The 144179-nt window shown below is 40.2% G+C and overlaps 6 protein-coding genes and 1 long non-coding RNA gene across 8 annotated transcripts in view; 3 read left to right on the top strand and 4 right to left on the bottom strand.

Annotated features, from left to right (window-relative positions):
- Nucleotides 1–13965, bottom strand: part of LOC116716736 (endothelial PAS domain-containing protein 1-like) — a 47833-nt gene extending 33868 nt beyond the window's left edge. Inside the window, exons 1-3 of one of the 2 annotated variants that reach the window (XM_032557558.1) lie at nt 13754–13965; nt 8633–8778; nt 6372–6459 (exon numbers count right to left, since the gene is read on the bottom strand). In XM_032557558.1, coding sequence (XP_032413449.1) covers nt 6372–6459; nt 8633–8778; nt 13754–13802 — 283 coding nt within the window. In that variant the 5' untranslated portion in view covers nt 13803–13965. Of the gene's footprint in view, nt 1–6371; nt 6460–8632; nt 8779–8924; nt 9339–13753 lie in introns of those variants that run through there. The other variant, XM_032557557.1, reaches the window with a different exon arrangement.
- Nucleotides 9151–12767, top strand: LOC116716737 (uncharacterized). Its single transcript, XR_004338611.1, has 2 exons — nt 9151–9302; nt 10630–12767. It is a non-coding gene; the product is annotated as an uncharacterized LOC116716737 (long non-coding RNA).
- A 17195-nt stretch (nt 13966–31160) lies between the features above and the next one.
- LOC116716743 (CST complex subunit CTC1-like) lies at nt 31161–49674 on the top strand. Its single transcript, XM_032557565.1, has 12 exons — nt 31161–31385; nt 32927–33056; nt 33489–33827; nt 34915–35037; nt 35125–35354; nt 37110–37272; nt 47339–47520; nt 47619–47788; nt 48336–48450; nt 48591–49032; nt 49123–49212; nt 49355–49674. The coding sequence occupies exons 1-12, from the start codon at nt 31162–31164 to the stop codon at nt 49583–49585; spliced, it is 2439 nt and encodes an 812-aa protein (XP_032413456.1). The 5' UTR covers nt 31161; the 3' UTR covers nt 49586–49674.
- Nucleotides 49675–54912: 5238 nt separating this feature from the next.
- LOC116716734 (interphotoreceptor matrix proteoglycan 1-like) lies at nt 54913–74735 on the bottom strand. Its single transcript, XM_032557556.1, has 10 exons — nt 74555–74735; nt 67804–68019; nt 66172–66338; nt 66032–66057; nt 65184–65218; nt 65053–65099; nt 64839–64979; nt 63709–63767; nt 62573–62775; nt 54913–55064 (listed from the first exon to the last, which is right to left on the bottom strand). Exons 1-10 carry the CDS (start codon nt 74619–74621, stop codon nt 54913–54915), a joined length of 1113 nt encoding a protein of 370 aa, XP_032413447.1. The 5' UTR covers nt 74622–74735.
- A 15097-nt stretch (nt 74736–89832) lies between these two features.
- Nucleotides 89833–91430, bottom strand: LOC116716732 (5-hydroxytryptamine receptor 1B-like). Its single transcript, XM_032557554.1, has one exon. The coding sequence runs from the start codon at nt 91081–91083 to the stop codon at nt 89929–89931; it is 1155 nt and encodes a 384-aa protein (XP_032413445.1). The 5' UTR covers nt 91084–91430; the 3' UTR covers nt 89833–89928.
- Nucleotides 91431–123326: 31896 nt separating this feature from the next.
- Nucleotides 123327–134279, bottom strand: LOC116716733 (sorting nexin-14-like). The gene is made up of 13 exons (XM_032557555.1): nt 134199–134279; nt 133040–133226; nt 131851–131934; nt 131547–131647; nt 129200–129311; nt 129082–129122; nt 128270–128389; nt 127306–127429; nt 126303–126467; nt 125527–125622; nt 125341–125432; nt 125133–125189; nt 123327–123686 (listed from the first exon to the last, which is right to left on the bottom strand). Exons 1-13 carry the CDS (start codon nt 134277–134279, stop codon nt 123648–123650), a joined length of 1299 nt encoding a protein of 432 aa, XP_032413446.1. The 3' UTR covers nt 123327–123647.
- Nucleotides 134280–139719: 5440 nt separating this feature from the next.
- LOC116716740 (tubulin polymerization-promoting protein family member 3-like) lies at nt 139720–144049 on the top strand. The gene is made up of 4 exons (XM_032557564.1): nt 139720–140808; nt 141960–142160; nt 142331–142484; nt 143669–144049. Exons 2-4 carry the CDS (start codon nt 141973–141975, stop codon nt 143864–143866), a joined length of 540 nt encoding a protein of 179 aa, XP_032413455.1. The 5' UTR covers nt 139720–140808; nt 141960–141972; the 3' UTR covers nt 143867–144049.
- The last annotated feature ends 130 nt before the right edge of the window (nt 144050–144179 follow it).

The following is a 144179-nucleotide window of genomic DNA, read 5'->3' as shown; positions in this document are numbered from 1 at the left end:
AGTACATGAAAATGGTAGTGCAGCTCAAAATCAATTTTAAATGAGATTTGATGAAATTGTAAAAAGCTAAAAGCATTGCTCCTGCTGTTCAAAAGGCACTGAAAATCTCCCAAGATACACAACCAGTCCAAATTCTTTGACATTTACTGTACATCAACAGAGACAACGCCAAAAACAAAAAATCTCCAGGGACTGCAATATATTTTACCAAAACTATTCAAATGTGTCACTGTGTTTAGTACACAGTGAAATATGACACGTCCAAGTCAAGCTTTAATTCCTGAGAACAAGTCTGAGTCCGTTTTTCACTAACAGAGGAAATCGCTTCAACTTTGTAAATAAATACTTTCATCCATGTCTTACTAAAAACCTTTACATTGTGGTACCAGTCCTGACATTTCTGAGAAAAACCCACGCCTGCTTGTTGTGCCTTGAATAGAAACCAAGAGATGCCTCCTTCATTGAAACAAATGGTTTTCTTTCCCCACACTAAAAACTGCCCAAAATTCAAAAACACTTTATTGATCCCAAAGAAAAATTAAATATTATTGTGTCTTTGAGCTGCTTCTGCATACTTCTCAATAACTCCCTATGTGCCTTCCTGACTTATTAGGGAAGCATCTCACAGTTCTGGTGGGGATGCTGCTGTTCACATTGTTTGTATAGTCAGTCACACACTCAGTCATGACATGAATGATCTCTCCATGTGGCTGGCAAAGAGCAATCCAATCTGTAACCTCAAAACAACCCTGTAGGGTTTCTTCAACTTGCTGTGACCATTTTCTCAAAGCTCTTTTCTTTGTAGGCTGTCACTGAAAAAAGAGGTTTATATAATGATCAGAGAAAAACTAGGTGGTGGTCTCCTTTTTCCAGAGGAGGTCTGGCTTTGGAAATATATTAATCCTTTAGGTCTGTGTAAAACAAATCCAATGAGTTGTTTTCTCTGGTAGAGCAGTTGGCAAACTGTTGAAACATTGGTGTAAAGAGTTAACACTTCCTGTCGAGGACATTTAAAGGGCAATAATATACACCATACTGCTATAATGAATGGACTCTGTGCAATTTGTCTCTTTGTCGACTTTTTCATTTTAAACTCCTACACGTATCAAATTATATTCTTATGCTTTCAAAATATATTACAGTCATACTAAAAACCTAAAAATAATTATCTTTAAGCCTAGATATTTGTTTTAAATGACAGAAGTTTCTATTCTTGAAATATTTTTCTAACCCTCACTGGCGTATCTTGTAAATGCAGCATGCATCCTGCTACTCGGTAGCAGACTGTTTAAAAAAAGTTCAAGTCAACACTCCAGATATCTGCCTCCCCATGTGTGAACTGGAAAACAGCCCAACAGGACGTGGAATTAGGTTGAGCTTGAGGTCAGGGTTCAGCTGTTGAGTTGCAGCCACAGAGCCAAGCGTTGTGTGGTGTCTTTCACCAACGCGCCAGTCCCCGAGTGCGTTTTTATCTTTACACCAAACAAAGAGGGAAAAATGCCTTTCTGAGTGAAGGCAAAACACAAATGTAAAAATGAGGAGTAAACTAGTAGTGGAAGAGGACTATAAACCCAACGGAATTGATCTGCTTCAGTGCTGATAAGTTATCTCCAACAAACTGGTGAATGTGATTGTCTGAAGGGCAGAAATGACATTCTAGTATCAGCTTGTTTCATTAGATTATTCCTTATTTCAGGAAAGTAACACAGTTTTCTGTTTGGAGACTAAGCAGAAAACCTTCAGTATGAGTCAGATCTCTGGTGCAGACATATTGGAATCTTTCCCCACCAAAACACTACCACTTCTTATCCTTTTTCATTTGGTTCAGTCCAAGTAAAGCACAAAGAGTGCACAAACCCTTCTGTTGTATCTGTCTTTAAGTTACACTCTGCAGTATGTAACCTCCGACCTTCTGTCATCCTTTTTCTGGATGCTTGCCCATTAAATATACAGGATTATGCAATGTCCTGTACTACTGTGAGTGTTCTTTATTTTAATCCAGAGCTCAGAACAACAGGTCTAGAAGCTGCAAATTAAGTTAAGACTTCTGAGAGTTACAAACTTTATGCCCATCATTAAATACCTCACAAAGAAAAGGAAACAGTGTGGCACAACAGCAAACCTTGTTTGTTGTTCACTCACACTGCAAAGATCCTTAGCTCAGGTGGAAGAAGCTGTTTGTCAAACATTTCACTAATTTATTTTTTATGTAATATTGACAAGAAGAAGAACATTGTTGAGAGAAAGTGATGAAAAGTCCAGTTTGCAGTTTGCTACATGCCATATAGGGGACAAATCAAACATGTGGAGGAGCCTGCTCTGCTCACATGAGACCAAAATTTATCTTTCTAGTCAACATCCAAAATGTTATATGTGGTGTAAGACTGAACATCCCTTCTCCAGGGTGAAACATGGTGGGGGCAGCATCATGCTGTAGCAAGGCTGTGCTTGAATATTAGCAGGTCAGAGTTTATTGTTAGATGAATGAAGCTAAAGACAGGGCAGAGCTGGGAGAAAATCTGTTTTACGCTCCAAGTGACTCAAGCCATGGAAGTAAGTTCACAGGTCATGAAATTGCACAAATTGAAATTACAAAAATAAATTTGCTGAATGGAACACGTTTTTTGATCAAATATTTTTACGTTAGGGTGAGGTGGTTTTTCAGCCATGTCTAAATTTTTGCTTTACTAAACTGCAATGGAAACACTGTTTTGCATCACATGAGTCACCAGTTTGATTAGAATAGAATAGAATAGAATAGAATAGAATATAAGTACTTTATTCATCCCAGCAGGGAAATTACTTCGCAGTTACAGCATAGAGACAAGACACAATAACAACTACCACTGAGTAGTAGTTGTAGATAAAATAAAAATAAAAAAATAAAATGCTATAAATTGTAAAAATAAAATGCTGTTAATATAAAAAGCAACTTAAGAGCAGTCCTGCAGTCCTTACAGCTGCAATGAGTTTATTTGTAAGCACAAACCTCCTTGGACAATATAGCTGTGGATTGTCCAAGGAGTTGTCCAACTCAACTTTTGATTGACATCAAAAGTTGAGTTTGCCATTCCAAAGAGTTGAATCCATCGCTTCTGTAAAACCCCCGATTACAAAGTCCAAAAAACACATTTGTATATAAGTTATGGAGCAGTTCCTATGTGTAAGGGACTCGTCGCTCCAATGTTTCCTCTGATGGCTGCTGATGAGCTCTAGGGCTGTGGTTGAAATATGTATGTCATATAGGTGTTTACATCTGTCGCCACCATGATTTTTAATGACATAGTCACATGTGAAAGTTTTGTTTTCACACATTTTCACATAAACAATTAGCAGAACAAAATTGTATTTTGCACCCAAAACATTTGTTTTGAGCACATTTTTATGGAAATGCATATAGTCATAAACATACAGAAAAAATGGGCAACACTTTATTTGACTGGGTGTGCATAAGACTGACATGACATTGTCATAAACATGACATAACATCTGTCGTGAACATGAAGAAGTCTTTATGAATATCTATGACTGTTGTCATAAAGTGTCACTCAGAAAATTAAGACACTTTTAATGCAAAGCTGCATTAAAAGTCCATTAAAAATTCCAACTTTGCGGGGTGTGCCGTGGTGGCATAGGGGTTAGCGCCACCCATGTTTGGGGCCTTTAGTCCTCGACGCGGCCGTCGCGGGTTCGACTCCTGGACCCGACGATATTTGCCGCATGTCTTCCCCCCTCTCCTTCCCCCTTTCCTGTCATCCTACTTTCATGTAAGGGACACTGGAGCCCACAAAAGACCCTCTGGAGGGGTAAAAAAAAATAAAAAATTTAAACTTTGCATTAAAAGTGTCATTATTTACCAAATAATTCAAAGTTTGCACTTTTAATTGACTTTTAATGCAATTTTTAAAGCAACTTTGCATTAAAAGTTATTTACAGAATGAGACTTTATGATAACAGTCATAAACATTCATAAAGACTCATTCATGTTCATGACAAATTTATGTCATGTTATGACAATGTCATGTCAGTCTTATGCACACCCAGTCAAATAAAGTGTTACCAAAAAGGTAATTGAATGTTTACAACATTCAATTACCTTGAATCCAGGACTATTCTAAGTCCTGGATTTGGACTTAGAATAGTCCAAATCCAGTTCAATCCAACTGAGAATCAAAGCATGGATGCTAATGCATGCTCTCCAACCAATCTAAAGGAGCTTAAGCTGTTTTGTGAATAAGAATGTTTCCAGATGTTAAGAGTTAGCAAAGACACACCCTATGGTATTACATGACATTACATGATATTCTCATTAAAATGTGTAGCTATAATGTAACTTTATCTGAAAAATCTCAATGGATGTAAATATTTTTCAATTGCACAATATGTATATTGAAGGTTATGGAACATTGTTTTTATATCAGCTTACCAAAACGCAGCCAGAGTTGTTGAAATCCTTCTAAGCCTGACTTGACATTGTCCACCTTTTAACTATTTACAAGTTTATTCTTTTATGTATTATTTGCTTACAACCTTCTATAAAACTCTGGGTTTGTCTATTTAATATATTATGAGTCTTTTGAGCCATATATTTTTGGCAGGTCGATAACATTTATATTTATTGAGGCTCCTTTTTGAGTCAACAGTGATGGGAAAGTTTTAGAAATTTGCAGCTCACTCTCAGTTCGTTATGTGAATTTGTGTCTTCTTGTGGAATAGAAATGAAAGCGTTAAGGGCCTTTGAGAGAAGATTAAAAGGCTGAAAGGCTGAACACATGGGTTTTATTTACTGCTTAGGAAGGCAAGATTTGCAATCAGTTCCCCTTAGAGGGCTCAAAGGATAAGGATGACTGTGGCTCCATTATTGCTCAAGACTACTGTGAAGTTTAGGATCATACCTCACTCTGGACTTTCCTGCTGGCTCCTTCAACCAGCCAGCATTGATCAGAAATGCAGCATCCACCGCTAAATACGGTGGATGTTTTATCATTTTGTTTTAAAGGCATAAAAAACTCGTTCTTCAAGATATTGATTTAAAGGTCCACCAGTTCTTCATACTAACACATCTTGTGACAACTAACATTATTTATGCTTTTGTATGGCTTAGTAGATCTGCTACAAAGCAGGAGAACTAACCAATCATAACTACAGAATAAGAAAGAAAATTTGTTTCCCCTTAAAATCTGTTTTTAAAGCTTCCACATGTTAGGAAAGCCCCACAAAAAGGGATGTACAGCTATTGAGATGTAACAGTGATCCTTGCAGTTAGCAAAGGCTCATTTGTTCCAATTCAGCAGCGCAGCATAACTAAATCTGGTGATTTTCTGCTCAATCATTAACCCTGCTGTGTGCTCATACTGTCCTAGTTTCCAGCTAATAGAGCAGACTTCTGCATTCATTCAGTCATTCACAGGTTTCCCAATCTATAGAAATGTGTATTTCCATTCCCAACAGATATACACAACTTTTCAGTTGTGTTGAGGTTGTACAGATTTCCACCATCAAAATGGTTCATTCAAATAACACGGCTGCTGTGACACTCTTCCAACTTGCTGTATATGCTGGTGTGTTGAAAAATGTGTTAAGTGGATCTAAAGCTGAGTGAAACAAGGGAACTTTGAGAAACTTTGAGTCCTGCCTTGTTTTGGAAGTATGGGTGTCACTTTATGTGTTCCCGTTGGGAATAGTGCATGTGTACTGGGACCTGCGGAGTAGAATTCACAATCTACAAACACTTCACTACCAAGTCTTTATACTGACTTTAGAATTAAAAAAGAAGCTTCATTTTCTGGAAAATGGCTGTCTCAGAATGAAACTTCAATGCTCTATCAGTGTCCCAAAGTGGAAGAATAATTTAAACGTTAACCAGAAAGTAGGGCATGCAGTCGCCTTCATTTTCAGTTTCAAGCATCCAGCATGCTGATGTGAGTGACGCATGTGTGGTTTTGAGTGTTAAAGTTAGAGTGTTAGATGTGTAATATGTAATGGGTAAGCATATCTTTCCATGGAATCGTGTTTTTTATGCCTTTAAAACAAAATGATAAAAAGTAATGTTAAGACACAGGTATAATAGAAAAGAACAGAAGACGTTTACTGAAAATTAGATGTTTAATCTTGCCTCCAAGATATCTCCATTAGTTTCAAACTACAAATCAAAAATATATCTTCATGTAGTTTGCCTTGCAAATAACCAAATACAAATCTGCTTCTGTGGAATAACTTATGCTCGGATGGTGAGCTCACACAAAGCTTTAATAATTGTATTAAAAATATGATGTTTTTGTTAGATTAAAATCAAGCAGAATGAGCGTGAGATTTGTTTATGTAAAAATATCTTGCAGTTGTAATGTGGGTTAGTAAGATTGAATGCTCACCTGCTGACTTCAGGCTAAGGTTTTCTCTGATCTCCTCGTGGTCACATGGGTGGGTAAAGTCAAAGATGCTGTGACCTGTGAGCTCCACCTGACACAAAACAGAATGAAGATTCTTCAGAATCAGAAGCCAACAATCTAACATTACTTCCTATCCACAATAAATGTCCACAAACAGTTTTGAACAAAATACTTGGTGCTTAAATGTAGCGGCGTCTTTTTCCTGATTATAGGATTTTTAAAGGATTTGTAATTCATGTTATATAGACATAAATATATGGAAACGCCTTCAGTATAAGGACCGTGAAAATGGTTTACAAGTGAGACGTGAAGTTGTCTAATAAAGAAGTCTGTTGATTTCTAAATGGGATATACAAATCATTATTTAGGCTAATTAATGCTATAGGTGAAAAAGCAAGGGAACAGCATCCTGTAACTTTTGTCCACAATCAATTTAATGTAACCCCATTTTGATTTGCTATCAATTTGTTATCAAAATTCAGATCAAAACATAAAGGAAACATGCTAGCATTAGCATAGCAATTCATCTAATCTGCTCACACAAAAACATCAGCTAGAGTAAGACATGAATATATTGAAGACTGTTAAAATATAATGTCTTCAACTCATGTTTTATGAGGCAAACAGTTAAACTATTTAATACTCCAATATATTCATTTTTCTAGAATATAAGACTTTGTTTATTAGAATACACTTTTAGCAATTTTTTAAAATAAGTTTTTGACTATCGTTATTTTAATGAAAGTGAAATATTTCTACAGGTTGGCTAACTTTGAAGGGTGCTAATTAGCATAAAACATGAATATTATTTAATTAGCTAACTGAAACATCCCATTGAACAGAAACAAAAAACTCTATTAAAGCTTCTTGGTAAAATACTTACTTTATGTCAGGATAAGACTCTAAGAACCTATGAGTATGAACATGCCTACACTTTCACAATACTATTTACTTAGTGCTGTTTTATTAGCAACTCACACTAATTAAACAGCAGTCATGCAAGAAAGAATGGAGGCATTGCACTAATTTACAAATTTGGATGTGGTCCGCAGATATTCATTATTATAAGCCATCTTGTCACTGGGCTAACAAGCACTCTAGGTCAACATAAATAATGTCACCAGCTGTTCTCATTAGCTACCAGTAGTGATTTATTTTGTAATAAACACACTGGAAGAACTGGGTGATGATTAGAGTGAGGAGCAAAAAAAAAAAAAAAGTCACCTCCAGATACCTGGCTTGTTTGCACCAAAACAGTCACACAATGAACTTCCTTTCTTGGATGACTCAGTTTTAAAGTGTTTGCCAAAAAAAGAAGAGAAATGTTTAGAGCTGAAACTGTCCTGTGTATAGCACACACAGAGCCGACCTCACAAGTACTTCACACAAACGGAGTGGGCTTATGCGACACCTTGCGTGAAAGTCTTCTGTTTGCCTGAGTTAATATTCTCTATTAAAATAATAGTAATACATAACCGCAAAAAAACATATATACAGTCATTGGAGAAATTTTAAGCAAAAATATAATAAAGGTTTTTCTGCTTTTTAGTTTTGTCTTAATTATTCATATTGATACACTTTCTGACTGTTATTCTTAATGCATTTTAAATAATTAGTCAGACTAAACAAACTAATCCCCGATGTAGTTGTACAGACTGATTTTATGCCAGTTGCAGCTACAACGCTAGCTAGTAATCTGTGCAGCTGCATTTTGCAAGTTCAATAATAACAATAAATACTTTTCTACACATTTTTGCTGCATGTTATTACCTTAAACCACAGTGAAATGAAGTGAAGAATGATCAAGTCAAATCAAAACCAAGAGCAAATATGCTAATGTTAGCATAACCATTTAAGCTAACTGCCTCATATTGAAATGTGGTCAGCAGGATTTCGAAGGGAGTTAATTAGAGACTGTAGATGTATCTGCTCAATCAGACATGGCTTTAGAAGCAAGTGATAAAGCTTAATAGCAGCTTTCTTAATTAAAATAAAGAAAAAATAAAAATAACCTTTTATGAAAGCAACAAAGCAGGACTGTTCCACAGAAACTTAACTTTAGTGTTTATAGAATGGAACGCTTGTTTTTGCAAATGCTTAACCCTAATTTAGTCAAATTGGAAACAAAAATAAATAAATTGTGAGTGGGACATTAGTATTTGTATCTCTTTCTTCTAATAATGCTTCATTTTCTGTTTCAGTCTGATTCAGCAAAATGCCGTTCTCTCACAGAACTTGTGTACCTGCGTGAGGCCCATGAATTTGTTGATGTTCTCGGACAGGAAGATCATGTCGCCATCTGACGTTACCACTGTGACGAAGCCCTCCAGAGACTTCAGGTACAGATTGTCCATGAGCCTGTCCTCCTCGGCGTCACAGCGGCTGTGGCCTGGGAGCGGAGAAGAGATTGTTTCTGTCACTGGTTGCTGATGTTAGAACTGGCATCAGCGTAAATCTCAGCAATAGGCTTGTTTCCCCTTTTGCAACCAAATAGAGATCGTCCAGACTTGAAAAGATAACATATTAAGCAATTACTTTCAAATACACAGCGCAGCACAGTGTCCAAACATTTACACAGAGAGACTCCGGTCTGTCCTTGAGGTCTCCGTCCAAAGATAATTAATATAAAAAAAAGCACTTCTAGCACAGCTGTGCATGTGTGTGTGCGTGCTTGGACAGCAGCTTCAAGCTGAACAAAGCCCAGTAGTTGGTGGGGTGGAGGGTGGGAAGCTCGCAGTTCCTCCTCTGTGCTTCCCTGAGATAAGAGGGGAGCCGTTCCCAAGGCTCCCGGTGAGGCCTGGGGATTGAGTTTGGATCCAGGCCCGGTTCGTGCAGAACTCCCACAGGAGCCTGGAGCTTTTCCCATGGGCCCCCAAAATTGCAGCAGAGTTCTTTGGGATCCTGGTCCAAAAAGTAAGTGCCACCTTTGGCCTACATACTGTACTTAGCCGTGATCACCAGTCATTTGGACCGAGCTGCACTTTTTTCTCTGCTCTGTTTTTCGGTTGCGTAACTGACCTCGTTTGAAAATAATGGGCTGCAGAGCAGAGTCTGACACGCAGCTGCAGAACGGATAATTCCTCCTTCTTTCATGACGTTTGTGCTGCTGCCGTGTGCAGAGTACGTTGATAGGAAGGAGATTGTGTTTAGATTGTGTAACACGAAGCAGAATATGACAGAAAATATGAAAGGACCAAGTTGAGGGTGTGTAGCTAACTCCCGTCAAAATCATCATGGTAACATCATCTGCTCTCTGGTATGGGCTGAGGGGACTCAGGCTCATATTTCTGGATTTCACACCAAAGACAGAAAGACATACTAAAAATCCTTAAAAAGATGGGAAGTGCAATAAATTACAGAAAATTGATAAAAGTATATTTTTGTATATCTTTATCTGGTTTAAAAATGAAGCAATGATAAATCATTTCAAAATGCTTGCGCACATAATGTGATGTATATCCTGTCCAATTAAATTAAGAAAAAAGCAAATCTGTTAAGTAGAAAAAAAACACAGCATGGCCGGTTTGCTCGCTTCTGAAAAGAGGCAATAAGTTTGACCACTAGCTGTGTTTACATTACAAATGTGTGCAAAACTTTGTCAACATTCCACAAATATAAAAAAAAGCACAATTTCACAATTTTGGTGTTTCCATTAAATAAGAAACGCAATAAAAAGCTCCCATGACTACATTTGATTATGCAATAAGTCATTATAAAACAAGCCGCTGTCATCCTCCAACTACGGTACTTCCTGTCATCTTCTTCGTGGTTTGCACCGTGGCAACCTCTGGTGCTGTTCATGTGACCCGTGTGAACACCTCATCCTAGCGCCAAAACATTTTCTAGACAAGTTTTTTCAAAAGTACCGTGTTTCCATAAGGCAAATTTATTTGTGAAATGTTGTGCAGTTGTATGGTCAATGGAAACACAGCTACTGATAGTGTTGATTTGTTGAAACAGATTCCGATTTATTTTTTATATACCGGTAAATAGAAGTGGTTAAATTTACTTTAGAAACATATTATTTTATGCAATTATTATTATTATTATTATTATTATTATTATTATTATTATTATTATTCATTTGGATAAAACTTTCAACTAAAACGTAAAAAATGTTAAAGACTTTATTTCAAACAGGTTCCCTGTGTAAGCCCGGTCAGCCAAAAAGCTCCTCCTCATCAAAGTGCTTCATCTCGCATTCATGTTATGTAACCAGGTGTTTTCTCTGCACACGCAGCACAGACAGCCGCGGATGTAGCAGCGCGCGCGGCTCGTTTGGCGCCACGGCGGTCTGCTGTTATGGCTAGCGGGGATACCGCCAGCAGCAGCCGAACGATGGGCAGAGCTCTGCTTCCACTCCGGTATCTGCCCTCATCAGCAGCAATCAGAGCGGCCCGATAGCGCTATCAGCAGCTGCATCGGATGGATCTCCCTGCTCTGTCCTGCCTTCTCACACTTCTTCCTACCCTCATCGCCTTCGCTCCTCCTCTTTCTCGTCTTTCCTCCTTCTCACCTCTCTCTCCGCACCTCCTCCTTCTCCTCCTTTACAAAAATTCCTGCAATCAATGTAGTGATTTAACTTGAATTTCAGGAAATTCAAATTAAGATGCTTAGATTGCGTTGTAATTTAAACTTCAAGTTTTGCGTGGCGCCCTGATGTTTGGTTGCCAGCAGAGGGTTCAAAAGCAGGTACGAGATCTCTTTATTAATTTATTTTTATTTGTGTCCTGTCGGCAGTGTAGCACTCAGAATTACTGTCAGAGTACCAAGCTGAACCCAACAGATTTGCTTTCACAAGTGGAGGGTTACAGCTGTGATGCTTTGCATCTGGAAAGTATTCACAGCACTTCATTTTTACAAAGTTTTTGCTATAATCTTATTCCAAATTGTACTGAATTAAAAAATTTTATCAGAATTCTAGACACAAATCCTAATCTTGACAACTTGGACAAACATTTATGTCACATTTGTGTCATTGTGCCAGCTCTTTAGAAAGGCCCTTTAAGAATCTACAACGTCAATTAGCTAAAGCATAACCTAAGAAAAATTTTAGAAAAGTTGCTATACATGAGGTGGCTGTGGCTGTTTCTTTATGTTATTTCTGGATTCTATTATTTTTTGAGTGTTAATACAAATTGTATGAAAATGAACACTTTCCTCAAAGTTTTACATGCAAATATCCCGTTACGTTAATGTGGAAGGTTTTTTTAGTGTTTTAAAATTGTATTAAAAATAGCAAACCAAGAAATGAAATTTGTGTAATTATTCAGAGCCTCCATGAAGCTCAGGTCAGGGGTTGAGGAGTAAAATAAAATTGAGCTACAATAACACAAAAAAGTTACCATATATTCTGTCTGCTATTTATAATGGTGTTAAAATATTTTAACATTTCTTTCCATTAAATGTAATTTCTCTAATTTCTCCATTACTTCTATGTCAAAGTGCTTTACTCCTTCTGGATGTCATGTAATTCCGTTTTAGCAGATCTACGACTACAGAACTGTAAATGATTTCCTTGATTGATGAAGGTGTACAAATCAAATTATGGGAAGCAGCGATGGCTGTTTGTTAATGAAGCATTGCCTCTATCCTCTGCACACAATGCAAAGCAGTTCATTACACAAACAGAACATGGACAGGCACATAGGAGCAGAATGATGGCACATTAAACATGGCGGTAAAGATTCATAGATAACATTAAGCTTTTGTGTAAATCAAAACAATTTCCTGTTTTGCTGACATGTTGTTATAAGAGTGAATTGTTGAGCTGCTGGTTATTGTTTAGAGCTGCACAAAATCGGCATCATTAAGTGCAGGAAACCACTTCTCTATAAAAAGGCATCTGAATTATGTAAAAAAAAAAAACATTTATCACTCTAAATATAACTGTCTATGGAGTATTTAGGTTGTATTATTGGTGGAAATTGTTCAACAGTGAGACATGATTTCAAGAGTTTTAATTAATTTTACTTGGAAGTATATATCCAATATATATCCAGTATATATCAAATATTAAAAAACACCTAATCAATAAATCAAAAAGTTGAACTGGGATATTGCAGTGTAAACGTATTCATAATGTGTGAACTATTTTTCATGTTGTGTCACAATACAATAGCAGATCTAAGTGCATTTTATTGAGCTTCATTGTGAAACAGAGCATAATTAAAAAGTGGAGATAAAAAAATCTAAAAAATGTGTATCCTGCTCTCTGAGTTAATACTTTATAAGCACCCCTCACTAAAGGATGACCCTGAACATAACATCGTCCTCATGTTTTAATTGTTTGCTTGTTTGTTTTTAGGTTTGCTAATGTTCTGTTAAATTGTAACTAGAATACTTTAAAACATAATAAAGACAAAGAGAAAAAAAACATTCAAGAAGCATGATTATTTTTTGAAGAAGCAGTAAAAACTGATGTTAAAGTGTTTTCATTTCTGAATCTACATGACTGAATTTGTTCTGTATTTATTTAGTTCTTCGAATATAATTTTATTTTATTCAAACAAAATGGCTAACTTCTCCATTGTTGCCTTTACAGAACTCAAATATGAAAGAGTCCATAGGATGCAATATTTAGATTTTAAATCATGTTTCTGTTTTCATGTTCACTCTATAAGAAGATATTTGTAAGTTTTTAATCATATACTAAATTGGGGAAAATCCCTTCACATATAGGTAACTGAATTTAGAGAAAAGTTTAATAAATTCAGAGAAGAAACATGTAAATTTGCTCACTTATGATGACATTCGTTTTTTTCATAGAGTGATTAATTCTAAAGACTTTTAATTTTTATTATGGTACCAAACTCAGTTTTCAATTGTTCTTTTCTCTTTCTTGTACCCAAACGAAGGAATAACAATTATCCCAATCTGTTCAAACCTTTCCAACTAAAGTCCTTAAGAAACCAACAGCAGATTTAACTTTAAATAAACAATTGAACTTTTCATTTCCTTTGAGCGTCGCAGACTGAAGCCTAGCTTCCCACTGTTGAGCTGAGCTCACAAAGGCTTTTGTAACAGTTAGAGAAAAACAAACCTTAAAAAAACAAAAAAAAAAACCCAATGACATCGACCAATGACGTTGCAAGTTGTTTAATTTGTTTTCCCTAAGATCTTGTTCTGAGACACCAAAAGCAGAAGAACAATAAGTCTGCTGCTTTTGTTGAATTTCCTTAGGTTCTAATCTTACAAAGACAAATAGAGGAGGATCAGGAGGAGCCTTCCAACGAGGGTTGACAATAAGTTGCATACAATAAGCCTGTAGCCAGGGCGTGCTCGCCATTTGCATTTTTCCCTTTCTGCAACTTCCACCTGTTTGCATATATAAATGCATGTAGCAGTAGTTTGTGTGAATGTACTTGTGGTGAGCAGCTTGCGTGTGCGCAGGAAGCTTATGGCCAGCCTCATGATGGAGGCCTTGTCCAGGTGGGAGCTGACGCTGTGAGGCAGTGGCAGCTGGTGGGCCAGCTCGTAGAACACCTCTGTCTCTTTGCTGCGCCTGCAGCGTGCCGCATCACGTGACTTCTCCTTACGCCGCTCTGAGCTGCTCCTGTGCCACAAACACACACACAGGAAGAAGGCAGGTTAAAATAAACTATTAGTCTGTGACAGTCCACTTCAAAGTTTTAATGTCTGCCTGCATCATTCATAAAGTTGCTTTCTGTTGATGGTTACAGACTTCTGACTCGTTAGCACCATTTAGCAAAAATCGAGCCTAAATAAACTCACTGTTTGGAGGATTTCCAGTTTGAACACTGCTGCAGGCTAGATTCAGTGTAAAGAAGGCCATGTAATTCAACAGGCATCAACACAAAATGTCGCCTTCAGAGTGTTCACTGCAGCATCAGTCATACGGACTCTCATGGTTTCCATAGAACCATGCCAATCCACCAGGTTACCTTACAGGTGATAACATGAAAATCATTTCTGGTTGTCAGTATGCTTTTACTGCTGGAGTTAGTCCATTTTGACATATACCTATTCAGTCTAGAGACAGGCCAAATGACCTGAAGGATTTTATCTAGCAGGTGCTTTTGTTCTGTAAATAAGGCCATTATCTTATAAGTACCCTGGTAATGGCCTCAACGCATCTCACAGTTGCACAATTGTTCCTTAGACTTCGACTTCGATTTAGACTGACTTTGTTGTCATTTTCAATGCACAGGGTGTATACAGAACGAAATTTCGTTGCATACGGCTCAGGACAATGTTTGAGGTTCCAATGTTGTGAGTAAAATAAAATACAGTATAAAATATGAATATAAATCTAAATATAAAATATAAAGTGCAGGACTGACAGTAAAATAGAAGTTATTTAGCTCTGTACATGTGCAAGGTATAAAGTGGAGACCAGTTTTTGAGTGCAGTCCAGTTAAGAGTTCAGCAGTCTGATGGCAAGTGGGAAAAAGCTGTTTCGGAACCAGGTGGACCTGCACCGGATGCTGCGGAACCTCTTTCCAGAGGGCAGCAGGGAGAACAGTCCATGGTGGGGGTGTGAGGGGTCACTGATGATGTTTCGGCCTCAGGACACGCATCCTGCATCGATGGTTGACCTGACACTTCGCCCTTTTGCCTGAGCTGGGTGTGGAAGGTTGTTGCCGAAGCAGTTTCTCCTTGTGTGCCTTCTTCTCACTCACATGAGAGTTACCGAACTCTTTTGCAAGCTCAACCAGGAAGTCCACCTGTCTCTCCTGCACCCCAATGCATGCCTGATAAATGTTTCCATGTTTGCCAGGTTTGCTGACCAGCTGTCACATAGTGATGGAACCTTGGTCACCCCCCGCAAGATTATGACTGAAATAAATGCCATTAGTTCTTGTGAACTAAATAGGTGAAGCAGTCACCTATTTATCCTCCACAGCACAAAAGGCTGCATGCAAATTTGCATGTGCAAAGTCTCCCAGATTTCTTTTGCTTACACTTTTTGCATGATTTTTTTGAGGTGGATCAACACAATTAATTTGGTTAGTTTATTTCTAAACTGTCATTTTATACCCTCTTAGCTTTATTTCAAAGAGAAACATTACTAATTTCTTTTAGAAAAACCTTTGCATATTTTTTGAAACAGATTGTATGTTTTGCAAACTCTATGTACATTTGGCAAAATGACCTGGATAATGCAGCACAACATCATGGATCAGCTGCAAAAGGTCACATCTCTCCAAAAACACTTCATGTATGCTTCAAAACTAAACTGACTAGTTGTAGGTATCATAGATACCCACCCCCAACATGGATTATTCACATTCCTACCTTCTGGCCTGACGGTCAACGGCCACATTTACAATTGAAGAAGAATGCTAATTTGAGCCATCAGAGTCGTCAGTTTGGACTCAGGGTCTTTTGGCCCTGTTTCAGTAAGTCTGGGGAGAAATCAAAAACCTAGTACTCCTAGTGTCAAGCAACTTTTTTGTTTTTGAGGTTGAGTCATTTAGGAACTACTTCAGTTGGATCCAGCCTGACACTTCACAGGTCAACATTTTGCAGGGAAACACTCCACCTAGTGACGTGCCTCAGAAGATAATAGGATAATAGGATAGATCTTCACATGACTGATCCATGAATTTGTTTTCAGCACCCTTATAGTCCATACATACATAGTCTTGTACATCTGTAAATAAATATTTATATCTTGTAGAGCACTTCTGGATAGATGCAAACTACATCTCGTTGCTTGTACTTGTGACAGTGCAATGACAATAAAGTTGAATTCTATTCTATTCTATAATTTCAAAATTTTTAAGGGTCAACATTACAGAACTTACAAATTGGCTGTTTCAATTAAGAATGCACAGCTATGAACATTTGGGTCGATATCCGATACAATTTTTATCTTTTCAACACAGTGACAAAAAGTCGACCATACAAACTGACACTGTTTCTCTTCTTCAGCTAAATAACCCAGAGGCCTGTCACAATAACTAATTTTGATAGACAATAAATTATTTATTGTGATAAATGATAATAGTTTTATATTGAGACCATTTTCAAGTAATAAACTGATAACGTCATAAGGTCACCCTCTCAAGACCAATAGACATTAATTTAGTAATGAACACTTCACACTGGAAATGGAAGATGTTTTTAAATATTCAAAATAAAACCCAAGAAAAAACAATAAATAAATAGGAAATTTAAAGCACTTACTTTGGCACAATGAAGCAGACTTTTAAAAATTACGAAACAGAAATGGAGATATTCATGGAGACGGATAGAACCATAGACTCCATATACAAATAAAGCAAAGATCATACACAACTTTCATTTTTAATTTGTTAAAATGAGATCAGTCCAGAAAAACACGAAAAATAATAATAATAAAAAAACTTTTGACATTATTTTAAAAATCCTTTGTTTTTCTTGCCATCATATTCTTGAACAGTATGGAATTTATGAAACCATAACTAAAAGTTTTTAAAACAAATAAATATTTCAATTAAGGCTAAAAGTGTAAAAAAAAAGCTTCTGTGTTGGGTTTATGTATTTGTACATCTCGCTCCAAACTCACTACGCGTCACTCGGCATGAGAAAGAAGTCCTTCAGTGTCGGCGGCGGTTTGCCAGGTTCCCAGGGGGATCAAAGTTTCACAAACCGAGGAAAAAGACAGAATTCGAGTGCTGAAAATAGACTGTAAGTATTTTATCGTATGACATGTCATTTTCCTCATCACGTTAAAGGAATTTGTTGACTAATGAATGTCATCTATAACGCTTGAAGTCTTTATTATTATACAGACACAAACAGGAAGTAGACGTCTCCGTTGTGGATCCTGTGTTTGTTTTTAGTCACCGTTTGATTCTGACTGAGAAACACATATTGAAGCAAAAGTTGAACTTTGGAAACATACATGAATAAACGTGTTTGGAGTCCAGCAACAAGGACGCCGAGCAGATGTTCCACTGAGAGGAAACTAGTATGAAGAGAAGACGATTTGAATTTAAAAAAAGATTACTTTGAGAATGAAAAGCCACTTGAAGATGAACATTAGAGTGATTATTATCATTTCCTCTGCTTAATTCAGTGTTGCTCTAAGGCCTCATTCAGCCTTGGATCATACACAAGGCTTGCAGTCACATATTTTTATGTTAATGCATAAAAATATGCATTCACGCTCTGTTTTCACCCAAGCAAACATGCCAGTAAATAGATCTCTGTGAATTTTTAAAAATGCAGATCCATTTTTCTCTCTGTTTTTGTCTCTGTTATGAAAACCGTTCCCAGTCTGAGGTGAAAACTCAGACAGACAAACAATCCAGATGCTACCGCATCCCAACTTCGACATATTAGGAGATTACACAAACATTTCTGGCCTCCCTCAAGTGTTCACCTTCATGAGTGATGAGTATGGTTTTATGAGCCTGTAGCGCATGCATCTGGTAAGATGGAGTGCGACAGCAGTCAGAAAAAGGCCAAGCAGCAGAGCGAGCGGTGGGGAGTGATGGCAAACATGACTTCACCCTGCTCGGTTTACCCCACTTCATCTTTTCCAGACAAGCAGCAATCTGCGTGGGAGCTCCAGCACATTTACGTAACAACAGCAGTTACCAATGGGACACGTAGAATGCTCCATGGAATTTAGCCCAGGATTCCCCCCAGTTCCCCCCATAAGCCTAGCGGCCAGCCATGCTTTACTAGCCCCCTGCCAGGCCAAACGATATTTACTTTTGTTTTTAGAAAATTAATAATAATAAAAATACAAAAAATTATTTTATTTTATTTCATATTTTATTCGGATTGCAAGTGTCTCTGTTGCTCTGAGTGTTTCACTGGCAGAGCAAATTTATTTATAAAATTCATAACTTATGCATTTAAAGCCGGGAGAGCGGACCAATCAAAACTGCTTGATATCAGCGCGGATCGCGCAGACTGGACACAGGATGACCTGTATGGATATTTACATCAACCACATGTGTGGAATTGTTGTTCTTTGGCGAACTCCAAATTAATGTAAGAATTTAAACCCCACCGTGTTAGCTCTGATTGCAGCTCAATGTGGGCCGCAGGAATAACTTGTAGTGGCGCTTTCAGACGTGCGCGCTGAGGATGAGAATGATTTATCTTTGTGAACAAATAATTGAGGTGTTTACATCTCAGCACGCTCCCCAGCTTGTTGAGATGATTATAAGCAATTTATGTATGTGTTCACTGTTGGCGAACACGTACATAAACAAACCTGAAAGGGGGCCGGTTACCAGCGCTAACCTCATCAGGCAGGTTCAGCCAGGTGAGGAGCTTTTACGTTGTCCTCGTAGTCACCCATCAATCTGGTTTTATATAATTATATTATTCTTTTTAGTATCATTTTTTAGGCTACATGATGCACCAAATCATATTAAATGCTTTATCCACTAAGTCAGCCAGAGTTGATGCGCACGGCCGCGCGGAGATCAGAAAAACTCGTCCCATAAACTCGAGCAAACAAACAGTTTACTGTGAGCTTATTAAAAATTCAACAAACAGTAAATGGAAGAGCTACTAAAGCCACATTAGAAGCAATAATTAATTCTCCGTTTCTTGCACATCTCAGATTTAACTCTCATGCAGGGCCGGTCCAAGGCTGTATGAGGTCTGGAGCAGATTTTGACTTAGGAGCTTTTGTGTTAAGTAAGTTTACTAATTTACATTTGTGAACAAACAGAGCTCAAACCCAAAGATAAACTCACAGCATCAGATTGTAGATATGGTAACAAAACATTCTATGAATATTGTTCTTTGAACGTTTACAAAGTAAACTTACCAGCTCCTTAAAATCTAACATTTAAATGTTAAGCAATTTACAATCTTTTAATCTATGTATGCTGAAACTATTAAATCAAATTTAGCAGCTTTTATAATCTCAATAAACGAATGTTACATTTATGTAGCTTTGGTCTGTGTTAAAATATTATCATTTATGGGCTCCTGAAGCCCTGAGGGGCCTTATGAAGCCGCTGACGTAATTTGGATTAAACAGAAGGGCAAATAATTGATATTCATTTTAATTGTATTTTTTGATTTGTTGTTTTTGAGACTAGTTGTGGATTTAAATACTGTTTCACTGGTAATGTTTTCCTGTATAAAATGTCAAGTTGAGAATTAACATATAATTACACAGTAATATTAGATTTCCTGTCTACTTAACATCTTTTACTACAAAAACACGGTGAACCACCTCGGCGTCTCGACCACCAGGCTTAGCAAGTTTTCTGGGGGAAACCCTGTAGCCTGATTACTTAAAAATGAAGCTGGAGAAGTTGTCAAGAGCCGCTTCTTCTTTCAGTTAATCAGGAGCCTGAAGATATAACAAACTGGTTCAGCAGTGTGCATTAAGTGGTAGGCAATATTGAGGCCAACCAACAACGACAATTTTAAACTGCTCAAATTTTCCATCATACCATTCCAAGGGTTTGAAGTCCCCATAATGATAGGAAAGTACTGATAAATTGGCCCGATCTGCTTAGTTTTGGGAGGTCAACGGTTGGCTGATACGTTCTTTATGTCCCATTTCACTCTGCAGTGAGAGAGCACTGACTGACACTTCTCCTACAATACTCACTCCAACGTTGACAACTTGGCAACTTTGTTTCTATATTTATCAACTTTTCAGACAAAACAAAAAAATCAACATCAGCCAAAAACAGAGTCAGGCTTTTTAAAGATCTGTGGCTGGCCAAAAGACTCCAATTGGTGCACCTCCAATAATTACTGCACACTGCCGGTCAGCTGAATGATATCTTACAAAAGGTATGAGATTACTAGTCAAACAAACTTTTATGTTTCATTATTCTTATGAAATATATATTTTGCTTTCTTACTAATTTCTTAATTTTTTCTCTGACATTTGACTTATTTGAAATGACTAAAGATTTTACTTGAGAAGTACTCCTGAAATTATCCAGGGTAAAGTATTTATCATTTACAGTAGTAGTCATATCGTCTTATGTTGTCGAGAACTGAATATTGAGGTAGAAGACTAACGGCTAGCCAACTGTTCTTTGTGATTAAAAACCAAATCTGACTCTGTTCATATCCGTGGTGTAATTAGCGGATATTAAACATCTACTCGTTTGCCATTGCTACGTTTTTTTTTGTTTTTTTTGCCGAACAGGATTTATGTCACTCTGTTAAGGTACGTTAGCAGAGGCTGCTACCTGCATAAATCCATGTGGTTAGATCACGAAGTACACTTTACCATCATTTGCTGAGGCTCTAAAGCTCATACAGTCCTTTACTTCTTCAGATCTCATTATGACTTAATCCCCAAGAATTCTGCTTCATGTTTAAACTTAAAACAGCTTAAATATTCTAAATAGAGGCCTCAACTAATTAGCTGTTAGTTTGTTTCTTACAAACTCATGGTGATATGACATTGGCCTGCCAAGTTAGGAAAATATTACTTAGAAATATTTTTACTAAACATTCTTTCAAAAAGTCGCAAGATTCAACAAATATGCTGTACTCCTCCACCGAGGAAGATGTTACCAGTTTACATACCACATTTAAGAGACAAATATGTTGTGTTTAAACAAACCAAAAAAACAGCTCCGGGTGGAAAACATGTCCCTGAACAAAGAGCTTTTTTACTTCTGATCTGCAGACTCTCTGCTGAAGATAACTTGAACAAACCACAACAAAAGAGCTGCAGTCCTGCTGAACTCTACACACCTGAAACAGCTCATTTTATCCAACCTGATCACATGCAGGGGAACAAAAAAGGGCGAAGGAAAAGTTAATATTATAGCAGTAAAACCTGAACAACGATGTTCAAACAATTAAGTAGAAGCACAGAGTGAAAAACACACTCTGGGGTAAAATAAGGAGGTTTTCCTCAATAGGCTGAAAGATAATGAAAAATAAAGCTTTAACTGAAAAACAACAACAAATGATGAACTTTTGAACCCCTTATCTTTTGATTCTCCTACTACAAGCACGTTTAATTCATAAACCCGTGAACACACTGGTATATGAGAGGAAGATGTCAAACCAAACACTGGGACCAGTCCTCCCAGCTGGAAGTTCCTTTAACACAGGAAATAAATGTTTTCATTCTGGCCAAATATCACTTCAATTATTCTTAACTTTTTCCAGCTTCATTAAAACACTTTCATGGGGCCAAAACAAACATTTGGAAAATCATTAAAAAAATTTCCTTTAATGACTCTCATCAGTTTCATTCCTCATTTCTGTCACTCAGACAGAAAAAAAGTTCAAACAACCAAGACATTAATACTCTTTTCTCATGGTATCTATTTCAAACAGACAAAAAGTAAAAATAGGAAAAGAAATAAAACTAATAATCATGCCCACTGACATGAAACTTTACATGGCTTATTTGAAAAGGAGCAGATAGAAGATCCCCTGATTTCCTGCCTCTCTCATACTCATAACCTACAAACATTTAAATTTCCAAACACCAGATAAACTCTTAAATTATTCTAACATTGAATGACACTTAAACTTCACAATCTCATCCATAAATGTACAATTATTTATATTTTTAATATCATCAGTAGCATTTTGATTTTTGAAACACCCCTCCTAAACATATTTCAAAATAAACTCCTTTTTAAGCTGTTTTTAAACTGGTTTATATTTGTACTTTTTTTTAACTCATCATTTAATCCACTCCATAAATCTACTCCACACACTGACAAACAAAACTCTGTTTGGTTGTTCTAATACATTGTTGTTTTAAATTTCCTTCTCCTCTTAAATTATAAGCCCCCTCTCTGTCACAAAACATTTTTTTGAATATTGTTTGAAAGCAGATGGTTTATTACTTTAAACATACTTTGCGCAGTTTTGAATTTTACTAGGTCCCAAAATTTGATTTAGAAAATAACAAGTTTGTATGTTCCCAATATCCCACTTTATATAATATTCAAATGGATTTATTAATTTATTTATTTTTGTATTTTGTACAGCGGCTGTAAATTAGTTTTGTATGTATTGCGCCAAATATCCACACAATATGCTAGATGTGGAATTAGAGTATTATGCAATATAAAATAAAGAGAGATTTGTAGTCCAGAATATCTTATTCCCTTCAAAACAGCAACACTGTAGGCTTGTTTTGATTTTATTAGGTCTGGTCTAGTTAAATTTATGATTCAATATGGCAACCAGAAATCTGATCTCATTCACTCATTCTAAATCAACTCTGTCAATAGTTATTTTGATTGCATTATTTTCTTGTTTGTTGCAAATATCATGAATTTAGTTTCATTTAAATGTAATATAATTTATTGTTTTTGAATCAATGTTTTGTTTTTTTCATTTCTGTAGTAACCACCTCTGACAGTTAACGGATATTTTCTCCTTTACAGAAGATACTAGTTTCATCTGCTAAAATAATGTATTTTATTATGATGTTGTTTATTATTATAATCCTTTTATAATGTCATTCATCCAAATTAAATAATTAGGGTCCCAACACTGATCCCTGTAGTAGACCATAATTATGTTTGATAAATCTGATTTGAATCTGATCTGTTTTCTCTGAAGCCATACTCAGTCTGTCAGAATGTTATAATTTTTAATAAAGTTATTTATCATTTTACTAAACACTTTTTCTAGTATCTTAGAAAACAGAGAAAGACAGCTAGCCTGACAGCGTCCAACAAAGGAAGCCTTCAGCACTTCCAGGTTCCGTTCCAGCATTTTGTGTTTTTATTTTTCATAGAGACAAGATGAGAACGATTTGTAAGCTGGGGAATTGCTAGCTGCTAATGATGCGTTAGTAGCTATTTCCTAGCTTCCTATCCCTGCTAAGCTAAAGTGATATTTCACATTAAGGAGTCATGAAAACATGGATAACCGGTGTGATGCTGTTTCTAAAAAAAAACATACATTAAACAACACATAAACATTAAAGTTTGAACAATATAAAATCCCATGTTCAAGGGAATTTACAGAAATGTTTGTTTTAAACATTTTAAAACATCTGAAGTTTTTAAGTTTAAAACTGTGCTTATATTTATTTATTTTTTCACTTCAATCCCTTGTCTTTCTTTTCTTGTTTATAAAGAGATCAGAACTTGTGGCAGGTATTTTGTAAAGTCTTTTCCAGCTGTTTTGATTTGTCCTCCATTCCACGTTATGAGATGTGACAGCAAAATGTATTTTCTTCTGTGAACAGTCATTAATTTTTTTTATATAAGACACAACAAACTATTTCCTTAATTAGCTTCTTCCATCTTTGTTGTTCTTCTGACTTTATTTTTAAAACACATCATTAACACATAAAAAAAATTGCCTTCTTCATTTAGTAACAACTTCTACACCGAAGAGTGTTGTTCTCATGACCCTGAGAGAAGCAATTAGTATGCCGGATTTACTGATCAGGAAAATATCTGATTTGTTGCTTACTGACTTATCAGTCGGGGCCAATCAAGCAAAAGAATATCAACCAAATTAATAAATAATCAATAATTTTGATACTGACTCAGAAGAAATCTGAAATTTAATATCAGCCAACACCGATCCGATACAGAAAAACAGTCCTGAACTGACTGAAACAGAGTTAAAGGTTTGTTTTTTTAAATACAGACAAATCTACTGAATTGGACATTTATTTTATAACTCTGCACCAGCACAGCACACTCGCGAGAACAACCCTGCTCTCGCCCGGTTAGTGTCGAAAAAGTAAAACAAAGGAGGATTTTTAAATTAGATCTTTAAATAAAACAAAATAAAATTAGATTTAACAAAATAGAAAATAAAATAACTAAACTACATCTAATATAGAAAAATTATCCTGGTTACAACAGGTCATCCATGTACAAGTTAAACAAGGCAGGTGAAAGAAGCCCACCCTGACGCTCACCATTACTCACACCAAAGGAAGCAGAGATGTTATTGGCCCATTTTACATGCATTTTCTGGTTAGAATACCAGTAAACCAAAATTCGTATAATAATGTCCGGAACACCTCATTGTTTTAATTTGCCAAATAACTTGCAGTGATTGACACGATCAAAGGCCTTAGAGGCATCAATAAACCCAATTAACACAGATGAATTTTTTCTTAGATATACTCTTGCTGCCTCTTTCAGGCCATAAATACAGAGATCAGTTCCCAACTTGGCTTTGAAACCAAATTGATTATCTGTTGTACTAATAAATTGATTGAGCCGACCAAGCAAGATTTTTTCTAATACTTTAGATATCACATTAGCTAAAGCTATTGGTCTGTAGTTATTAAGGCTACCCACCTTACTAGTTTTGTCCTTAATTACTGGCACAAGGGTAACAGATAATAAGGAATCAGGCAACTGCCCATGGGTCATAAACCCAGAGAAACGCATTGCAAGCAGCATAGCCACTTTTTGGCTAGCATATTTCAGATGTTCTGCTGTAATGCTATCAGAACCTGTTGCCTTATTCTCACACAAGTACGCTATAGCCTGTTGGACTTCACTAGGGGTTATTATAACCGCATCACTCTTAGCAATATTTCCCACTCGATAGGGTTCACTTTTTACACAGTTAAATAAGGCAGAATAGTGCTGTCTCCATAGATCTGCTATATTATGAGTCCCAGATATGCCCTCTATGGTACTGGGGAGTAATACAGCAGACCTGTTTAAGGCTCTGACATCATTCCAAAAGCCAGTGGCATTATTACAAAGCAATTTTTCAGCCATGGAGTCTGCTCTCATGTTCTGCTCACATTTGGAAATATATTGAATGGTATATTTAAACTTTGCCCTAGTGAATTTTTTATAATCTAGGAGAGTCCCATCTCTTGGTCTACCTGCTTGTACCCACATCTTATATGCCTGTTTAGCTTCTGCATGGTATCCTGACACATGTTTATTCCAACCTGGCCTGATGTTATTAGCCTTTCTGCATGTAAGGTATGGTCTTGTACTCTCATACAAAGTATCCACAATGCTATCATACATAGTATGAAGATCTATACAGTGAGAAATATCATTGCAGTTAACATCTGAGCACATAATAGATTGAAGAGGAAGACTTATTTTACTCAAAAGAAGATCCGTTTTCATATTATATGATAATAAGTCATCTTTAGAGAGTCTGGACCATTTAACTTTAGCTGTGGGGGCACTATTTGCCCCCCATATAAACGCTGGAAGACTTTTAATATCCAGCATCATTAAAAATGGAACATGATCAGACATAGAATATTCATATAAGATTTCTATTGATTTTACAACAGCATGGGCATCAGCAGAGCTAATGCAGTGGTCAAGCCAGGACGTTGTATGCCAAGCTTCACTTATATAGGTATAAAGCTGTCTGCAGGTAGCAGGAGCTGACTGGACAATATAAAACTGTTACCAACACAAAACTGCTGCATATGTTTGGCAAATGAAGACTTTTCATCAGATATATCTGCATTCATATCACCTACTACATACACAGAAGTAAAATAATGGTCATCAATAAAAGAGTTCAAGAAAGCAAGTCTATTCAAATAAATATCTTCATTCTGAGGACACTCATATGGTGTGTAGACATTAATAATGACAAATTCTTTGTTTCCAACTTTTAAATGCACAGCAATACACCAGTCAACACCAGTTCTGATGACATTTAAAACTGGATCCAGCTTTTTGTGCCATAAAATAGCCACTCCTCCTGCGATTCGACCTCTCACTATATCCATAGAAAGATCCACAGTGGATTCACCAGCTCCGCAGAAGCAGTCATTAATACAGTTCAAACCTCCCATATCTTGTTTCAATAAAAACGTTTCCTGTAAACAAAGAATATCACATTTTTGCAACAGTCTATTCACATCCAGACGTCGTGCTTTATCTCCAGCTGTTTTACCGACACGCAGTCTCCGGCAATTGTAAGAAATAACACGCATTAAATGGTCTATGAGGAATTCACTGCAGCCGTTCTATCGAACCCTCTGGAATCACTGGAAGTGGTCACCCCAGTCCATTTAGACGTTGTAGGTTTATTCTGTGGCTCATAGTAACGGCGCACCACTGAACCCTCTGGCCACAGCTCTGGGTTATACACTTCTGCAACGTTCTCACACTCCACACAGACTTTAAAAGAACTGTATCTGGTGTTCCCAGTTACAATACGCCGGCACTCAACATCACGTTCAAGTTTTCCTTTAAGATAGTTTGCTAGTGTATCATCATCAAGATCTGGAAGAAATCTCATTGCAAAGACAGTTACAAGCTTCGTTCTTACCACTTTTATGGTGCTTTGAGCACCAGTACCAATGATAGGTGCTGGTCTTTTACGCTCAGATTTGACTTGGCGTTTTAACGGAGCTGGATGGCTCTTGGTTCTCATACGCCGCCCTTGTTTCACCACCAAGTTCCATGTGGGTGAACTCGTGGACGCATCTACAGTACAGTATCGGTTATCACTCCCCTTGACAGACTCAGCAATATTCCTGGAATAGTCGGTGTAGTTCCCATTCCCGGGCAGAGCTGCATTATCAGCGGTAACACAGTTTGTTGGAACAGAATCCATGCATGCCGCCACCTCCTCAGAGACGTTCACATCCATTGTCATGTCACTGGCGTTGGGTATTCCTGGAGCAGGTGTATCCATACTGCTGGATCCTCCACCGCCGGGCACCAAATGTCGTTCCATTGCCACAACTCTGCGGTCAATGGTAGTGGTAACCTCACGCCACTCCTCCTCAACGTCCACTTGGTGTGACACTGTATGCTTTAGGGCACAGACCTCGCTCTGTAAATGCTCCATCTTGCTAAGTAGGTTGGATACATCCAGGCTGTTGAACGTCACAGGCGGCAGCTCATCCAGGAAGTGGGAGACAAAGTGTGGTATAGCTTCCCCGCACTCATTCAAAACTTTTAAACAGCTTTTAATGGCATTTGCAGCTTTCTGATTCCCTTTGAAGGCCACGTACCGCTGCTTAGAATTGGAACACAGTTCAAACAGGACTATTCTAGAGGACTCGATCCACTCAAAGTCAAATGTGTTTGATGCAAGCAGGACCAGCTCTTCCTGACACATAGTCTTGATTTTGACCACAAGAAAGTTTAAAAATTCATCCTCTACTATAAGCTTTCCATCAGTAGTCTTGTAGATCTGCGGTTTAGTTCAGGGGCGACTGGAGAAGGGAACTCCCGTTCCGGACTCCACACCATTCGCCATGCTCAGAGATTCACACCCCACTTATGTTTTTATTATTATTATTATTATTTTTTATATATAACTTTATTTTTATTGAAAATTTTTAGAATACTTTCAAAAAGAAAAATCAAACAATACAAAAAATACAGAACAAACAAAACAAATATAAGCCAGTGGGGGGAGACTCCTATTCCAGAATTTACCGTTCATATCCAAAATTACTCCTGTAGCGTTGATGTGATGTTTCTCCATTTTCCCATTTGTCCTCACGTTGCTCTTCTTGTGTCCTCAGTGTTAGAATCTCCTTCTCATATAATGAGTTCACAGTCTGAATCCTTCCTTTGTGGTGGGAGGGTCAGACTGGCACCACTTCCTAGTTATTACCTTTTTGGCAGAATTTTAAACAAATAACAGTCATTATTAAGAACAACATTCTCCAAAAGGCCAAGATATAAAACCAGACCGGTCTTAGGTATTATGTAACCTAATATTATTACAATCTTTTTGTGTATTTCCTTCCAGAACTGTGTAATTCTAGGACAAAGCCAGAAAATATGGGCATGATTAACATTAAATGCTCCACAATTTCTCCAACACGGTTGAACAGTAGATTTGAATTTACTGGTAGTTTTGGGTGTTATAAAAAATCTGATTATATTTTTCCAACAATGTTCTCTCCAAACTCTGGAAGAGGATGTCGTAGTTTGGGTCTTCCAGATATTCAACCAGTCGTCTTCCGTTAGCAGAATTTCCGATTCCCATTTTGTTTTAATATCCAAAGTATTAGTGCCTCTATTTTCCAATAGATGTTTATACAGTAAGGACACTGTTCTGTGTTTTTTACCCTTATAGGTCTCGATCAGCATTTTGACAATCCCATTTTCATTTTGACCTACTCTGTGTTTTATCTCTTTGTTATAAAAATCCCTTCATTGTAAATATCTAAAATGGTTTTGAGTTCTTAGAGCAAATTCTTGCTGTAGTTCCTGGAAACCTTTGAAGTGCCCATCTTTAAGGACTTCGCATAACGCTGTTAAACCTCTTTCTAGCCACTCTTTAAATCTTAGGTCTTGAGTAAAATATTTGTTATAGGCTGGCCACTGGATCAAACATAATTGTTCCTCTAGTTTGCATTTCCGGATTTATGTTTTTATTATTTTTGTTTATTTTTATATATTTTTTTATTTTATTTATTTTTATTATTATTTTCCCCGTGGGATTTTAGCCCAACGTTTCCTCTTAACACCTTCAATCTCTATTCCCCAGGGTGAAAGGTTTATCGGATCCTTTACTATTTTAGATTTAATAATTTAGAATTTGTAAAATTAATTTATTAGCCTGAGTGAGTTTCCCACCTGATAACTGGTTTTGAGTTCATTGATCCCAGCGCTGGAGCCGTGGAGCCAACCAACAGACCTTTTCTCTTAAATCGAGCTTTGAGGCTGGAGTTTAGTCCAGGTTGGTACCAAACGCTGTTCGTCGACGTCCTCAGATGTCCAGTCGAAGGATCCGGGTCACGGCACCAAACTGTCGTGGAAAAAAAACTATTTCCAATCACTGTTCAGGTAAAATCACTCAGTCAGGTTTATTCATATATTGATCAGAATACAGAGACAATCAGTAATGAAGCAGGTCTGGATGAAAAGCTGCCAGGCAGAGAAACACATGAGTTTTATACCAAAGATAAAGAATTAAAACAAAGGAGAGACAGTCTGGTTCTGATGCAGCTGCAGAAAACAACTTCCAACCTTCTACATGGAACCAAATGGTTCTTTTGGTGAGAGTTCACAATCATTCATATAACATGACTAGCAGATGTTAACTTGTAGTCATTTTTCCATCACAGTACGAAAATAAATTGTAGGTGAGGCTTATAGTAAGGTGCGCTCTATAGTCCAGAAAGTACGGTACTCTTTTTGCTCTTTTTGTTATTTGACAACTTCTCGCTGCAGAGCAACATTCAGGTAAACCTTCTGCTTTGGCAATGAATGCAAATGATTCGGTCCAAGAATTGTAGAATTTCTCCTCGGCTATTTTTCCCCTTTGTTCTCCATGACCCAACCACACTCCTGTCAGTTTGTTTACCACCTGCCTCGCTCCGCCCAGCTGAAAGAAACGTGTCACAAGCTATGACACAAATCTTTGTTGACAGAAATGTTGAAATGTAATATTTATTCTACACATTTAATAGCATTTTAAAACGTTAAGAATGATTGTGTCATGTTTGTCCTCCTACAGAAACCATATTAAAACAAAAATATATATTTCCCACCCCCATCTTTTTCCATGTTCAAACATTTTTGAAAAAGCTCCAGGGAGCCACTAGGGCGGCGCTAAAGAGCCGCGGGTTGCCGACCCCTGATGTGGGATATTTTAATACGAGGCTTTAGTGAATCTAAATGTAGCAGCTTTACACATTAAAACATTTATGTTATTTTCATGAAGGATTTTAGTTCATTTATTCAAGCTGGTATTGTAAACTGGGATTCTGGTGGTTTTTAGAAAGTTTTCCTTGTTCACATATTGTTTCAAATGCTACACATCACTACCAGGCACCACCTAAAGAATGATTTCTGATTATTATATTTCTGAATATATCATATAATAGTTTGTATTTATTGAGTTTTTAATAAGCGCCACAGAAACTGTTTTGGTTGCCTGAGGTTTATGGGACGAGTTTTCCTGATATCCAAACATCAACTCTGCCTCAGTAAGAAGAGAAATGATTTGATATGGTGCAAAAATAGAATAGAAATAAAAAACTTAAACCAGCCTCCTGCTCGACTACGAGGTGAAGTAAACTTCAGAGATGAAGCCGAGGCGCCAGCAGACTGATTGGTGGCGCTCTCTGTTCAATGCATCGACTATAAAAACTATAAACTGAACTTTCTCTCTCAGTTCAGCCAGTAAGATGCTCAGCGCAGTGAAAACATCTGCAGTCTGGATTATTTAAAAACGGGATTTAATTTCTAAATAAAAACAAGCAGCTCTTATCCTGGGAGAGATAAATGGGATTATTTTTATCCTTACTTTCCAAATCCAATAATCAGTGAAGTAACTAAGTTACTTTTTCAAAGTTACTTTGTCATTACTGTTTGTTGAAGCCTGAACCCTTTGCTAGCATGCTAACATGCTAACACCAGCTGTACTGGAGCTGCTGCCTCACTGGGAGCAGCTACTGGTTCTGACCTCTCACCAGCAGCTACTGGTTCTGACCTCTCACCAGTAGCTGCTGGTTCCTCCCAGTCAGACCAGTAGCTGCTCTCCAGGCTGATACTGGGGTAAACTCTGTAACAGACGGTTTTAATGTTATAAAACTTTATTAATAACTTTAATCTTAATCCTGTAGCAGAGGCTCCAGCTGCTTTAACAAAATGTGATTTTACTTTATTTTAATTTTCTCTGACAGAAAAAATAAACCTGAACTAAAACAGATTAAATCAGATTATTTTATATGGTGGCGTTCTATCATCTGGTTCTGGTTAATCTCTGAATAATCTCATGTTCTGGTCCAGAACCTCTTCATCAGAACCACCAGAACCTTCAGCTTGATGGGTTGATGGTCAGAGGTTCTGGTTCCTTCAGCTGACCTCTGACCCTGATGGACTCCGCTCTGCCTCACCTGACTGACCTCTAAATGACCTCTCTCTGACCTCTGTATCTCCAGCTGACCTCTCCGTCCCCCCGGTGGATGAACCGTCACTCCTTCCTGCCTCACTGGAACTACATCCCCCATGATGCCTCAGGGCGGGACCAGGAGAGAGGACACCTGGAGCTGATTGGCTCTCCTGACCTGCTGGGACCCAAAGCTGAGCTGGGATTGGCTGCTGGACTGAGAGGGGCGGGGCCTGATGGCGGGGCGGGGCCTGATGGAGCGCTGAGCGTCAGAGAAGCTGCAGGTGTTCTGAGGAACAGGTGGGTCACCTGACCTCTGACTGGACCAGAACCAGTTAGAACCAGAACCAGTTAAATATGAATTAATTAATTTTCTGTTTAATGTTTTTTCTGATCCAGTCGGTGATCAGAATAAAAATAGAAATTGCAGCAGAGGAATAAAAACAAAGATTTGATGATTAAAGTTCATATCATTAATTAATTAATCAATAAATTAGATTGATTAATTATTGATTATCTAGTTTAGATAAAATGATCATTTTTACTGTTTACCATATTTATACTGTGGATATTTTATAATGTATTGATCATTTGGAAATAGACGAGTTACAGTTTATCTAGGATTCATCCATCATCCATTTTCTAACATCTTGTACCTGGTGGGTCAGGAGGTTCTGGTTCCTCTCCAGCGAGACGTTTCAGGCGAGGGGCGGGGTCACCTTGAGGTGGGGTCACCTGGGGGCGGGGTCACCTGGAGGCGGGGTCACCTCTACAGGTCATCAGTCTGTCGCAAGAGTTAAAAATAACAAAATGTAAAAGAAAAATAAATCAACTAATGAGATTCATAAATAATAATAATCTTTGATTAATGAAATTTATTTTAGGCTTCAGATGGTTGTTAGAAAACATAAATAATAGAAACTATTTTATTAAATCAAGTTTAATTCTCGTTAAACATGATTTAATTCAGAATTAATGATTTATTAATAACATCAGCTGGTTCAAAATCCAGAGAAAACTGATCAGATTCCCTTAATAAAATATCAGATCAATTATTATTGGATCGTTTAAAATTTGTAACAACTGCAGCAGCAAATATCTGGATATTGATCATTGATCAGTTCAGCTTGTTTGTTTCTGAACAAACTGATTCTTTGTTAATAATATTGATTATTTCTGTCAGAATTATAGATAAAATAATAACTGATAATTTCTTAGATCTTTGATTTAAATGAAAGTTAAATTTATCTAATTCCACAAGATCAAAGAGAAAATAATAATAATTTAAAGCAACATCTATTGATCTATTGATTGATGACTGAAACTCACCAAAGTAACCATAAATATTTAAATTGTAATTAATTATCATAATTAACTTCAATAATTTCTCACTGTTAAAGAAAAAACTAAACAGTTTAGAAGAATTAATTATTTATGCATCATGACTCTGATGACCCATTTATCCACAGGTCGCCACCTGCTGGGGGTTTCATATATTACACCTGATAAAACTGATAATCTGATCTGATCAGATTTAAATAATGATTTGATCATTAATGTCTGATTCACATTGATGATGATGATGATGGCAGTTTTATCCCTTCATCCTCTGATTATTGAGTGAAATATCAGGTTATTGGTTATCAGTGATCACATTGATCAATCAGGTTCTTATAGATCAATAACTGATCAGAACCCTGAATAATTTCCTCTCCTGGTTCAGCAGCATCAGGTGTTTTTAGTCTCCTCTTCATCATCAGCTTCATCAGCTGATGGAGGTTCTGCTGGTTCTGGTTCTGGTTCTAACCAGCCTCTCTGCCTCTGTCCTCTCTCTGTCTCAGGGTCAGAGGTCAGCGGGTGTCAGTGTGGGGTCAGGTGGGCTCGGTGCACCCCCTGCTGGAGGTTTCAGGAAGCTGCTTCTTCTTCTTCTGTCTGGACGACCAACAGCAGACGGTTCCGGTTCTGGTGAAGGTAGGCAACCCGACCTGGTGGGCCGGTACTGGGAGAGGGTTCTGGTGGAGATCAGAACCAGTAGAACCATCAGAACCATCGGTACCAGTCAGAACCATCAGAACCAGTAGCTCTACTGATGATGATGATGATGATGCCTGGCTCCTTCCTCCTCTGAGCCGCCGTCATTCTGTGACCTTTAACCTCTCAGGTGTCTCTGTGTCCACCTGGCTGGTTGATGACATCATCAGGACAGGTGATGGCATCCTGATGATGTCAGACCACCTGGTGTTGCCATGGCGACAGGCAAACTTGGCCACAGTTTGATCAGCAACAGTCTGCTGACCTTTGAACTTATGATGGTGATTCATGGTTCTGATTGGCTGGATGATGTCACAAATATTCAGTTGCTCAGAGAACCAATCATGGAATAGTGTGTGTGTGTGTGTGCAGGGCAGCAGGCTGTGGTGGGCCCAGTGTGTGTGTGTTGGTGTCACAGTGTGTGTTACGGCTCTCAGAGTGTGTGTCCTCAGAGGATGGAGAGGAAACAGCGTGCTGTGTGTGACCGACCGTTCAGAGATACACACTGGATACACACCAGGACACACACACTCTGAGGCTACACACACACAGGAACACACACACCCAGAGGACCCGCAGCCCCTCCCCCTCTCTGTTACTGGCCCCGCCCACTCTGACCAGCTGCAGAAGGACCAGGAGGAGGCGGAGCCTGAGGAGCTTCCTGTCCAATCAGGAGGGAGAATCAAACGCTCCAGAGTCATCAGCTACCAGGTAGGAGGCTTCTGATTGGCTGTTTTTATCTAGGAGGCTTTTGATTGGCTGTTACTACAGTATTAAAGATAATTTTCATATTTATTTCCATCTGCTAACTCCAGTTTGAACTTGTTCATCTTAGAGCAGCAGATGCTAAATGTAGCGCTGATTTCAGATTCCGACTTCCTGTGTTGACGCGAGGAGCGGCCATATTGAACTGTTAACAGGAGGAGCGGCCATATTGAACTGTTTACAGGAGGAGCGGCCATATTGAACTGTTTACAGGAGGAGCGGCCATATTGAACTGTTTACAGGAGGAGCGGCCATATTGAACTGTTAACAGGAGGAGCGGCCATATTGAACTGTTAACAGGAGGAGCGGCCATATTGAACTGTTAACAGGAGGAGCGGCCATATTGAACCGTTAACAGGAAGAGCGGCCATATTGAACCGTTAACAGGAAGAGCGGCCATATTGAACTGTTTACAGGAAGAGCGGCCATATTGAAGCATGAAGTCGGCCTTGTAAATGGTAACTGGGTCAATTGGAGCTTCTCCCAGTTTCCCACTGGGAAATCAGACTTGTGTTGCTGATGATTTTAAAACTGGGAAGTCAGAATTTCCCAGTTGCAACTATAACTGGGATGCAGCATCATGTCTGTCTGCATCAGTTGTTTCCACTGTGGAACCCCAGAGGTCAGGGGTCATGAACCCTGACCTCCAGAGACACCAATGGCCCCACTGGGTTTAATATTTAGATATAATAAATATTTTCTCTGGCAGCTTTAAAGTTAGGAAATTATTTTTCTGCCTTTAGTTTTCAAACTATGGTTTTCATTTAATGCTAAATGTTCAGATCTTTATGTAGTTCAGGTCCAATCAGAACCAGTCATGATCATTATCTAGCAGGCTTCTCATTGGCCGTCACTATGTAGCAGGCCTCTGATTGGCTGTCCCATAAACCCTGGTAACAACCCTTTGCTCCAGTCCCGGTTCTGGACCTGCCGGTCCGGTTCTGGTCCAGATGTTCTCCAGTGAATCTGGTCCTGCAGTGAAACACCTGCAATGTTTACCTGAGAGCTAAACTCCGCCCCTCTCCTCTGATAGGGCACAGTGACGGAGGTGGTGAGTGAGGGGGCGGGGCTTTACCTGCTGGACAGGAAGGTGGGGCTTTGCCTGGCCTATCAGCCGCCAGCCAGGAGGAAACTGAGACCCGGAGACCAGGTGGAGGTGAGCGCTGCTGCTGAACTCTGATTGGTCCCTGATTGGTCCCTGACCTCCGATCTGACCCCTGACCTTCTGTTCTCCGTCCTCCAGCTGCATCAGGTCCACTTCCTGTTCCGGCCGAGCCCTGACTTCCCTCCCAGCATGCTTTGCTGCTGCCTTGGCTCCTCCCTCAGGGTGTCGGCCTTCAGCCGGGTGGGGGGAGCCTCCAGAGAGCCCGGTTGCCCTGGAGATGGAGTATTGCCACGGTTACTGCTGCAGAGCAACAGAGGAGTGGACCAGTACCTTTGGACCTACAGCCTGGCCTCCCAGCTGGTCCACAGGTGATGGTTCTGGTCCGGACCGGTCCGACCAGCTTTCAGCCTGTATACAGGGTTCTGCAGGGTTCTACCAGGTTCTGAAGGTTCCTCTGCCTTAAATAATTAGATTTTCATAACTGATTGTGTTAAAATTAGTTTATTGTTTATGAAATATTTCATCCTATTAATGATAAAAATCATTAATAAAATGTCCTACAAACAAACGAGGAAATTAGTTTCTGTTTATTGGATAATTTATTTATAAATTACAGCGGCTACAAATCGCCATGGCAACGGGGAAATAAACTGATAAACAGGTGAACTTTAACCACTTAGATTCTGATTTTTCTCCAGTTTTCCTTTAGTTTGTTCATCTTCTCCTCTTGAGAAACGATGGATGGATCTATGTAGATTTTATCAACTAGATTTCACTCGGAGGACCAAACAGTTTCCTTCATTTATCCTCCATTTATTTATCAGTGTGTCAGGATATTGTTTTACAGTTGGTAAAGAAGAAGAAAAACCTTTAAACAAACCCAAAAGAGAAAAATAAGTATTAATAATCTGTACTTAAGTTACTATAAATTAATTTCACTCAAACTACAAAGAAAATGTTAACAAACTATATAAATGATCATAAACAAACCACAAAGTAATTAAAGTTAATTCTTTAACTTTAATGTGCAACATTTCAAATTAATATTTATATTTATTTAAATATAAACATGTTACTTTTCAATATTAATCATGAATATTTATTTTATAAATATATAAATATCTTCAAGTTATTATTTTTATTAATCTAATCCTCAATAAATTAATAGTTGAACTTCTATCAACACCAAGTTCACCATCAGTCATAAAAATCACCAATCAATCAATCAATCAATCAATCAATCAATCAATCAATCAATCAATCAATATAATCCAACTCTTCAGTCCAGTCATGCCAGCAGGTGTTAATGGTTCAGCTGGAGGTCCGGTTTGGTCCAGATCAGTCCGACTCATAACTCAGTTTCTGCCTGACCGTCTGCAGATCCACCAAGATCTGATCAGTCGCCAAACTTCTTCTTCTCTGTTTTTATTTTCTGCTTTTTTCCTTATTGTCTGTGTGAAACACAGTGAGCTCAGGTCTTTTCTTTTTCTGGTCATTTTCTCCTTTTGACTTTATTTCTTTTCTTTTTTTCTAATTTTACTTCACAATTAGGAATCAACACCAAAACCATAAAAACGTTTCCCACACAGGAAGAGCGTAAAAAACCCAAACAGAAGATTTTTATCATCATTTATAGAAGTGATGGTCAGAACATTTAAACATCTGCTGAGGATCAGTCAGTGTGTGTGTGTGTGTGTGTGTGTGTGTGTGTGCCTTTTTCTGTGTACAATATGTTTTTTGCTCCTTGTGGGAACATTTTCTTGGGCCCCATAAGGGGAAACTTTCTGGGTTCAGAGTTAAGATGTGAACTGAGTTTTGGTTTGACTGTAGAAATGAGTGGAAATCAGTGGAAAGTCCCCACAAAGATAGAGAAACTATGTGTGTGTTTTATTTTAGAGCTAAAAACACCAAACTGCAGCTCAGCTACATGCTAATGTTGTCCAAGCTAACAGAGCGGATCTACTTCCTGCTTTCTAGATGTTATTTTAATTAAAACTTTTTCCTGTGAAACTCTTTCATCTTTTCTGTCGTAGTTTTTATAATTAATAACAAACATGGCGTCACTTTGTCAGATTGCGTCTCATGTCTCCAACATGTCCCATTGACTGTCCCTCTGTCTCCAGTCTGGTCCCCAGCGAGCCCCCCTGTCCTCCTCTTCATCCTCCTCTTCCTCACTGCGTCTGTCTCCTGTCCTGGAAACTATCAGAGACTCTGTGGACACAGAGAGGACAGAGAGACATTTACTCTGAGATGTTGGACAGGCCTCACCGCTGTCCTCTGGACCAGGTGAGAACGACCTGCTGCAGCAAACAGGAAGGGGACGGACCGCTGTCAGTCTCTGACCTTATATGGAAGTGGGACCATTGCACTCCAGAAGTGAAGGGGGCGCTATTTCCTATATTATCTGTGATATATCTTCTGTCATGTTCTGTGTTTTCTGTGTGTTAATTTCGAGTTTTCTGTGTCTCTGAGTCTTCGTGTTGTTCTGTCTTCCCCTTGATTGGTTCCCAGGTGTGTCTCGTTTCTGTAATTACCCCGTGTGTATTTAGTGTCACCTGTGTCTCAGCGTCTCTGTCGGGTCCTTGTCAATTCAGCGTCTAATGTGCGTTCGTGTTGTCCATTCATGTTACCAGTTGCTACCGGCGTTGAGCCCTGGCTTCTGCTCAGTCGTGCTGCCTGGTTGTGTGAACCTTTTGGACACTCATTATTAAAATTCATTATTCATCTTTACCTGGGTCTACAAGCGTCTGCCTCACCAGCACCTACACCGCACCGTTTCATGACAGCTTCACCTTTAGGAAGGATTTTCACTCTCAGCATGTATTTGAACTTTTCTCTTTTATTTACTTCAGTTCAGCTCACAGTTTTTAACAGATTCTGTAGATTTCTGTGAACTTCTAAATCTGTTCTTGAGTCACATCTTTTTGGGCCTGATACTGCCTCTAGTGGCGTGGGGTGGTAACACAATTAATATAAATACAGTACTGGGGCGTGCCTTGGTGGCGCAGGGGGTTAGCACGCCCCACGCTTGGAGGCCTTAGTCCTCGACGCGGACGTCGCGGGTTCGACTCCCGGTCCGGACGACCTTTGCCGCATGTCCTCCCCCCTCTGCTCACCCTCCTTCCTGTCTGCCTACTGTAGAAAAAATACGAGCCACTAGTGCTGCAAAAACTCTTCGGAGAAAAAAATGGAAAAAAAAAAAAATATATATATATATATATATATATATATAAATACAGTACTAAATATGAATAGCACAATGTCTTTATTATTTACTATTAATAAAATCTGGTGCTGCTAATCTGTGACAAAAAATGACAGATTAGCCCCCATATTGCTGATCGGTTTATTTAAACATCCATCCATTTTCTTCCTCTTATCCGGGATCGGGTCGCGGGGTCAGCAGCTTCAGAAGGGAGGCCCAGACTTCCCTCTGCCCAGCTACTTGTTATTATTAATTTCAGCATTACCGTAAAAGATAAAGTCCCTCACTAAAGAACATACCTTTTCATTTCCTTTAGGAAGTAGAGCTAATTAAATGACATAAACAAAACCTGAAAGAGGCTCCAGTTTCTCTTGATGACCAACATGTTGAAACTGAGGCTAATTTTAAATTCCTTGTGTTGTTCCTGGACAGTCAATCAATCAATCAATAAAATTTTATTAGTATAGCACATATCAGCAGCAAGGCATTTCAAAGTGCTTTACATCATATCAAATACAGAAACACAAAACAACATAGAATCAATAATCAAAACATAGCATTAAGTCAAGTTCCATCAATAAATTTGTAATTGATTACATTTCAAATACAATCCTAAACAGGTGGGTTTTTAGTCTAGATTTAAAAGAAGTCAGTGTCTCAGCTGTTTTACAGTTTTCTGGAAGTTTGTTCCAAATTTGTGGTGCATAGATGCTGAAAGCTGCTTCTCCTCGTTTGGTTCTGGTTCTGGGGATGCAGAGCAGAACCAGAACCAGAACCTGAGAGGTCTGGAAGGTTGATACAACAACAGCAGATCTTTAATGTATTGTGGTGCTAAGCCGTTCAGTGATTTATAAACTAACAACAGTATTTTAAAGTCTATTCTTTGAGCTACAGGGAGCCAGTGGAGGGACTTTAAAACTGGTGTTATGTGCTCTATCTTCCTGGTTTTAGTCAGAATGCCAGCAGCAGCATTCTGGATCAGCTGCAGCTGTTTGATTGATTTGTTGGACAGACCTGTGAAGACGCTGTTGCAATAATCAATACGACTGAAGATGAAGGCATGGATGAGTTTCTCTAGATCTGGCTGAGACATTAGTCCTTTAATCCTGGAAATGTTCTTCAGGTGATAGAAGGCCGACTTTGTAACTGTCTTTATGTGGCTCTGGAGGTTCAGGTCAGAGGTCATCACTACTCCCAGGTTTCAGGCTGATCGCTGGTTTTTAGTTTTAATAACTGAAGCTGTGCATTGACTCTAGATCTATAACTCTAGATCTATAACTCTAGATCTATAACTCTAGATCTATGACTCTAGATCTATAACTCTAGATCTATGACTCTAGCTCTATAGCTCTAGATCTATAACTCTAGATCTATAGCTCTAGATCTATGACTCTAGATCTATAACTCCAGATCTATATCTCTAGATCTATAGCTCTAGATCTATAACTCTAGATCTATAACTCTAGATCTATAACTCTAGCTCTATAGCTCTAGATCTATAACTCTAGATCTATAACTCTAGATCTATAACTCTAGATTGTTCCTCTTTAGGTCCAAAAATAATAACTTCAGTTTTGTTTCTGTTCAGCTGGAGAAAGTTTTGGCACATCCACACATTTATCTGTTCTAAGCATCTGTTCAGTGATTGGATGGGGTCAAAGGTCACCGAACCGAACCGGGCCGTATAAAATTGGACATGCCTGATCTAGGACATCCAGACAGCAGGAACTGGAGCTTAGTTGACTTATAATTTCCTGTAGGGTTTTATAATTAAGTAGTTGAAATTGGGTCATTTTTCCTGTATTTGTTTTGTTTGGGCTCAGCACTGGTACTGACTTTATAGTGGATGTTCAGATTAATCCTCTGATTTTTTGAATTTTCTCTGAAAAGAAGCTGGAAAACTGGTTGCAGGCGGCAATACATTGGAATTCAGGCGGTAACGTCACAGGAGGGTTTGTGATTCTGTCAACTGTTGCAAATAAAGCTGGAGCATTGTTAATGTTTTTGTTTATGACATCTGCAAAGAAAGCCTCTCTTGCATGTTTTAGTGTTAAATGATAGTTACGTAGTCTTTCTTTATAGATGTCACAATGAACGTGGAGTTGAGTTTTACGCCATTTTCGTTCTGCCCTATGGCAGAGTTGTCTTGCAGATCTAACTGTTTGTGAATTTCTCCATGGAGATTTCTTTTTACCAGACACAACCTTCATTTTAATGGAATCAATAATATCTGAGACTTTAGACTGAAAATCATTTACCAACTTATCTACATCATTACAGCTTAAGGGTGAGGAAGAAGAGTAGATTTGATTAAAAGTTTCTGCTGTGTTTTCAGTGAGAGAACGTTTTGTGATGGTTGCTGTTTGTCCAAGTGGGTTAAAAGATAAAGAACTTTCAAAGATAACAGGAAGTGATGCGACAGGCGACATCATTTACAGAGACATTGGAAATATTCACACCCTTACTGATAACCAGGTCCAGTGTGTGTCCTTGAGTGTGTGTTGCTTGTTTGACATGTTGTGTTAGACCAAAAGTCTCTAAAATATTAGCGAGCTTTTTTGCCCCTCTGTCTTGGGGGTTGTCAACATGAATGTTGAATCACCAACAATTATTAAACAATCATAATCAATACATATAAGAGATAGAAGTTCATTCAAGTCAGTAAAGAAATTTTCCACAAAAGTTGGAGTTTTGTATAAAGTTACAGTCAAAGTTTGTTTCTGGCCTTTAACCTCAATTCCAAGATACTCAAAAGAGGTGAAGTGACCCAAAGAGATTTTACTACAATTTATGGTATTCTTAAATATTGAAGCCACGCCTCCTCCTTTTTTGTGTTTTCTATTCTCACTGAAGAAATTGTAGTTAGGAGGCGCAGATTCAATTAGTACGATCGATTCATTATTATCATTCAACCATGTTTCTGTCAGAAACATAACATCGATATTATGCTCAGTGATGAAATCATTAATTAATAGAGCTTTAGCACAGAGAGATCTGGTATTTAAAAGAGTTTAAGTGACTTGGAGGCCAAGAAATCTTCAGTCTGAGGTTCCTTTAGGCAGGGGATCAGTCTGATGTTTGAATTAGGTCCCCTGTATTTTATGTTTCTGTTTCTTGTAAATTTTCTTGTAGTGATCCGGACAGGTAATGTCCTGTTCTGCAGTGCCGAGGGGCCAGACACATTCTGGAGCAAGAAGGGTGTAAAGATAAAGTCTGGACCCCGGCCTCAGACCTCAGAAACGCAGAGTGATGGATCCTCTGGGACGTTAGAGTCAGGTGGCTTAAATGAAGTGAGGTCTGCTACGTGAGCGCTAAGGAGAGACGTCCCAAGTACAACCTGTTGATTCATTCCATCTGTAAATTTAAGAAACTCCGGTCCAGAAGACATTTCTCCATGTGTATCTTGTGAATCCTGTGAATGAGTGGGAGAGCAGAGAGGGAGGGGAGAAGGAGGAAGGGAACCAGTCGCTCCGTCTCCAGTCGATGTTGTATCAGCTTGTTTATGTTCCTGATAAGCCGGCGGTTCCTTCCTAGTCAGAAATCCTTGAGCCTGTTCTTCTGAAGCCAGCTCAACTTTGCTAAAAACACTGGCTACATCTTTAAGAACTGTTCTTGAGGTTACCTAACTAGAGGTTGTGTACAAGACAATGAGATAAGATAAGATAGATAAATCTTTATTGTCATTGTCACAAGAACAACGAAATTTAAAAGGTGCCATCAGTCAGTGCATGTGCTTAAAAACAAAAAATAACTGTCTCACAATTCACACACAATGTAAGAATTAACAAATAACGTAAAAAACAACAACACAAAAAACCCACTAAATAAGAACAGCCACATTCTCACATCCATCATTCATGATGATTAATGGTTGTTTTTGATTGCATTTAGTTTTGTTATTGCTGTCGGGTAGAAACTGTCTCTGAGACGGTTGGTTCTGGTTCTGGTTGCTCTGTATCTTCTGCCTGAAGGCAGCAGTGTGAACAGAGAAGGTCCGGGGTGAGAAGTGTCCTTTGTGATGTGTTGTGCTTTTCTTAGACAGCGGTCGCTGTGCAGGTCCTCCAGTGAGGGGAGAGGGCAGCCAATGATTTTTTGGGCTGTATTCACAACCCTTTGAGAGCTTTCCTTTGAGTCGCAGTGCTGCTGTTTGTCTGTTATCACGCAATAGCCAGCCCCACCCACTCCTCACTACTTCTCCTGGGCTGTCTACTGACCAGTTCTCTGTCTAACAGGTCCGGAAAATCTCTGAGACCTGGGTATTACCCTGAAAGAGATCTATAAGAGATAATCTATTCAAACTGGTGGCGAAAGCGATTCGTCTAGCTCTAACTACCTCCAATCCAGAAGTTATGACCCTTTTCAGTTAAGAAACAATCAGCTGAGTAGCCCTCGCAGCAGCATAATTCCAATAACCACTTCTGTTAACGGTAGCCCACTTTCTAAAATATAACTCGCTCTTGGAACCGGCTAGATTAAGTTTAGTGACTTGGATTTAAGTCCCAGGGTCATTATTTGCACTCACCAAAGGAAAGTATGAAGCCTCCTATTTACTGGAATCTTGTACATTAGTTTTACCTTAATTAAAAGAACAGAAAAATGATCAAATGACTCAATTAATTCCAATGTCCACCAACCTCATTAGAATTTTATAGTATAAATTTATTAAGCAAGCTTAAGCAGGGATATGTGACATACAAATCAATAATCAATCGTAGATAATTCGAGAGCAGTATAATATAATCCACATGTATAACCATACCATTCTGTCTCTTTCCCTTACTTATGTCACAGGTTCTAAGGTAGATTTTTTAGAGAGCAGATTCAACTCACGCCCGATCATTAATGGATCTTTAGCAACAGGACCATCCAGGAACCTTGGTCAGAGTTTTTGTCCTTGTATGGAAAAATCCTCCTTAGAATAGATGCAAAGCAGAACGGGTTCAAATCCTTCGAAAACCCAACTCTTTATCCCTCGGGGACCTTTGTCTTTTCTCCAAGTCCGTTGCAATATTTGGGGTTGAGGCAGGACCGACTGTCGAATTTGGAGCCAGGGATGGGGCAATCGGTGTCTTGTCCCTTTTTAGCGGCGCGAAGTCCGGACTTCTCCCGTGGCTCTTGGGCGCGGTCCCTCTGCTTTCCTGTGTTGACTCCTCTTCAACGCCGACGGACTAAGAACGGTGGTTCCTCTTTTCAACTCGTTTTTATACACTTTTCCACCATATGTGTGTGTGGGGAGTTTTTGGTCCTCGTTACTTCCTGAACATCTGCCGTTGGTTCCTGTTTTTCATGGAAAGCCCCGATGGCCCCTCCTGTCTGCTGACTCTTGCCCCATTGTCCCCTAACTTGTTGATCGTAGCGAAACTCACAGTCTCACCCATTTCCTGGCCATCTGTTCAGAACTGCTTGTGACACTTCCTGTCAGCCGGACTTCACCCATCCTGCCGATTTTAACGTTACTAACTGTCTCTCTTTTCTACTACTCTTATATTTTGTTAAATCATTCAAACACATTCAACTTGTATTAAAACATTTGAATCACTTTTCAAATCATCATAATTTTGATACTCAATAACAATAAATCACATCTCTCACCTATTCCTTTTAAATCATTAACCATGATCATTACATTGTTATCATCATTACAGATCATATTTCAGAAAATACATTTCAGAAGGTTATTATGTGATTACTTGTACTTATTTTACAAATTGTATTTCATACATATATTCGTTTTAATTATTAGTTTAATCAAACTGCAAGATTGCTTTATTTATTTTTCCCAGGCCTTCATTCTGCGTGCACCTGGAAAGATCTCACAACCCCATGCCAGTTTTCTTGACATGTTATACCAGACGCAGATACAGTAGGTCAGTATGCTCTCTATGGAGCACTAGTAGAAGGACACCAGCAGCTTCTCCTTGATGCTGTTCCTCCTGAGAACCCTCAGGAAGTTCAGTCTTTGCTGGGCCTTTTTTATCAGCTCCAAGGTGTTCATGTTCCATGTGAGGCCCTGCTCAATGTGGACCCCCAGGAAACGGAAATCAGCTACCCTCTCCACACATTTTCCCCCAATGGTTAGTGGTGTAATGTCCGTTTTATTCCTCCTGTAATCTATTATGAGTTCTTTTGTCTTTGAGTTGTTGAGGAGCAGATTGTTCTCCCTGCACCACACCACCAGCACCTCCACCTCACCCCTGTAGGCGGACTCGTCGCCTCCTGAGATGAGCCCCACCACTGTGGTGTCATCAGCAAACTTGATGATGGTGTTGCTGTGGTGGGCAGAGGTGCAGTCGTATGTGTACAGACAATAGAGCAGGGGGCTCAGCACACAGCCCTGTGGAGAGCCAGTACTAAGGCTGAGGGCAGTGGATGTATGTTTTCCCACCCTAACTCTCTGCTGTCGGTTGGTCAGGAAGCTCAGGATCCACATGCAGGTGGAGTGAGGGAGGCCCAGGTCCCCCAGTTTGTCCACCAGTCTGTGAGGGAGGATGGTATTAAAAGCAGAGCTGTAGTCTACAAAGAGCATCCGCACATAGCTCCCCTGCTGCTCCAGATGTGACAGAGCAGCATGGAGGGCCGTGATCACGGCGTCCTCTGTGGATCTGTTGGCTCTGTAGGTGAACTGGTGGTGGTCAAAGCCAGGAGGGAGAAGTGCTGTGATGTGACCCCGGACCAGTTTTTCAAAACACTTCGTCACCACAGGGGTTAGTGTCACTGGCCGGTAGTCGTTGAGGCAGGAGATGTGAGGTTTCTTGGGTATGGGGACTATGGTGGAAGATTTCAGGCAGGATGGGACTGTAGACAGGGCTAGGGACTGGTTGAAGATCCTGGTGAAGACTCCAGCCAGCTGATCCACGCAGTCTTTCAGGACATGTCCAGGGACGCCATCAGGTCCAGCAGCCTTCCTTGGGTTGACAGCCCGCAGTGTGCGCCTCACCTCGTGCTCCTCTACAACGAGGGGTGTGGTGTTGTGGGTTGCTTGGTGTAGTGTGGCTGCCTCTGTTGGCTTCACCTCAAAGCGGGCAAAGAAGAGGTTCAGCTCCTCTGCCAGCGTGGCGTCGCCTTCCGCAGCTGCGAGGTTGGTCCTGTAGTTGGTGAGATGCTGGATTCCCTGCCACACCTGCCTGCTGTTGTTGCTGTCAAGGTAGCCCTCTATCCTCCTCCTGTAGTCAGACTTAGCCATTCTGATGCCGCTCTTCAAGTTAGCTCGGGCTGTACTGTAGACGGTCCTGTCCCCAGACCTGAAGGCGGTATTCCTGGTCTTTAGCAGTCGCTGGACCTCCTGAGTCATCCAGGGCTTCTGGTTTGGAAAGACCCGGATATGTTTATCCACAGCTACAGTGTCAATACAGTACTTGATGTAGCACAGTACACTGTCTGTAAAAACCTCCAGGTCCTGATGTTCAAAAACATCCCAGTTTGTCCTGTAAAACAGTCCTGCAGCTGCTGTGTCGCATCCTGGGGCCAGGATTTGATGGTTTTGGTGATGGTTGGAGCAGTTTTCCTGAGGGGGGCATAAGCAGGAATTAAATGCAGGGACAGGTGATCGGACTGACCCAGGTGAGGAAGTGGTCTAGCCCTGTAGCCTAGCTTGATGTTGGAGTAGACTTTGTCCAGAGTGTTAGCCTCTCTTGTAGCACACTTTACATGCTGGTGGAACTTGGGGAGCGCCGTCTTCAGGTCTGCATGGTTGAAGTCCCCCGCTATGATGTGCACAGCATCTGGATAGATGCTCTGCAGATGGCTAATGCTGCCATGCAAAAGTCCAATAGCTGATTTAGCATTAGCATCTGGTGGGATGTAAACAGCGGTTACCATGACTACGGTGAACTCTCTGGGGAGGTATATTGGTCTGCATCTAACAGTCACATACTCCAGGTCTGGGGAGCAATGGCTGATGACAGTCGCTGTGTTAGTAACCAGGTGTTGTTCAGGTACACACAGAGCCTCCTCCTCTGCTCTTACCGGAGTCCTTCGTTCTGTCGCGGCGCTGTACTGTGTAGCCTGCTAGCTCGATGGCAGAGTCCGCTACGTCTGGATGCAGCCAGGTCTCCGTGATCAGAAGAATACAGCTGTCCTTCACTGCGCTGTGAGATGCAGCCTGTAGTCTCAGTTCATCCATCTTGTTTGCCAGGGATCTGGCGTTGGAGAGAAACAGGCTGGGGAGCGGTGGTTTGTGTGGTTGCCTCCGTAGCCTAGCTAGCAGGCCGGCCCTGCAGCCCCGCTTCTGCCTTCTCTCTCTACGCCGCCGTCGCTTCCTCCCTGCTGCGATGGTAATCCACGGCGCGCCGGGGCTCCTCGCCATGTCCCCCGGAATATTGAACAAGCGTTGAAAATCAGCTGTAACATCTAGTTCGTAGTGGGCACCGATCGTCAGGAGATCGACCCGACTGTATATTTTGTTTGTCCGACATGACGGAACACAAATCAACACGTTCACAAGCAGCCAAACATAACATAGCACCGACCGAGAGAGCAACGAGCCGCTGCAACTGTGTGCGCCGCCATCTTGGAGGGGAAAAAAAATGTTGTGTGTTTAACAACCAGATTAGTTTTTCTTCTGTTCGTTATTGACTTTTGCTCAATTAAATGTCTTATGTTTACATTACAAATGGATTTTATTATAGTTCATTATGTCGCAGTTCATGTCTCCTTATTTCTTTTACGCCTCCTATAATATATATTATTTATATTGTATAAATGTCTTTACGTCATTTAATTAGCTCTATGGTGTTTTATAAGATAATTTATCTTTTACGGTTCCAGTAATGCCTAAATTAATAATAAAGACGTTGGTATTCTGATTTAGTAATGTAATTATATTAGTTGTGTTACCACCCCACGCCACTAGAGGCAGTATCAGGCCCGAAAAGATGTGACTAAGGAGCAGATTTAGAAGTTCACAGAAACTACAGAATTAGTTAAAAACTGTGAGCTGAGCTGAAGTAAATAAAAGAGAGAAGTTTAAAAACATACTGAGAGTGAAAATCCTTCCTAAAGGTGAAGATATATCACAGACAATATAGGAAACAGCGCCCCCTTCACTTCTGGAGTGCAATGGTCCCATTTCCAAATGCCAGCGGTCCGTCCCGCCCCTTCCTGTTTGCTGCAGCAGGTGGACCTGGGTTCTTGTCCCTCTGTCCTCAGTACCAGGTGGACCCGTTTGTCCCTCAGCTCCTCAGTGTCTCAGATGTCCTCCAGTCCCTGCGGTTGTCCTGCTGGTCCTCTCTGCTGCCCCCTGGTGTCCTCAGCTCGTCTCAGGTCAACTCCGGTCTCTCCTGGTCCTGCAGTACGCTGACCTCTGACCCCAGGACAGGAGACAGTCTCAGGTAAGCTCAGCATCAGGACTATCAGTTGAGAGGAAGCGGATCAGAACCAGCTTTAGGCTCCGCCCCCTTTCAGTGTCTCATGTTATCCTTCCTGTTAGGCCCCGCCCCCTACTGCTGGTCGGCGTCCTCCAGCTCCCCTCTGAAAGGTCAGAGTTCACACAGAGCCTGGAGCTCAGAGACGCTACAGCAGCTGTGAGCTGCGTCGTCACGGAAACCACAGAGGAGGAGAATGGAGGTCAGAGGTCGGCCTTCAACACCGCCTGGATCGGTAGGAACCACACACACGTCTACACACACACACAGTAACACACACCATCTTCAGGTCCAGTTCAGAGTCTCTAACTGGACCCAGTTTGGTTTAACCAGCTGATCTGGTTCTACTGGGTTATAAACCCAACCTGATTTCATGATCATTCATTCATTCATTCATTCATCAGACCCTTTATCTAACAGGAATGAAGTGAAAAACCATCAGCAGAGATCAGAATAAATCTAATTTAATTCACTGACATCATTAAGTCAGAAGCAGATTATTAATCCTGTCATAATAATAAATTAATCTGTCAGATTATCAGCTGGTTGATCTTTGATCCTCTGATGGAGATAAAACCTGTAGAGCTGCTTCCTCCATCAGACACGGAAACATTTTACTGTTTATTAATATGATGATGATGTTAAACTGCTGAGTGAACCCAACCATCATGGAGAACCGGACCAGAACCAGATCATTCACTGTGGAGGTCCAGAACCGACCCTTTGTCTCCCTGTGTGTGTGTGTGGGTGTGTGTGTGTGTGTGTGTGTGTGTGTGTCTCAGGCAGCCTGGTGTGTGTGCGGAGCTTCACCATGGTAACGGAGCGGTTCCTCCAATCAGAGTTCCCATCTTGCCGACACCTGGACCAGAACGGCTTCATCTCCAACAGAACCAGCAGGTACTGGAACCAGCTGGTTCTGACCCGGTTCATGTCTGGTACCAGAACCAGCAGGGGGCGCTACTGAGCATGCTCAGAGCTGCAGGGGAATCTGACCAGCAACCTCAGTCAGGTGTTTGTGACTCTACCTGTTTCTACAGAGTTTACCTGCAGTTCTCTCTTGATGACCTCATCATCCTGAGCCCCTCTGTTACCATGGCAACACACCTGAGGATGAGGGGGGCGGAGCCAGGAAGTGAAGACCTCCACAGGAACCAGAGGGAGGAAGAGGAGGGTGATGATGAAGGCTCATGTCTGAAGAAAAGGCGATGTGATGAAGAGCTCTCCTCCTCTGTTGCCATGGTAACAGCTCATGAGGGCGGGGAGCCCCCCCGTCCTTGTGTCTCCATGGTGATTAGGGTGGAGTCTAAAGGAGGCGTGGCCTGGAGGAACGCAGTGATTAGTGGCAGTGATGAGGGGGCGGGGCTTCAGCTGGGCTTCTCTGCTACGGCTTTGCTGATTGGTCCAGTGGTCAGCTGGGGGCGGGACCCGAAAAACCAGCCAATGACGGAGAAGGAGGCGGAGCCAGAGAGGGAGGAGAAGGTGAGGAGAGAGAGAGAGGAGGTTACCTGACGGTTACCTGGACGACCACCAGGTGTTTACCTGATGCCTCTACTCTCTCTGTGTCTCCAGGTGCTGCTGCAGTTCTCAGGTGTTTCCTCTCGATGGTTTCCTCTCCTCCAGCCTGGATCCATCTACAGACTCACAGCACCAAACACTCAGGTAGAACACCTGATGGATGGTTCCCTCTGGACTGGTTCTACTGGTTACCTGGTTCTGGTTCTGGAGCTCTTCATGGTTTATTCACTCTGGTATCTGCTTCCTGTCCCGCCTGCAGCTGATTGGTCCTCTGTGTGTCCAACAGGATTCCAGCGTTCTGATTGGTTGCAGCGATGCTGGGCAGAAGGGGGTGGAGCTTCATGCTGACTCCTCCCTCCAGGTGCGACCTGATTGGAGGATCCACACTCTGACCCGACCCCTGCTGCTGCCGCACACCTGGACTCAGGTAACCTGGTTCTGGTTCTGGTCAGACCCGGCTCCAGGGGAGTGTATCTGGGGGCAGTGGCTGATGTTGAGGGGGAAGAGATGGCATTAAACTGACTTTAATTTAATATAAATAGATTTTTAAAAGTTTAAAAAGATTATTATTTATGTTAGAACATAATGAAAGTTTTTATTTTCATCAAAGGGTTGTTGTTTTACACACACACACACACACACACACACACACACACACACACCCCCACACGCACACACGCACACACACACACACACACGCACACACGCACACACACACACACCCCCCCACACGCACACACACACACACACACGCACACACACACACACACACGCACACACACACACACACACACACACCCACACGCACACACGCACACACACACACACACACCCACACACACACACACCAACACACGCACACACACACACACACACACACCCACGCACACACACACACACACACACACCAGAAATCCCTCCTACTCCAGATCTAATCCACCTTTTGTTCATATGTCAGTTCATGTTTGTGCATAAATGAAAGATTTGACCTTTACATAAATTTATCTGCTGAAACTGTTTCTATGTAAGATATGAACGGCTGCCTGATATCATAAAATGTTTTAATACAGAGGTAATCAATACGTCGATCAAACTGAACGCCAAGAGGCTGAAACCAGAACTTCCTCTTCTGATGCTCTTATCCAAAGATCCAAAACCTTTTTAACTTTATTAAAGAATAAAAATAAAAAAACAAAACCTGTTCAAATTAATAATCTCTGTAATTATTATTTCAACAAGGTGTTGAGCAATTTGGTACGTTTCCGTTCAATGAACAAAAAAAGGGACTCAGATAAGGACTGACTATCAGAGCAGGAGTTTAAATTGATCAACCTTCACTAAGCGATTATTAAGCTTATTAATAATCGAGAAATAAATATCAAGTCTGAAAACCTGATATCATAACGAGCTGAATGTTGTTTTTAACGTAATCTCTGCTCGTCTTGCGGGGCGCAGGCAGTTGCCACGGCAACGGGCATTCTTAACGACAAAATAAAATATTGATGTTGATGAAACTTTCTCCAAAATAATAACCTTTATCAACCTTTCTAGCTCCACTGTGGAAAATGAGGAGCAACATTAAATAACATTAAAATAAAATCCAACATCTGAGCTGATTCCTCTGGATCCTGTTGGAGGAAAAATATCTAAACTTCACAAGATGTGGCTTTAATCTAACAGCTCTGTGGTTCCTGCTGTCAGGCTGAAGTTTCTCATATTGAGGTCAAAGTTCAGATCTACCATAACTGACTGACACCTGCTGGCCTCAGGTTCTTGGTGTCATCAGGATCTCAGGTGACAGAAAAAGTAGATCTTGGTCTCCAGATGTTTGGGTTCCCTGTTTCAACACATCCTCTAACTGTAGATCTGATCTCCTCCAAATGAATGAAAGACATAAATGTGATGTTTGCACATTTATAAAGAAATAAACTGGATTGGAGTCGATGTTGCTTTACTGGTCAAGTCAGACGAAATGCTTCTCATACAGCAATACATGGTTACAATCTGTCTTAATGTTTTCTGTTCTCTATAACACATTTGGCTCTCAGTCTTTCTCCTGGTGCGTTCACTGACAGTCTGTAACATAAATGCATTAGCATCACTGTATACATTACATCACTCCTTTTTTTTTAAACAAGCAATTTCTCATTTTAAAACAGCCTTAGTTTTTTTTTTTTTTTTTGGACTTCTGTCGTAAACAAAATGTCTTTCAGTGTTGAGACGCATCACAACTCCATGACGACCATAACGGCACCATTTCTAAACAAATCAACACAAAGCAGCAATGCTATCTAGAGCTGAGAGAAAAAACCAATCAAGTATTTTATTTGGTGTGATCTGCTACGTCAAAATGTAAATTAGCCCTTAATTACTGTTGAACACAAACTGTTGAAGTAATGCATTGATAAAGTTATAGTCCTTAAATCCTTTCAAGCCTTCTCACAGGTATTTAAGTCCGATGGGCGTCTGTGGTGTCGTTTGGGCTGAACCTGTGGTCGGGGAACAGTAACGTCTGTATCTTCATTTCCAGAATCAGGTGAAGAATGTTGGACACTGGCACTGATCTTTATGAAGAAGGAGGAGTTTCTTGTGATCGCATGTTGATTGTTGCTGGCGGTAACCATGGAGCCGTGAAGGTTACAGGTTAGGGGTCACTGTTGTAGGATGCTGCCAGTTTGCTGCGTTTCGGTTGTCGGTACAGTTCGGTGTTGTCAGTTTTGAGAGTGTTGGGCTTGACACGATGACGTACATCTGCATTAAGTTTAATGTTTGCCTTTGCAGTCCGGTCTCGGTTTCTGATCACCTGGTCACAACGTTAGAGAAGATTTGAATCTTTGTGTAGATCTTCTGCTGGACATGAGCTCTGCTGGAGATGCTTTGGTGGAGCTATGTGGGGTAGAGTGGTTCTCCACAATGTGGAGAACGATGAGGAGTGTTTACACATTCCTCCATGAGTAAACACATACTCACAGAGAAATGTGTTTAATGTCTGCTGCCATGTGATGCCTTGTGTCGTGAAAACTGGCATAGGGTTGTGAGATCTTCCCAGGTACACGCAGAAAACGGAGCATAAAGGCCTGAGAGAAATAAGTAATCTTGCAGTTTGATTTAAGTATAATTATAAATAAATATATATGTGCACATTTAAACAATGAATGATTTTCTGAAATGTATTTTTGTATTTTAATCTGTAATGCTTATAAAGATACGATGATTATGATTGATAATTATGTATGTGATTTACAGTCATGGTTGATAATTAACAAATGAGATTATAGGAACATGTTGATTTGAAAACATACTTGGAGTTATGAGGAATATAAATGATAAATGATAGCATGATTGTGTTAATGATTTATAATGAATTAACAGAAATGTGTTGATTTAAAGTAATGGGTGAGGTCCTGTTCTCAGGCTGTGTCGCAATAGGCAAGCTGAGCAGAGCAAAGGAGTAGGGGATTTTTAAGGAAGTCTGCCAGATGGCCTTGGAAAAGGATAAGTTCACATGATGTGTAGCGCTGTGAGTCACGCAAGGGCTGATGGTTGGGAAAGGTTGGGACTTTCCACAGACTCATCGAACATTCGAGAAGTCACGTACACCATCTCCCCCATACACAACCATGGGCTGAGATAGTATAAAAGACGGCAGAAAGAAGAACACACCGTTCTTAGTCCGCGGCGGCGAGTCAACAAGAGGACGCAGAGGAAACATCAGCAGAGGACCGCACCCTGGAGCCACGGGGAAGTTGAGACTTCGCGCCGCCAAGAAGGGACAAGATCCATCAGCCCCCAGCCCTGGCTCCTGATTCTACAGCCGACTCGACTCTGCCTCAACTCAACGATCTCAAACCAACCGCAACGGACTTGGAGAAAAGACAAAGATCCCTGGAGGAATGAAGAATTGGGCGTTCAAAGGACAAGGACCAATTCTACTTTGCTTCTATTCTAAAGAGGATTTTTCCACACAAAGATAAAGATTCTGAACCAAGGAATTTAAAGACTTCTGTTGCCAAGATCAACTGCCATCTGGGTATGAGTTGAACTGCTCCCTAAAAGCCTCTCTCAGTCTATTAGTGACACAGATCAGGGAAGGGAGTTAGGATAAAATGTTTGGTTTATATTGATCTTATTATTTTAAATTAGTATTGTAATCTCTAATAATTAATCTGTATGTCACTTACCCCTGCCAAAGCTTGCTTAATAAATATATCTTTTTAAAATTTTGTAGAGGTTGGTGGACATTGAAATTAATTGAGTTATTGGTTATTTTAGTTTCTCCAATTAAAGTAAAATCAGTGTACATGATTCCAGTAATGTGGTGGCTTCGGACTTTCCTTTAGTGAGAGTAAAAATAACGACCCTGGGACTTGAATCTAAGTCACTAAATCTAATCTAGCCGTTTCCAAGTGCAGGTTATTTAAGGGAGAGGGCTACCGTTAACAGAAGTGGTTATTGGGACTACGCAGCTGTGAGGGCTACTCAGTTGACTGTTCCTTAACTGTAGAGGGTCGTAACTTCTGGATCGAAGGTAGTTAGAGCTAGACGAGTCTCTCTCGCCACCAGTTTAAACAGATTATCTCTCCTAGACCTCCTGTAGGGTAAGACCCGGGCCTTAGAGATATTCCGGACCTGTTAGACAGAGAACTGGTCAGTAGTCAGCTCAGAGGAGTTGTGAGGAGTGGGCGGGGCTGACTATTGCTAGAGTAACAAACACTTGGCATTGAGACTCTGACTGCTTTTCCCAATGAACACATGAAAGCGCTGCTGTTCTGTTTGCTTGAGGCCATAGAGATGTCATCTTCCTATGCTGGCAGCCCATGTCTGTCAGAAACTTTGAAAAATGTTCACTGTTGAAGGGAATCCCAAACATTGAAAATATTTTGTCCAGGACAGGAATAACAGTGTTTGCTAAATAGACCCAACAGCCTCAACTATTGGATAGCGTGAGTACTCCTCCATTATAACTAGCAAGAATTCACCAGATGGTAGTGGCTATAGAAATCAGCGCTGATTGTACTCCACGGTGTTGTACTTCATGGTTCTGACATTCGGAGGGGCTCAAGGTTACTGGGGTGTTTGGCTGACAGGCTAAACAGTTCTTAACTACAAGGTCTGCTTTTTGGTCCATGTTAGGGAACCATGCTTTCGACCTGACCTTTGTCTTTGCCTTGGTGTCCCTCATCGGCTAATTGTAGTTCTCTGTCCTCCAGACCTGAGGGGATGACGATTCGAGTGCCACGAAGAAGAATGTCGTCCAATCGTTGCAGATTTGCTTGTACTTTTGTAGAATGGTGATGTCTTGTGAGTCATCCTTGACTTGGTCCAGGTGTTGTCTCTTAGTTGTGCAACATCTTTTTGTGGGACTCTCTCTGTGAGTGTTGCCTCTTTGATGTCAGTTAATGTCATGGCTTTGTGGCATGTTGTGCCAGGAAGTTAAGATACTCTTTACCTTTATTGCTGTTGTGTGGTTTCCGGTCCGTATGGGGATCGGATGTCTGGACATGTAGTCGGCTGGTTTATCCGTCCCTTTCCTGTAGACTTCTCGAAGGTTGTATGGTTGAAGCTTTAGTCCCCATCGTTCGATTCTTGCAGGTGGTTTTGAACGAGGGTTGGTCCAAATTACTTCCAGCGCTTTGTAGTCAGTAACTAAAGTGAAAGGATGTCCATACAGATACAGGTGGAAATGTTCACAGCTCCATACTATTACCAATGTTTCTCGTTCTGTTTGTGAGTATAGCATCTCTTAACGTCACTTAGATCATGGCTAGCTTATGCTATAGCATAAGCTATGTCTCTCTTTCCTTTCCAAGTTGATGAAAGAATAACCCCCAGGCCAACAGGGCTTCAGTCTATGACCAGTTCTGTGTCTTTGTAAGGGTCAAAATATGACATCACAGTCTCACTGGTTAAGCTGTCTTTCAGGTTTTGCAGGGCTTTTGCTGGGATTGAACCCCAGCACCATTGTGTGCCTTTCTTGGTCAGTTTGCGTAGTGGTGCTGAAATAGAAGCAAAGTCTTTAAAGAAACATGAGCAGTATGTCGCCATGCCTAGCAGGCTTCTCACCTCGGTGGGGTTTTCTGGCGCGCTAGCTTCCTTGATTGCAGCGACTTTCTTTGGATCGGCAGATATGCCACCAGCTTGGAAGATGAATCAAAAAAATTCCAGCCTAGATTTGTTGAACTCACACTTATCTTTATTAAGGGTAAGACCTTCCTCTCTGAGCCTCTGGAACGCTGTTGTGAGGTTTTTGTCATGATCTTGTGATGCTTGTGTCTTTCCATGCACAATGATGTCATTGCTGAGGTTCTTCACACCTCCGATCCCTTGTAGAGCCTGGCAGATGGCATTTTGAAATACCTCTGCTGCTGATGATATGAAAAAGTTCAGACTGTAGTACCTCCTCAGACCTTTATTCGTGCTGAATGTTGTCATGTACCTGCTGTCAGGTAGAGCTCTAGCTGATGGTAACTAGAGTTTGGAAAAGACTGTTGCTCCGTTCAACTCATGGATGACATCGTCCATAGAGGGAGTAAGATGACGTTCAAATTGGATGGCAGTATTAGCCTGTCTCATGTATACACAGATTCTGACTTTATTTGGGTGGAGTCACAATTGGGGAGACCCAAGGTGTAGGCCCAGTCACTGTCTCTATAATATCATTGTCTTCTAGTTTTTAGAGTTCCTGTTCTACTCTCTGGCGGATGTGAAATGAGACCCGTCTGTGTGGCTGACATGTTGGCTGAACATTAGTGTCTATGTGGAGCTTCACTTGAAAGTCCTTCAGTTTGCCTTGAGAAAGGTTTGGGTGATTGTCTACGAGCCTCTCTGTCACTGTGGGGCCAGGTGAGGCTGAGACACTGTTCACTACTTTATGAGGCCTAATCGATTAGCTGTGTCATATCCTAACAGGAAATAGCCTTTACATGTTTTCACATAGAATGTGCATTTGGTCTTTTTGCTTCTGCTTCACATACAAACATGCCAGCTAGTTGTAACAGGTAAAAACTTTAGTATCAGGTGGGACTAATGCGGTTGTGGCAATAGCAGGTTTAGGTCAGACTCACTGATGTTGTTCACTGTGGCGCCTGAATCCAGAATCACTGATATCTCAATCTTTAATATGAGACTTTGGTGTTTTCTTTTTATCTGTGCCAGTGGTGATGAACACATATTCATCACCACTGCTAGATGAATCCTGTTTGTCCCCTTGTGTTGAGCTGGAAATTGAGAAAATTTCCTTAGAGGTTTTGTGATGTTTATGGTTCACTTTGGGTTTTGTGTCACAGCTTTGGACAGGAGGTTTTTGTTTCGATCCACATTGTCTGCCTAATGGTTTAGCTTTGCACTCCTTTCCTCATGCAGGGCAATATCCATCATGTGGATATTTTCCCGCCACAATTTCTGCACTAGTTGTTTGGTTTGTGACTTTATAGGTTTTGTTCGGTTGACCTTTCGGCTGTATGGCGTTCACAAACCCAGCTGCTCCTTGGTCGATGCCTGTTGCACATGTCGACCTCTCTCAGAGCTCGTCTGCGAAGTCTGGACAACGTACATCTCTGAATGAACCGTCCTTTTATTTCTAGAACCACATCAGCGGCTCATTGCTCTCTCGGTCGGTGCTATGTTTGGCTGTTTGTGTACGTGTTGATTTGTGTTCCGTACTCGTCATGTCGGACAAACAAAATATACAGTCGGGATGATCTCCTGACGATCGGTGCCCGCTACGAAAGAGATGTTACAGCTGATTTTCAACGCTTGTTCAATATTCCGGGGGACATAGCGAGGAGCCCCGGTGACGAAGTGTTTTGAAAAACTGGTCCAGGGTCACATCACAGCAAAATCGGCCAACAATCTTTAAATTGTGCCGTGTGAACCAGACCTAAAACTCACAAGCAATCATCCGTGGCCCGGTAGTTGGGGACCACTGCACTACATCACTGAGAGGACTTACCATTTACGTTTTGCAAAGACATTTTAAACAGCAGTGGCCTGCTGGTTGTTGGCGCTTTAGCTCAATGCTAGGCTGCTGTCCAGTTACTGTCCACAAATAGTTGCACAGAAAGGAAAAAAGGTGTAGAAATATTGGTGGGGACATGTCCACACCAGACCTTCAGGAAGTCACGCCTATAACTATTTATGTCACGTTAATGATGAAAAGTTACCGTTTTTATCAACTGTGGTACCAGTTCCTCTCATTATGATTTCTGTTGATATTCCTTGTATGAAATGCTGAATAAACATTCATGCTGTTTCCACATATCACCTCCAATGTCCTCTGGACTCTGTTACCATGACAACTGTTTGGGATTCCCCTCCGTTCTTACATCACCACACTTTCTATGCCACGGTAGGAAAATCTGATGAGGTAGCACAGATAGTCAGAACACCGGGCCGCGGTGATTAAAAGGTTGGGGTCCACTGACTTCAGGGATCCAGAATCTACAATAGTGAGGACTTCACAGCTGCTGTAAGGAAGAGGAGGGCGGAGCTGATGGAGGATTTTAGAGCAGCAAGTCAAAGAGGAGACATTGATTATTTCTGTTATGATGAGCTGATCACCTATCGCCACTCGAGCTCCCCAAAATTACCCAGTGATGTTTAGAGGATGCGGTCTGCATCCAGCATGCCAATAGACCCTTTTCACATGACGTCACACAACTTCCGTTTTGGCTCGAAGCTGTGTATCCTTAGTTCCGGTGTACATAGTAAGTAATGATAAAGTTGTCTATTTCATATATATATATGTCATATATATATATATATATATATATATATATATATATATATATATATATATATATATATAGAGAGAGAGAGAGAGAGAGAGATGTATAAATCTGACAGCATATGTTGATCAGACAGATCACCGGAGCATGGAGTTTACACAGTCTCTAAAACATTTGCCTAAAATAAGATTTGAAGATATATCACGATTTGCAAACCAGTTCTCTCTGACAAAAAAATCTAAATTAGACAAAGGCTACAAATTCTTCACCGAACAATACCTGTTTGACTATGAAGGTAGGTATTTTTGTTTTGCGTAACCGTTAGCTTAGCATTAGTGAATTTTGTTAGCTAGCTAACTACGTGACATAACTGTTCCTTAACCAGAACTTTTTACTGTTTTTGAACTATAACGTTTTAGGCTCTAATCTTGATCAGATTATTAAATTATAGACTGGAGTTGCCACTCATCCCATAAAATAGGGATTTGTTTGTTATAAGCAGAGATGTCCGGTGCCGCCGCTGCTTTGTAATGCCTTTAATCGGACCACTTTTTCGGTAACGAATAATCTAACGAGTTCGTATTTCAAATCCAGTAATCAGATTAAAGTTATTTATCCAAATCATTGCACATTAATATTTTCTTGTGTATTTATTTTTATTCCTTCTTTGCGTCTTTGGGAGAGACTCTGTGACAGTTAGCAGTGACAGAAACATGAACAGTGCATGGAGATGCGCATTTTGTTGCTGGAAAAACAGAAATATCGTCAAGCCCAACTGTTATTTGTGGCTTTTGTCTTGTTTTTTCTAAACTTATAAAAAATAATGATTCAAGCTGCCCTTTATTTTCCATTAATACAGAAAATGAACCTCTAAACGTTACATCACTGACAGGCGGCGGTGTATATGTTTCCTAACTGTGGCTAAAGCTGCTGCTAGGTGGTTTACTCTCCGATCGGAGGCTGTTTATTTTATACACAGATAGAGAATGGTGAATTTACAATGATTAGTAACAGCTATCTAACACTTAAATGCTGTTATTATTAAACTTACCTTTTATTATATCCTTAAGATTATGAGAATGCGGGAAGTTTTCAGCTTGGTTCCCAAGGCAAAATCACACCGGAAGTAAAGATACCCAGTTTTGAGTTATGGCGGCCATTGTCTGACGTCACTGTGAAAAGGGTCTATTACTAGTCAGATATACAAATGTTACCATGGCAACTGGCCCAGCTGATGCGTCCCAATGGAAAAATCGGTGAATATGAGGATGTGGAAGTGACTACTGTACATTTCAGTACAAAGACCATCATCAGCAACACATAGAAAATGACATTGATCCTTTTAACATTTTGTTTTTACTGGTAGCAACGATAGTTGTCACTTTTACACTGATGACCAGTTCAGCATTAAAACTGAACATTCAATAATTCACTTTAACAGCAGAAGCTTGTAAGTAAATTTCTACAACATCAAACTGTCCAACAACTCAGACCTTTAATATCATCACATTATCAGAAACGAGGCTCAATAGTGAAAATAGTGAAACGGATGGTTGTGAAATGGGTTGTAAAAACAGAGAGAACAAAAATGGAGGTGGAGTAGCTGTTTTAGTGGACAAGAACATTAATTATTAGACGATAGAAACAAAGTCAGCTGTCATGGAAAACGTTGTTCAATGTGTGACTATAGAAAAACTCATGGAAAAACAGAAGAATGTTTTAATGAACTGAATGTGGATCAAATATAGAAATATTCAATAACTGGATGGAAGAAAAAATTATTAAAGTTAATCAATAAGTTTTATTTATCTGTGGGGTTTTCAAAATTGATCTTCTAAATCCAAATAAACAGAATAATTTATTAACACCATTACAGTCTAAGATCACCAGTCGCATTGCATCGCACTGTGAACATTAACTGATAATATTTTTACAAAATAGTTTAACTAGTGGAATATTAATAGATGATATAACTGATCGTTTACCAGAGTTCACAGTCTGACTGCAAAAAACTGATCAATACAGACGGTTCGGTCAGAAGAGTCATTGATTAATAAATCTATAAATTAATTTAAGGAGATTAATTCATAGAATAAAAGATGTGAAATGAAGCCTTGGTGTAAATTCAAACTGGAAAACTCTTCAGCCTCACCTGGATCATCCAATCGCTGCGTCACATTCATCCACCACCAGCCTATCAGCATCAGACCTCGCCGCTCTCAGCCAATCATTGATCAGGCTCCTGTTTATGATGACATCATCTGCTCTCCATGAACGACCACCAGGGGGCGACATCTCAAATCAGCATCACAAAACTCGTGATGTTGATCCTCTTGGATAATGGACCTTACCACAGGGCCGCTTTTCATTGGCTGATGCCCATTCTATGTGGCCGTCTCACAAACACACTTAGCTTCCCGTTAGCTAAGTACAGCTAAAGGCAGAACTGATACAACTTCTACACCTTGAAGCCTGTCTGCTACACAGTCTGACGTTAGCTAAACAGATCAATATGCAATGTGTCTGTATCTGACATACACTAAAGGTTTTATTTTAGCAGAAAAGGCTTTGGACTAAACTGTTACTCCTGTTAGCCACGTTAGCACCAAGTACAGCTGGTCAATCAACCATCGCTGTGTTCAGGGAAGCGCTGATTAATAATCGATAAATAAATATCAAGCCTGGAAACTTGATATCGTAACGGACTGAATGTTATGTTTTTAACATAATCTTTGCTCGTCTTGCGGGGCGCAGGCGGTTGCCACAGTAACAGGTGTGCTTAAACTACAAAGAGAGAGAGTAAAAAGGTAGGAGTGGTTTTGAGTTGATCACCTGTTCAGGTTATTTTACCTTTGTTTCCCTTTGCTGTGGCTCATTACAGCCGCTGTAGTTTCTAAACGTTGGACTAATTACCTCGTTAGTTTGTGAGTTTACGTCATTCACAACAAACATCAAATAGAACAAATATATTTCATAAAATTTTAACAAACATATGGCTTCTACCGCGATAATTATGTGAAATTAAATGAATTATATCCCAACTTCAGAAGATTTGCCTTTACCTTTACAGAGCTCTTTGGTTCCTCCTATCAGTCTGTAGCTTCTCATATTGAGGTCAAAGTTCAGATCTACCATAACTGACTGACACCTGCTGGCCTCAGGTTTGCAACCAGCTTGTGACTGAGAAACCAGTAACCTCCTCCCAGATGATGACATGAACTTGTTAGTTCTTCTGTCCATTTAGTAGCTGATATATTGTGAAAATCCGTTAGAAATGATTCACTAATCAGTCATGTTTACGTAGAAACAACCAGGCTTTGTTTGTGAGACTTGCGGTCACATGGGTCGGTTGTGGGCGGAGCTTGGTAAGGTCCATCTCTTATCCAAGCTCCAATAAGAGATTGGATAGTTATCTCCAATCTCTTTGGAACGTTGGTTCCAAAGAGTTTTGGAACCAACGTCACTGTGTGTGATGTTTACGTCGCTGGGCGCCATCTTGTATGGCCACAGACCAAAACAAACCTTTTCCGGCGTTTTCATTGCTACCAACCGCATCGAAGTTGTTTCAAGTTGGATATTGGATTTTCGCGCTCCACGGAATAAGGAGCGTTTAGCTCAAGGTTGATCTGATTTATGAATGCTAATTCTGGCTAGCTGTTCTCTAGCGCTCCCTCCTCAAGCACTTGGCGGTTCACATAGGGACCATCAATTTCTGAACCAAACACTCCTGTAAATAAATGCCTTGTGACCAACTGATACAAAAAAGTGGTAATTCATGCTATTACACGAGGCACACTATCCTCTATTAAAATGTTAAGTGACTGACTGGTGACCTGTCCAGGTGACCCCGCCGCTCGCCCGGAACGTTAGCTGGAGAGGCAGCAGCACCTCCTGACCCACTGGGGACAAGGGTGTTAGAAAATGGATGGATAAATCATTTTAATAGTAAATATGTTTTCTTCAATAGCTTCCAAATTGTTGCCCCATTAACTCAAAATCAGTGTGAAATTATTCTACTAGACTGTATCGATCATCTTTATTACATTTTGATCCATTTTATTTTTTAACTAATTTTATATTAAAATTGTTTTTTTTTAAATGTTCATAAAATGTATTACATCAGATGATCATCACATTTGTTACCTGTGTAACCCCCATAAACTATGCTGATCTGTCTGTATGTTTAATGTGTTTGTTTGTTAGTTCTTAGAATGTCCTGTAGAGGGCAGTAGACCCACATTTCTCCTGTGTCGATAGGAGAAGAAGAGGGAAGAAGAAAAAAAATGGCAGACTATGCAGACTAAGCTCGTTTCAGCAGAAGTAGAGAAGTTACTGCTCATCAGTGCTGCTGTGATATGAGAGAAATCTGTTTATTTTGAACTGGATAATGTACATTCTGTTCTGAGATTTCTCCGGTGAGTCTGTTGTTTTATTTTCAGCTGCTTACTTACGCAGAATGGCTAGCTAGCTGGAGCTAATGTTGCTGGTTTTTTTCAAACTGTTAAAAAACCAACCAGAGTATAAAATGTTTCTCTGTAAGCAGCTTAGCTCTGTGAAATGAGACCGTTTATGATGAAGTGATGTTTATTAAGTAATTTCTTTATTGTAGCTTTACAAACACATCCCATAATAATCATTTCCTTTATTTAACCAGGTAAACCCCGTTGAGATCTAGATCTCATTTTCAAGAGGGACCTGGGCAAAAAATTTGCAATACATAGCAACCTGGTTACAAGATAAAAACAATTAATACATAAGACTCAGGTAAAAATGATTACCAGCCTCAAAGCTGAGTGTCTGTATGTCCAGCAGCAGCGTCGGCTCCTGCTTCAAGGCCGTAACGATGATGCGTTTCAGTTTCGGCGCATTCACATCTTCGTTTGTCTCTTTTCTCTCTTCCATCTCCAAACTGTCAAAGTCTTGGTTTAGCTCCGTTTCTCCGTTAAAGACCACAGCGTAGCGCACAGAGAGATCCTCTGAGCTAATCAACACAAATAAAATCCGTTAAGAAAGAATCAGAACAGACTGAATGTTCTGCAAAGATCAATCCAACAGTTTTAAATCCCTGACTAATTTAAATCCCAATCTCTGTTGATGTTCAAATTGTGAGCTATTATTTGGCCAATTTCATCTAATATGGTTTTACAAGCTGTCAGCTTTATTTTGTTGGACTAATAATCATAAGTTACATGCTAGCGTTAGCCTAGCACTTAAACTTCTGTTGTTGCATGTCTCAAGTTAGAAATATCTTTATAAACAAAAGGTTTTCTGTTGCTTATAAAGATATAATACCAATACTAATGTACACCCTATATTATGTTTTAAGTTTCAAATAGGGACTTGGTATCATTAGTAAAGTTACAGTCAAAAATAAAAGACAATAATTTGGGTTATTTAGTCTTGCATGATAAAAATAAATCGGTTTCAATTTCATTAATATTTTACCATGTTATTCATGAATAGAAAAGAAAAATGTTTTATCGAGCTAAATATTTGGTTCCAAATAAAATGTTCAATATCTAGTTTACAAACCATATTTAGTTTGAAACTAAATATTTAGATTGCTTAATAACCCAAATTACTGCTGTTAATTTTTGACTGTGTAACTCTTTGTCAAAGGCCCATTTTTATATAATTTAAACTGGTAGGAGGAAATTCAGATGGGGAACCCTAAAATTCAGTAAACTTAATCACAAAGTAAAGTAATTCATCAGTTAGGTCATTTATTTAGATTATGCAACAGATTTTCTAAGCAGTTAACAATAAACTGTTGGAAAATCTGAATAAACTAAGTCATATTTATTAAGGAAATGCAGTTGAGTTTGACAATAGAACCCATAAAACAGAAGAAATAACTGTAAACACATTTTCTTTATTTTAGTTGATTTGCTTCCAAAACATTTATTAAACTCACCGAAATCCAAGAACACGTATTTCTTTGAATCCTGGAACTTTTTCAAACACGTGAACCATCTACAAAGAAAAGAAAAAACTGAGAATTGAAAAATGTCAAAAGTGCAGAGAGGTTTTGTCTCCAGGTTCATAGTTTTAATCATCTTACAGGTAAATTAGAATGACTGGAAATATAAATAAAAAGTTAATTTATTACTAATTTATTTTTAAAAATTAAACTTATGTTATTAAGTTTTCTTCTTGGCAGAGTGATAAATTTAAAGGATTCACATTGCAAAAACAAAACGTTTTACAGAGTTTTTTAGTCCATTTTCTGGTGGAAATATCTTGGTACACTTGAAATAAAACAAAACAAATTTACAAGCAACTTTTCAGCAAGTTATAGGAGCTTATTTTATTTTTAGTCAGTAATTACTTAATATTGTTGGAAAAAAATTTGTTCCACTGGCAAATTATTTCACTAATTACAAAACGTTTTTCTCATGTTTTAAATAAACGGTGTTGCCGTCTTGCCAAGTCCATCTTCAAGAAGAGATTGTAGATTTCAAAGAGGTTTTTATCTTGCTAAATTAAGGTTATTATTAAAACTAATGTTAAAGTAGCTTTTCAGCAAGATACATAAACTTGTTTTAAGTCAATAATTCTTAAAAAGATTTTTACTAATTTCACTTATAATGAGACATTTTTTGAGTTTTAAGTGAAATAATCTGGGAGAAGTACTTTTTGTGTCTATATTCAGGAACTATTTATTATTATTTTGCTGAAAAGTTACTTTTTTGTTATTTCTGTCATAATTCAAGTGTACTAAAAACATCTGTAGAAAAAAGATTCTTGTTTTTGCAGGGAATAATCCTGACTTCTGAGGTTCTGTTCTGCTCTTAGTCACTAATCTCTTTGCACTTCTTAGTTTAGATCCTAAAGGTTGAATCAAAGCTGTTAAATCAATCGGGGAAAGGTTTCCTCTTACAGTACAATAAAATCTGGCCTTTCCCTCCTGCGTTGTTATTCAACCCTCCCTGGGAGAGCCGGCGCTGCTGCTGAAGCGACCGCAGGCTGCCGGCGTTTGCATAAAGGTGAAGACAACAGCTGGGAGGAGAAGTGCTGACATTTGCTGCAGGCGGGTGATCTCACCTTGTCTCTGAGCTCTCTGGTGACGCTGTTGTAATGCGGCGCTGCGGGGTTGCTAAGCATTTCGCTGTATGTCGGGTCAGACACGGTGATGCTGAACTCAACAATGTATTCCTCGTAGTTCTCCTTAATCAGGTCTTTAACCTGGGGAGCGAAAAGATACAAACAGTTTAGGTATTTCTGGAAAACTGACGGTGAATTCTGATGGTGGATTTACCTCGTCTGTTTCTGCTGGAAGCAGAATGGGAGGAGGAGTCCAGCTGCCTGAAATTAAAGATTTTTACAGAAAAGCTGACTTAACTCCATAGATTTACAGAATATGGATTAGTGAACGAAGGCAGGACTTACATTCACTGCTTGGCTCTTCCTTAGCTGCAACAAACCTACAAGAAAATAGAACATCTTTTTTTACTGTGATATTTTTATTTGGGTGTTTTTCTGAATATGTCACAATTTGAACAGTATTGCACAGAGAGAAAATAAAATTACACATGTAACAGGGTTTTGTTTTGCCAATATTGTGGATGTGAAGTTTGTTTATTCTTTGAATTTATTTCGTTTAGTCAAGAGGTTGCTTCTCCAGACATTTATTGTTGTATTTTAAGTTTCATTGTGCTGCACTTGACAGTCGGTGGTTACCATAGCAACCAGTAACTGACAGAAACTCCTCCCCCTTTTTCTGTTGCCTGTAACTGTGATATGTACTGCGAATAACTTTGTGTTTTCTTTACAAATATTATATTTAATCATATTTTAGACAAATTGAATCTTATACAGTGTTTGTTTTTTGTTTTTGTACAATGATTTGACTTTTTTGCCAATTACATTATTCAACAGCAGAAAATATTCAAGTTTTTTTCTTGTAAGAATATGATATTATTCTTGAAATCTCAAAGTTTTGGATAAAAGTTGGCCAGATTTCATTATATTTTTTCATCTATGCTCCATCATAAGTCTGAGTTGCAATAAATGCAGCTTTTCCTACTTGTTCCATAATGATTTTTAAAACATTCTTTAACTTTATGTTGATTCCCAATAAATCTGAATCATGTGTAATATACAAAAATCTCCTGCTACTTCATTTAGCAGGAGACTCATCCTTGATACTACAGTGATATATTATAAGACAAATTTAGGTAAAAACATTGACATAGTTCTACTTATCTAATATAATATTCAGAGGACGATGCCCCTACCCTTCTCTTTCAGCCTCTTCTACTCTCTGAAATGAAAAACAGAAAGTGGAATCCATAAAAGTTTAATTTTAATCTTAAAGGTAAACAAGTTGTGATGAAATGTGAGTTTCATGGAGCTGCTGTGAGTCTGCATTGCTCACTCTGGCCACCAGGTCCAGATGCTCCTGAGAGCTGCTGAAGTTCTGGGCCAGGTCGTCCATGCAAAGGTTCTGATGCTGGCAGGTGAACACCCAGGTCCGGTACTCCTCCGGGGCCGGGACTCTGTCCAGGAAGATCCGGAACGCTTCCCAGATTGCTTCCTGACAAACTGACGACAAAATCCTTGGTTTAAAACAGAGAATCTTCAAAAAGCACGACTGAACGAGGTGTACGCTGTTCACCGCAAAAACACAAAATCTAACCAGGAATTCTTCTTTTGATTCTAGGTCAAATATTTTAGCGCACTTCAAATAAGAGAAAACTAACTCAAAAGTAACTTTTCAGCAAGATAAATATGCCAATAGTTCTTTAATATAGAAAAAAAAACTAGTTTCACTGGCAGATATTTTCACTTGAAACAGGAAAAATGTCTTGTTATAAAATTTAAAAATCTGCCAGTGGAACTAGAACATTTTTATCAATATTCAACTTAAAACAAGAGTATTATTCATTAACAAGACAATAATTTAGTATTTTTGCAGTGTTGAAAAGGTTTTTGTTGTCCTTGACGGTTCTGGGTAACTCAGGGTTAACGTGACAATTTAACAAAGAAATAAAGCAATAAAAGTAAAATAACAGTATTAAAAGATAACCTTCTGAAAACAAACAAATATTGAAAACAAAACACTTTTCCCATATTATAAGAGAAAAAATCTGCCAATGGAATTAGTACTGTTTTTATTAACCAAGAAATTATTGAATTAAAACAAACACCTATTTCTTACTTGAAAATTACTTGAAAATCAGTTTTGTCTTATTAAAGTTCTCTAAGATATTTGCACTGGAAACTTTACAAAAATACTTGGCAAGATTTTGTGTTTTTACAGTAAGGAAACTAAAGAGTAACTATTTAAATTACTAAAGTACAAGTGCTCCAGAATAAATCAGAATATGATAGAAATGATTATTGCTGTTCACAAAAAACAAGAATTTAGTTCATCAGAAAATAGTTAAACTATGTAACTGCTTATTAAAACAATATGATAGCTGTACTAAACTTTGACATGAGTAAATAATTCTGCAAAGATTAGGATGATTTATTTTCATTTTACATCCTACAATCATTTTTCTTCACGTTTCCAAAAGAGTGAACTGTATATTTATGACTTGTTGACGATATTTTAGTGAATATTTAAACGTTTGGAGCAGAGGACCAGTAAAGCAGCCACATGTTTCAGCCTGTAATGAGCGCCACATTGTCCAACGCCTGTGGGAAATGTATTCTGCCACAAACCCATTTGAAACGATGCTATTACCTCTAATAGAACAATTTAATCTGTCTCACGTTGAAATGACACGCTGCAGCAGCTGCTGGGATGACTTTGATAAGAAGCCATTTGCAACCGTTGCATCCCCGTTTAATTCCCCTAAAACACCCACAATGCATGTTGGAGGATGTTTGTGCGTTTCGTCAACAATTCAACTGCCTCTGTTGAATTTTATCATCAGCATTTTTATTTTGAAAACCCTCCGAGTTGACTGTGACATCATAAAAATGCTTTATAATGTGTTTTTTTGAGCAGCCAGGTCATGACTTTATATAAAATTCATTTTAACAATCAAAGTGGATCTACCTCTGAGTTTGTAGTAGGCGCGGTGGCTGCCAATGACGGTTTTCATCGTCTCCTGGGGACACACTTTGACGCCGGTGGTGTGGACGGCGGACCTCTTCACCCGCTGTCCGTCCTGCTCGGATCGGACGTTGGTCGCATGCCTGATGGGTCGGGAAGCTTCCAGAAAATGCCGGTACTTCACGTCTCTGAGCCCGGAAAAGTTTATGTCATTCAGTTCTGCAGGAGGAGAGACAAAAGAGGAGGCAGGAATGTTTCAACAAAACACTGGATAATTACAGCAAACGTTAGTTATTTTGAACAGGCTGTCATGTTTATGTCAGTTATTTGATGAGAATTGGTGGAATTACAAAGTAAACACAAAATGAAGTTTGGGCAAAATCTTTCTGGGAACATTGTTGGTATTATTTTATCTACCTGAATGGAGATTTCTTATTGTTGTTGGTTTATCCCATGTGCTCTTTTGACCTTCCACACTGGCTCCCAATAACTTTAGCCAAAAATTAGGCAAAACTATTAGCATTTTTATATAACAAAGGCAGATTTTCTGCATTGAATTTCCAAAAGCAATGACACAAAAAGTACCAGTAACTTGTTTTCAGATCTGTTTCTCTTGTCATTACTTTCAACCAATGTGCTTTTTAAAAAAACAAAAACAATTATCTTTAATTTTAATCCTAAAAAGAGAAATAAAATGCTTCTACAGTAGCCTAAAAAGTTGTCTTGTTTCAGAAAGTCGTGATATTTGCAACTTTAACCGAGTCTTATTTGGTTCACTGCAAAAACAAAATCTTACCAAGTATTTTTGGTTAGTTTCTATTGCAAATATCTTTGTTCACTTTAAATAGGGCAAATTAACTTACAAATAGCTTCTATTTGTATCTTCTATCAGTAACTCCTTTATATTAATGAAAAGAACTACTGTAGTGCCTCTGGCAGATTATTTCACTTTTGGGGAAAATGTCTCGTAACAAGTAAAATAATCCGCCAGTGGAACTAATACTTCTGTTTTATCAACCTTTCAGACTACAGGTACACCAAAAAAATCGGCCCCAATTTCCTTAATTTTGGGGGATCGGTGTTCAGCCGATACTTACATGTGAAACTGATCTTATTTACCTCAGCAAAGGTCTAAAAATCAACCACTGCCTACAGCCATCACCATCTTCAATAACTCTTTGAAGAATCTGAATTAATGAGATACAACATTTAGTTTCTCTTTGGGATAAATAAAGTATGTTTGAATTTTGATTTTTGCAGTGAGCGAGGTTTGACTGACAAACCGGACCACCAGGTAATCAGTCAGAAAAGTATTCCAGGCCTCTCAGGTCTTCTGGTTCCGGAACCAGAACCAAACATGGAGAAACTGCATTCAGCTTCTATGCTCCTCTAATCTGGAACAAACTTCCAGAAAACAGCAAAAATGCTGGAACATTGAGTTCCTCCGGAGCTGGCTGTTTTTCAGACGGACTTATCCCAATATCGCCTTATGGTCAAAGCTTTTGGTAACATGTTGCCGAGTCGCACCATAATTAAACACAAACCTTCTGCATAAAGTAATTAGATCCAAAAATGTACAAAACAGGAAAAGTGGCAAATGAAAAGATTTGTGGGCTCTGGGTTCGTTTTTCTCGTGAGAGCATGAATAAATCTGACGTTAATCATCATGGCAAACAGCATGTTAGTGAATCTGTGGTTGGTTTCTGTTTACATCAGAACTGGGTTAAATGTGGAAACATTCAGCCGCCATTTTCTTCTCAAAGCGTGAAACAGTAAAAATATAAATACACGCTATAAGATTCACTGTTTGTGGGAACTTTAACATCTCATTGTTGCTTTTGTCTCTTTGTCTTTCCTTTAAGTTGAAAAAAAAAAAGTTTATGACGGTGAACTTAATTAAGTTTAAACTAAAAGTTTAAATTACAGGAGTGAGTATTAAAACATTAACCTTTGTCTGTCCCTTGGCGTCAGGAACGGGTCAGCCAAGGCTCACTATCTGTCAGGAGTATTTAATTTGCTCCGCAGTTAATCCAACAAAGTGACTTACGGCGTTTGCTGAGCAGTGCTAGTCTCTGCTGCTTCCTTTGTGAATGTGTTTTAACAGAATTTTAACGTTTGCAATGAAACATATACTGGTTTATTTTTGGACTAAATGCCACACAGAACTCCTCTGTGGGTGTGGGTGTGTGTTTGATTTCAGGTGCAAAGTCATTTAGAAACTTTTACGTATGGAAAGTTTGGAGTTGATGGTTTGTGGTTGGAAGAAGTTATGCAAAAGTGCAAAAAATAAATGAAAAGGAAAAATGTAACACTTTGTCTTGAGGTGAAAGAACAGTTGCTACTTGGCTCTTTTGTCATTTTTGACTAAATACAGCAGCAAAAATATTTTTAATGACATTTTTCTGACACCATTTTTAGACAATTACATTTTGTGCCTTTCTGTGTTTTTAATTGTTTAATACCATTAGATTTTTTTGTTTGTTTGTTAGTCGTCTTTCGTTTTAAATCCCTTCAGTGTTTTAAAATGTGCTTGACATATTTCTAATATGCAGCAAGAAGGTCCTGGGTTCGATTCCCGGCCCAGGGCCTTTCTGCACGGAGTTTACGTGTTCTCCCTGTGCATGGTGGGTTCTCTCCGGGTACTCCGGCTTCCTCCCACAGTCTAAAAACATGACTGTCAGGTAAACTGGTCTCTCTAAATGCTCCCTAGGTGTGTGTGTGGGTGTGCGTGGTTGTGTGTCTTGTCCGTCTCTGTGTTGCCCTGCGACAGCCTGGCGACCTGTCCAGGTGACCCCGCCTCTCACCCAGAACGTTAACTGGAGAGGCAGCAGCACCTCCCGACCCCACTAGGGACAAGGGTGTAATAAAATGGATGGATGGATGTTTCTAATACATGTAACAACCAAAGTAATTCAAATAAACATAGAAACCAACACAACTGACTGAGAGAAAATGTACCAAAGACATTCGGTGCAGAAACATACTGAAAGTCAAAAGAAACCAATTATTGTTTATTTATGTTTATTTGATGGGGAAAATGTCTTGTAACAAGTGAAGTAATCTCAGTGGAACTGGTACTTCTTCTCAGTATTATTTACCTAAAGCAATTTCCTATGTCTTGCTGAAAAGTTACTTGTAAGTGAGTTTCGCCTTATTTCAAGTCTTCTGAGATATTTGCACTAATAACGAGACTAAAATACTTGGTAAGATTTTGTGATTTCTAGGGAAGCAGAGAAAGAAGGGGAAAATGAAAGCAGCGTGTCAAATCAAGAGCTGATTGTCAGAGAGATGCTTCACATAATGCAGCCTGAATTACAGATTAAATTACCTAAAAATAAGAAAAGCTATTTTGTTTACCTTTAGAAGCTCTGCCAGAACTTCTGTTGTTCAACAGAGTAATTTTGCAGGGTAACAAAAGCCGGCATGACGATCCTAAATGTGTGGGCCGGCCGCCTTGTTGAATAATTTTAGAAGAAAGGCCTGATTGTGACGCCAGCTGGCAAATCTTCCAGGACTTCTTAAGACAATAAGCCAGGATTTATGAGCCCCAAAACACAGACTGGAGGTCACTGCACCCAAATAAACTATCATAGCTCCTGGATTAGGAAACTGAGAGAAGGCTGAACACAAACCAAAGGAATAAGTGAGTGTAAATAAAAAAGTTTGTGCATAAACATCTGTAACTTAAGCTACCAGTATTAGGTCAGCTTAGCTGCCTGGGTTTTACTTACATAAAAAAATATCAAAGAATTATTCGAAATACAGACAGAGGCCGAGTGATATGCAGTATTCCAACAAAGACGTACAATTTAAAGGCATTTTAAAATTGATTTTGAATCAATTCAGAATCCCCAGCACCAGGAATTGTGATTTGATTATTTTTTTACTGCACCTCTATTTTCTATCAAATGAAAAGCTGTTTAGTGGCTTAATGCAATCCACTGTCGCCACATGCTTGCTCAGAAGGAGGGATTGCTGAAGGTCTGTGAATTATGCAATCGGCTGGGCTTCCTCTGATGGAAAACATTTTATATCAACCGTCATAAACTGAATTTAACTGCTTTAGGATACACCAATAAAATGAACTGAATTAAATTAGATTTAGACTGAAGGCAATCTCTGTCTCTTCAATTAAATTTTGCTCAGGCGGAGTATTTCTGGAGTTCATCATATCAGCCTATTCTCTAAGCTAATCAAAATAAATTATTTTTGGGTGCATCATCGCTCAACCCTCCTGAATCAGCTTTCACTTTTAACTTTTCAGTTATAGAAGAAAGATTTTATACATATTTTTCTTTATCTTTTAGCAATTCTTATGACTTTTTTAGTTTGTACATAATTCAAACTAATTCTGTAAAATCCTTACAATATGTAAGGATTTTATTTTTTATGAGTCCTGTAAGGAATCCTTACATTCTGTAAAATTAAAATCCTTACATTTTACAGAATCCTTACCTTTTATATTACAGAATGTAAAAGGTAAGGTTTTTATATGTAAAATATAGATATATTTTACATCTATGCTGTATAGATGTAAAATATATCTATATTTTATTTATGTTACACATTTATTTTTTTTATTCTTCCTCTGTATTTCTCCATGTCTGCAGGTGAAGAAAGAATATTTTGATTCCTTAACTTTGACTTTACTGTTAAAGAAAACATTTTAAACGATTTGTCCTCATAAAACCCAAACGCTAAAACAGAATTACAGGAGTTTTGTTAGATATGCGTTTTAAAGACCAAACTTTAACATTCAGGTCAAATACAAATAAACATAATTTTATGCAGCTTCATATTGTTGAATTGGCTGGGGAATTGGCTGGGGTCTACTCTGTAGATTCATAGAAAACTAATATTTATTGATTTGGTTTCAAGTCAGCTGCAGATGTATTATACAAAATTTATTTTTTACTTCCCTTTGGCATCTCCTGCTGTTCTCAAAACAGCCCAAGTGCTAAAATAAAAAAAATATCACCCAGTTGTTTTTGGTAATAAGTTAATGTTTTTTGGAATGTGGAAAATGAGTCGTTTCAAAAACCTCTGGATTGCAACACGTCAAAGCAGCAACCATTGTCCCTCACCTAGCAACCCCAGGGAAGCCCAGTCCTGTTACTGGGCTTCCCTGTAACAGGACTGTTACAGGGAACGTATGGTCAGCTGGTTTTACCACTGTATGACCTGTACAATGGCTGCTGGAAAAGACAAATGTTTATTTGTTGACTTACTATCCAGAAACCACTCGCTGCATTCTTGTTGGTTGTGCAGAAGGCTCTACTTCTGCTTTTCAAAGATGTATGGTTGTATAATTACACAAATGTAAAGTGACGAGAGGCTCTAAAACAACTTATTCTGAAAGGAGCTCAAAACGGGCAGAACTGAGCAAACTAAAATCTCATTATCCAAGAATGATTTTGTGCAAAAAATGTAACGAACATGTTTTGTGACGTCCATAAAGGTATCCTAACCTGTTCACGGAAGCATAATAGGTCACCTTTAAGACAATTTCCATCTGCTTAGAGTCGGTCAGCTGAGTCCCTTCAACAAATCATCTCCCTAAGCTGGCAGCGGCCGCACACATGCAGTGACACAAGGCGCAGGAGGACGGACTGTTAGCGAGTGGACATTATCGCCTGAAAAAGGCCCCACTAGAGAATTACAAGCCAGAAAAGATTAGCGTCCCGCAACAGTGAGAACAAAATGGCTTTTGTTTGCTTTGGGATAATGAGCTCACCCCGGGGCACATCGTACCGAGCGAGACAAACGGAAAACATTTTCGCTCTGCTAAAACTCTCCATCCTGGTGAACAACTCTCATATGTCAGGCTGACTGACGGAAAATGTTCATGACCTTAAAAACTCATAGCGAGCTGTTTGATATTTGCTTCACATCCAAAAATCTAATATCCCTGAGATGGAGCTGACATTTTGGACTTGTGATGTTTACCTACTATTTTACACAAACACGCCTGAATTGGGCTGTCATTCAACCACATACGAAAAGCAGCACACAAAGTTTCCAACACCACTGCAAAAAACACTAAATCTTACCAACTATTTCTGTCCAGTTTCTTGTTCAAATACTTTAGTTTTAACTATTTAAGTGCAAAAACTTGAAAGTAACCTTTCAGCAAGATACAAGTTTTACTGTTTAAACTTAGAACATGGAGAAAATGTCTTGATAAAGTAAAAACTAAGTGATAACTTATTTTTTCAGCAATATTAAGAATTTTTTGACTTAACACAAGCTCCTATATGTAGCAGAAAAGTTACTTGTACGTTAGTTGTATCTTATTTGAAGTGTATTAAGAGATTTGCAGTAGAAACTAGACAAAAAAACATACTTCGTAAGATTTTGTGTTTTTGCAGTGTTGGAAAGGTTTATGTTGAGCTTGACAATTCTGGATAATTAAGAGTCAAATGTGACTCAGTTAAGTAAATAAAGCATTAAAATGAAATGATTAAAACTCTGCAAATGCCTTCTCAAGACAAGTTAAAAAAATATAGAAAACAAGACATTTTTCCCCATGTTATAACTGAAATAATCTGCCAATTGAACAAGAACATTTTCATCAATATTAAGGAATTATTGACTTAAACTATTAACTTATAAGTAACTCGTTGCTGAAAAGTTACTTGTGAGTTAGTTTTGTCTTATTTCAAGTGCAATAAGATATTTGCAGAAGAAACTAGAGAAAAATACTTGGTAAGATTTTGTGTTTTTGCAGTGTCAGAGTTTCTGTCTTTCTACTTACCTTTGATTCGACTCGCCTGAAGAGTAAACAGACACAAGGTGAGAAATACTCCTGACTTTAAAAGCATGATGGGCTGAATTATGTCTCTACCACTTCCAACGTGCTCATGTGTGAAGAAAAGGTGTCAAACAACAGAAAAATACAGAATCTCTTGACGTCAAGTCCATCAGGAGACGGTGGCGTTTCCCATCAGGCACACTGCTCTGCTCCTGCGTCTGTTCCCCAGAGCGGCTCCTGGTCCGGCTGCAGAACTGGCTGCATGGACGGACGGAGCACGAGGGAGTGAGGGAGGAGGAAGGGGAGTCCGGGTCCGAAGAGAAATTTGGGTCTGGGGTTTCCTTCTGCGCTGCCAGGGTGCCAACAGTGACGAGGTTAAAAAAGCAGGCTGTGTTTTCGGTCTAATCTCTTTACCTTCTTGTTGCTGCTCGTAATCCCTGCTGGGCCACGTGGTCGTTCACTCTCATCCTGTTAGTTACCTTCTGGACCCTCGTCTGTCTTTTCAACAAACTTAGTGTTTGTTGAAAAGACAGATGAGAAGCAGAAGCTTAATTACAACTTCAGAGTCATTTTATAAATCCATCAAGTTTTCTTCAGTTTATTTCAATAAAATGCTGCATGGTTTGTGTACAGTTGAACAGGTAAGAAAAAAGGAATACTATGAAATGCATTATGTTTCTACACTGCAAAAACAAAAAATCATATCAAGTACTTTCGGTCTTGTTTCTTGTGCAAATATCTTAGTACAGTTGAATTACGACAAAACTAAACAACAAGTAGCTTTTTTAGCAATATATCAGAGCTTGTTTAAATCAATAATTCAATGATTCCTTAATATTGACAAAAAAGTACTAGTTCCACTGGCAGATTATTTCAGTTATAACATGGGAAAATGTATTTGCTTAATTGAAAAAATCTATCATTGAAACCATTTTTTTTTCAACAAAATAAAAGAATTATTCACTTAAAACAAGCTCCTATATCTTGCTGAAAAGTTGCCTATAAGCTGGCTTTGTTTTATTCCGAGTTTACTAAGATATTTTCATTATGAACTAGGCGAAACAATCTGGTAAGATTTTATGTTTTTGCAATGCGGATGAACCATAAAGTGCAAGGAGCTTTAAAAACCCCTCTGTGCCCTTTATCGTCAAGCCCAACTGTTCCAGTAAACCTGGCCAGTTTATGACCTCAATCCTTCAGGATTACAGTCGGAGTCACACATCAGGTCTCCGCTAAGCTGTAAGTCAGTAGTTTGGAGGTAAAGATTAGGAATAAATTTAACAAATCAGTTCAAGTTTAGTTTCAAAGATTTGTGAAAATTAGACTTTACAACCATGTGTTTCTTTCTGTTTGTCTATAAGGTAAAATTCTGTTTAAAGACATTGAATTTTAGGATGGTGACATAAAATCGGCCTTGTTCACACAAATTCAAATGCAGTTGACAAAATCATCATCAGCCTTAAAGCTTTCCAGCATAATTAGCTCTTAATGTTATATTTTATGAGCTGCTGACTCATTAAAATGACCTAATATTCACCGTTAAACTATACTAGTTGCTACCCTGTTTACCGTTGGAAAGTTTACAGATAAAAAATAAAAAAAAACAAGAATTATAAACATTTTACTAAGAGATTTAAAAGTGTTATCTTTACCAAACTATTTTCTTCCAGGCTCTGGAAAGCAGAGGACATGCAGGCGTCCGGGTTAGCGATCTAAAATTTGAGTCACGTTAGCCGTCATACACCACTTACACGTCTTTGGGAATATCCACTCAGGCCTGATTATCGCTGTGATCTAATAGACATTGAGCAGCAAAAGTGTCACCGTCAGTGTGCTAAGTGCCTTTTGCTCACATCATCCTGCAACTTGGCACCAGCAGCAGAGGTTGCATAACCTATTATGCAGATCAGGGCTTGCACAAACAGGTTCAACACAGCCTGATATCCTTTGGTCAAAGAGCATAATAACCTCAACAACATGCTAAGCTGAGTCATGAAGTTGGGTTTTAACTCTGTTAACAGAGGATTTCTGAATCCTACAAGCGATTTAAAGTGAACCCCGTTTCCTAAAGATTACCAGCTGTAAAGTAAAGCAAAGTATAAACTATTGGCTAAGTGGCTCTTTGGAGCTTCCACAATGGATCTTAATATTTGGGTAACATTTTATATATATAGTTAGATATTTACAAAATGCAGATTTTAGCTTTGTTTTCTGTTTCTTTTTTTGCATAAAATAAATCTTGCATTGAATTTCCACAACAGAAGGATACAAGTATCACAAACATTTTTTTCCTTGTAAACTAAGTGCTTTTTTTTGTTTGTTTGTTTTTTTTACATTTCCCACAAACTTCAACATCCAATAGAAGAAAATGCATCAATCCTATTTTTGTAAATGTTTTATGTTTTTCTTAGTTTTAACCTAAGAACAGAAATAAAATGGTGGCTCTTTAAAAATGACCATAAATTTTCTGAGTTAGACATTGATTTAAAAAATTTAAGTTGTCTTGTCACAAAACGTTATATAAATTCCCCACATTATTAAACCGGAACATAACCAAACAAGAAGTTACTGTGTGGTAAAATAAAAGAAATAAACAATAAACTGAGACACTTACAGTGAGATGTTCATACGGAAGAACCGTCTATTGTTGCTCTTGAAGGAACTTGGCTCCGTGAAGAAAATCAACTTGCGACAAAAGCAGCTTTGCTTATTGGCATCACGGGTTTTTCCATCATCTACATTTTTTCTCAGTTCTGTTTTTCTGTGATCACATACTCGCCTTCGTAGCAAATCCGTAATTTTTAATTGAGAAGTTGCCGCTGCTTCGTCACGCAGCTCGGCTGAATAAAACGCTGTTCATTTGAAACTTAAGGAGAATGTCGAGTGTTTTTATTTCTAAACAGAGCCGCATAAAGCTTCTTTTACCTCCAACACTGAACTCTGTTTTGACCGCTTCTCTTTACGGTTCAGTTTTAGCCGCCATCTTTGTTTCTGTATCAATGGCTCTGCTTAAATGGCTAGCCGCGCCCTCTGCTGGATGGAGGCCAAACTACAACACTAAAAGTCTCACTGGACGTTTTTTCCAGTAAGACCCATTTTATCGAATTTTAATATAATAAAACGACATTATTTTATTAAATAAAATAAAAAGGTTTATTTTACTTAATAAAATTAATTGTTGGTCACTATTAACCAACAATTAGTATTAATTAACAGTAAGTCGATTAATCGATTGCATCCCTAATCAAAACCATTTTCTATAAATGGAAAATCCTAAAAGACATTGTTTGACAATCATTTTAATCCTAAATTCAAGCACAGTTGTGGAGCTGGACAATCATGCAATACATAACAGCAATCTACTTCTGAATGGTTCAGAAAAAGAAATAAAATCTGCAGGTTTTTCAAAGTCTGGGAACAAACCTGACTGAGATGCTTCACATGTTAAATTGATTTAAACAGAAAATCCTTCACTGTAGTTGAATGAAAACAATTTTGCAAGGAAGAGTGTATAAAAATGTATTCAGATAATCTAAGAAAATTAATACAAATGCACAAGAAGCATACCACTAAGGAAATAAACATATGACATATAGCAACAATGAATCTAATGAGGATGGACAACAAAAGGAAAACCAAGACAACAGTAGAAGAACATGACAGAAGAAACATAAATTTAGAAAAATAAAATCAATGTAGGCTTAAGGACAAGCTATAAAACTCGACATAAACCAGCAAAACTAAACCTAATGAGCAAGAAGTAAAAGAAATTAAACAAAATGTGAAAAGACATTAAAATAAAACAGAAAGAGAGCAATCTAACACACAAACAGAAATAACCGAGATAAGCTATTCAGGAAGTGGAACACCATAACAACCTACCAGGAAGAAATAAACACTGGAAGCAGGAAAACAGAGATTTTCAGAAAAATAAAGTGACTTTTTGATAACTGAAATTTGCAACACGTCTGTGAGCACTGTAAAATTTAGGGCTGCAACTAACGATTATTTTAGTAATTGATTATTCTGATTGGATTAATCACATAGAAAAAAAGTTGCAACATTCTCCAGCTTTTTCATTTAAGCAATTTTATACAAAACTAGAACTTCATTAAAAGATGCAAATACCAAATTATTAAATTCCTTTTTTAAGTAAGAAAATGTACATTTTATTGCCTAAAATGCAACAGCATAGCATTTCATTAATGAATTTGAACCAGGTGAAGCTACACTGCAATCTTACCAAGTATTCTTAGTTTCCAATGTAAATATCTTACAATAATTCCTTAATATGAATGAAAACTACTAGTTCCACTGGCAGATTATTTTACTTATGGGAAAAATGTCAAGTTATAAATTAAAAAACCTGCCAGTGGAACTAAAACTTTTCCATCAATATTAAGGAAGTATTGACTAAAAATAACCCCATATAGTTGTTGAAAATTTGCTTGTGAGTTAGTTTTTGTCTTATTTTAAGTGTACTGAGATATTTGCACTAGAAACGTAGCCAAAAGGACTTGGAAATATTTTGTGTTTTTGCAGTGAAAGTAGCGAGAATGATCCGTTCTGTCTTTGTTCTCCAGGCGAGGTGCTGGAGAACACCTCCTGGAGGCAGGCGGGCTGCAGGCAGGAGTCTGAGCTCAGGGGAAAATAAAGTCTGGAACAAGGAAAAAACAACTGAAACTCCTGTTTCCGGTCAAAAAGCAGCAGATTATCATGTTCTCTGCTGGCTTGTTTCACATCATCCCCTTGGAAAAGATGGATGCTCAGGAAAGACAGCAGAGGAACTACGGACGTGGGAAAGGAAAGGGAGAAGAGCATGTTAAACAGACATGAAAGGAAGAAGCAGAGAAACAAACTTGGAAGAAAGGTGCTGCATATGGCAGGGGAACAAACAGGAGAAGGAGGTCAGGTCAACCGACTGAACATCAGGGATGTTTTTCTGCCCCTGCTGGTAAACCTCACCTGTTTACAGCAGCATGATGGAGGCAGCATGAAAACCTCTGACACATTTAAACTGTGGCAACAGTGAAAAGAGGCATTCATGAGAACATGACTGAAATTTAGAAACTGACCTGCCAATCAAATTATGTAACACAGCAGCATAGATTTATCTAAGAATGCCATAAAATTGGCGATTTGAATTCCTGTTCCTGCTGATTTTGGGCTTCCTTTTACATGAAGTAGGTCAGATTTTAAAGGTGATCTATTACACTTTCTAACATTAATAAACTTAGATATGTCTATAATAAACATAACAAAATAAGATCCCGTCAACAACAAAACACTTGTCTTTTCCAGCAGCCATTGTACATCGCATGTAGCAATAAATCTACAATAAATCTTTGACAAATTTTGAAATAATATGAATTGCAACAATATTTTGTTTCATTTTTGGGATCAAGCATTTTTTAATTGAATTTCAAAACCAGCTGACCAAACATTGTGGAGCTTCGCTTGGGTTGCTAGGTAACAGGCCAGGCTTTGCTGGGGTCACTAGGTGAAAGTCTGATTACATTCCAAAAGTTTTTGAAACAGCTCATTTTCCATACACCAAAAATATTAACTTATTGCCAAAATACTGCTGGATGAGGTTTTTTTAAGCTGATGTGGAGAAACAAACTGTTTTTAGAAGCAGCTGAGACCCAAACTGAAGTACAAAAACATTTAAAACGAGAATTTTAAAACCTGGAAATGAGCTGCTGAAGCTCTCCAAAGACCAGATTGCCCCTTTTTAGTTTAAAGAGACTCTGCTCTGCTGAATTTTAAATTCTGACCATTATGCACCTTCTTATTCATGGAAACATCCAGATAATAAAATGAAACCTGTCAATCATTTCAAATCCATCCTAGCATAGTAATTTTCCACAAAGAGAGATCAGTTTTATGAAAATAGCCTCAGATTAAACTTAGCGTTTTCTCTTTATAACCCAACCAAAGCTGAGACAGGCAGAGTGAAACCTCCACCTTGTAGATTAGAAAAGAACCAAATCGATTCAATCGGGTTTCCAGCCGTCACTTCACAGGCCTGCAACATTTCATTTAGGTGATTACATGGACAACCTGCTGAAATCATGTCAAACCAATTACTTCTAAGACATTAAATGTGTTTAGTTGAAGAAACAAACAAAGCAGGGCTTAAAATTTTTGTTTTTACTATTTACTTCATCCTCAGATGGTTTGGCATCTGCTGAAAACTTGTCTGTGTCTTGAAAGGAGAGGAAGGTGACCTGGATAAGCAGCTGAAAGTGGAAAGCAGCACGCTCGGTAAATAAACTCGTCTGCATCCTCCTCCTACTCGCTCTGTGATGATGGCTATAATTTGGAGGTGGAGGAGGTGGAGGAGATGGAGGAGGTGGACGTTGTTTGGTTCGGCTGGCGCCACAATTTCTATAAAGGTTTAATGGAGCTGAGAGTCTAGGAACATTTCTGAAACCTTCCTGCTTTGCTGTTTGATTCCCCAAAAGGGAGAAAGAGCCAGATATTATAATTTGAGGAATTAAAAAGTGCTTTTATCAAATTCACTTTGGCTCTTTTTCTCCTTCTTCAGCTGTTATCTCACTCTAAAAGTTGCATTAATGTGAGAATAAAGTAAAGAGAGAATGAAGTTGTGATTATTTCAGAGTACAGTCTAAATAATACCACAATAGATTGGAGAATGAAAACATAATAATATGAGGATAAAGTTGTAAAAATAACAGTAAAGTTGTATTAATATGAAAGAAGTAACAGAAAGAGAATAAAATTGTATTATTTTTATTATTTCCCTTATTTAACCAGGTAAACCCCATTGAAATCTACATATCAGAAGTCTGTAATGCACAGCAACCTGGTTACAAAATAAAACTAATTAATACATATGCACAAGTGTAAAACAATAGAAAAAATTTAGAATATAAGAATACAGTTGTACTAAAATGACAATAAAGTTGTAATAATACATAAAGTCTCAATAATAAGAGAACAAAGTCCTAATTTTACAAGAATGTAGTCATAACAAAAAGACAATAAAGTTGTATTAATTCAAGAATATGAGAATAAAGTTGTAATAATATGAGAATAAAGTTGTAATAATATGAGAATAAAGTTGTAATAATATGAGAATAAAGTCGTAATAATATGAGAATAAAGTTGTAATAATATGAGAATAAAGTTGTAATAATATGAGAATACAGTCGTAATAATATGAGAATAAAGTCGTAATAATATGAGAATAAAGTTGTAATAACATGAGAATAAAATTGTAATAATATGAGAATAAAATTGTAATAATATGAGAATAAAGTCATAATAATATGAGAATAAAGTCGTAATAATATGAGAATAAAGTCGTAATAATATGAGAATAAAGTCGTAATAATATGAGAATAAAGTCATAATAATATGAGAATAAAGTCATAATAATATGAGAATAAAGTCGTAATAATATGAGAATAAAGTCGTAATAATATGAGAATAAAGTTGTAATAATATGAGAATAAAGTCATAATAATATGAGAATAAAGTCATAATAATATGAGAATAAAGTCGTAATAATATGAGAATAAAGTCGTAATAATATGAGAATAAAGTCGTAATAATATGAGAATAAAGTCGTAATAATATGAGAATAAAGTCGTAATAATATGAGAATAAAGTCATAATAATATGAGAAGAACCGGTCTCCTAACTTGGCTGCTTTTTTGCTTGTTTCCAATCCAAAACTTTAAAATTTTCAACCTAACAAAAAGCAACAAACTGCTGTGTTTTCTGCCAGTCGAGATGTTGCAGGATGTAAAGTCGACGGCATCCTCCACTGACCTGCTTCCCGCTGACTAACTGGGGCGGTTCCAGTCGGGTCCTTCTGGGCCCGGCCGATCTCTCACAGGGCTTTGGGAGCGCAGATGTTAAGTCAATATGTCTGCCGTTATTCTGCTGGTTGATCTGAGGTTTCTTGGGTTAGAGTGTTTGAAGCATGAAACGTGGTGAACATGATGGCAGCTGGTCGACTTAAAACTTCAAACAACAGGGTGAAACCTGCAGGGCCCGATTTCTAAATAAAATGCACAGATTGAGGTAATTAAGGCAATGAAAAAGTGAAGCTAATGGAGAGCAACAATCGCTCCTGTTAATGTCTGCCTCTCAACGGAAACAGAAAGTTCAGTGGGCCTGACCTTTGAGCTCAAATGTCAGCAGAAAGCAACACGTCTGGCTGCCAACAGTTTTTGTCCCCATTACACATCAGATTATTAGTTTGTTTTGTGGTTTGTCTGTTTCCAGTCTGGACAGCTACAGTTATGAGGCGCCGTTTGTAAAGTTACACAGTAAAATACTAACAGCAATACTTTTTTTTATTTAGTCTATCAGAGAAAAAAATGGGCGCTTTAATTTTAATGTCATATTTTCACCAAAAATTCATAGATTTATAAATATCAGACTTCCAAACTAAATATTTAATTCACAAGCTTTGTTTTGTTTGCAAAGTAAATAATTAGCTTCTTAATTAAACATTTAAGTCTGAGATAGCCATTTAGTTTCTAAATTAAATATTTAATTTGAAAGCTAAATATTTAGTTTCTAAACAAAATATTTAGCATTGAATTAAATATTTAGTTTGCAACTCTCACATTTATAAATTCTTAGTTTATTCAGTTTATAAACAAAATATTTAGTATGTGAATTAAATATTTAGTTAGGAAGCTAAATATTTAGTTCCTTACTGAATGTTTAAGTCTGGGATAACTATTTAGTTTCTAAATTAAATATTTTATTTGAAAGCTAAATATTTAGTTTCTAAACAAAATATTTAGCATTGAATTAAATATTTAGTTTGCAACTCTCACATTTATAAATTCTTAGTTTATTCGGTTTTTAAACAAAATATTTAGTATGTGAATTAAATATTAATTGTGCAAGATAAATATTTAGTTCCTAACTAAAAGTCTGAACTAGTTTGTGAACTAAAATTTTAGTTTACAAACTAAATATTTAGTTCCCAACTAAATGTTTATATCTGAGCTAAATGTTTAGTTGGAAAACTAAACATTTAATTTAAAATTTAAAATTAATATTTAGTAAATATTTAATTTGGTTTTTCTGACATTCTTAAATGTTTAGTTTATTTAGCTTGAAAATTAAATATTTAGCTTTCAAATTAAATATTTAACTAAATATTTAGTCTCAAAGTTAAATATGTATTTTGGTGATTAGGGTGTAAATCTACACCTCAAGCTGTGACGCCATGTAGAATAAATTTATCTCCAACAGGAAGTCAAAATAAATCCTGTTTCCTGTTTTCCATGAGCCAAGTAGGAAACAAACAAATGGAAGAGTCTCTGCTCAGATGAAACCAAAATAGAACTAAATTATTGGCAGACTAACACTGCAAATAATGGGAATACGCCACTTCCCCATGATGCATGATGATTCCCAGATATGTAAATGACAGCAGCAGCATGAAGACCTGCAGCTGTAGCAGCAGCACCAGCATTTCTACAAAATGTTATTCAGGAGGACAGAAAACAAACGGAAAAAACGTCTTTCAGATTTTCTGCTGTTGAATTATTTGAAAACATGTGTGTCATTTTCTTTTTGCTTTTCAATCATAAATTCCCACTGAAACACATTGAAGTTTGCGGTTTCAAGGTGAGCAAAAAAACGCAGAAAAAAATTCAATAACTCCTTTTGCAAGGCGAGTTATTGTTGCACTGAGCCAGTGGTGGTTGAAGTTCCTGTTGTTGAGCGGAGCGGTGTATTATTAGACGTGTAGGTGAGCTGGAGGAGAAACTAATGCAAAGTGCTGTGAACCTTTAAACACTATAAGGCCGCTGAGATGCTGTAAGGAAATAAAATAACACACACTGCTGAAGGTTAGGCTTTAACACACACAGGTGATAAAATGCAGGAAGAGCCTGAGCTGTCTGTGGCTGTAAACGAGGCACTTCACCTTCACCGATATCCTACCAATAGATTGTCATTAGAATCATATTAATTATGTAAACTTTAATCTATTAGGGCTGCTATATGTTTGCAATAAAGATGTTCATAATCTGAAAGGTGTGGAGGATTGATTTAAAATGTACATTTCTATCAGGAATCTATGAAGTTCGATGCTGTTAGATAAAAGATTACTGAAAGTTAGAATCAGATGTGGCGTTTCATTGTTTTGCAGCCGTTCTCTCCAAAGCCGTCTAATAGATTGCTTAGTGCGTTTACTAACCACCAAGGTCAGCTGCGCTCGCCCAGCCTCAGTTCGTCATTAAGAGCAGGTGGCCTCCATTTTTCAGGCGATGAATGTTTTAAACCTTCCCTAATCAGAAAGGGTGAAACAATAAAGCTGCTAACCAAACTACATGCAATAAATTCATATTTTACAGCTTCGTCATCAATGTGTTTGGCCTCAGTAAGTGTTGTCCTTCACTAGCAGTCAGATGATCAAAATAAATAAACAAAGCAATATGATTATTGCACGATGCAATTGTTGTGTTTGAATAATCAGATAATGTGCTCTGCAGCTGCTGCGCATGAGTCATTCAGTAAATCACAAACCGTTTACTGAGCATAAAAAATGATACGGTTTCCTCCGGGTGACTCATGCGCTGGAAAATTGTTCTGCTGCTGCACGACTGAAGAGCAAAGGTATCATTTCTGATAATACACATATTTATGAGTTCTCATTTTGTTTAACAAAGTTGGATATTTTCCCCAAACACCTGATGTATGGAGTCCCATTCTGGCCGATTGAACTCTGGTTCTACAGATGGCTACACTGCAAAAGCTCAAAATCTTAACAAGTAATTTTCATCTAGTGCAAAATATCTTAGTGCACTTGAAACAAGACAACACTAACTTTTCACCAAGATGTAAAAGCTTCTTTTAGGCTTTAATATTGATGGAAAAGTGCTGGTTCTGTCAGAACATGGAAAAAATGTTAGAATTTCTTTTGTTTTTGCAGTGTATCTTCAATATTAAAATTATTTTTGACCTGAAACATTTCAGTTTGGCTTTTTAACATCAGTGTAAGAATTGCCAATAAAAATCTGTTAAATTTTTTAAATTGTTCTCTGCTGTCATCTTTGATTGATAAAGTTTGGAGAGGCTGCATTTTCTTTTTTTTGGTAAATTTTCTGTAAGTTTAGTTACTTTTGCCCATGAACATTTATAAATAGCTCATTAAGGGAAACATTAAGTTAGGATTTTCTCTGTTCAATCTCTGTTTTATGCAAATCTCTTCTTGGCTTTGCTGCATTCTTAATCTGTTCTTTAAATAAGAACTTGTTTTATGTCATAAAAAACTGAACATTTCGCACCATTAATCTTGTTAAACACAAGAACATCAACTGTTTCCTGCAACAACACAAACAATTATTTCAAGACAACAATCTTGTCTAGTTTCTAGTGAAATTAGCTTAGTACTTGAAATAAAACAAAACTAACTAGAAGTAACATTTCAACAAGAAATCGGAGCTTAATTTAAATAAATAATCCCTTAATATTGATTAAAAAGTACTAGATTCACTGCCAGATTATTTCACTTATAACAAGACATTTTTTCTGTCGTAGGTGAAATAATCTGTCAATAGAACCAGAACCGTTTCATCAATATTAAGGAATTATTGACTTAAAGAAGTTTTTATGCGTTTTCTGAAAAGTTAGTTTTGTCTTATTTCAAATGTATTAAGATATTTGGAATAGAAATTAGACCAAAATTCTTTAGTAAGATTTTAATCTGTATTTTCTGTAACTTTAGTTACTTCTGCACATGGACATTTATAAATCGTTAGGATTAAATAGGATTTTCTCTTTTCAGTCTCTGCTTTAGTTTAATCTTTTCTTAGTTTTGATGCTTTCTTAATCTGGTCTTTAAATAAAAACTTATGCGTCATGAAAAACTGAATATTTTGCATCATTAATCTTGTTAAACACAACATCATAACGATTATTGCAGGAAAATTTCAAATTCTGCATCTGCTGTTCCATTTTCCAGCCTTTCTATGAATGTCTGAGACTAGTTCTCTAAGCAAGAGCTTTGTTCAAATATACTCATCTTTCATGCATATTAAAATTCTCAAACAGAAGCCCATGGGGAGGGGTGTGTTTATGCGTTTGCTGACATTATGAGGGCAGAAGAGCTTCTCCCACCATCATATCTCAGTGATATCTGACAGCTGCTGATCAAATAGATGTGTGCTCCTCCCAGAGGGAACCGAGCAGAGAAATTAGACGGACTGGAAGACGGTGGAGAAACCACACAGTATGAAAATGAAATCTCCTGCTTTCATTCTTCATATTTTCCCAAAGCATTTAGAGCCACAAGACGTTCCTTAATATGATTTTTGCCATCATTTTTATTATTCTGAGGGCAGTAAGCTCTCATTTACAGACATTAAAAAGCTTTTATTTCACAAATTTACACCACAATATTTAGTTTTTGAATAAAGAGAAATAGTTTTTTCTATTGCACTTCCCTTCAGGTGGGACTCTGCAGCTGTAAGGTTTTACATACAGGTTCACACATGCTCAGTAAAACAGGGGGATGTTTGTTCAGCAGAATTGAAGTCATCATGGCACTCAGCTTGGCAAATATCAGATGAAGTGTTTTTTTGTTTGACATCGGTTTTATGTGAATGTTTTCCTGCTGCAGGGTGCAGCCTGCAGGCTTTTGGTTCGGTTATTTTTCTCCATTTTCTAACCAGATGATCATTGAGTGGAGCAGAAAAACAGGCTGTGATCGTGAGCAAAACAAACGTAAACTTTGGATTACTTTAACGTTGACATTTACAGGATGTTTTCTTTTTTTTTTTTTTTTTTTGTAACCCCTCCAGGGGGTCTTTTTGTGGGCTCTAGAGTCCCTTTTCACAAAGTAGGCTGACAGGAAAGGGGGAGGGAGAGGGGGGAAGACATGCGGTAAACGTCGCCGGGTCCGGGAGTCGAACCCGCGACAGCCGCGTCGAGGACTGGAGGCCTCCAAATGTGGGTCGCGCTAACCCCTACGCCACCACGGCACGCCCCTACAGGATGTTTTCAGGGTTAAAAGGCATCAACCAATCTGAAAAAGATCAAAACGGACCAGTTTCTCCTGCGATTAGCACCAATCGATGGTCAATATCTCAAATAAAATGTTCATTCAGCATCAATCAACAGCATGCATTGTTATGCACCTTGTGGAATTTGATAACTAAAATGTATTAAAGGTTATCAATACATTTTGTGATGCATGAAAGTAGGCAGTTTTGGATTATACTCGAATTAAAAAAATATCAAAATCAGCTAATCAGATTTTGAGGAAAGCTGGAACGGGGTTGATTTATGCATTTCTTGAGACACTGAGCATTACTAGAACATTTAATTAAAATAAATCTGTTTCATTGAGCCAAAAAAACACAGAAAAGGCATCAATCAATCTGAAAAAGACCAAAATCGACCAGTTTTCCTTGTTGGTTTATCCAATCAATGGTCAATATGTGAAATAAAATGTTCATCCAGCATCAACAGCATGTACATGTATGCACCTTGATGAGATTGATAAATAAATAACATTAGAGTTCTCACTATTTTTTAAAACACAATTTTAAAAAAATAAATGATCACATGACCTAATGAATCCTGTTAGTGCGGAGGAACAGAATGATTGATGCGTCTCCTGACAGATCTTTGTTTGAACATTTCATTAAAATAAATGTTTCTGATTGAGCCAAAAAACGCAGAAAGTCACAGAATATTCCTGATCTGGGCTGATAATCAGAAGAAACTGTTGTATTCAAAATATTCATCATCATCATCATCGTCATCATCATCCCTTCTGATCCATATTCACACACAGACTGTGAAAATAGTGACTCATTTCTACACATAAAAGCAACTTTCAGTTCCATTTTCTTCTTTAAAATTTGCTCAAATTCATGATAGATCAAAATAGATTATCCTACATTTTATTAAACGGCTGTAAATTATAAAGATTCTTTTTTGCTCTTTGTGATTCACATTTTATATCCATTCCTCTTGTAACTAAACCTGTACAAGGTCATAAATAGCAAAGTGGCTCCTTTGCCATTTCGTCCTTTTTCTAGTCTTGGAAATGTGCTGCACATTTTCATCCACAAACCACAAAGTAATTATTTTATGTTGCACACATGTGTTGTGGAAATATGATAATATGACTCCAATAAAGGTAGCAGGAGGTTTCATAGGGGTCATAATGTGTTATTTTTTCAATCCCTTCCCTCATAATGTATCCACCTGTTTCCATTTCCTCCTTTCCTTCTTCCATTTCATATCCATGTTCCTAAACCACTGGGAATGAGTTTATTCTTGGCTATAGTTTATTATTTTAATTATTCAAAGTGATGAAAGGTTATAAAAATGGCAAAATTCCATCTGTAAGTTAATCGCTTGTCAATTCTTCTCCATTCTACGGAAGAGGATTAGGGCCACTGGAATAAAAAATCTGACTTAAATCTCAGAACTTTTATAGTTTTTCTCAAGAAAAAGTCCAAAAGTCAAAATTCTGTTCAAAGAATTTCTAAATTCCACAGCAAAATTTGGAGAAAAAAGTCAAAATTTTTAGATTAAAGTCAAAATTCTGAGACTTAAGTCAAACTCTGAGATCAAGGTCAGAATTCTATCAAAATTCTGAGAAAAATTTCAAAATTCTGAGAAAAAAAGTCAAAATTCTAGGAAAAATCATCAAAAACTACGACACAAAAAAAAGTCTAAATTTTGAGGTTAAAGTCAGAACTCTAAGATCAAGGTCAAAATTCTGTATCAGAATTCTGAGAAAATGTTCAAAATTCTGAGAAAAAAAGTCTAAATCTTTAGATTAAAGTCAAATCTTTTAAATTAAACTAAGAATTCTGAGTTAAGGTCCAAATTTGACATCTAAATGCTGAGAAAAGTTAAAATTTTAAGAAGAAAATCTGATTTCTTTTTTTAGTGCAACCTAATCTTCTTTCTTGCTATTCTCAATATTTTAAATAAAGTAAAGCAGATCATGACCCCTTATGACCTCCAGTGACTTCCGGCTAGTAGATATTTTCACTGGATTCATGTATTTCCATACATTACACAATAATAAATAACAAAAAAGGACAAGAAATTCTGTACCAGAAAGAAAACAATTGAGGTCTGAAATGGCAAAATGGTGAAATAACCAGCAAATAATCAAAATAAATAGAATTGAATTGGCCCAATAGAATTTATTGAATTACTTGAAGCTTTTTTGAATGACGTGTTATCTCCATGAATCATCAAAATATTGAATTACTCCATAAACGTATCCCTCATGTCAAGTCAGTTTACAGGTATGAAATGGAAACAGTTAAGGACGAAATGGCAAGATTTTTTTTTTTTTTTTTGCTTTTTATACATATACAAAACAAACTTTAATTTGGAGGATCAGTTCAGGACCTGCAGCATCTGAAGCGCACTAGTTTTTGGAAAGCCTTCTTGAAATCCTCGTTGGACATGGTGTAAATGATGGGGTTAATCAGAGAGTTCAGGTATCCCAGCCAGGTGAAGAAGTCGAACAGCTCGGGGTTCAAACATGTCTCACATGTGGCCACCAGCAGCGTGTAAATGAAAAACGGAAGCCAGCAGACGATGTACGCACCGAGGATGATCCCCAGAGTCTTGGTCGCTTTTCTTTCCCTGGCCGCGGAGATGCGCTTTTTCTCCAAAAGCGCGTCGGACACCGTGACTTTCACCTGGTTCTCGCTGGTCGACGACCCGGTGTCGCTGGACGGAGTGTCGTGCCTCGCGTACTGCAGCGAAGTCGTGGACGCCACGGATCCGGGAGAGTTAGTGACCAGGTGCGCAGAGGTCAGTCTCTTCCCGACCTTTTTTGGAGACTGTCTGAGAATGCGCTTCCGGGCCTCCAAGTAAATCCTCCAGTACAGCACGATGAGCAGCAGGGTGGGGATGTAAAACGCCCCGAAGGTGGAGTAGATGGTGTAAAAGATGTGGTCCGTGTTGACGCTGCAGCTGGTCAGCTCCTCCGCCTTCACCTGCCTCCAGAAGAGAGGCGGCAGGGAGATGGAGATGGCGATGACCCAGGCGGTGGCCACCATCCCGGCCGCGCGTCCCGGCGTGCGCTTTTTGGAGTACTCCACCGCATCCGTGATGGCCCAGTACCGATCCAGCGCAATTACGCACAGATGCAGGATGGACGCGGTGCAGCAGGTTATGTCGGAGGAGAGCCAGATGTCGCAGACGATCTGCCCGAGCGTCCAGGTGTGGATGACCGTGTACAGGACGCAGATGGGCATCACCAGGATGGACACCAGGAGGTCGGTGACCGCCAGGGACGCGATCAGAAAGTTCGCCGGAGTTTGCAGCTTCTTCGATTGGGAAATGGTTGCGATGACGAAGGCGTTGGAGAGCGTGGTGGCGAGCGTGATGACCGACAGGACGGCCGCCAGAGAGATCTGATAGGCGAGGCTCTCCGCGCTGTCAGGTAGGAGAGAAACGAAGCTGTCATTGGAGGCGTTCACCGGCTGAGTCGCTTCCAAAAGCTCCATCACTTCTTCCACTTTTACTTCACCCACTGATGCTGCCATCCGGTCAGAGAAACATAGAAACTCGTCTTCATTGTTTCTTTTTTATTCGTGTTCGGCTGGAAAAATGTAGAACCAGAATTCCATATATCTTTTCCATTATTAATTAATTAATTAATTTATTATTATTATTATTATTTTTAATCCACAAAGTAAATTTCTAACTGCGATCGCGCTGAAAGAGACAGAAAATGTTGGAGAATAAATGACGATCCGGATGTTTTAACATCTGGGAGGAAGTCGCAGTCGATCCGCATGAAGGCCAGATGTTTTCCAGAGTCGTGGCTCCTCGGGCCCCTTGTGGCTGAATGGAGATCCGAGCTGATGCCTCGTTTTATACTCTGACATCAAACAAGCGCAACTGATCACAACCTGTTTCTCTCTCTCTCTGGAGGAGAAGGGCCTCCGCTGGGTCATAGCGCCCACAGTTTCCATCTGGACACAGTTCACCAGTCAAGAAAATAATAATCCTCTGACATAAGTTTTTCAGCATATTTGAATGTTCGGGAGACAGAAGAAAGGAGGAGTACATTTCCTTGAAATTAATCTCAGAAATATCCTAGAAATATTTCAGAGTTTGAACAGATGATATTTTGCTATAAAATGTTTCAATTTTGGGATTAAACTCAGAAATTTTATTTTAAAAAACAAGGAGATGTCTGAGCTAGACAAGTCGAACATTTTCCAAAGAAAACTCAGAAATTTTGAGATTAATTTCAGAAATTTTATAGAAAAAAAATTGAATTATCTGAGTTTCAAAAGTAAAAAATCTTTTAGAAACAAAAACTCAGAAATTATTTTGATTAATCTTTTTTTTTAAAGTGTACATTTCTAGATAGATCTTAGAAATTTCTGATCTTGAAAAGTCAAAAATATGCTAGAAAAAAACAGAAATTTTGAGATTAACCTAAGAAATATTCTAGAAAAACATGGATCCAGTATTTCTGAGCTAGACAAGTCGAACATTTTCCAAAGAAAACTCAGAAATTTTTATATTAATCTCAGAAATTTTATAGAAAAAAAAATTATTTATGAATCTTCAAAAGTCAAAAAAACTGCTCAGAATTTTTCTTTGATTAATCTTGAAAATCCTGGAAAGTTAGAAAATACTAGAAAATTTCTATGGTTGAAAAGTTGAACATTTGCACCAGAAATTTTTAAATCCATCTCAGAAATTTCTTGAAAAACCTGGAAGTTTCTGAGTTTGAAAAGAAATCAGCTAGAAAAAATTAGCAGTGCAGCTTCCATATCTGCACAAGCAAAATGTGTCAATATTATGTTTCTGCCATTTTTGCTCATAAAATTAATTGATATGATTCATTTATTTGTTTATTTAGTACATAAATGTGATAACAAGCCACATCTGTGCATCAATCCAGTCTGAAAGTTTAATTCCAGATGTTTCTTACACAATGAGATGAAAAGTGACATTGTTTTACTGTTGAAGTCAGGGATTTACACGCACTCTTCCTCAACAGTAGTGTGTACATTTCAATTTCTGCCTCTATTTGCTCTATTTTACTGGGTAAGGCTTTGTGTTTTTTGCAGTGTGGAATGAAACATCCACAGCTGCTGATCTGCTGCCAGTGTTTTCACGTCCGATGTGTGAAAGGAGCCGTCATTAAAAACACACCAGGCTGTAAACCTCCTGCTCTGATCGGCGCTCACATCGAGGTGCAACCAGATTCTCTTCGACCAACATTTAGACATCCTTCTTTTTCATTAATCCTTCTGTTGCCAATGAGTGACTACAGCTGAACATTTCACAATTATATACAAAAAAGATGCTAAATAGTCAAACTACGACAAGTTTTAATGTTTCTTTGCGGTTTATGTAACAGCTTTAATGCTCATGCATGAGTTAAGCGGCGGCTGATGTTCTGTGTCAAAGCCTTGCAGAGAGCAACACCAAACCTTCCTGTAAGTTCATGATTGTACTCCTTGACTGAGCAAGAGCGTCTGGCACATCCGATGCGCGCTCACTGACACACCGACATGCCTGCTACATTGTGTTTTCTGCTGCAGACACAAGTCCATCACAGCAGAGGAGAAAACATAATAAAACCACAAAAAAAAACTCAGAATTACAGGAAAAACTCCCACAGAACACCAACTGGAAATAACAAGAGCACTGACGCTTTCATCTTTATGTTCGTTTGACTAGAAAATATAGATTTTAGTTCCCACTGGTGGGAGACGGGGCAGGTTGGTGGATTTTTTTGACATTATCAAAGAAACTTGGGTACATGTCTGTCAGATTAAATGGAAGTACTTTTTTTTTTACATCTTTTTCTGTTGTGTCCAATCTTGTAACTTACATAAAATTGTGCAAATTGGAGTTACAAAAATAAATTTGCTCAATGGAAACACGGTAATTTAAAAAAAAAAGTTTAATGCTAGCATGAGAGTTTTTTTGGCTGCATTGAAATTGGTTAATTTCTGAAAACTGCAAAAAAAAATTCACATCACACAAGTCATGGGATCAACAACTAGATGTTGCTACTGGCAGAAACGACAAAGAAGACGACAGGAATTAGTCAGAGGATTTTTTTAAATGACTTATCGGGTGAACAAACATACTCACTTGTTATTATAATTACGTTTCTTGTTTATTAGAAACACAGTAATTGAGAAATTGTGTTTTTTCAACATTAGCGGGATATTTACAAAGTTTTGCGGACATTTGTAATGGAAATACAACGAATGACAATGCTGATTGTGTTTCATACTTTCAATATTTGTAGAGTATAATTCTCTGAAATGTAATTACATTTCCAATATTTATAGTAGAAGGAAATACAAGTGGCTTCTGTGGTCAATCTCTGATTGAAAAGTTTCAGTGTGACCCACTTTGACAGCAGCAGCAGCAGCATGTGCCACTTTCAGAGGCTCTGTTGTGTTATCTGCCCTCATCTCCAAACACAGGGCAGAGCCGCGCGGCGCAGTAGACAGAGACCTCCAGTCTTACTCTGACCCCAAACTCCTATTTTTAGTCATTTAATAAGGGACCCAGAGAGCCTTTAGGTTTGTAGTGTGCACTACATGAAGCTGCTGGTTCATATCATCAGTAAGAATCGTTCAAAAATGTTTGAACTTTGGGGCTAGTTTTTGTTCCAAAGCCTTTTGGGTTTCTGTGACATACTGCTTTCTGATTGGGTTAGAATAAAGGTCAAGTTTTACCTGAGGTATATCCTAAAGAGCTAAGATATGTTGGAAGACACAAATAGTTTGTCAGATTAAAAGAGCCTTTGAAAATAATAACCTTTAAGCAGCTAAATGACATGACGAAATCAGAAAAAAATGCTAATGTGCTAATAGCAGAGCTAATTTTTCATCTAGCATTTCAGCTAACTTTGAAAATATTTTCATATCATTTCATTCATCAATTAAATTGCTACTCAGGGGGTTTTGTTTGAATTCAAGTTAGTGGTTTAGGATTAGCCTCCACTAGCTCTTTTGCTAACTTTGAAAATATTAGCATGTAGCATACTTAGCTTTCCCTAAATTCTAAACCAATAATTCACTTGGTTGTCTTAAAAACTTTTAGTTGTCTAAAGTTTGATGTCTGTGTTGAAGTTTTGGTATTGACTGGGAAATTATTTGAATTAAAGTTAGCGCTTTAGGATTAGGTTCTGCTAAATACAGTGCTGGTGTAGAGCTTTAGCGTTAGCAGAACTAATGTTTATGATAGTGCTATAGGGTTAGCGCAACTAACATTTTAGTTGGTGGTACCCACTACTGTGAAAGATAATCAATTTGTTTATTGTCATGCTGTGTGCATTTGAGGCAGAGATAAGACAACCACTAAAAAACTGCATTTTAAAGGTTTTTAAAAAATTAAAAGTAGGAAAACTGAGGGAGGAGACTGATTATCAAGGACTCAAGAATGTGGAAACCAAAAGAGGAAAAGCCTGACAATAATCTGAGGGGAATAAATGAAAATGCACAAGAAACAAGAAACATGGGAATAAACTAAAAAAGAAAAAAACTAAACATAAAGAATGGGATAGTCTGGCAACACATTAGTAACAATAATGAAATAGAGAAATAAACAGAATACTGACATAAATAAATCACATGGAAATTATGAAAACACAAACATAAAAGGAATTCAACACCAAACACCCAACGGTCCTGACGATAATGATAGTAAAAAAATCCCTCCCATATTCACAAAAGTACCAAGAGTCGGTAAATTATATATTTTTGAATAATCCAAACTGACGGATGGAATAGCAACCTCAGCAGATGAAAAAACAATATTATGTACAAACTGTACCATTAACTGTGTGGGTGAGAGTCTGTGGAGAAGCCTGTCTGTGTTTTCCTTCTGCACAATGGATAAGATTATTACCTTTTATATTAGTTTTATTCTACAGCTGCAACTAGTGGTTATTACTTTAGTAATCGATTAATCTAAGGATTATTCTGACGATTAATCTGATATAACAAATTAACACATTCTACAGATTTGTTTTATTTAACTATTTAAGCCATAAACCTAAATAAACCATTTCCATTGGTTTGTTAAATAAACAAACCAATGGAAAACACACATACACAGTTTGTTTATTGCATTTTATTGCCTAAATGCAGTAACATACTGTTCCTCTAGTGAATTTGAAGCAGGTTGAGCTAAAGCTTTGCTACCTGAGGAGTTTGGGGTAAAATATATTTACAGACAAAAATGCTTTTCTTATCTTAAATGCAAAATTTGTCATGATTTGCTGGTTGAAGAATGGTGAGATAGACAAGTGGACCTAGGTAGTAGAGAAAATGGTGTTTTAATGGGGAATAATAATTTTTTTCCTCCACACACAAGCTGTTTATGTCAACTGTTAGCAAATTATACAAGTCCACAAAATGGCGAGAGCAAAAGTTGTTAGAAAAGACTAGTCAGTTGTTCAAAAATAATTTAATAATTTTTTTTTAAATAGTATCTTTTGTCACGTATTTATTACCCGATTGATGTAAATATAATTACAATACTTTGATCTTTTTGTATTCTGCAACTAAAAATTAACCAAAACCAACTAAAACTACTACTACAACTAATGACTAAACTAAAACTGAAGAATATTTAAGTAAAAATAACTAATAAAAACTAGCAAACACACTCTAAAACTCTAAATTAAAGCAAACTGAATTAGACAAAACGTCACAACAAATTAAAACTGAACTGCAATGAAAAACCACCTGAAGGAGAGGTTGGTAAAAGCTCAGAAGTAAAGATATTCAGACAAAATGCTGCTTAGAAGATCAAATAATCAGAATAAACTTTGCATATGCAGACACTATCTTGTTTGCTCAAATCAGAGTTAGCAAAACCCCTAAAAACAAGTTTATTTATTGTGGTCACCTCTTTCTATCTCCACCAATCGACAGCTGTAGAAGCTAAAGCAAATAGGGCAAAGCGAAAATCAGGACAGATCCCATGTCAGTGCCAGATTTCACCCTCCCCTTCCTCCCGATACCCTCGCTGCGGGGAACGGCTCCTTCTTATCCATGTGCTTATGAGATGAGACATGGGAGAAATGACCGAGCTGAGCAGCTAGGTCAGCCTCGTTTGGAGTCTGGAGGTCTACCAACAGCTGTGCACTTAAATGTGGAGTCTGCTTCAGCACAATCTGCTTCACATGTACCAGTGGCGTACCTGACAAGCATCCCAAAGCTTCAACTGGGGATTCACAAATGGGCCTGACAGCTACCGTCAGCATCTTTCATCTAACATCGTTAAATAAACACAACAGCTAGACTCTTCAAACCAGGACTGGATTATTCTCTACTAATATCAGAATATTTAAAACCAAGTTTTGTTGGAATTTGTGGAACTTCAATAAAGAGCGATTTCAGACCGTTTTTGGATCTGGATCACACTAGAACTGCTCTAATTCCCAAACTACAACAGCTAGACTCTTCAAACCAGGACTGGATTATTCTCTACTAACAGCAGAATAGCTAAACCCAAGTGTGTGATTTATGAAACCTTTATTGTTTATTTGTGAAACTTTAAAAAAGGTGCCTTCAGTCCTTTTTTAGCATCTGTATCATAAGAACTAAACTCTGAAATGTCCATTATTTTTCATATTATATCCAATTTTAACCTTTTGTTTCCTCTCATTAAAGGTGCTGAAAGCAGAGAAAAATGATGTAAAATGGCCCTCAATAATTCCTTAATATTGATTTAAAAAGTACTACTTCCACTGGCAGATTGCTTCATTTATAATATGGGAAACACGTCTTGTTAAAGTGAAATAAGCTTCCAGTGGAACTGCTTTTTCTTAAATTTTAATGAATTATTGATTTAAAACAAGCTCCTATATCTTGCTGAAAAATTATTTGTAGGTTAGTTTTATCTTCTAGGATATTTGCGCTAGAAAGAGCAGAATTACTTGGTAATATTTTGTGTTTTTGCAGTGCTAAAGAAGCGCATTACAAATGGGAATGTTGTGTTTGTGAGTCTATAATTGCACATTCAGTCATACAGTACTCTAAAAAAGAAGCAATAAATACTTCATATGAAAATAGTACAGCAAAATATTGTGATAAAACTGCTATCCTGACTCTTAGCATTTAAATGTAGACTGTCCCGGCGGCCATGCTGTGTGTTTCAATGAGCAGAGAAGTGGAGGCAGTGAAGTTGTGGGAGGAGCCGTGAGGGTGGAGGGGTTTGGCCACGTCAACCGGCCCCCAGAGCCACTGACGGACACGGACAAAAACCGCCGCAGCCTCGGCACAGAACACGGGGTGGACCCGGGCCAGGACCTAGCAGACCCGCCCACCGGCCAAGCCCACATCTCCCCTCTGCCTCACTGCGTCCACACAATGCTTCACATCATTACTGTAACCTTCAGACTGGGCTCGGTTTTACAGAGCGAGTGGAAAGTCCTAGTTTAGAGTTAGATTTTTTTATCCACACAGACAGAAGAAACAAACATGAACTCACTTTTCCAAAGTGTAACTTAGAGCGACCAGTCAACCAATTAACAGTCATATTTTTAGACTGGGAGGAAACCAGAGTATCCAGAGAAAACCAGCACATGCAAAGGCAGGACATACAAACTCCGTCAAAAAAGATCTCAAACCAGGATTCAAACCCTCAGCTTCTTGCTAAAAGACACTATAACTGTGTTTCCATAACAAATGTGTGCAAAACTTTGTGAATATTCCGCTAATGTTGATAAAACCCAATTGTTGGTGTTTCCATTAAGTAAGAAACATAATTAAAATCACATGTGAATAAGTCATTAACAACCTACAACTTCCTGTCGTCTTCTTCATGGTTTTTATGCCAGCAGTTCCTGTTAGTGATCATGTGACTTGTGATGTGACAAAAGTGAAGCAGTTTTGTGAAATAAACCAATTTCAATACAGCCAAACAAAACCACCTCATCCTAACGGCAAAACTTCTTATTGAAAAACTAGGTTTTTTTCTAAAATTGACATATTTCCAGTAAATATTTTGTCAACGGAGTCATATTTAGTGACTATCTGTTCCTGCTAAAATGATAGTATACAAAAAAAGACAACTGAAATAAAGTTCATTTTACACGTTGCTTTTATTTTGTTAATACTGGGATAAATTTTAAGGTGGAACTCCCCTGTAAAAGCATAACTATACTGAGGGGCGTGGCCAAGCGTAGCGGTTAGCTAAGGGCAGTAAGTGAGGTCAGGATGGGAGAAGCACTGTTGCTAAATTATAAACCTCATTATATTTAGTGACTTTTCAGAATTTTTATCAAAACAAATTCATGCTGGAGACAAATTTAGCAACTTTTTTTGTGTTGTTGGAGACAGAAAAAAACACGGTTTAAATATTGCAGGACTAAAGAAATTTAAACAAAACTGTCAAAATTCTGAGAAACATCAAGAACCTTAAATAACCTTAAATAACCTTCAATAACCTTAAATAACCTTCAATAACCTTAAATAACCTTAAATAACCTTAAATAACCTTCAATAACCTTAAATAACCTGTGTAGACAGTTTATCAGAAGAACATTTAGATTTTGGGGTTAGTTAGACTTTTACTATCTATTGTTTTATATTTATTTCTATTTAAAGGTGACATAAATGCATGTTAGGGTAGGTCAATGGACTACACAAAACATGTTCATAAGAATTTTAACACAGAATCATTCTTAGATGCTGAGATTTTATTCTGCTCAGTTCTGCATATTTTATTACATAATTATATAACCGTACATCTTTGAAAAGGAGAAGTAGAGCCTCCTGCACAACCAACAAGAATGCAGCAAATGGTTTCTGGATGGTAAGTCAACAACAAAACACTTTTCCAGCAGCCATTGTACAGCACATACAGCAGTAAAACCAGCTGACCAAACGTGCTGGAGCTCATCTTGGGTTGCTAGGTGGGCGGCTGATTTGTGACTTTACATCCCAGAAGATTTTGAAACAGCTCATTTACCAGAAACCAAAAAACATAAATTTATTGCCCAGAAACATCTGGATGGTTTTATTTAGCCACAGTAGAAACCCAAATGGAAGTACAAAAACATGCAAAATGTAGATTTCACATAATAGATCCTCTTTTAAAACACATCAAAATTTGCCCCCCTCAATTCTTCAGATAGTGTGAATGCTGCGTTCAAATACAATGAGAGAATAAAAAATAGGACACATGTTGACATGTTGCAGAACCCATTTCTCTGCTCTGCGGCCGAGCCGGGTCTGATGGGATCTGGTGTTTTCTGCTTCGCCAATCAGCTCTCCAGCTAAAAATGTATTGAGAGAAAAGTGGGCTTCTGTGTACAACTGGGGGCTTTCTGAGCGCGAACCATCCAAATCGGATGATCGTATCATCAAACCCTTGCCACCATGTTGGGGATTGTGCTACTTTTTGAAGAGCTGTGTCCTATTTGTGCTTCACACTGCGGCTCTGCTCACTGGAACAGCAGCACATCCACGAGAGGAGAGGCGGGAAATGTATACTAAATGCACAGAGTAAAGCTCTATTTTATTCCCTTGAGACAAATACATAACAGGAAATGAGCTAAGTGTTGCTGATAACTGGAAACTGTGGTCTGACTCATTTTGACTTGACTGGAAGCCCAGTTAGAAACTGAAGGTTGGTACAGGAAGCTCACGTTAGGCAGTTAGTTTTAAATCTGCACTTTAGGTATAACAACACCAGTGCAGAGTGTATTTTAAACAATAATATACGTCACACATGCAAGACTAACATTACTGTCAGCCATAAAGGTTTGTTATAGAAAATCATGTCCCAGGCTACGTCACCACTACAGGCCTCAAATCTCTATTCAGATTGATTGATTGATTGATTTATTGATTGATTTCGTGGTCGTTCACACTTCCAAATATATCCGGTTCACGTGATCTCCTGTGTGAACTGCAAACGACCTGAAAGTGTCCCGCATGCGCAGTAGAGAGCGTGCTCAGTGTTTTGCCAGCTGCCAAAGAAGAAGAAGAAGAAGAAGAAGAAGAAGAGGGAGAAGAAGAAGAGCTCAGTGTTTGCGGAAGTAAACGTGGATGCTAATGGTGGAGCATATCTTACGATTTTGAAGTTGTCTTCCGACCGGAGGCATCAAATTAACAACTTAATCCTCATTATCGTCCGCCATGGATGTTGTTTTTCTGTCAGGACGCAGAATGATGACGTTTGTCGCGTATCAATGACGTTCGCCATACAGCTTCATGCCACATTTGAAAATATTAGATATGTATGGATTTATTTATAACCACATATCCAGTGTGATCGTAGCCTTGATTAACAATGAAAATAGTAATAATTATAAAGCTCATGCGGCTCAGATGAATGGATCTGTGTTAGAAAATCTCTCTCTATTTGCATGCTTGGTGGCGTTGCCGTGGTGACAAAAATCCTCTTTGGTCAGGCAAGTGTGAATAGCAGACATTTGGACTGTGGGGTGATGCTCTGTGGATTGTGAAAAGCTGCAGGACGAGCACAAGTCATCTGAAATTTTATCATCTTGTCAACAATGTTTGATGAATGAAAGTGAAGCCTGGAGACGATCCTGAGGGACGTCACACCTCTGAGCGTCTACTGCAGCAAAAACTAACTGCTGGGAATCACAGAGCAAAGACCCTTTCCAGCGTATTCAGAACAAGGAAGTATGACATAAATTTCATGTAAGCATTAGATATAAATTGATATGCGAAGGGTGTTATTTGTAAAGTTGCACTGTAAAAAATTAACATTAATAATTTGAGTTATTTAGAATTAGAGGAAATTTTGGTTTCACCATTTATTTAATCGCTTACATATATCACAATTTCAGAGTAAACATTTAGTTAGCAAACTAAATATTTAGCTCTAATCTAAATGTAGTTGGCAATGCTAATTATTTAATTCATAAGCTAAATAGTTAACAAACTAAATATTTAATTAGTAAAACTGAATGTTTAGTTAGCAAGCTAAATATTTAGTTTGAAATTAAATATTTAGCAGACAAGACAAATATTAAGCTTTAAACTAAACATGTAGTTGGCCATGCTAATTATTGGGTTAGCCAGCTAAATAGTTAATGTGCCAAACATTTAGTTAGTAAAACTAAATATTTAATTAGAAAACTAAATATTTAACTTCAAACTAAATATTTACAATGTAAGTTTAATGCAAAAATTTACAAAATGTTTAGATTTCTAACTAAATCTGAATCACTTGATTGAATAGAACATATCAAACTAGAACTTTTATAAATCTATTTTTTATGGATTGACTTTTATAGTTTTCATTGTGTTTTGGTTACTGTTCATTTTATTGTTTGGTGAGATTGTAAAGTAAGTAGGTCAGCTTTAGTGCTTTTTAAATGTAACTGAGAATAAAAGTGAATACAAAATAAGAGTGAAGTAAACAAAAAAAACAAGGTAATAATTAATCATTTATCATATTATCTGTTTTCTGTTCTTCTGTACTTTGTCATCAAATTAGCTTTCCATCACACAGCAGGGGAGCGATTAGCAAATTAGGACCAGCTGTGAGGAGAAGAGCTGAGGGCAAATCTAAACAAAACTAACAAGGAAATGCAACAGCAATGAGCTCAAACAGTGTTTAGTTTCCAAAGAAACCAAACACAAATTCACCAAATTCATTAGAGCTGAGATCAAACTGCACAAAAATCCATGAAACCTACCAGGATCTCTCATTAAGGTCAGGATAAAGTGATAATAATCCTCCATTCTGGACAATCAGAGTTTTTATGGATATGCTAAAAGCTGCTGTTCCACAAGCTGGGACTTGAAACCGACTTTGACCTTTCCATCATGTTTGATTATGATTTATGGGTAATTTAGTGTGTTTGCATGCTTGTTTTATGTTCTAACTTTTTAAAAAGCACTTGGTACTACATTAGCTCGCATGCTCTATTGCTGAAGTTTGACTGAATAAAAACACAATGCAGTAAAACAGCAGCAGAAAAGCTGCTCCAGTACAACATCCACTGGAAGCCAGAAAAATAAAAAATACAACTTGAAAAAAGTCTCAACAGAAACACAAAAGGATAACCAAGCAGATAATTAACCAAAGAGGAAAACACAAGAACATGGCACTCTATGAAAATATATGTTTTAATTTTATTAGGGCTCAAACAATTAATCAGATTAATCAATTACCGAAATAATCATCAGCTGATTTAGTAATTAACTGAAGTATATAAACCCAAAAATGCCATTTGTTAAAAGAACAGTCATAGTAGTAATTAAGCCAAAACTGTACAAAACAATATAAATTTTGAATTTAAAATTTAAAAATACTTACTTTCTTTGTCTGTAAATATGTTCTATTTTCTCTTTTTACTATTAATCACATTTTTCTATCCAGTTATTAATCAATTAATCCAAGAATTATCAGCACATTTCTATGCATTTCTGCAATAATTTTTTTATTTTAATTTGTTTATTTGCATTTTTATTTATGTATTTCTGATATTGTGTAGAAAAATGAACATTTTGCACAATGTGACCATTTTTTAAAATCAATTTATTAATTGATTAATCATAATAATAATTAATATCTAAAATAATCATTAGACTTTATAAATCAGGAAATGAGATAATTGTTAATTATACAAAAAAAGTATTCAGAAATTGAGAGTTGCATGGCTGCCAGGTATTTTCAGGAACCATATAATGAAAAAAGCTCATTCCTAACAAAGTTTTTATCAGATATTTTTGCATTTTGGCAAGAAAATTTATTTTTATTTTTATTTGTTTCTTTGCATTTTATTAATGTATTTCTAAACTTGTGCAAAAAAAGATAAATGTGCAGAATGTGCTAATTTGTATCTGATTAATCGATTAATCGCCTTAATAATCGATAACTAAAATAATTGTTAGACTATAAATCAGGAAAAGAGATAATTGTTAGTAATTATACCAAAAATATATTAAGAAATTCAGAGTTGCATGGCAGCGACATACTTTCAGGAACCATATCATGAAAAGAGCAAATATGTAATTTGGCTTGAAATGTCTCTGCTGATTCCTAACGAAGGTCCAGAGATCAATATGATAATAGTTTATCACAGAAAGGATTATTATCAAAGCAATGGTGTGTAAAGAGCTTTTAGTCCCTTAAAGGAGAACCAGACAGAAAAGAGGAGAGAGGACTGAGTGTTGTGTGGGAAGAATGTTTACACTTCACAAGTACAATGCCATCTGTCCGTCTGTGTTAGCGCATGTGTCAGACTGCATCACATGCAGCCTTTGGCACTTTGGAAAAACACAGTGAGATGTTGCTCATCAGTTACATGATTAGCTCTTGGGTTTGTGTTAATGGAGCAGAGGACGCAGCGCAGAGTGCTGGCCGGTTACGACTAAGTGAGTTATTCCATCTGAAGGAGAAACAGCTGATCTGTCCTCTGTAGCTGCTGTTTCTAAGAGCTCTGATTGCATTTCTCCACAGAGAAGCGTGTGTATAAACAGATTGATGCGGATTATAGAAGAACGCAGCGGGAGGCGTGTCAGTGAATCTGCGTGTAACATGATTTAAACATAACCATAGCATGACAGCTGCTCATCTGTTCGGTAGCTGTAATTTTCACACAAAATGATTTAATAATGTGATCCTTGCTTCACTTCTTACATTCAGTAAGATCATTTTATGACTTTCTGCTGGCAGAAGTATTCATACTATCCTAACTTGGATGTATTTTGTCACGTTGCGATGGATGTTATGATGTATTTTGTGATTGTTGTGACCTAAAATTACTGATTTTGCAGCAACCTTTTGAAAAAGTTGCACATTTTTCAAGCGTTATTTTTTCCATAACATGGTCCTGCAAAACAGTTGAAATTGCTGCTGTCAAGAAAACTGGCATAAGGGTATGAGATCTTTCCAGGTACACGCAGAAAAAGGTGTATAATGGCTTGGAAGAAATAAAGTAATCTTGTAGTTTGATTAAAAGTTAATTAAGTTGAATAAGTCTGAATAATATGAGTATAAGTAATCACTCAATAACTTTCTGCAAAGAATCTTTGATTAATGATCTGTAATGATTTAACTATGTAATGATTATGTTAATGATTAACAATAAGAGAAAGATGTGATTTATTGTCAATGAATATGAAGTTGTGATTATTTGAAATCAATTCACTGAGTTGTAATAGATAAAAATGAGTTATAGAAAGACGAATGTGCAGCACAGCCCTGAATAACAGGAAATGTCGCAAGCAGTTCTGAACAGATGGCCAGAGGAGCACAGGATGGATGGTGCGGGGAGTTTGGCTGAAGCAACGATTGGGTAACTTTGGAACTTTTTCATGAGACACAGCGAAAGTCACGTAGACCCAACCTCCCCATACACACACATGGTAGAGAAATGAATAAAAAGGGGTCGAAAAGAGGAACCAGTCGTTCCCAGTCCGGCGGCGCAGAAGGAGAGACAACTTGCAGAAGCAGCTACGGACCGCACTTCAGAACCACGGGGAAGCTCGGACTTCACACCGCTAAGAAAAGACTGGGTCCCATCGCCCCATCTCTGGTTCTTTATTCGACCGTTGGTCTCGTCTCAACCCAGCAACAATTTCAAACTCTGCAACAAGACTTGGAGGAAGGACAAAGGTCCCTCAGGGATGAAGAACTGAGTTTTGCAAAAGGATTTGGACCCGTTCTGCTTTGTCTCCTTTCTAAGGAGGATTCTCCCACACAAGGCAAAGACCTCAACCAAGAATGCTAGAAATTCCTGTTGCCAAACGATCCACCATCATCTGGGTATGAGTTGAATCTGCTCCTTGAAATTCTAATTCAGAACGTGCGACTTATCTCTTAGGGAAAGAAGATAGGGTAGTAGGGTTGTACATGTAAATTTTATTACACTGTTTTTGATCTATATACGATTGATTATTGATTTGTATGTCGCATATCCCTGCTTAAGCTTGCTTAATAAAGTTATACTATGAAATTCTAATGAGGTTGGTGGACATTGGAATTAATAGAGTCATTTAATCTTTGTCCAGTTCTTTTTAATTAAGGTAAAACTAATGTACATGATTCCAGTAAATAGGAGGCTTCATAATTTCCTTTGGTGAGAGTAAATAATGACCCTGGGACTTACATCTAAGTCACTAAACATAATCTAGCCGGTTCCAAGTGCAAGTTATGATTTAGAAAGTGGGCTACCGTTAACAGAAGTGGTTATTGGAATTATGCAGCTGCGAGGGCTACTCAGCTGATTGTTTCTTAACTGTAAAGGGTCATAACTTCTGGATTGGAGGTAGTTAGAGCTAGACGAATCACTTTCGCCACCAGTTTAAATAGATTATCTCTTATAGAGTACTTTTAGGGTAATACCCAGGTCTCAGAGATTTTCCGGACCTGTTAGACGGAGAACTGGTCAGTAGGCAGCCCTGTGAAGTAGTGAGGAGTGGGCGGGGCTGACTATTGCAGGATAACCTTCATGGCGCCCAACGTGGGGCGGCGCACAACTGAGTAGGCGGGCCCCAAAGACACCAAGTCAGTGAAAACAGATGTGAGACTCTGAAGAGCTCACTTGGGTCACTAACTCTTAGGGAAGAGAGTTAGTGGTGACTGATAAGGCCATCAGTCACAACCCTCGCAGTAACTGTATAGCATGCAGGTGAGGGAAAGCTTCTACTGAGGATAGAATGACCAGATCCAGACAGTGAAGCCAGTAGCCAACACAGCCTGGACCCATCCCTACTCGAAAACGTAAAGAGAGGCTTTGGGGGATAGGCGACTCGAAAGACAAAGACAACTATGAGTGAAGACGAAGAAAGAGGGGAACTGGATCCCCTACAGAAGCCAGCAACGGGACAAAGGGCAAGCAACATCAGCCGAGACGAGGAAAATCATCAATCCCGTCTTTCCCAATCTATTCTAATACGAATTCCTGTACAGCTGATATTACTCGGTGATGGGTTGGAATCCTGGACTGAGATAAATAAAAGAATGTTCTTTGACTCCCACTACAACACCAGTAAGGTCAGGGTTCAGGACTTACTGGAGATCCTAGTGCGGCATCACGTATACTACTGCACCCAACTTAAACAGGGTCACCGTCTGGGAGTCGTCAAATGCCCAGTGAAGGTTACCAAGAAGACAGAGGCTGCAGAATGGCTGAAATGGTTCGCCAAGCTCCTTGAAGAATGGACGGAGGGTAAGCTGCGGACTATCTACAGCCCCTCCGAAAAGTATGATCGTGTGGTAAAAACCGCTACGATAGCAGCGGGCATCGACGGAATCCTGGTGAACCCCCAAGCACAGGGGGTGCGCCATTACAAAGAGTGTTCGGAGGCCCTGGAAAAACTGCACGCCTACAAAAGAGACAAAGAAGGCAAGGAAAAGGAGCAAGCCCTCGAAGAGGCAGGGTCGGAGGTGGCTGAGGCTCCGTCCCGACTGCCCAGCAGAGCCCCGACACCGACTCGCCCGCAGAAGCAACCTTCGAGGGATCTGATAGACCTGACGGCCAACAGCGACGGCCAACAGCGACGACAACGACGGCGGCATCCCTGCTCAACCGGGTCCATCGCGGAACGAGGAGATCCCCCCCGAACAGTCGGATGAGGACGACCCCGAGGGAGCGCTCGTCGGCGGACTCACGGAGAAGCAGTGGAAGGATGCAGCCAAGGAGTGGTCCCCTCAACGGGACCCGGAGCTCGGGTTTCATCCCCGAGTCCACAGCACGGAGAGGAGGCATCCACTGCCACCTACAGAGCCCCCAGCGGCCAGCAGTTCCGACGAGGACGAGGAGGAATCGGACGAGGAACAGCGGGGCCCCGGCCGCCCCAAGAAAAAGACTCAGAAATCGGACGCCTGGAGGATGGCCAGAGAATTAGCCGAAATACCACCGGGGGCCAGCAACTTTAGACTGCAGACCGGCCACCGGATTTATCAGGTTATTGGAAGAATATGGGACCTTGAGGGTGACGGACTGATTGTGTTCACCAATGACAGATACAAGATCCACAATCGAAAATTCAGACGTAGCCTTGAGGACCAAGCAGGGCAATGTTACACAGCAGACTTAAGATTGCTGGCAGCTACCTGTAGCCCAAAAACGAGGGGAGAAGTAGTCTTGATGAATGGCTATAGTCTCCCTTATGGTGCTGTGATCCTGGTCCCGATTGACGTCTACCGAGAAGGAGAGAGCCTGGAGGAATATCGGAAGAAGATGTGGCACGGACTCGAGCGGGGCCTGGTGGCAGCCAGCAACGAAAGCATGAGAAGAGTGATAGTGAGTGTACAGGGACTGAGATCGCCGGAGCTGCCAAGGGACACCGCCAGGTCGATCGCAGAGAACGGAGTGGTGAATATAACCAGGACCAACAGTCATTTCTTTGTGTTCAAAGAAGTGGTGGTGGTGGTTGACCCCCGTCTGCATCGACTCCGCACTGAGCAAGGGGTGCAATTGGCAGTTGAGATGGAGGAGCAATGCCGCATTAGCCATCCATCACAAGAAGTCAAGAAATATCCCTTAAAAATTCCCCAGAGTAAGGTTTCAAACACCACCCAGATAGGTAAAGCCAAGGCCTTGCAGCCACCCAGGATAAAGATAAAGGAGGCACCTGTTGAACCAGGGTTCTCCGCAGCAAGGTACGTCAAGGAGTTCTCGTTTGAAGAGAGCCGCAGTAAATTGGAAAAGCCCAACACAGGAAGAGTCAAGAATGAGCAGCCGACGGTCCCGAAAGAAGAAGGACCGATGAAACCAGCTAAGATTCAACCGCTGAACTCCCCCAGGAGAGGACCTCTTCGACAACAGCAGTATGAGGACATCAGCGACTCGGAGGACGAAGAGGAGCAACCGGAGATCGAACATCCTGGAGAAGAAGAAGAGGAGAGCGATCAAGGCAGCATCTTCTCCGACCCAAAGCAACTACCGGCCGAGCATAAGACACTCCGAACGGGACAGCACCGGGGTAAGAAGAAAGAAATAGAAACTTTCGACATCGAAGGATCTTCTGAGAGACTGGCAAGAGACGTGACCTGGGGTCCCGTGCAGGCTAAGGATGGACGGCGTACGTATGTACCAGAGGCCGGCCAAACCGAGTACCAGATCCCGGCAGGATGGGCCAGCAGGTTGGGAGACCGGGTGCAGCTCGAGGTGGAAGCGACAATCGGAGAATGGGCTAACATCCTGATGACACCATCCTGCTCCACCCTGACGGCACACTATTCCCTGACTACCAACTTCAGGAACGCATACATTGGAATTATGTATGATGTGATGCTGCGACGACTGAAGAAAGCCGCCTTCAAATACTCCAGGGAGGCTCGACAGAAGCTGGACGAAGTGTCGGCTGATGAAGAGGAACCTCAGGCGACGTCTTCGGAGCCAGGACCACAGATCCCGGTGAGACCACCAGGGGTGTCAACTCAGCTACCTGGCCCTGGTACGGGACAGGATGCTTATGCCGAGCTGAAGAATCTAAGGCTGGTGATTAGGAGTAAGAACGCAGACGAAAACAATGAGGAGTATCTGAAAGATGTTTGGCCAACAGTGCTATCTACCACCAACCACGAGGGAGCCAAAAAGTTGTGGCTGACCAGCGTGACCTCGGACCCGATGGTTGGAACAGATTCAGCACAGAGCAACTATGAAAGGCTGGTGTTGGAGGACATGGATGATGAAGAGTCCCAGGTGAAGAGAGCCAGAGGACGACTGGACAAGGGAAGCCGGTTGGAACCACTTTGGCACACACTTAAGCAGACCGTTTCTCCTGCGAGATATGTGAAAGTGCTGCGTGAGGTGACAAAAGGACGCAGAGGAGAGATCGTGTTCGTGAAGTTGCCAGTGAGAAGCACAACAGTCGCTCAGATGGATGTAGCAGTGCAAGGATTCGACCTGGAACAGCAGTACTACGAGGACAAAAGGAAGAAGGAGGCTAGCCAACCGGCAAAGCCACCTGGAAGGGTTAACATCAGACAACCATCTAACTTCCAGGGTAGACCGTTCCAGCAAGGAGCACCGCCATCCAACTTCCAGAACAGACCGTTTCAACAAGGAGCACCACCACCCAACTTCCGGAACCGGCCGTTCCAGCAGAAACCACCGGGACCACAAGGGAAACCGACCAACCCTCCGGCGTCATCAAACCAGCCAGGAAAAGGTCAGTTCCTGACAGATGAGGAGTACAGGAAATTGAGCCCAGAAGAGAGGACGGCCCTCCGTGAGTCCCGTAAAGCCGGGGCCGGAGGGTCACCAAAGTAATGGCGTCCAGGTCGCGGGTCATTTTAGAAAATGCCTACTGGGAGGGGGACGAAATCTACGCTAAAGTAGAGGGAGTACCCTACCTGGTGGACACAGGAGCGGAGGTGTCTATGACCCGCAAAGACCTAAAAACAGCAGGACACCTAAAGGTACAGTTTGCTAATGGAAAAGTAGAAGAAATGCCGTATGGGACCTGGAAAGGAGTAGTGTGGGTGAAAGGTCCCTACAATCTCCTCACAGTAAAAGACTTAGACGAACTCAGCAAAAAGAAAGGCACACATCGCAGACTGGAGCGAAGGCTGACAAGCTTGAAAGCAAGGTTGGTGAAAGTCGGCCCGACCCAAACAGGAACGGAGAAGCAAGACTGGTACAAACCAGTTGACATACCAGCTGTGACAGAACAGAAACTGGAAGAGAGTGACTTCTCCCCGGCTGGGAAAGAGAAGCTGCGTGAAATCATCGTTACAGCGCAGGTGGCACGGTTCAAGAACGATTGTGGAGATTTGGGCCCAAAGTTTGTTCATCACATCGAAGGTGGGGTTCATCCACCGGTTCGGCAGTATCCGTTGAACCCAGGAGCAGTCGAGGAGATGGACAAGATAGTGAAGGAACTGAGTGCCCTAGAGATCATCAGAGAGGAGCTCAACCCGATCACCAACAGCCCCATTCAGGCGGTGAAGAAACCTGAATCGGCTGGAGGGGGTTGGAGGCCAGTTATCAACTTCAAGGCCCTGAATCGGAGAACAATAGCAAACCGAGCCAGTCTAATCAATCCACAAGGAGCGCTGAAAACTCTTCGAGTCAAGAAGTTCAAGTCTTGCATCGACCTAGCTAATGGATTTTTCTCCCTACGCCTCGCCAGACAATCGCAAGGTAAAACTGCATTCACCCACAAAGGCAAAAGCTATGTGTGGCAAAGGTTACCCCAGGGCTACAAGAACTCCCCAAATGTGTTCCAGTCCGCAGTGATGGAGGTACTGGGGGACGTAGGTGCAACCGTGTACATTGATGATGTTTTCATTGCCGATGACACAGAAGAAGAACACTTAGAAAGGCTACAAAAAGTAGTTGAAAACCTCACCAAGGCAGGGTTGAAGCTAAACCTCAAGAAATGTCAATTTGGACAGTTCCAAGTGAACTATCTGGGTTTCCAAGTCACGTCGGACTTGGGACTCTCGGACGGGTACAGAGAGAAGCTGACGAACATTCAACCACCTCAGTCAGAAAATGACTTGCAGAAAATATTGGGACTGTGTAACTATGTCAGAGACCATGTACCCAACTATCAGAAGTATGCCAAACCTTTGTACCACTGTCTGAGGAAAAGTGAGGACGATGAGAAAGACGGAAAAAGACCCTGGGTTTGGACAGCAGCCAATCAGCAGAACCTAGAGGAACTAAGAAGGGCCATTCAAGCAGCTGTGAGACTGGAGCCAAGGAGTTTGTCAGAAAGACTAGTGGCAGAAATCAGCTGCGAGAATGACGATGCCATGATCAAAGTGAGTAACGAAAATGGAGGCTTGGTTACCCTGTGGAGTTACACCCTAACTTCTGTTGAAAAGAAATACCCGCAGGAGGAAAAAGAGCTAGCGGTGTTAGCCCGCTATTGGGGTGTGTTGAAAGATTTAGCACAAGGACAACCAGTTAAAGTCATCACACAAAGCCAAGTTCACAAGTACCTAAGAAAAGGAACTGTGGAAAGTACTAAAGCAACCAATACTCGGTGGGGAAGATGGGAGGACATCTTGCTGGACCCGGAGCTTGAAATTGGGCCAGCACAACCCACCAGTAAGAAACGAACACAAGAGACACCTGAAAAGCCAGGACAACCGGAATGGACAATCTATACCGATGGATCCAGAAAGGGGTCCGACCAGTCGGCATACTGGGGATTTATTCTGAAGCAGGACGGCAAAGAGAAATGCCGTCAGAAAGGAAAAGCCCCCGGTAGTGCTCAAGCCGGAGAAGTGACGGCAGTACTGGAAGGATTGCTGGAGCTGGTGAAAAGGAAAATCAAAAGTGCCAGGTTAGTAACCGACAGTTACTACTGTGCTCAGGCCCTTAGAGAGGACTTGGCCATTTGGGAAGAAAATGGTTTCGAGACAGCAAAGGGCAAGCCAGTGGCACACAAAGACTTGTGGAAAAAGATTGCTGAACTAAAACTGCAGTTGGAAATAGATGTTGAGCATCAAAGAGCACACACGCATGAGGGAGCTCATTGGCGTGGGAATGATGAAGTGGACTGTTATGTCCAACAAAGAAAGATCGTCTTTGTCGGTACCGAGAAGTGGGACAGTACTCCCAGGGGACGGGAGGTCCCAGAAGAATACGTGGTCGAGGTCGTGCGGAGCGTGCATGAGGCCCTTGGACATGCAGGCGTGCGACCTACCCGTAAGGAACTGGAGGAGCAAGATCTTTGGATCCCAGTAAAACAAGTCCAACGCGTGCTAAGGGACTGTGAAGTGTGTGGTCAATACAACGCAGGTCGCCGAGGGCAGCGGATGGATGGGTTGTCCATCAAAAGCACGGTCCCCTGGGGCTCAGTCTGCATGGATGTTGCAGGTCCCATGGGGATAACAGGAAGGAGAGGTGAAAAGTACCTCTTAGTGCTGGTGGATTCTATGTCGGGGTTTGTAACTACAAAAGCCGCCAGGAAAGCAAACGGCAATAGTGTTGTCGGCATGCTGGAACAAGTATGCAGTGCCCTGGGAATCCCGAAAGAGCTGCGCACGGACAATGGGACTCATTTCCGTAATTCACAGGTTGACCAGTGGTGTCAGAAGTATGGAGTAATGCGAGTTTACTCGCCACCCTACACCCCACAAGCCAACGGAGTGGTGGAACGAGCCATAGGGTTAGTAAAAAGCTGGATAGCTAAAAATGCTAACACCAACAGTTGGAGCACCCAAGCGGTGGAAATAGGGCAGGCCCTGAACGACAGAAGCAGAGCCGAAAGACCCGCCCCTGCGATGGAACTCAACCAACGGCCGTTCACCACGAAGGAAGTGGGGCGGGGCTCCAGCGACAAAAAGGAGAAGCTGACGCCCAGAGTGCCATTCCGAGAGGGACAGCGCGTGTGGGTCAAAGCAAGAGAGCAACCTGTACATGCAGCAGTAAAACCCAAGTTTGACACAACTGACATCGTCAAGCAAGTACTGGATAGGAACACAGTATTGCTGAAAAGAAAAGGGATCCAAGGAGTTGAGCAGCTCAAGCCAGTTCCTGACTAAAGTGAAACAGAAGCCGGTGAAATGGCCAGTGAATCATGTACCATTCCACCCTATCTCGGACTGGCCACCGTGAAAGGGGTGGTTGTAATTAGAAGAACACCTTCAGGGATTTGGGCAGGACGAGCCCTGAAGAAATTGGATTGGGCTAAAAATGGAGTCCTGTCAGAAGAGAGAGAAATGCTGGTTTGGGGGAAAGCTAAAAGCGGCTGCCCGGTTTGTTTAACAGACCACCATCTCCCCATTATCTGGGAAGGACCGGGCCGTGAGAAGCCAAGGCACCAGGGGGCTACCGCAGAGATGCTACAACATCTTCGCGTCTCCCCGGTCACGGTATTGAACAATACAATCTGTGGGAACTGCCGAGTGGGTTACCTGCCCCGGCTTAAGTTGGAAACCCAATGGGGGTGGCTCAAGGAAGAACCAAGAACTTGTTATTGCACGTGGGATGGAGAAGAGCTACATCACTGTCCTGTGTGCGAGGAACAGCTAAGGACCGGAGAGGTAACGTTGACAGGCAAAGCTGAAGGGTGGCAAGTGACAAGGTTTTACAGCTCGCTGCGATATTACAGAACCTATGGGCGAGTGCAATCGAACTATGGGAGCCCCATACCGATAATATTACCAGGACCTTCCGCTCCTCCAAACACTCCAGAAGAACTGGACCCATGGGTGTGGAAGAGGGAAGAAGGGCCCCATGATGTCCTGTGGGATTCTGTTCAAGCCGCATGGCCGTATGACGCTGCTAGAGCTTCCCTGTCATTTCCACCATTGAATGCCAACCACTCTCCTGTGGTCTTCCGGGTACATCGGCCTCATGCATACCAACCATCCGCCGAAGAGCTAAGTGCACTCCCAGATGACGCCCGAGAGCAAGCCCTTAACGGTGGGTGGACAGGCCCCTGGGAACTGACCACTTGGGCCCATCTGATTTTGGAGGTCATCAATGACTGCACCATACCTATAGTAGATCTGCCGGATGCACCACGGGAAGATGGGGTGCGCAGCTCAGATATGTATTACTACACCACTGAAGTGGACGGGTGGGGCAGCAACGCGATGAGACCAAAAGAGAAGTCTTGCCTGTACTGGGTGACAGCGGAATCCCAGTTTCGGGATGGAGTTTTGCAACACCCGGGAGGTGTGGCTCACAGGGCGGGCACGCCCTCTGATCCTAGCACCTCCTGTCACGTCCAGCTGTCAGTGCGCATGATCACCGTCCCCTATAAAGGGATCTACTCAGTCGGAGCAGCCATCAAAGTGGTACCAGACGAGCAGACTTACGCCACCGTGTCCAGTACGGAGCCGGAGCCGGAGCCTCCCAGGAAGAAACCCAAAACTCACGCCTGGCAGAAGCTTGCCGCAGCATTTCCATGGAGAAAGACAAACCAGGACTGATGGACGCACCGGAAGGAGGAAAACGAGTCGTCAAGTCTGAAGGTCAGCAAAAAACCAAAAAGCGAAAAGGAAGAGAGTGTTTTGTGACTAAATTGTTCAAAGTGGGAGTTGGAGTCTCATCGGGACTATCAGACAGAGGCCCGTTTTTAAGACTCCCTACCACCTCTATTCTACTAGATATGCCAAGAGAAGATTTCACTGTTTCCAATCCGCTCACCGAGGCCTATTTTCTCAAGTTTCTCATATATCTCCGACCCACCAATTTCCAAAACGTAAAAGAGGTGGGGGAAAGTGAAGAATACACGACGCCCCCTGCCATGAAGCCACATCTATTTATCCCTACCGCACCGCCTGCTTGGCAAGGAAAAAGATCCGACAACACGGTTAATTTTGCATCAATCTCACCTAGGTGTCCAAGATCTCTACCATGGACTTTTAATACAGTGTATGTCAGGATACGGGGGATCGAGCTACGGATCAGATGGGGTCCCCATTATCTTGAACCACTGCAAGGATTGTATTGTGAAATCACACTTAACAACATGGTCATTTGGACCACTTCACCAAGCATGGCGAAAACCATAATCAAGAGGGAAATAAATCCTGAATGTTATATATTTAATAACACCAAGCTTCCATTGAAATTGGAAATAGACAGGGTCTACCCCAATCCACCACACCAAAGGATTTATACTCCGTCATCCTGGGGGTACCGCACTAGACTAACTCTGCACGGACAATCATTGTACACCTACATCTCAGTGCCTGCCCCAATAGGGTACAAACACGAATCCTGGTATGACCAGGCGCTGAAAACTGGCACCGCCCAAGGCCCGTTTCCTCGGCCGGACTACTGGAGGGTGTTCCACTGGAAGTGGGTGTGGAGGGGGCTGGAGCCTGATTTACCCTACCCCTCTCCCATATTTACAGCCCTGCAGCAGAGAAGGGCCACCAGACGGGTTGGAAAGAACCCTGCCAACCAGGGCCACCTCAAGGCTTTGAGGAAAATCTGTGCAAAGCCTGATACATCGGATCCCAGAGAAGCACTAATCTGGCCACGATGGATGCTATCGGCATGAAGCGCCGGCCTACAGACCCAGAGTTGCTGGATGTTACATCGGAATCAGACAGCTCTACTGACACTGATGACGACTCGGAAACCTCTAACGAACCTTTGCTACGAAAAACGACTACGATAACCGGAAAATCCCTATGCCTGAAAGGGCTGCTAACGCTTCTTGCCCTGCTGTTTGCTGCTGCTGTTCTTGCTACTATTTTCTACTTCATCGGAGTTGGACCGTGGTATCTTACGCATACAAGAGTCACCTATGGACATTCCAAGTACGCTAACTTCAACTGTTGGAATACAAGCACCACGGCTATTTTTGTGCCATGGGACAACGAGACTTCTGCTCAGAATCGAACCAACCTATTCAGCAAGGACAACGGTAAAAAGTACGTGGAAAGCCGAGCCTTCAAATTGAACGACTCCACACTGGACGACCTTCTAAATCGTACCTGGGAGATCTACAACTACGACTTCCTCGACACCGGAGCACTCTGCTGGATACGGGTTCTGCAATTTAAGGAACGTCGGACCGTCAGATGCAACTGGATTCACCCGGACCGAGGTATGCCAGAATGGCATTGCAACATGGCTTGTCGATCGCTGCTGTTGTTGCCAAACCAAGGGTACTGGGATACAGAAGTAGTATACCCTGCCCCACACAGGTCCTCAGGCTGTCGAGCCTGGCTTCCCCGAGAGGAGTTTTGGGGAGATTTTCACCTGAATTGCAGGGTGGATGACACTATCCCAACAGCACCAACGGGGAACTGGACCTTACGAAATGCCTCCCGAGTTAATCTTCCAGTCAATACAACGATGCCGCCTACACCAGCCAATTCGACTAACATGACGGCTTTCTTGATCAGACAAGGACCTAGACAGTTCATGTATCAGGCCGAGCAACAGCACTGTTACAAACATCACTTTCTTTGGTTAAATCCTTGCCTCTGGAACAAGTTCGTGAAATGTGCGGGACAGAATTATATAGTATCAGCCATAGAGGAGTACTGGGCTGATTTTTGGCACTCTACACGTCCACACCGTACAGAAATTGAACCCTGGCTGAACAACACGTTCCCGTGGACGTACATAGCCAAAGACCAAACGTTCTTTATGGGAGACTTCCCGGAGGGGACAGTTCGCTCTCACACTGGATTAACGGATCTATACATTGCCAACTTGCGTACGCAGCGCCTTCCGACTCCTGATGACCTTCTCACCGTTCCTAAAACGGACTTTGCAAAAATTGACAAATGTGTCGCCAAAAGAATTTTTGAGAGCCTAAATGACACCTGTTGGAAGAAAACCCATTCATCGCCACGTTGTGACCTCTGGCAGACTGGAAACGCTTTTCACTCTACCTGGAGGTACAACTGCCCTGATCCTGACAAAGCACCTACGGTTAAGTGGGCTTTGCGGGCCTGGTACGAGGATTACACTCGAAATTGGGACTACGAGTGGTGGGGACTCCAACAAGATGAGTTTGAAGCTTGGGTAACACCATGCCTCATGGAATCAACAAACTACTGGGTCAAGTACCAGTACATCGCCACGGTTTATTCTAAAGACCGCATGATTTGGCCTGGAGTTTTTTGGAGACCTGACAGCTATGTCAACCCCAGACCTTGGCGCATGACTTGTAAGAATAACACGAAGAACATCCTTGAATGCGTAATAAGTTTGGCCAGACGACCCTGCGGAACTGTCCGGGGGTGGGAAAGCTACTGCGCAGAACATTATGCAGATGAGTATGACACTCACTCTCCTGAGGTTACTTGGCGAAAGTTCAATGGAACATGGCGGAGGGCCATAGTGAGCGGACGGACATGCACCGACGCAATCCTAGGATATCATCTCCAGAAGCGCAAGAGCATTCTTGGACTACCCGTTCCGTTCATTCCAAATCCCCTTATAGCCATGGCAGAAGGACATGCTTTTCGAAAAAGTCTGTGTGACGGGAACATAGACTCAGGGTTTGACTGGGTAGGACCCAACCTGTTGTATTCCAATCTCACCTGCTCCACCACTATGGAGCATTGGCAGCAATGTGGAGAAGGCGATAATAAACATGACTGTTTCTGGTATGAGACTTTGGGGGCAACTTTGGTGGCCGTCGCCACCGAGGTTGTGGAAGAAGTTGCTCATGTGGTAGAAGAAGGCCTCAACATTGTTGAACAATGGCTGATGAGTGCTTTGAGTCTGCTGTGGCCATACCTCTTGGGCCTCCTGGGCGTCGCCGTAGCAATACTCATCGGCAAGATCGTCTTGGAGGCGTGGCTGAAAGCACTGTGTCGTTGCAAAAAGAGGAACTACCAGCCCCTCCCCCCTAAGGAGGAGCCTATTTCTGCATAAGAGAGAGCTGCCGTGTGCCTGTCAGCCATTATACCTTCACCGCATCTGCCGACAAGACCTGATCCAGAGCGACCATCATCTGACATCATGGAACCCAACTCTTCAACTAACTCTTCAACCAACTCATCGGATCCCAACTCACTTTTTGCACCGACTCAAGTGAGTACCCTTGAGCATTTAGGGATTACCCTGGCCTGGGTAGTCTTCTGCCACACCGGTCCTTGGCCTAAGGGACATCCTATGAGGATCTTCGTCGCGCTACAAGGATATGCCAAGCTGATCCTCCGTCCCATCGTTCTCAACAAATGGGGGTTGGCTTCATCCCTTTTCGCTTGTTACTTGATGGGCCGTACCCGCATTAATTGGCGCAGGGGTGTTGTGGTCTGCTTATGGCTCATCACCGATACAACAGCCCTGATTCTGGAATTGGTCATTGGGGGCAGACAAGCTACCCGAGCCGCCCCATTTAAGATCCTCACAGCTATTCTAGAAGGGCTGTTCGCAGTATCCATCCTCGTCTACTTAGCGCGCCAGGCCTTGTCTATCAAAGGTCGGGGACGGCGAATTTGGATGCAAAAGTGGATAATTCTGGCTCTTTGGGCGACGGTTTGGGGGATCCTGGTGGTCCTTTACTGGCTCCATGACACCTCGGACCTGGCCATTGTTGTATGGCTGATGACCTACGCGGCAATATTCCATGATTCAGCTCATGTCTATGATCGAGGTGAACCAGCTCCAGATCATGACATCCCGGCTCCTGTGATTAATTCACCTTGGCTCGCAAAACAAGCCGGCACACGGGCTTAAACCAGCTTACTCTCTCAGCTTTCGCTTTCGCATTTTCGTCGTTGTAAGTAAATGTAGTTAATCAATAACCACTGATCATGAAGTTACCTGGGTTACTGTTTCTCCTCAGGCATCAACCTGCTGTGTGGGGTGTGGAGTCAATGCAGAATCTTTTGGATTCATTTGGGTTGCATCGTCTTCCCGCTGGTGTCACAAATGTGTGAGCAGCCATTTTAATAATGTAACGGCAATCCTCTGCGCCACAGGGCTGGAGGACTTGCCCTACATAGCGGATTCCACATCTAGATCCCTGGAACGGGTGCACAAGATCGTGTGGACCTCTGCGTTTGGCCTAGACGACGACGACTTCACAGCATCTCCGTTGTATACGGGACTACGACTGCCCGTGATTCATAAGCTATGGGAACACCAACTTACTCGGCAATGCCTCCCAACTTTACACCTGATGGATGGACGACTTGTGGCGGTGGGCGACTACCTTCCGCCTACACGTCCCGTATCTCCGGATTTGTTTATCGACGTCGGATGCCAAGCCAGCAGTGCGACTAACGAGACAGGTACCCAAACTGAGAACCTCAGTTCATCTCCCCAAGCATGCCAGACTGAGGACATCCTTTCCCCTTCATCTCCGTCACCAAGTGATATGGATTTCCAGGATCTGCTGGCAGAATTGGACGGCTATTGCAACAATCCATCAACGCTGCCAGACTTCGGCATGGATCTACCTTCGCCTCTGCAGCTTCCACTGGAACGTTCCACCCTTTCCGTCTCAGGTGAATCTACACTTGACAACGAATTGGGCGCAGAACTCTGGCTTTCTCCGCCATCCAATCTGTCGGAGTATGAGGTTGTGGATTCCTGGACACCTTCATCGTCTCCGGTTACCTGCTATGAGCGGGACATCCTTACTACCACTTGTGGTGATGGACTTGATCTCTTTTGACTTTGGACTTTGTGTTTTCTGCGAAGCACCGTCCGATCTCATGGAGGGGGTGTCAAGAAAACTGGCATAAGGGTATGAGATCTTTCCAGGTACACGCAGAAAAAGGTGTATAATGGCTTGGAAGAAATAAAGTAATCTTGTAGTTTGATTAAAAGTTAATTAAGTTGAATAAGTCTGAATAATATGAGTATAAGTAATCACTCAATAACTTTCTGCAAAGAATCTTTGATTAATGATCTGTAATGATTTAACTATGTAATGATTATGTTAATGATTAACAATAAGAGAAAGATGTGATTTATTGTCAATGAATATGAAGTTGTGATTATTTGAAATCAATTCACTGAGTTGTAATAGATAAAAATGAGTTATAGAAAGACGAATGTGCAGCACAGCCCTGAATAACAGGAAATGTCGCAAGCAGTTCTGAACAGATGGCCAGAGGAGCACAGGATGGATGGTGCGGGGAGTTTGGCTGAAGCAACGATTGGGTAACTTTGGAACTTTTTCATGAGACACAGCGAAAGTCACGTAGACCCAACCTCCCCATACACACACATGGTAGAGAAATGAATAAAAAGGGGTCGAAAAGAGGAACCAGTCGTTCCCAGTCCGGCGGCGCAGAAGGAGAGACAACTTGCAGAAGCAGCTACGGACCGCACTTCAGAACCACGGGGAAGCTCGGACTTCACACCGCTAAGAAAAGACTGGGTCCCATCGCCCCATCTCTGGTTCTTTATTCGACCGTTGGTCTCGTCTCAACCCAGCAACAATTTCAAACTCTGCAACAAGACTTGGAGGAAGGACAAAGGTCCCTCAGGGATGAAGAACTGAGTTTTGCAAAAGGATTTGGACCCGTTCTGCTTTGTCTCCTTTCTAAGGAGGATTCTCCCACACAAGGCAAAGACCTCAACCAAGAATGCTAGAAATTCCTGTTGCCAAACGATCCACCATCATCTGGGTATGAGTTGAATCTGCTCCTTGAAATTCTAATTCAGAACGTGCGACTTATCTCTTAGGGAAAGAAGATAGGGTAGTAGGGTTGTACATGTAAATTTTATTACACTGTTTTTGATCTATATACGATTGATTATTGATTTGTATGTCGCATATCCCTGCTTAAGCTTGCTTAATAAAGTTATACTATGAAATTCTAATGAGGTTGGTGGACATTGGAATTAATAGAGTCATTTAATCTTTGTCCAGTTCTTTTTAATTAAGGTAAAACTAATGTACATGATTCCAGTAAATAGGAGGCTTCATAATTTCCTTTGGTGAGAGTAAATAATGACCCTGGGACTTACATCTAAGTCACTAAACATAATCTAGCCGGTTCCAAGTGCAAGTTATGATTTAGAAAGTGGGCTACCGTTAACAGAAGTGGTTATTGGAATTATGCAGCTGCGAGGGCTACTCAGCTGATTGTTTCTTAACTGTAAAGGGTCATAACTTCTGGATTGGAGGTAGTTAGAGCTAGACGAATCACTTTCGCCACCAGTTTAAATAGATTATCTCTTATAGAGTACTTTTAGGGTAATACCCAGGTCTCAGAGATTTTCCGGACCTGTTAGACGGAGAACTGGTCAGTAGGCAGCCCTGTGAAGTAGTGAGGAGTGGGCGGGGCTGACTATTGCAGGATAACCTTCACTGCACATAACCTCCCCTAAAAAATGAGATTGTAACATAAGACTGTTTTATTTTCTTTTATAGTTCCATCTTCCATGCTACGTTTGCTTTGCTTCTGCACACTTAAACCAATTTAATATATCAAAACATTCAGCTTCTTCTATAGAGTTCTGCTATATTGTTTTGTAATTTAAAAAAATATATTTTAACTTTTCTGCAAATTTCAGCTCCATTGAAATACATTAAACTTCTTCAGTATCCCTCAAAATTCAACAGAAAGTTTGTGCTCTTTGACCGCTTACTACTTCAACATTTAAACAAATCCCAAGACATTTAGCCATCTTCAAATGATTCAGCGTTTTGATATTTCTTACAGTTTTTCTAAAATTGCCCTTTAACTTCCATGCAGATTTTTGTCCGTTTTTAGTTTTTCCAATGAGGGAGTTCTTCCACTTCCAAAACGCTTTTTCAAACTTCACTGATTCTTCACAAACAAATTGCTGCTGTTCGCACATATTTCACTTTAAGGACATAGTTTCTGCATCAAAACATAGCCACAGGCATCTGCTTTGAGGAAATAGAAACATAATTTCCGTACGTCTCACAGTTTTCTTTAAAACACTTCCTAAATGCAGGATTGTCACCTCTTCCTCCACTGGGCTCCATGTAAAATATTTTCACCTCTGTCTCTCTCTTCAGGTCTTAGACTTTTCTTTAATCAAATCTGTGAATTGAATACTTACATAAAGTGTAAATATGTACAATTTGCCTTCCATTTCACAATTATACACATGCTGAGCGCTGGTATTAGGTCTAAAATCCTAACAAAGAACTGGGATGTGTGAAAAGTTTCAAGAGTCACTGGGAAGATTATTTTTGTCCCAACAGTTTCAAAACAAGTTACTGAGTTTAGAGAATTTTAACATTTATTTAAAGGATATTTTTGCATGTTTAGAACAAGTAAAGCACATAAAATGGAAACGATTTCAGTGCATTTTAATCCCCTTGTCTCTGTTTCACAGGGTTAATCTTTCAGACTTTTCTCAAGTTCAAGCCAAATGTAGGGAAGAAGAAGAAATATTGGCTAAAATACCGTATTTTAGTTCACCTGGTTGTTAAAAATGGTGTGTCTGAGCACATATTTATCACGATTGACTTAAAGCTAAAGACAGTATGCGTCTTTCCTGCAGGCACAGATGCGTTTCTCTTCCAGACCATCTTGGATGTGGAGTGAGTGCACCCTGCTGTGCAGAGACATTCAGGAGCCCATGGACGCCTCCCAGCAGGCTTGGCTTCACGCTGCAGACTCTCTGCTGCCTCTCAAAGCCTGTGTGCGCTCTGACAAAACGCGATAAGCCGAAGGGCATGGAAATTTCTTCAGGACTTAGTAAACTGCCTTCCTGTCTCAACCCCTGTCAGGATAACTGGAAGACAACAGGAGTCAAAGGTCAGCCAAAGAACAAATTCATATCTGGACAGAAACTTCTGAACCTGTTCTGGAGACATGAGGAAACCAAGTGAAGGAGTTTCTGTGACATGCTTGGATAAATGCACTGCAAAAACACAAAATCTAGCAAAATTAACTTACAAGCAACTTTTCAGCAACAAATAGGAGATTGTTTTAATTCAATAATTCCTTAATATAGATGAGAAGTACTAGTTTCACTGGCAGATTATTTCACTTATAACAGAGGAAAATGTCTAGTCTATATATAAAGCACAAAATAAAATGCTAAAAGAAGAAATTATATATATTTTGTTTGCTGTGCCACCCTAAGAGAAAGATGGATTTTTTACTTTCAATTTCCAAATTATATACAATTTCTTTTAGCTGTACCATCTTTACAAAGACAAAAAAACATTTTACATATATATATACAGTATATATGTATATATACAGTATATATATATATTATTAATTTTGCCACCTCAAAATCCTTACTGGCCGCCCCTTTAAAAATCTTCTTGAGTGCCCTTACTCTGAAACGATCAGTTTTGAAGAATAAAAATCTGTTTTCATTAACAATTTAATAAACCATCATATTGGAAATCATTTATGTTCCTCTTAATAACCAATAAAGTAAATCTTTAATAGTCCGACAGTAATCAGAATAATCAGAGGGATTGGATTACAGAAAGTACAACTCACAAACAGCTGCTGAACTGAATCCAAATATTTTATTTTTATCTTCACATTCCAGGAAAAAAAAAAAAAACACAAGTCAACAACTGGTAAGAATTAAAAGTGCAAATCTGCAGATTTTCCACCTCAAATCAGAAAACATGTTGGCAACATTCTGCGTTAATGCAGCTAAAACCCAGAAGCATGTTCATTAATCCGTCGGGGGATTGTCGAAGCCCCCGTTCCGTCCTTTTGGATCCTCACTGAGACTTCCTGCTGCGACCCGCCAGAACCCAGAGCCTCTCAGGATGCGGGTCGAAGCAAACCGGGTCCAGCTGGTTGATCAGTACTGAGCGTTTTACATCCATGGAGCCACAGCAGAGGGCTCCTTCTGCACCTGCTGGGAAATTACACAGCGTCACACAGAGACACTGATAACTCAGCTACACCAACTGAATTATCATTTTCACTTTGAGCCACAACAAGGTCACAAATGCTCTTAAAGGGCCGGTTATTCCAGAATATGTTGATGAGACATCAACATATGTCTCATCAACATAATAATAACATTAATAAACCTCCTAAAATTAAGTAATATTGAGCGTCTTTTCACTTTCCTCCAGGAATTCATAATTGTTTTTGTGATTTTTTTTTTAAATAATCAAAATAATTGATTTTGTGGAGATACTTTATAAATATTTGATAGAAATTTTGATTATTTACACTTACTGTATATATGACAGTAAATGAGATTTTGTTGCTCCATCACTGCAAAAACACAAAATCTTACCAAGTGAAATTGGTCAAGTTTAGTGCAAATATCTTAAAATAAAGTTAAACTAACTTACAATTAACTTTCCACAAGATATAAGAGCTTATTTTAAGAAATCAATCATTCCTTAATTTTCATTAAAAGGTACTGCTCCACTAATAAACCTTCTCACTCATAGTAAGACATTTTTTCCTGCAATATATAAAATACGTTTTTATTAATATTAAGAAATTATTCACTTAAAATAAGCTCAGATTTCTTGCTGTAAAAAGCTAATGAGTTAGTTTTGTCTTAATTCAAGAGCACCAACATATTTAGAAACTAGACCAAAAAGTACTTGGTTAGATTTTGTAAATTTTTCAGTGAATTCAAACTAATTTCTGGTATTTTTATTTGCAATAGTGAGTTTATTTGTCGTTCCCGACAGCTAGACTGCTTTGGTCTGTCACATTAAAGCAAAACAAACTGAAGAGTGATTTGAAAACATCTTAAGGATGTAGAAAAAGTAAAAACAGCAAGTCAAACTTTAGTATTTTTGTTATTTCTATTTTGTTTGTGGGACCATCAACACGATTTAACGCTTTAGTTTAATTTGTCTTCAGGTTGAGTGCATTGAATCCACTGCAGCTGGATAAAAACACTCTGGACATTTACAGCCAACTGTGAAGTGGGTTTAATGGCTGAGCACACATTACCAGCTGCTTGTTAGAAATCTAACAAAAACCATTTAAACAGCAAAACAAAATTAATGTTCCAAATAGTTTCTTCATATGAAACATAAATAACTAACATAGTCTCGCAATTATTCATCCACTTCATGACAGGCTTCTTTAATACAAAGCAGACCACTTTGTATTAAAGTGTTCTGCTTTAATACAAAGTATTAAAATAGAAAATCATTTTAATATTGATTTTATTTCACATTTTATCTCTGTTTGGATGTTTTGTTGCAAACATCTGAACAATTCTGACGCTTGCTAATAGCTAGAAAACAGCATTAGAATACTGTTAGTGCTGTCTGAGTAAACTCAAGACAATAGAAAAGGCAATAAATGTTAGAATTATGATTACCTTGTTCAGTTCTGGAAAAAGTTCTTGAATGACAATATCCAGCAGCACATAGGTCAGCTAATCAAGGTAACAAGACAAAATTAATAAACATTAAAACAAAAATGTTGCTTAAAAAGTGTGTGTAAACCAGTATTCAGATACATTTATGTAAAGTAGCCGATTACCAAACACACTGTGTGTGTTTCCTGTACCTGTGTGTTTCCTGTACCTGTTTGTTGAGAACCGGCTGCTGCAGTCCATCGAAGAGAAGACGAACTCCCTCGTACTTTGCCTCCTCTCCAATACACTTTCCTAGAAAATCTAAAGAAATTTACCCCGTTTAACAATCATTTGTTACAGAAGAACACTGCATTCACTAAAAATAAAATTAAACAATATAAAATGAAATAAATACCTGGAATGTAGCTCATCATCTCCTCGAACGTCCGCTTGGCTCTGCTTTGTTTGTCCTGCGCCGATCGCGGCGGACTGCTCTCGCAGAAAACTGCGTCTGGAACGACATCGGTTCTGTTAGCGACGGACGTTTACGACGGCGGATCAGCCAAATAACTCTTTATTTTTAATAAAAAATAAAGAGTACATTTCTGCCGGAAAAACTGAAATTTTGAGATTAATCTCAGAAATTGTCTAGAAAAAACTAAAAAAAAAATTCTTTTCAAACTAAAAAATTGCCCAGCTTTTTTCCTAATAACTTCCTGAAATCAATCGCAAAATCTATTTTCTATGAAATTTTTCACTGTTCAGTCTCAAAGATTTTATGGGAAAAAGAGGAAATTTTCAGAGTTTTGAAATAGCAAAAACTTTGAAACTTTTAGGTTTCTAGACAAGGAAAGCAAGGAAATTTATGAGCATGAATAGTCAAAAATTTGCTAGAAAAGAACTTTTTGCTGAGTTTCAAATGTCAAAAATCTCAACTTTTCAGCACAGAAATGTTCTATTTTTTCAAGGAAATTAATTTGAACATTTTTTAGTTACTTTTTTTAGCAGATGTTTGACTTTTGAAGCTCAGAAATGTCTTTATTTTTTCTAGAAAACTTTTGATATTAATCTCAAAATTTCAGAGATTTTTAGTATAAATTTCCTCCGTTTGTCTCTCCACTGGCCCCGGTTCGGCGTTGTGGTCAAAGGCGGCGGCGCTCCAGGAAGTGGCTCGTTGTGTTTCCTGTTTACCTCTCAGCAGGGTGATGAGCGAGACCAGCCGGTGCTCCTGCACCACCTGGTTCAGTTTGTGCTGCAGGTAATAATCTGTGTAGGCCTCCAGGCTGTTCTTGATCAGGATCCTGCCGCCCATCAGCAGGTGATGAAACCAGTCAGGGATGTGAAACACAACGCGACCTGCCGCAGAGACGCAGGAAACATTTAGAAAATTATACAAAAACTTTTCACTTTCACAAAGTTTTGGGAAACTTCAGGAAGTCCCCATTGTTTTATATTTTTGAAAGTAATTTTCTGTCTCAAGTTACTGATGAAGGTCACTAATACACTAATGGCACAGCTAAATTTTTAATTTAGCATTTTAGTGTTTTTGCTAGCTTTGAAAACATTTAGCACACTAAGCTTAAATTTTTCCAGATAAATTATAAACCGCTAATTTACTAGGAAGTTTAGAAAACTTTCATCTGAATAAAGTTCGACTTTTGTGTTCAAACTAGTTAGACAGTTATATTCATGCTCTTATTTTGAAGTCTGTTTACGCAGCAGATCTGTTTCCTCTACAACAAACGAACAAATGTATACAGAATAATACAACATCAACAAACTACAGGAGTTAATTAAACACATGCAAATATTTACATACATGCATTGTTTTGAGAGCCTCCTCACATTTTTGTGACAAATATTATAAACATTTAGCATTTAGCATTAGCTTAGCCTTAGCTAAATAGCATGTTGGTATCACACTTTAGAATATCTTATATTATTCTCTAATTAATTGTATTACTTTTTAATTCTCTGCACTTTTCATTGAACTTAACTTCAGACATAAAGACAAACTGCTCAAATTCAAGTTTTGAATTTAAATATAAATATTTGTCTTTTTTTAATGGATTAAACAGTAACACTTTTTTGCCATTTAACTGTTTGGTTTTCCTACCTGAGCATAAACAGGGAATGTTTTCTCTGATTTAAAAGTCAAACTGAGTAAAAAAGAAAGTTTGTTACTTTAACTTACCAACATACATTAAATAATCGTACACTCCTTCAACAGTGATCATCTCCATGAAGTAGTTCTGGTTGTGCCTCTTCTCCGTCACTTCTGATCGGTTGGCGTTGTTCTTGAAGAGATCGTTGAAGAGCTGCAACACATTTTAGACTGAAGAAACTTTAAAAAGTCCCACTGATTCTGTTTAAGAATGCAGGCGTTTAGATGTGAAAAAGAGCTTAAATGATTAATCGCTGCGAACCGATTATTGAAATAATCGTCAACTAACTTTGTAATCGATTAATCGCTAACTGCAATATGCAGACCTAAAAAACACAGCCAAAGCAGAAATTAAGACAAAACTTTACAAAAATATAAACATTTTGTATTTAAGATGGAAAAAACAACTTTTGTCTGTAAATAAAACTCCTCAAGTAGCATCGTTTTGAAATAAACTTGTACAAATAAAAAAAATCTCTTTAAGCATTTTTTCTTTCCAATTATTAATCAGTTAATCAATAAATAATAATTACATTGTATTAATGTTAAGTCAAGCTGAACATTTCACATCTGCAAATGGATCCTTTGCTCCAATTGATCAAGTGAACTCTAAAAAGAAATGAAATAAATTTTTTATTTTCTTACAAAAGAAAATTAAATTATTTGTTTATTTGAATGTTTTAATGTATTTCTGTATTTCTGATACTGAATAAAAAGGCTTAAGTGGTTAAATGACTTCTTTTACATCTGATTAATCAATTAATCGTCAGAATTAGATTAATTGATTACTAAAATAATTGTTACTTGCAGCCGTAGTAAAGACATGCGTTTCATATTTTAATTTGTAAAATTCTAAGACTGAATAAAAAAGGTTTAAGAGAAAAATCTGTCGAATATTTTAAATCTGATTAATTGTCAGAATAAGCGATTAATCAGTAAATAAAATATTTGTTAGTTGCAGCCCTGAAATGAAAACAGTGAGAAAAATTTAAACCTTTTTATCGTTTTCTGACGTTGGACTCAGGATGGTGAGTTCGGGTCGGCTGGGTTTGGGTTTGGGAGATTCGCAGGAGTTGAAGAAGGACTGGATGAACGGCTCCAGATGCTGTCCTTTCTGAACAGGAAATGAAAATAAATTAAATAACAAAAACACACAAAGGAGACAAAAAGTTCCAGAATTCATTTTAAAATGTAACGAACTGTGTTAAAGTAAATAAATACATTTCATTTGTAAAGTCGTCTGTTTTATTTAAAATAAATAAATTAACAGTTCAACAGTTCTGGGCAACAAAACATCAATAATGTTTTTTGTTTTTTTTTTGCTTCAGCTCCATACATTTCTCTCAGTGGGTGGATGATACAAAGGAGAAATAGAAAAAAAACAGGATGAAAAAAGACAGAAAAAAGAGAAAATGGGAAAAAGAAGAGAAAGAAACAAAGAAAGAAGAAAGAAATACGAAAAGAAAATAAAAGCTGATGAAAAGAAACAAAAAACAGCAAAAAAAGAAAGTCTAATCAAAATTTTACATTTGATTAATTAAAACTGTATAGAATATATAAGTATTTTAAGTATTTTAAAATTAAATTCCTTTTTTAAAGTGCTCAGTTTGTATTTATTGACATCTACACTTTAGATTTGAAAATAATTTATCATTTGGTGATTCTTTGTTTTGGCAGATAAATTTTCCTGCATAAACTGACATTTTCCTCCAGATTCCCAGAAGGACAGACAGATTTATACTGAAACTAATAAGACTTTTTTTAATCAAAACCGTCTAAAAACCAGGGACCTAAACTCTTCTGTACCTCTTTTATCAGTTTGCTGGGCACTGCTTTGATGATCTTCCCTGTAAAATAAATAACATAATTTATGATCCATTTCTTCTCCACTCTGCCCAGACGCAGCTTCCCTCTCCCGTCGCACCGAGGTTCACATCCGGCAGCATCTTGTCCAGGAACTGAGACTCCATGCTGTGAGGAGACAGGAAGTCGGCCAGCAGCTGGCTGTTGCTCAGCTCTGGATGCTGCAGAAGTTTCTGCAAAAAGCACAAAATAAAGGCAGGCAGTGAAGTGGATTAATGCACATCTACGAATAAAACAAGTGAAAAATGAAAGGTTTCAGAGGTTTGCAGAAGCTTTTTAACTATTAACTTCAAGTCATTTTAGTCTATTTACTTTAACTTAGCATAAAGTTCAGGTTTTTTGGTGCCTGAATCAGTTTGTTGTACAATAATTATCCAAGTTGAGGCCATTTAAAATGATTGGCTTCAGGATCGCCGGGGTGAATTAAAAAAACATGAGCGTTCTGGCGAGGAACCAGAAAGCAAAGAAACTCAAATTATTCAAAACAGATGGCAGACGGCAAATTAGGTTCTCCATTTCCAAACTGTTTCAAATGCATCGCGTGGGTTTTGATTTAATGTTTAAACACAAATCTCACAGAAACAAAGCAGCATTGAATGATTTATGGGATCAAAATGGCTTTCAAAACGTAAAGCTCCATTTAGGATGATAAAAGCAGAACGGCTCGAGTTTCACACAATGAACGCAACGCTAGTCTGGGATTTCAGATTCAAAGCAATTTAAATCAGGCTGCAACCAGTTTTAATTGATTAATCTATCAGTTATTCTGATGATTTATTGATTTTATATTCAAAGTCATTTATATCCATTGAGGAAGCTGAGCCTGGGGACTCTGGGTTGGGCTCTCCAATCTCTGGGGACGAGGTGGTTAAAAAGCCCCTCGGTGGCAGGACCCCGGGGGTGGATGAGATCCTGCCGGAGTTCCTTAAAGCTCCGGATGTTGTAGGGTTGTGTTGGCTGATGCGACTCTGCAGTATCGCATGGACATCGGGGGCAGTTCCCCTGGATTGGCAGACTGGGGTGGTGGTCCCCCTGTTCAAAAAGGGGGACCGGAGGGTGTGCTCTAATTATAGAGGGGTCACACTCTTAAGCCTCCCTGGCAAGGTCTATTCAGGGGTCCTGGAGAGGAGGGTCCGTCGGATAGTCGAACCTCGGATTCAGGAAGAGCAGTGTGGTTTTCGTCCTGGTCGTGGAACACTGGACCAGCTCTACACCCTCGGCAGGGTCCTGAAGGGTTCTGGGAGTTCGCCCAACCGGTCTACATGTGTTTTGTGGACTTGGAGAAGGCGTTCGACCGTGTCCCTCGGGGAGCCCTGTGGGGGGTTCTCCGGGAGTATGGGGTACCGGGCCCTTTGATACGGGCTGTCAGGTCCCTGTATGACCGGTGTCAGAGCCTGGTCCGCATTGCCGGCAGTAAGTCGGGCTCGTTTCGGGTGAGAGTTGGACTCCGCCAGGGCTGCCCTTTGTCACCGATTCTGTTCATCACTGTCATGGACAGAATTTCTAGGCGCAGCCAAGGTGTTGAGGGGATCCGATTTGGTGGCCTTAGGATCTCATCTCTGCTTTTTGCAGACGATGTGGTCCTACTGGCCTCATCAGGTCGTGATCTGCAGCTCTCGCTGGAGAGGTTCGCAGCCAAGTGTGAAGCGGCCGGGATGGGGATCAGTGCCTCCAAATCCGAGGCCATGGTCTTGAGCCGGAAAAGGGTAGAGTGCCTTCTCCGGGTCGGGGGGGCTGTCCTGCCCCAAGTGGAGGAGTTCAAGTATCTCGGGATCTTGTTCACAAATGGGGGAAGAAGGGAGCGGGAGATCGACGGGCGGATTGGCGCAGCGTCTGCCGTTAAGCGGGCGTTGTACCGGTCCGTCGTGGTGAAGAGAGAGCTGAGCCAAAAAGCGAAGCTCTCGATTTACCGGTCGATCTACGTTCCCACCCTCATCTATGGTCATGAGCTTTGGGTCATGACCGAAAGAACGAGATCGCGGATACAAGCGGCCGAAATGGGTTTTCTCCGCAGGGTGGCTGGGCTCTCCCTTAGAGATAGGGTGAGAAGCTCAGTCATCCGGAAGGGACTCAGAGTAGAGCTGCTGCTCCTTCACATCGAGAGGAGCCAGTTGAGGGGCATCTGGTCAGGATGCCTCCTGGACATCCTGACCGGGAGGAGGCCCCGGGGAAGACCCAGGACACGCTGGAGGGACTATGTCTCTCGGCTGGCCTGGGAACTCCTTGGGATTCCCCCGGAGGAGCTGGAACAAGTGGCCGGGGAGAGGGAAGTCTGGGCCTCCCTTCTGAAGCTGTTTTTTTTCCTGAAATTTTCGTGACCCGACCCCGGATAAGGCAGAAGAAAATGGATGGATGGTTTTATATCAGAGTGTAAATGAGACAAGTTTTGAATTTTCTCCTTTATCTACCTGAAGATACTCCTCAAACTCTTCCCGCTTGGATGTCAGAAACTCATAATTCTTGGGGCCAATTATTCTCTTGGAGGGCAACTGGGCATCTGGAAATGAACCTGCAAAGAGGATAAAACTGAAAAATTAGTGCATAAAAAAAACTAAGAAGAAATTACATTTCAGTGTCTTAGGTTTACTTCTAGGTTGCAGTTGGGAGTTTATTTTAGAATATATTCTTTAAAAAAAATTACTCCAAATAATAATATTTATATATTTATATATATATTTATATAAGTGAAGCAACAATAATCGGAAAGCTTACCGTGAAACTCAGTGAGCTTCGATTCGAGGACGTAAAACTCCAGATATCTCCTGTAGACCGACCAGTGCTCAGTTTCATGACCCACTATTGGAAACCAAATATTAAAAATCAGGAAATCGGGCGAGAAATTTTTAATCAAAACCTAAAATTTCTCAAATTAATTCTACTCAGTACAATTTGAAACATTTCCAACACTTCTCGCTTCAGCTTTGTCTGATATAAAATAACTATGGCACTGTATTAGGACCATTTCAGGCAGAGAAATGGGAGCAAATTTGATTTAAAAAACTGTTGAGATTTTCAGAAATTTTATATTAGGAAAAACAAAATTTGAAGTTAATCTCTGAATTTGTCATAAAAAAATAAAAAAATTTTAGATTAATTTCAGAAATTTTCTAAAAGGATATTTTAGAGTTTGAACATTTTAAAATTTGCCAGAAAAAAATCTGAAATTGAGATTAATCTCATAAACTTTCTGAGCTTCAAATATAAAAATTTTGCAAGAAAAAACTCAGGTATTTTTAGATTAATCTCATAAGTTTTCTAGGAAAAAAGCAAATTTCGGAGTTGCAAAAGTCAAAAACCTGCGAGATTCAGATGTTTTTAAATTATTTTCAGATAAATTTCAGGAATAACTTACACAGAAAACACTGCTGGGTTAAAAACAACCCAATTTGTAACCCAGTACTGTGTCAAATATGGACCGACCCGACGCTGGGGAGTTTAACTCAACTGGGTTGGGTTGATGGTTTCGCCCAACACATTCGGTTATGGCAACTGGAAATTTGAGTTTCAAAAGTCGAGAATTTGCAAGAAAATAACCCAGAGATGTTTAGATGACACAAAGAATTTTTTTTATAAGAAAAACAAGGAAAATTTAAAAAGTCCAAAATTTTCAACGTCCGAAACTGGTCAAGTCGAAAACTTGAGAAAAAAACTTGGCACGTTTGTAGATTGTTTTTAGAAATTTTCTAGATGAGTTTCAAAAGTCGACTTCTCCCCCTAGTGGCCTGGAGGACTTTTGAGACTCATGAAATTTTTGGCAAAAATTTACTACTAATTTTTTTTTTTTTTTTTTTACAATGCGCCATTGTGTATACCTGACAATGTTTTTCTTAAATTTTCACAAAGTTTACAGAACAATAAATATAAATTTCCCTGAATGATGGCGCTAACTCCCTTAGTTGACCTGCTTTCCTGTCATTGCGCTCCACGTCGATGCAGAAGACGGGAATCCTCTCTCGCTTCACGTCGTCGTCGTAGAAGTCGATGTACGGGATGGTGATGTTCCAAGCGGAGAGATTTCGAGGCGTGCTGGGCGTGGACGCCGCCTCCATCGGCGAGTCGTCCTCTAGAACCATCATGGCTTCCTCGACCTTCAGTTAAAAATGCACCAGGTGTCAGCCATTTTGTAACGCTTTAATCTTCTCCCTCTCTCATTACCTAGTTTTTCTGTCACTTCACTATCAAATAAAAGCCACTAGAGCCAATAAAACCTTTTAAAAAAAAATCTGCACTGCAAAAACACAAAATCTTAAAGTCAAAACTTTGCCAGAAAAAAAATCTGAAACTTTGAGATGCATTTCAGAAATTTTCTAGAAAAACACTTGGAAATTTCTGAGTTTCAAAAGTCAAAAATTTTCCATCTATGAAACTCAGAAATGTGCAAGTATGTTCTAGAACATTCTGGAGATTTCTTTCTCGCAAATTTTTGACTTTTCAATCTTAGAAATTTTTTTTTCCAGGATTAATATCAGAATTTCAGTAAGGAAGGAAGGAAAGGAAAGAAGGAAGGAAACTGTGTGTACGTGAATGAAGGTTGGTGTACGAACTGTGGACTAGTAAAAAGCTGCTGCTCCGAAGCGACCCACTCCACTGGGTGCTAATGATAATGAAGCCTCGAAGAACCTGTATGAATGACAGCATTAGCTCAATGCAGATGAAGCACCCGGAGGCTTTTTGCGCGTTGCAGGGGACTATAATCCCGTGAAACAAACACTCTGCCCGGTTTTTACCAGCATGTCACCTTTCCTACATGCGGAGACAATACTCTGGACTGTGTGTACACTAACATTCAGAGCTCTTCCTCGCCCCCTTCTTGGCCTCTCTGATCACATCTCCGTCCTGCTGGTGCCAGCATGTCATCTGCTGATGAGACGGGTTAGACCAACGAAGAAGACAGTCACTGTGTGGCCCAGGACTGTTTTGAGTGCACAGATTGGCAGGTCTTCATAGAGGCAGCTACTTATGAAGGAGAAGTGGACCTGGGGGAATACACCTCCTCTGTCATTGGTTTCATCTCCAAGTGTGCTGATGATGTCACCACCACCAAGACAGTAACCTGTTACCCGAACCAGAAACCCTGGCTGAGTGCTGAGGTGAGAGCTCAGCTGGAAGCTAGGGACGCTGCGTTCAGGACAGGAAGGCATCAGCAATCCGAGAAGCGAGGAAAGAATTGGCTGCAGGCATTGTGAGGGCCAAAGCCGCATACGCCCAGAAAATTCAAGGTCACTTCACCACCAACGACCCCCGGTGGATGTGGAAGGGCATTAAGTGCATCACTAACCACAACATCAGGGATACACGATGCCCAAGGGACCCCTCACTGCCAGATGCACTTAAGTTCTACCCCCGCTTTGAGGATCCTAATATCTCGCTCAGCACCAAACTAATACCATCACCTGGTGACACGTCTCTCTGTGTGACCACAGAAAATGTGAAGACGTCCCTCCAGGAAATCAGCCCTTGTAAGGCTGCAGGCCCCGACAACATCCCAGGGCGAGTACTGAGGGACTGAGCACATCAGCTGTCTGAGGTGTTGGCGGACATCTTCAACGCCTCACTGTCATCTGTGCCCACCTGCTTAAAGACCGCCTCTATTGTCCCCGTTCCCAAGTGCTCCACAGTAACGAGCCTGAATGACTATCGGCCTACAGCCTTAACATGGGTAGTCATGCAGAGCTTCGAGAGGCTAGTCATGAACCACATCAAGGACTCCATTAACATCCCTGTGCACCCCCATCAGTACGCCTATAGGAAGAACCGATTCACTGCTGATGCCACACAGCCCTCACCCACCTGGAGAGCAGGGATTCTTACATCCAACACACCTCAGACTGTCCGGATCCACAACACCGTCTCCTTCTCCATCACCCTCAGGTCTGGCTCGCCACAGGTCTGCGTGTTGAGCCTCCTCCTCTTCACTCTGCTGACGTATGACTGCTTGGCAAGACACCCCAGCTGTCATATAGTGAAGTTTGCCGAAGACACAGCAGTAATGGGACGCATCATGAATAGTGATGAGTCCAAATACAGAGAGGAGGTGGAACACCTGGTGCAGAGAAAATAACCTCTGCATCAACGTGAAGAAGAGCAAAGAGATGGTGGTGGATTTCAGAAGAGACAAGGATCCCCTTCAGCCCCTGTACATCGGAGGAGCAGCTGTGGTCTCCAGCTGCAGGTACCTGGGTGTTCACATTTCCAGTGACCTCACCTGGAGTACCAACACCTCCTGTCTGGTCAGGAAGGTCCACCAGCATCTCTACTTCCTCAGGAAGCTGCAGAGAGCTGGACTTGGGAACTCAGTCCTGAGGAGCTTCTATCGCTGTGTGGTGGAGAGCTTTCTCTGTCTGCATCACCGTGTGGCACAGCAGCTGCTCTGCTGCTGAGAGGACGGCTCTGCAGAGGCTGGTCAAGGCTGCACAGAGGACTGTGGGGAGCTGCCTTTCCTCCACCATGGACCTCTACAGCACGATGCAGGAGGAGAACGCTCCTCGTCATGAAGGACTCCACCCGTCTTGCCACACAGCTGCTCCCCTCAGGCAGGAGGCTGAGGAGCATCCAGAGCAAGAGCACCAGGCCTTTAAATTATTTACATTTATAGCATAAATCACTTTATTATTTATTTATGTGTCTGGGACCCTCGGTCAAAATGTTGTACCACAAACAAGCAAAGCTGGTATGACAATAAAGAATCTTTGAATCCTCTTTACGGTTTCAAAATTATGGGCAATTTAATTTTGCAGCTATGTGCATAGGGATGTTTAATTATGTTCTAATTGGGGAAAAATTCAAAAATCCTCTGCGATGACTTTTTTGTTTCTTTCTATAGGGTATATAGTGCTAGGTTTCATTTGGTTCACAGTTGGTCCTAGAGGGCGATTGTTTTGACGAGTGCAATCTTCATGGCTCTCTGCTGAAAAAGAAATTCCAGGGCCAAAACCTTTTGCACAGTAGCTCATCTGTCTCTTACTAAGAAACTTTGAACACATAAATTTTGTTAATGGACATTGAGTTTTAGAATTGTAAGTTGAAACCCGTTATTTTCTATCATAGCGCCACCTACAAGTGAATCTGCCTGAATATGTGTAACCGAGGTAGCAGTGTTGGTCTGAAGCTGGATGAGAATAAAAGTTCTAATAAGTTTCAGGAGGGCAGGATGCAGGCAGCGTTTCAGCTGAGAAACAGAAGAAGAAGAATGAAAAAACATCAGGGTTCCAACAAGGTTAAAACGAGGTTCCAACAGGGTTCCAACAAGGTTAAACGAGGTTCCAACAGGGTTCCAACGAAGGTTCCAACCAAGGTTAAAATGAGTGTTCCACCCAAGGTTAAACGAGGTTCCAACAGGGTTCCAACAGGGTTCCAACAAGGTCTTAAAACGAGGTTCCAACAGGGTTCCAACCGGTTCCAACACAGGTTAAGGTTAAAACGAGGTTCTTCCAACAAGGTTAAACGATGTTCCACAGGGTTCCAACAAGTTCCAACAAGGTTATTTAAACGAGGTTCCAACAAGGTTCCAACAGGCGTCCAACAATGGTTCCAACAAGGTTAAACGAGGGTTCCCAAACAGAGGTTTCCAACAAGTTCCAACAAGGTTTAAAACGATGTTCCAACAGGGTTCCAACAAGGTTAAAAACGAGGTTCCAACAGGGTTCCAACCGGGTTCAACAGGTTAAAACGAGGTTCCAACAGGGTTCCAACAAGGTTCCAACAAGGTAAACGAGGTTCCAACAAGGTTAAAACGAGGTTCCAACAGGTTCCAACAAGGTTCCAACAAGGTTAAAACGAGGTTCCAACAAGGTTCCAACAGGGTTCCAACAAGGTTAAAACGAGGTTCCAACAAGGTTCCAACAAGGTTCCAACAAGGTTAAAACGAGGTTCCAACAAGGTTCCAACAAGGTTAAAACGAGGTTCCAACAGGGTTCCAACAAGGTTCCAACAGGGTTCCAACAAGGTTAAAACGAGGTTCCAACAGGGTTCCAACAAGGTTCCAACAGGGTTCCAACAAGGTTCCAACAAGGTTCCAACAGGGTTCCAACAAGGTTAAAACGAGGTTCCAACAGGGTTCCAACAAGGTTCCAACAGGGTTCCAACAAGGTTAAAACGAGGTTCCAACAATGTTCCAACGTGCCGTAGTAACGCTCTGCTGGAGCCAGCGGACTGCCTTGCATTGGCGGTCCAATTGCTCGCGCAGTATTACTAAGTTCAGAAAAGTTTCGAAGAACAAAACATGGGAAAACTGTTGAATTTAAGTTTCATGGCTGAAACATGACCCTGATATTTACTGATGAGCTCATCTAAAGTCCCTAACCTCTGACCTCTGATCCCATTGTCCTTTTATTTTCCAGCAGAGTCCTCCCAGGGTCAGCGGCTTCCTTTCCCAGCATTCCCTATGAGGGCCCCCCCAGAACACGCCCCGGCCCCGGGCCCCATCCAGGCTGCCGCCCCCCCGGCCGAGTACCATTCGGACTCTGCCGAGTCCCTGGAGGAAATCCCCGTGGCGCTGGCCAAGCTGGGCTCCTCGTCCTCCGGAAATGCCACCGGGACGTCTCGCCGGGCGGACCGCCGTCTGGCCCGAGGGGGCCCGCGGCCCCCTGCCAGACCGGCCCGCTCCGGTGCTCCACAAGACCAGGAAAAAGAACCCGTCCTCTCGAGGGAACAGAACCACGGCCCAGCTTGAGGTTTGAGATGGCGTCAACGCAGCCGCCGTCCGTGTTCGTCAGCCGCACCAGCGGAGAGACGGCCGAAGTCCTCGGCTGGACCGCAGATCGGATCCAGACCGGTTCTGGAGTCCTGACTGGGTCCATTGGTTGTGGTCCAGCCTCCTGGACCGAGTTCTGTCCTGAAACAGCAGCCGCTGTTGGAAAGGGACTTTTATTGTGAAAGGTTGTGTGTATTTATTGGTGGACATGACTTTTAATCTGAAAGCTAAGGTGATTTCCTGTGAGTTTCAACCCCATCGGATCGGACGCTGTTCATCGGGTTTTAGTCAAAGCAGATCAAGGTGCTTCACATGATCAAATGTTATTGTTGCTGTTTCCTTAGCAACCTTGTCTCCTGGTTTCTATGGTAACTCAGACTCGACCAATATATTTGGTGAATCAATCCGATCACTTCAGTGTTTCACTGCCATCTGTGTGGCGACACCCAGTGGCTAAACTGTGAACTGCAGCTCAAAGAAAGCAGAACACTGAGGTTTCCAGGTCAGAGGTCGTTTCTACTCTGCTGTGCCTCTTCTCTTTCATCCTCCTGCTTCTGACCTGAGTCCTGAATCTGTCGGTGTGAACTGCTCCTTTAAATCTGAGTAGCAAGGGGGCGGAGTCACCTGTGTGATGTCACTGTTTGCAATAAACTATGATCCACAGTCGCATATTCCTCTTCATCACAACCAAAAAACATAAATCATTTTTACTGAACCAGCTCGATTGGTGCATGCAACAATACTAATGGAAAGTTTGGTGAAAGGAAAAATGTAGCAGAAAAGGTTGGATTGATTTCCATACGAATCACTTTCTTACAGAACACATTACATGAACACGCTAAACGTTAACAAAGGCAAAACGTCAGAAAGAGAGGAAGTGAGCCGAACAGCAAGCGACATGGAAAAGGCCTTTGACCTCTGACCTGCAGCCTCGCTCAGGCTGCGGAGGTCACCGAGGTTTCCAACAAACCGAGGAACAAAGAACTTCCTGCATAACAGCAGGGGCAGGGGTCCGAGTCCAGAGCCCTGCGGGCGCCCCTCAGTGGACAACACAGGAAGTTCTGTCAGAACGCTTCCGGGTTTCAGCTTCACACCAACCGAGCCATCTGGGGTCAAAGGTCAACAACACAATGACTGAAAACCTCAGGAAGATTTGTGTCAATGCTCAGAGAATGTTGGGTTCTCATTCCGTCTGAACCAGAAACCATCAGAACCGACCCATTTCAGCTTTCACTTCTGGATCTAAAAGCTGAGCTGAACTTTTCATCCCCGACACCCAGCGGTTCTGACGTTTATTAAAACCAGACCTCTGGTTCTGACTCTGCTCAGAACCAGAGGCCACCCGGCTCCACCAGAACCGGACCACATCACGTCCTGCTGCTGGTTCCTGTCTTTCCATTCATTTTTAACCTTTGACCCAAACTCACTTCACCCTGAACCCAAAACCCAAACCAGCGTTTCCCCTCATGGGGCCCACGCTTTAGGCCCCAGCAGGTGCAGTGGGTCCCCACAATGCATCTAATACATGGTTCACACACACACACACACACACACACGCACACACACACACACACACACACTCATTATTAAAACCAACCAATATGATCCGTCAGTCACCAGCAACACCTCAGGCTTTTATTTTGACAAGCTGATATCATCGGTGTGTGTTGCTGCATGTCATCATCCTCCCCGGATGAGGAGTGGTTGCTCTGGCAACCAGCCTCCAACAACATCAAAACAACGTCAATCACGAAGGAGGGGCAGCGAGAAGTATGTGACACACACACAAAGACACACACCAAGCAGCGTGGGAAGTTCACAGAGCAACACCAGGGACCCGTCACACACACGCACACACACACACACACACACACACACACACACACACAGCCAGACCGCGGTTTTTAGAGAGTGAATGAGGCGTAACAGCCAACAGGAGGACAGGTTTCCATAATAACTCCGTCCTGCAGACACATCCAGACCAAAATCTCTAGTCGCTTTATTTCAGTTTAAAATCATGGAACACAAAGAGACGCCTGACAGACAGAGAGCAGGGAAAACTGGATCAGTAAAGACAGATGGACAGAGACATCCATCCATCCATCCATCCACCCACTATCTGAACCTGCTTATCCTTGCAGGCTGGTGAGACGGAGTCTTAAAGGTGACCTCTCATGCCGTCCTCATATCCGTCCTCTCTCATGGCCATCCTTCCAGGGCTGCATCTAGGTTGAGGTACTGGAGTACATCCAGACAGACACTGGAGCACATTAGCTTAGCTAGCTAAGATGGATAAAACGAAGCTTATCAGGTGTTTACAGCGATTGATTGGTTCAATAATTAACTGGATAATTGATCAGTAATTATTATTATTGATTTTTTCTGCCAATATATCACCAACACGTTTTCTCTCGCATTGGCATGTTTACAGTCGTCGGTCTATCAGGAGCTGCTGGTTCTGTCTGGCTGGATGTGGACCATGGTCGTCATGGCAATGGCCACACAAACAGCAACAGCTGTGGGACATCCAGGAAGTTCAAGAGCTTCAATTTCCCACTGAGAAACAGAAGTTTATGTTTCAGTTTACAAACATCCTGGTTGTTTTTTTGCTGACTGATGATGGAGCAGATAATCAAACTGATTGATTATTGATAGCTTCTGCCTCACTAGGAGCAGAATGTGACCTCTGACCTCATCATGTTTCCATCAGTTTGAATCTGTTGCTGTCCTCTCACTGTGGCTTCATTAAGGGAATGTGTGTGTGTGTGTGTGTTGACCTCTGACCTGAAGCACTGGGAACTGCCCGGCTTCGTCCTCCTCCTCTTCCTCCTCTGCCTCGCTGCCCCTCCCCTGATGTGGGACAGGCTGGCGTCATGGCGACGGGGTAAACAGACGATAACAAGCGCCTCGGAGCGCGCCTCGGACCAGAGGACAGACGGAGACAGACGCAGGAGGACGTGAGACATCAAGGAGCTCAGGTTTGAACTTTGACCTTCTGGGAAACTCTGTTTTAGTTTTTGAAGGTTTTACCTTGAAAGGATTTCCCAGTAGACCTGCTGGGTTCTGGTCTCCAGAAACCGGGTCGGACCTCAGAACTGCTGCTTAGTCAAGCATCTTACTGCTTGAGACCTGCAATGAAAACTGGATTAAAACTGTGGGTGTGTGTGTGAGAGAGAGAGTGTGTGAGTGTGTGTGGTTGCCATCATACAACGTTATCACTGCAGCAAAACAGCCGGAAGGATTTTATTGATGATTTATTATTTTGAATCCGACCTGCAGGTTGATTTTTATGATCACAAATTTCTGCTGGGTTCTGGTCTAGGTCCAGTTCCACTCTTCTTTCAGGTCTCCAGTAAACCTGGAGGATCTCTGGTCCAGTGCTCTGATGTCCATCTTTACCTTCTTAGCCCAACTGTACAGCTTTGACGTTCTATAACTCATGAATTAGTCTGCAGAGGTCAGAGATCATGAATCTGCATTAATATGATGTCATTTAATGTGGGGAAGGAAGGGTCCATATAGTTCTGGTGAAGTGGTGAAGAGGTCCATTTGGTTCAGAATGCTGCAGAGAGGTTCTGTTCTGGTCAGCGGCTTCGACTCAGGATGTTTTCGTCCTTCAGTCCGGTCGACCCGGTTCTACTGGACCCAGAACTCCACCATCTGCTCCACCTCCAGCTGCTGTGGTTCTGAGTCAAACCAACCTGTTCCCCTCCTGGCCTGTGGGGGCGCTGCACCAAGAACCACTGAGGGAAACGACACAAAAACCTCTGAAGACACTGAGAGCAACTTCCTGTTTCACCAGATGGAAACAAGATGGAGGCGTCAGATTTTAGTGTTGGAGGATTTCCCTGAAGATCCAGAACTGACCGTCGGACGTTCAGCTGTAAGAGGTTCTGGCCCGGGTGAGGACCATGATTCTTCTGTGGTTCTCTGGAGACCTTAGAGACGGTTCTGGTTCTTGAACTGTTTCTAGACTGATGGAGTCTTTGGTTCTGATCTGTTATGGAATGCTTTGTTGATTTCTGAGATCTTCTGCCTACTTCCTGTTGTCAGCCGGGTTCTGTTCCACAGTTTTCACATGTAAATGTTCATAGTGACGGTGCGTTGACTGACCTTTGCTCTTCTTCAGGAGTCGTCTCATCATGGCGGTCAGTTCGGACACGGAGCCGCTCTTCGTGGCCTTCAAGAGGTTCTCCGTCTACGGAGACACGAAGGCGAGCGGCAGGGAGCTGACCGGGAAGGCCTGGGCCAAGCTGTGCAAGGACTGCCGGGTCATCGACGGGAAGAGCGTCACCGGCACCGACGTGGACATCGTCTTCTCCAAAGTGAAGTGAGTTTTTCTGCAGCGGATCCACATCGGGCCAGGGTTTCCTCTCATGGCTCATGAACAAGCAGCAGATTCAGTTTGGCGCTGGATCCATTGGAGGTTCTGGAGTGAATACAGGTTCTGGTGAAGGTCTGAGATGAAGGTTGTTGATGGAATATCTCTGTGTCTTGTAGACAGAGGTCGGCTCGGGTCATCACCTACAAGGAGTTCCAGCAGGCGCTGGAAGAACTGGCTCCCAAGAGGTTCAAAGGTCAAAGTAAAGAGGCGGCGCTGCAGTCCATTCACAAGCTGGTGGAGGGCCAAGAGCCGACTAACGTCGGCGTGACGGTGAGCCTTCGTGGAGACGTTTCCTGTTCAGTTGAATCTCGTTTAGTTTCTGTTTCCAACTGAAGGCTTCTAGAAACGCTGGATCGGGCGAGTTTAGAGCAGAAAGTGTCCGACCCTCGATTAGCTTCTGCTAATCTGACTTTCTGAGAATAAAAGATGTTCAGAGGAAAATCACTGAACTGCTAATGAAACAAAATTTATCACAAAGACTGGAATAAACCTCAAGGCGTCCAGCTGGTTCACTTGCAAGATTTAGAAACCGTCAGACGATGTTCAAACCTAAGCTCCTCCCCCCAGCGCCCCGCAGCCTTAAGGCTTCCTGGATGTAGCAGGTTTGGTCGTACTGTGTGACGTTGAGCCTCATGGTAGGAGCAGCTCTTCACACAAAAACCCTTTTCACTCAAAAACATCCAGGTGAGATCATCTCTCGAGACCCAACATGAGCTCAGAGTAAACAAAGATGGCTGACTAGGAGAAAGCAGTTTGTGTACTATATTTAATGGACAAAAAGATACAAAGACGTCTCCAACGTCCACTGGACTTTCTGCTCCTCCACGTTGTTTTGTCTTTTGTGTTTCTCCTCAGTGTTTCCATCACCTCGCTTTCTGATTGGCTAAATGTCACATTCAACAAGCGGCGTTCTCTCACGCTGCGATATCGGGTCAAGATGATCCCACATGTTGAAACTCTGAACACACGGCAGGAAAATCTCCTCATACTAATTTTAAAACTGATAATCGGAGTGTCTTTGAGATGGTGGAAGGAGGAAATGGGATGATGTGAACCGTGTGAGCCGGGCGTTAAGGCCGCTCTACAGACGTTTTCTATCTACGTTAAACTGGGAGACTCAATAATGTCGGAAGAGACGATGCTTCTTTTCTGATCTGGGGATCGTCAAGCATCTAACCTTTACCCTAACCCTTACCCTAACCAACTGACTGACTTTAGTTGCTGCTTTTTAACCAAACAGTCATTCGCTGTTGGATCGGGTTCTTCATAATCTGTCTTCCAGTTAGAATCATGAGTATTGAAGTGTTTTTGAAATCTTGATTTTTATTTAAATATTTCTGATCAAATTCATCTTCGTCAGGAACTCCTAACTTTTCTGTCGCATTCTGCGGAGCAGACAGGAAGTAGCTGCACTTGTCCCCCGATTTCCTTCCTGTCCTCTCTGTGTCCCTCAGAAAGTGGCGAAGACGGCAACGGTGGACCGTCTGACGGACACGTCCCGCTACACCGGCTCCCACAAGGAGCGCTTCGACGACAGCGGCCGGGGCAAAGGCCGCGAAGGCCGCGAAGACCTGGTGGAGCACACGGGCTACGTGAACGCGTACAAGGACGCCGGAACGTACGACAGCAAGGTGAAGGACGCCGACAAGTGAGGAGACGCCCCCTGCTGGAAACTCAGAGGAAGTCCTCTGGGACTGGACCAAACCCTGCATGGAGGGAGCTGAACAGACCTCCGGTCCACCTGCTGGTGGAACCAGGAATTAATAAACAACATTTAGAGCTTCTAGGTTGTTTCACAATGTCTCCTTCCTGTAATAAACTTCACATCCGATGGAGTTCATGAAAATATGATTTATTAAATCACTGTTAGATTTCTGAGCTGAATAGAAAATGTTGAGTTGGAGAAAAAAATATTTTCAGATGATTTTAACTAACATCATATAAATTAGAAGCTCAAAAATCTAA

This window comes from Xiphophorus hellerii, unplaced genomic scaffold (assembly GCF_003331165.1).
Source record: "Xiphophorus hellerii strain 12219 unplaced genomic scaffold, Xiphophorus_hellerii-4.1 PGA_scaffold_85__1_contigs__length_250000, whole genome shotgun sequence".
Classification (NCBI taxonomy): Eukaryota; Metazoa; Chordata; class Actinopteri; order Cyprinodontiformes; family Poeciliidae; genus Xiphophorus; species Xiphophorus hellerii.
This window is presented reverse-complemented; position numbering and strand designations above follow the sequence as displayed.

Coding starts and splice junctions, on each gene's coding strand:
- LOC116716734 (XM_032557556.1), bottom strand. CDS start 74,621: ATGCTTTTAAAGTCAGGAGTATTTCTCACCTTGTGTCTGTTTACTCTT. Junction 65,219..66,031: donor GAAGAGGCTGAAAGAGAAGG/GTAGGGGCATCG, acceptor ATTTTCTTGTAG/GTTTGTTGCAGCTAAGGAAG. Junction 65,100..65,183: donor GGAAGAGCCAAGCAGTGAAT/GTAAGTCCTGCC, acceptor CTTTAATTTCAG/GCAGCTGGACTCCTCCTCCC.
- LOC116716732 (XM_032557554.1), bottom strand. CDS start 91,083: ATGGCAGCATCAGTGGGTGAAGTAAAAGTGGAAGAAGTGATGGAGCTT.
- LOC116716740 (XM_032557564.1), top strand. CDS start 141,973: ATGGCGGTCAGTTCGGACACGGAGCCGCTCTTCGTGGCCTTCAAGAGG. Junction 142,161..142,330: donor ATCGTCTTCTCCAAAGTGAA/GTGAGTTTTTCT, acceptor TGTGTCTTGTAG/ACAGAGGTCGGCTCGGGTCA. Junction 142,485..143,668: donor CGACTAACGTCGGCGTGACG/GTGAGCCTTCGT, acceptor TGTGTCCCTCAG/AAAGTGGCGAAGACGGCAAC.
- LOC116716733 (XM_032557555.1), bottom strand. CDS start 134,279: ATGCCTTCCTGTCCTGAACGCAGCGTCCCTAGCTTCCAGCTGAGCTCT. Junction 127,430..128,269: donor CGTCAGAAAACGATAAAAAG/GTTTAAATTTTT, acceptor AATGTGTTGCAG/CTCTTCAACGATCTCTTCAA. Junction 123,687..125,132: donor TTTTTCCAGAACTGAACAAG/GTAATCATAATT, acceptor ATTTCCCAGCAG/GTGCAGAAGGAGCCCTCTGC.
- LOC116716743 (XM_032557565.1), top strand. CDS start 31,162: ATGAACCGTCACTCCTTCCTGCCTCACTGGAACTACATCCCCCATGAT. Junction 47,789..48,335: donor CTTCAACACCGCCTGGATCG/GTAGGAACCACA, acceptor TGTGTGTCTCAG/GCAGCCTGGTGTGTGTGCGG. Junction 48,451..48,590: donor ATCTCCAACAGAACCAGCAG/GTACTGGAACCA, acceptor CTGTTTCTACAG/AGTTTACCTGCAGTTCTCTC.